At 38.2% G+C, this 117,195-nt stretch overlaps 17 protein-coding genes and 2 pseudogenes across 26 annotated transcripts; 6 read left to right on the top strand and 13 right to left on the bottom strand.

Moving 5' to 3' along the window:
* The first annotated feature begins 2,303 nt into the window (after window positions 1-2,303).
* On the top strand, window positions 2,304-8,211 carry LOC113701988 (uncharacterized). The gene is made up of 5 exons (XM_027222917.2): window positions 2,304-3,517; window positions 3,619-3,680; window positions 3,818-5,659; window positions 7,034-7,163; window positions 7,318-8,211. Exons 1-5 carry the CDS (start codon window positions 3,367-3,369, stop codon window positions 8,037-8,039), a joined length of 2,907 nt encoding a protein of 968 aa, XP_027078718.1. The 5' UTR covers window positions 2,304-3,366; the 3' UTR covers window positions 8,040-8,211.
* A 465-nt stretch (window positions 8,212-8,676) lies between these two features.
* LOC113702127 (uncharacterized) lies at window positions 8,677-9,670 on the bottom strand. Its single transcript, XM_027223133.2, has one exon. The coding sequence runs from the start codon at window positions 9,550-9,552 to the stop codon at window positions 8,866-8,868; it is 687 nt and encodes a 228-aa protein (XP_027078934.1). The 5' UTR covers window positions 9,553-9,670; the 3' UTR covers window positions 8,677-8,865.
* An 857-nt stretch (window positions 9,671-10,527) lies between these two features.
* On the bottom strand, window positions 10,528-14,510 carry LOC113700444 (chloroplastic group IIB intron splicing facilitator CRS2-B, chloroplastic). The gene is made up of 9 exons (XM_027220895.2): window positions 14,306-14,510; window positions 13,838-14,063; window positions 13,633-13,717; window positions 13,455-13,522; window positions 12,564-12,614; window positions 12,375-12,448; window positions 11,275-11,333; window positions 11,118-11,194; window positions 10,528-10,813 (listed from the first exon to the last, which is right to left on the bottom strand). Exons 2-9 carry the CDS (start codon window positions 14,042-14,044, stop codon window positions 10,697-10,699), a joined length of 738 nt encoding a protein of 245 aa, XP_027076696.1. The 5' UTR covers window positions 14,045-14,063; window positions 14,306-14,510; the 3' UTR covers window positions 10,528-10,696.
* A 1,920-nt stretch (window positions 14,511-16,430) lies between these two features.
* LOC113701492 (plastidic glucose transporter 4) lies at window positions 16,431-23,676 on the top strand. Of its 2 annotated transcripts, none has more exons than XM_027222189.2 (14): window positions 16,431-16,558; window positions 16,983-17,302; window positions 18,473-18,587; window positions 18,779-18,846; window positions 19,043-19,175; window positions 19,258-19,357; window positions 19,443-19,555; window positions 19,645-19,738; window positions 19,877-20,030; window positions 20,900-21,046; window positions 21,135-21,208; window positions 22,347-22,435; window positions 22,561-22,675; window positions 23,073-23,498. In XM_027222189.2, exons 2-14 carry the CDS (start codon window positions 17,002-17,004, stop codon window positions 23,253-23,255), a joined length of 1,686 nt encoding a protein of 561 aa, XP_027077990.1. In that variant the 5' UTR covers window positions 16,431-16,558; window positions 16,983-17,001; the 3' UTR covers window positions 23,256-23,498. The 2 variants fall into 2 exon arrangements, with proteins under 2 accessions (XP_027077990.1, XP_027077989.1); XM_027222188.2 differs by having other exon boundaries at window positions 16,432-16,751; window positions 23,073-23,676.
* Window positions 23,677-23,933: 257 nt separating this feature from the next.
* LOC113701493 (uncharacterized) lies at window positions 23,934-25,196 on the bottom strand. The gene is made up of 4 exons (XM_027222190.2): window positions 24,948-25,196; window positions 24,687-24,747; window positions 24,364-24,565; window positions 23,934-24,167 (listed from the first exon to the last, which is right to left on the bottom strand). The coding sequence occupies exons 1-4, from the start codon at window positions 25,056-25,058 to the stop codon at window positions 24,125-24,127; spliced, it is 417 nt and encodes a 138-aa protein (XP_027077991.1). The 5' UTR covers window positions 25,059-25,196; the 3' UTR covers window positions 23,934-24,124.
* A 1,605-nt stretch (window positions 25,197-26,801) lies between these two features.
* Window positions 26,802-29,456, top strand: LOC113701641 (glycosyltransferase BC10). Its single transcript, XM_027222396.2, has 2 exons — window positions 26,802-27,497; window positions 28,538-29,456. Exons 1-2 carry the CDS (start codon window positions 26,919-26,921, stop codon window positions 29,177-29,179), a joined length of 1,221 nt encoding a protein of 406 aa, XP_027078197.2. The 5' UTR covers window positions 26,802-26,918; the 3' UTR covers window positions 29,180-29,456.
* Window positions 29,457-32,668: 3,212 nt separating this feature from the next.
* On the bottom strand, window positions 32,669-32,787 carry LOC140011514 (5S ribosomal RNA; annotated as a pseudogene).
* A 1,791-nt stretch (window positions 32,788-34,578) lies between these two features.
* Window positions 34,579-38,939, top strand: LOC113702216 (delta(7)-sterol-C5(6)-desaturase). Of its 2 annotated transcripts, none has more exons than XM_027223291.2 (3): window positions 34,579-34,947; window positions 36,703-37,008; window positions 38,399-38,939. In XM_027223291.2, the coding sequence occupies exons 1-3, from the start codon at window positions 34,728-34,730 to the stop codon at window positions 38,689-38,691; spliced, it is 819 nt and encodes a 272-aa protein (XP_027079092.2). In that variant the 5' UTR covers window positions 34,579-34,727; the 3' UTR covers window positions 38,692-38,939. The 2 variants fall into 2 exon arrangements, with proteins under 2 accessions (XP_027079092.2, XP_071916381.1); XM_072060280.1 differs by lacking the exon at window positions 34,579-34,947 and adding an exon at window positions 35,476-36,271.
* Window positions 38,940-39,439: 500 nt separating this feature from the next.
* On the top strand, window positions 39,440-45,520 carry LOC113702215 (chloroplastic group IIA intron splicing facilitator CRS1, chloroplastic). 4 transcript variants are annotated; one of them, XM_072058878.1, is made up of 10 exons: window positions 39,440-40,558; window positions 41,052-41,490; window positions 42,096-42,226; window positions 42,324-42,668; window positions 42,749-42,905; window positions 43,153-43,442; window positions 43,577-43,637; window positions 43,823-44,008; window positions 44,624-44,730; window positions 44,801-45,520. In XM_072058878.1, exons 1-8 carry the CDS (start codon window positions 39,608-39,610, stop codon window positions 43,942-43,944), a joined length of 2,496 nt encoding a protein of 831 aa, XP_071914979.1. In that variant the 5' UTR covers window positions 39,440-39,607; the 3' UTR covers window positions 43,945-44,008; window positions 44,624-44,730; window positions 44,801-45,520. The 4 variants fall into 4 exon arrangements, with proteins under 4 accessions (XP_071914979.1, XP_071914982.1, XP_071914980.1 ...); XM_072058881.1 differs by having other exon boundaries at window positions 43,577-43,636; window positions 43,837-44,008; window positions 44,624-45,520; XM_072058879.1 differs by having other exon boundaries at window positions 44,633-45,520.
* Window positions 44,547-46,180, bottom strand: LOC140011031 (LEAF RUST 10 DISEASE-RESISTANCE LOCUS RECEPTOR-LIKE PROTEIN KINASE-like 2.1). The gene is made up of 2 exons (XM_072058885.1): window positions 45,980-46,180; window positions 44,547-45,883 (listed from the first exon to the last, which is right to left on the bottom strand). The coding sequence occupies exons 1-2, from the start codon at window positions 46,095-46,097 to the stop codon at window positions 44,742-44,744; spliced, it is 1,260 nt and encodes a 419-aa protein (XP_071914986.1). The 5' UTR covers window positions 46,098-46,180; the 3' UTR covers window positions 44,547-44,741.
* Window positions 46,181-46,263: 83 nt separating this feature from the next.
* LOC140011103 (LEAF RUST 10 DISEASE-RESISTANCE LOCUS RECEPTOR-LIKE PROTEIN KINASE-like 2.7) lies at window positions 46,264-47,112 on the bottom strand. Its single transcript, XM_072059295.1, has one exon. It carries the CDS (start codon window positions 47,110-47,112, stop codon window positions 46,264-46,266), a length of 849 nt encoding a protein of 282 aa, XP_071915396.1.
* Window positions 47,113-48,158: 1,046 nt separating this feature from the next.
* On the bottom strand, window positions 48,159-60,740 carry LOC113699448 (PR5-like receptor kinase). 3 transcript variants are annotated; one of them, XM_072058882.1, is made up of 3 exons: window positions 59,534-60,740; window positions 49,641-49,670; window positions 48,159-49,548 (listed from the first exon to the last, which is right to left on the bottom strand). In XM_072058882.1, exons 1-3 carry the CDS (start codon window positions 60,345-60,347, stop codon window positions 48,350-48,352), a joined length of 2,043 nt encoding a protein of 680 aa, XP_071914983.1. In that variant the 5' UTR covers window positions 60,348-60,740; the 3' UTR covers window positions 48,159-48,349. The 3 variants fall into 3 exon arrangements, with proteins under 3 accessions (XP_071914983.1, XP_071914984.1, XP_071914985.1); XM_072058883.1 differs by lacking the exon at window positions 59,534-60,740 and adding an exon at window positions 51,719-52,798; XM_072058884.1 differs by lacking the exon at window positions 59,534-60,740 and adding an exon at window positions 50,121-51,116.
* Window positions 60,741-64,868: 4,128 nt separating this feature from the next.
* On the bottom strand, window positions 64,869-71,739 carry LOC113701987 (LEAF RUST 10 DISEASE-RESISTANCE LOCUS RECEPTOR-LIKE PROTEIN KINASE-like 2.4). The gene is made up of 3 exons (XM_072060425.1): window positions 70,597-71,739; window positions 68,013-68,042; window positions 64,869-66,675 (listed from the first exon to the last, which is right to left on the bottom strand). The coding sequence occupies exons 1-3, from the start codon at window positions 71,351-71,353 to the stop codon at window positions 65,531-65,533; spliced, it is 1,932 nt and encodes a 643-aa protein (XP_071916526.1). The 5' UTR covers window positions 71,354-71,739; the 3' UTR covers window positions 64,869-65,530.
* A 2,312-nt stretch (window positions 71,740-74,051) lies between these two features.
* LOC113701868 (uncharacterized) lies at window positions 74,052-78,438 on the bottom strand. 3 transcript variants are annotated; one of them, XM_072059062.1, is made up of 6 exons: window positions 77,807-78,437; window positions 75,722-75,758; window positions 75,482-75,521; window positions 74,994-75,230; window positions 74,863-74,910; window positions 74,052-74,701 (listed from the first exon to the last, which is right to left on the bottom strand). In XM_072059062.1, exons 1-6 carry the CDS (start codon window positions 78,033-78,035, stop codon window positions 74,300-74,302), a joined length of 993 nt encoding a protein of 330 aa, XP_071915163.1. In that variant the 5' UTR covers window positions 78,036-78,437; the 3' UTR covers window positions 74,052-74,299. The 3 variants fall into 3 exon arrangements, with proteins under 3 accessions (XP_071915163.1, XP_027078540.2, XP_027078541.1); XM_027222739.2 differs by lacking the exon at window positions 75,482-75,521 and having other exon boundaries at window positions 77,731-78,431; XM_027222740.2 differs by lacking the exon at window positions 75,482-75,521 and having other exon boundaries at window positions 74,426-74,691; window positions 77,731-78,438.
* A 2,993-nt stretch (window positions 78,439-81,431) lies between these two features.
* Window positions 81,432-83,196, top strand: LOC113701338 (uncharacterized). The gene is made up of 5 exons (XM_027221938.2): window positions 81,432-81,699; window positions 81,812-81,915; window positions 81,991-82,116; window positions 82,214-82,482; window positions 82,637-83,196. The coding sequence occupies exons 1-5, from the start codon at window positions 81,582-81,584 to the stop codon at window positions 82,794-82,796; spliced, it is 777 nt and encodes a 258-aa protein (XP_027077739.2). The 5' UTR covers window positions 81,432-81,581; the 3' UTR covers window positions 82,797-83,196.
* A 2,535-nt stretch (window positions 83,197-85,731) lies between these two features.
* Window positions 85,732-86,640, bottom strand: LOC113702288 (uncharacterized). The gene has a single exon (XM_027223417.2). The coding sequence runs from the start codon at window positions 86,307-86,309 to the stop codon at window positions 85,824-85,826; it is 486 nt and encodes a 161-aa protein (XP_027079218.2). The 5' UTR covers window positions 86,310-86,640; the 3' UTR covers window positions 85,732-85,823.
* Window positions 86,641-89,178: 2,538 nt separating this feature from the next.
* LOC113701986 (uncharacterized) lies at window positions 89,179-104,986 on the bottom strand. Its single transcript, XM_072059292.1, has 10 exons — window positions 104,649-104,986; window positions 103,690-104,420; window positions 103,360-103,566; window positions 103,001-103,249; window positions 99,108-100,014; window positions 95,974-96,759; window positions 94,002-94,841; window positions 90,866-90,895; window positions 90,426-90,770; window positions 89,179-90,330 (listed from the first exon to the last, which is right to left on the bottom strand). The coding sequence occupies exons 1-10, from the start codon at window positions 104,734-104,736 to the stop codon at window positions 89,402-89,404; spliced, it is 5,112 nt and encodes a 1,703-aa protein (XP_071915393.1). The 5' UTR covers window positions 104,737-104,986; the 3' UTR covers window positions 89,179-89,401.
* LOC140011060 (LEAF RUST 10 DISEASE-RESISTANCE LOCUS RECEPTOR-LIKE PROTEIN KINASE-like 1.3) lies at window positions 91,303-92,285 on the bottom strand (annotated as a pseudogene).
* Window positions 104,987-110,829: 5,843 nt separating the features above from the next.
* On the bottom strand, window positions 110,830-111,349 carry LOC113702180 (non-specific lipid-transfer protein 2-like). Its single transcript, XM_027223236.2, has one exon. The coding sequence runs from the start codon at window positions 111,300-111,302 to the stop codon at window positions 111,015-111,017; it is 288 nt and encodes a 95-aa protein (XP_027079037.1). The 5' UTR covers window positions 111,303-111,349; the 3' UTR covers window positions 110,830-111,014.
* Between the last annotated feature and the right edge of the window lie 5,846 nt (window positions 111,350-117,195).

The following is a 117,195-nucleotide window of genomic DNA, read 5'->3' as shown; positions in this document are numbered from 1 at the left end:
CAAACAAAACAAAAACATTTCATTTTCTTATTTAAAAATTTCATCACAGAGGGCATGTTGCTGGACAAAAATAACTCCTCGTGTAAAATCTTTTCAGCATTTTATGCCCTACCAAGCAACATAGAGATATAGCCCCTCGGGTTGGCTCGGATTAGGGATGGCAACGGGGCGGGGTTAGGGGACCCCTCCCCCATCCCCCGCCCCGCTGCCTACAAACTCCCCCCGCCCCTACCCCATCCCCCGTCCCCGCCCCGCTTCCCCCGCGGGACTAATAAAAATTTGTTATATAATTTTACTATGGTTAAATTTTAGCAAATAATCAAGTACTAAAATATCAACACATCATCAAATTATTATTCATTGTAATTTTACAATTGAAATTTATAAAAACAATCAAATAAAAATTATTTGAATACAATCCAACATGATGAAATAAATATAACTAAAGTAGTCAAGTTTTCACTTTTGGCACAAATACAATCACTAATTCATTATTGTGCTTGTGCTTTTTTAAGAAAAAATGTTATTGTATTAAGTGTAATTAGGGATTTAGTATAAATGTATTAGTAAATTTAGTATAACCAATTAATAATTTGTATTAGTACACATATATAATTATTAGTATAATTAATAATATCAATTATATTATATATACTAATAGACATTATATAATACATATAACTAATAATATCATTATCATAAGTTTGTAACTAATTAAATTATATATTATATATATAATTATATACATATATATTTTATATATTTATTTTTTAAAGCGGGTGGCGGGGCGGGGGATGGGGTGGGGGTACACTCCCCCGCCCCCCGCCCCATTTCTAAGTGGGGGGAAAAAATTCCCCCCGCCCCCGCCCCTTCCCCCTCCCCATTAGCCCTCCGCGGGACGGGTGACTACCCCATTGCCATCCCTAGCTCGGATGTCATTGGAGTAGCTCCTTTGAGTCCTGAGGTTGTGTGCTCGAGTTGTCCTTCCTACCATCCTGCGTGTCCTTGGGGGCGGGGTGCATAGGCGCAAGAAGATTAGTCCACCAAAGAGTTGAGATACTTCCTGTGTCAAAAAAAAAACAACTTAGAGATATACCCTCGAAGCTAAGCTATTTGCCTAATTTCTCCCCTTCGGCTAAAATTAAATTGAGAATTAAGTAAACAGACACATAATTTATTTTGTCCTTTTCCCTTTGTAATGAACTCTAAAATGGAATTTTTTGTTAGTACTGCAATTTTTAGATAATATGTAAAATTCTAATTTGATTGTAATTTTAGTCTTTTTTTAAAACGACCATGTTACATCAAACAACATGACTATCAATTTTGAGAATTTTTTTGAAACGTAATAAAAACAAAAAAATGTTGAAAAAATGGACAATTTTTATGTAAAACTACGAGACATGTTAAATTCACACCGTACACTATAACCTATATTAATAACTTGTATCATCACAATAAGACTTCATTAATCACTCTTCTTTTAACATACACCCAATAACCTAAAAATGATCTACTAGACGTTACTACTCTTCCAAAAAGGGGAAAAAATTTACTATATGTTTAAGAAACAAAATGCACCCAAAGATAAAGCTTGTAACGAACCAAATTGAGTCAAATACTTGTTGTTCAGTTTTGCTCATATATTATACAAACGAGATTAGAGTTCGACCCAAGTATCAAACAAATTATAAGTATTGATCAATTTTAAGTCGTTTATTTATATAAATATTAAAGTTTGATTTCACTCGTTAAACAAAATGAGTCGAATTTAAGTTTGAAGATAATTTAATTATATTTTTAATAAATAATATATTATTCAGAACAAGTTTAATTACATTTCCTGGTTTTAAAAAATAAATAATACTAATTTATGTATAATTACTTTTTAAATAAAATAAAATATATATTAATAATATTAAATATATTTATATTTGTATTTATTTATTTTTATATTTATATATGTGTTTAAGAATTTTCAGAAATAAGTTTGTGTTCGATTATTATGCTTAAATTCAATTCGATTGAACATTTTTTTTTTTTGAATTCGAAGGAGCTAAAATAAGCATATTTATGTTATGAAGGGTCGCTCGATTCATTGGAAGCTCTACTCAAAGGCCAAGGCTTTCAATTTGTATAAGATGCGAGTTTACAACGAACTTTGCCTAAAGTAAGGGGATCGTTGTCCAACCAAACGAACCAGAGTGCAAGACATTTGTTAGCATTCGGTGACATCTTTCTCCATCCCCATCTCTGAAATGTAAATGTTGACAAATCCATGAGTCCGCGTGGTTGCTCTGCTTGTCCCTTTCTATTCTTATCATACGCCTACTCTCCTTCACTAACTCACTCACTCTCACTCATCCCTCCATATCCTCTCTCCCCTGTCTTCACAGTGGCACAGTCCCTATTCACAGTAAAATTTGTTCAGAGCAGCCGTTTTCACAGACGGATTTCCTTTACCTGCAACCGTCCCTGCCCCGAGTCCTTCACAGCACAGCCTTTTCTCCCTTGTTCCCTTTTGTCAGCTGCTAAAATCTCTGTAAAAACTCTTTCTTTCATTCATTTCTTTCTTGGGCCTCAAAATATACAACTCCCTGCTCCTGCTATTCTGAGTCCCCTTTGATTATCCCTTTTAATTTCAAAAAACAATCAATCATCAACATTCAACTCTATAATAGTACTTAGAGTAGTACTTGTACCAATATGTCCAACTACTACTTGTAGTACATCTTTTTGAACTACAGAAAGCTTACGTGGGGTATATATCTATAGAGAATACTAGTGCACTAATCTGAGATGGCGGGGTACGAATGGGTAATTTTTTTTTGAAGGGAAACAGCAAGCTGAGGTGAAATGTGTCTGCTTTACCTGGTCGAATTTCCGTTGTTTAGCGACTGTTTTCTTGTGAAACTTTCTTATACGTTATCTAAGGTTCACTCTCACCAGCATTGACCGGCATTCTTGTTTGTTAGTATCTTTGAGATTCGTTTATTTTGGGTATTTCTTCTAGGATCTTTTCACGCTCTTTCTGTCTTTTGGGGAAAAATGTGATCTTTGGAGGACAAAGATAGATATTGGAAGTGTAAGATATAGACAGAAGGGATTCTTTGTTTCCATTTATCTCTTTGCTTTCTACTGTTGCAAGTATTTTGTTAGGTGCATTGTTTAAAGATGAGAAGATGAGAAGTCGGGGTGTTCAGTGATAACCAGAAAAAGTTTGAATACTGGGGTGGAGGATTTTTGGGCTAACATGAGAATAAATGTGGGATGATGTAAAGCTTTTCGGTGTTTTATGAAGAGGATTTTAGATAGTGTTTAGAAAATTGGGTTCGAGAGGGGTCTAGTGTGTGAATTACTGGAGAAATGAGTGAAATTTCAGGGCAAACGACTTTAGCCATTGTGGAGAAGAGGCCTCAGAGGCCTGGTGGGTGTGCCGGCATCCTTTTTCAGGTATTTGATTGGAACAGGAAGTTTGCAAAGAAGAAGCTTTTTTCTAAGAAATTGCTTCCACCAGGTTAGCCTTTAGTCTTAACGCATTTTTGTTACCTCTTGTTTTGTTAACATGCTTGTGATATATGCGTTATAACACGAGATTCGTTGTTAAAATTGTGTTAGTTCGTCTGAGAAAGTCTTCAAAGAAGTTTGGAGTAGATGAAAAGCTGCCAAAGCTTCGTTTGGTATGCACTATATCAGTTAATTTTCAGTGCTTTGGTTTAATGATTATTTTGGAATAGTGACCACCACCTAGAATGCTTGTTTAGTTGCTTTGCTGGTTCTAATTATTCGGATACCCTTTTTTCCATGAATGACATAGATTGCTGATGAGAACAGTGGTGGATTTCCTTATATGAAGAAGAATGAGGGCTGTTGTAACGGTGACACTGCACAAAAGAATGAAATGCGAGCTCCTGGATTGGTTGCTAGACTCATGGGTTTGGAATCAATGCCTGCTGTAAAGCAGGATAAGTCAAAGAAGACTTTGTTGTCTGGGAGTGGAAGCGATAAAGAGGAATTTGTACATAGACATGGCAGGTTTGAGAGGGAGGAGTTGATTGCAGAGAAAGGAGAGACAAAACAGGAGTTCAGGCCTCAAAAGCTACAGAAGACTGGACTAAGTGAGAGAAAGCCAGTGACTAAGTTTGGATCTGAGGCATTGCAAATAAAGCATATGTTATCAAGATCGAGAAAGCATCATCAAAAACTGGTTTCTCCAGTAAAAAGTCCCCGAAATGTTTCTGGTAGGAATGCATCTCGATTTATCGGCGCTGCTACTAGAATTTTGGAACCTGGGTTGCAGAGGAGTAAGTCAAAATGTGCCCTTGCTTACTCGAATGCTATTGATCACCCTCCTACAGCAGATGCCTTCTTGGTGGAGGCAAATGATGTGGAGTCATTCCAAGATGCTAGGTGTTTTCAGACTTCTGCTAAGCCACTCAATGGGCAGTCATCATCTTGCACAAACTGCGGTCATTCGCTTGGTGGAGTGAGTACAGCAGAACAACAACCGGCTTTATCATCTGTCTCACAATTTGTGCATCCTCCTTGTCAGATGTTGGAAAGGGAGAGCGGAAGACTTGCCATATTCTGCCCTGAGCTAGAAAAGGGTAAAACTGAAGAGGGTTCCCAGTTGTATGCTGCTGCTGATATGGAAGGTAGACAGCCTTGTGCAAACTATATGCCAGAGATAAAGCTTCTCAAGAAAGCAGGTCAAAGACTGTGGCAAGCAGCTAGTCCACAAGGTAAGCTTCAGAAGGATGTATCTCCAGCTTGTTTAAGGCACAAGACGCAGGGGCAAGATCAAATGTTTCAGGTGAGGGACAGGTTACCTTCAAGATCGAAGTTAATTAGAGTGCAGAGCAACAGAGTATCAGCAGCAGCAAATGCTACAAATGAGACAACAAATTTAGTTTTACAGAAGCAAAACATTAGCAACCATTCCCATTTGAGGATGTCACCGAAACAGGATATCTATCGACTTGATACAGATCAGCGATTCAGAGACAGGGGGCATGATTCCTTATCTCCACTGCAGAAAAGAAGATCATTGAATAGTTCTAGGCAAAATGAAGGTTCTAGATTTGTCAGCTCTACTTTGGTCAAACCAACCAATATAAGATCTAGTGCAATTTCAGTGAAAGGCAGGTCTTCGACTAGTCATTCAACTATTGGACCCTGCACTAGTATTAGATTGGCACATCTGCAAGGAAGCATAAATGCTGATAGTAGCCAGAATGATAGTGATGTTATCTCCTTCACATTTAAATCCCCAATGAAGCGTAAGACAGGAATTCATGCAGATATGGAAGGAAAAAGAAATCAAAGTGGTCCAAATAGTGAAGGTACTCTAAGGAAATTATCATTGAATGAAAATGAGGGGAAAAGACACTCTCTCAAATCATTTCCTTTGAGTGGAGATAGTCTTGGCGTACTTCTAGAACAAAAGTTAAAGGAACTGACTTGTCAGGAGGAGGATTCTGCCTTTGGGGATACTGCACCTAGAAAAACCACTGCTGTGATTCTGCAGGAGTTGATATCTGCCTTAACAACAGAGAGACCGTCTCATTGGGATCAATTAGTTTATGGAGTCAATAACAGGGACAGCTATTTACGCTCTGATAATCAGCAACTTGACGATAAAACCTTTGCTGCTTTCCAGGTTTGTCATTCCTCTTGTTGGCAGATTGTAATGAAACTTACCTGCTGGATTACTCCTTCTAATTAACTCAATAATTGTACTGAGAACATGATATTTTATCTCAGATATCATTACAATATTTGCACACGTGTTTAATCATAAGATAAATAGAGGGTTTTGAAGGATGGAACTTGATTTTCTCTGTATTCGTTCTCACTTAAATAAGGAGGTAGCAATTCTCAACTTAAAACTTTTTAAGTACCTCTTTGTCGAGGAAATGTCCTGTTGCTCTTCAACTCTTGTATGGTAAACAGGACATGGGTTCACATGAATTATGGCAATAAGCAGAAAATGAGTTCATGTTGAGTGTTGAAACAAATTTAGAACAAATTCATTGACAAAAGTTCCTATTATCATCTGCGGTTTTGCTAGATAATTCCTCACTCTGATATACCGTCCATTTCTTTTATGCAATTCATTCATTGAGCTGCCAAATATAATAAACATAATTTGAGCAGCACATGATTTTGTTATGTGATTAACTAGTACTACTGTAGTACTCACTTTTAGCATGCTACATTTAGAGATGCTCCCAATCAAAATTCATGTTATATAAATTGGAAATGCTAAGAGCTGTGGTCTATGTAGAGAATGATTGAACTTAAGCCTTCCTTTCTTGCAGTGGACTTGCTCTCCATCCAAAGCAGATAAATACCGATGTATATTTGTACAGATTATTTGTTTCTTGCTTATCTCTTTTTGGACTGACAAGCATATAATACCTCTAGGGGAAGGGGGAAAAAAGTAAGAGGGATAACAGCTTCTTCATTGTTCAGCCTTGTATGCTGCATATTAAGTCAAAGTGGTATGACAAAACAAGTTCTTGATAATTTAGAAGAATTCATTGTGCTGCTTTTACAATGAGTAAAGGAAACTGTTTGAAGGTAGGTATTAGTGAGTTTGGCAGTCAATTCAACTATTAGCTTGAGTGCACATTTTTTGCAGAAGAGATTCTCGTTTCATTAAGGGTAAAACAGTTTTCATATCTGTTGCTGGTCACTTTTTCAGGCTAAGTACATTGATAACTAAATGAATTGCTTATTTTATTTGTCAGGAATGTGTTAGAATATTAAGATAGTATTTGCTACTAGTGCGATTTATTTTGATATTCTGGAAGGCAAATTAAGTGGCATGTACAATTACATGGACTTGAGTTTCTTTGTCTCTGTGAAGGAATGGTGACTTCCCTCATTAATACCAATACTAATGTATGTTCAGATGTAATAGGATTTTTTCTCTTTTAATGTGTTTTTGTTGACATGCCCTTGTTAGACGGCATGCTTGATTGGAGACGATTGTCCACCTATGATCTTTATTTTGGTTTTCTCTTCACAGGCCAAACCAAAATCAACCAAGATTTCAGTTGGATATCTACCTAATGGTGAACATCTAAGCCCTGGATCTGTTCTTGATGCCTCTTTTTCCAATGACAGCTTTGCCTCCAGTAGTCTGGATGATGGCTCAAGTAAATGGCTCTCAAACTCTTTGCTGTTGAAAAGATTTCCAGTAAATAGTCTGTTGTTTCACTTACAATAATTGTACATCTTCTAGATGTACTCAGCAAAGATCTCAAATGCTATTTCATTTCTTATTATCCAAATATTTGCTTCTAATTCCAGGGTGCAATCTGGGTATGGAATCTACGGAATACTATGAAGGACAACGTCAACTGGAGACTGATGCAGATCTTTTGGACTCTGCATGCTCATTAAGCATGGGAAAGTTCTATAGAGAGTCGGTAACCCATCTCCTCAACAACATTTCTGAAGTTTTTAGCGCTATAAACCTTGCCGATGGCCATCTGAAGGGAAGAAAGCTCACACACGCAAAGGAGGTCATTTTGAATGCTGAACTGGTGTTCGTAAACGCAGCTCTGCCTGATGCAGTTGTTAATGGAGGCTTTTCAATCAGTCATTTTGTCCTTAATGAACTGGAGCTGCTAGCGAGCGTCATGTGGACAAACTTTAGTGGCTTTGCTGCTTTTGATATTAATAAAGAAGGAAATCAACTAAAAGGTTTTGTGTTTGATTGTGTCATTGAATATTTGGAGTCGAGATTTGCCCGATATTCAAACTCCGGATTCAATGCCTGGACAAGACTTCCTCTCCGCATGAAAACTGAAATGCTGATATGTGAGATTGTTGAGGAGGTTGGAAGGTGGGCAGGATTGGCTGGCCTAATGGTTGATGAACTAATAGAACAAGAAATGAGTCACTCTTTTGGGAAATGGACTGATTTTGAGCTTGAAGCATTTGAGACAGGTACTGGAATCGATCAGCAAATACTCCAAAGCTTGATTACAGAGGTTGTAGTTGACTTTATATGCTCCAGTGCAAGCTAAGGCTGCTAAATATGGACTTGCTAATGGCCATGTACCCTCTTCTAATTGACTCCTCCTCTCTTCTTGTTCCGGTCCTAATGGCATTATTTTTGTAGAAAGTAATGGATTCAAATTGGGTACTCTTTACTACAACAGAAGCTATTGAATCTGTAAAAAGTATTGTATTGCTAAATTACCTTTCTTTTCTTTTCTTTTTTTTTTCCTTGCCCCGTTTATCCTATTTGAGAAGCTGCATGTGATGGGTAATACTTTACCTTGAACAGCTGATCCTGTACTTCTAGAAAGGAAAATCTAACAGGGAAACAAACGTGCCGTATCTAGTCCAGCCATACGAACAAAGTGGAAATTGAGGAAACAATAATCTTTCGTGGAAGCAACGTTAACTAGCAGGTCTTAATTGAGGCAGATACCTGTAAGTAAATGCTCATCAAGGATTTGGTAACAGCAGTCACTTTTTATGTAAACGAACAAAACGGCTCTTTAGCAACGGAACGAATAAATAACTATTATAAGAAAATAAAAAAAAAAGAATGTGATTATGTGAATCAATCCGTATCATCACAAATAAATCCAATATTCTATGTTACACCAAATCACTGTGCTCTGCTCCTACACAGTAGAAAATCCATCAAGAAAATTATCTTGAAAGAATCTTTCAGGTGATAAACCTTTTCAAGTCAAAGAGTCAAATCCCTCTCAAGGAGTCAAATCCACCTTCGGAAAAAATCAAAGAACAAAAAGTAAACTAATGACAGAAAAAGAAAAATCATCACATGAAGAGGGAAGAATAGAATCATGGCAAAAGCAAAAGCAGCCCACTCCAAACTCAAAACTGCCTATAGCCCAAAACAGTCTTGCCGATTCCTCTTCCAATCCTTCCTCCCCTGTTTTCTGCATTGATAGCATTTCTTGCATCAGAAGCCAACCCTCGCAAATCCTCCATACTTGCATAGCTCTTCCTAGCCATCAATCCTCCACTCCTTTTCTCCCCTGAATTCACAGACTTACTCCCTCCCAGCTTCCCCATAATCCCATCAAACCTCCCAGAGTTCCCGCTTTTCGACCGCAACGGAGGGGTCACTGACTTCTCCATTGTAGGTGGCAGAGTAGGCAACGGTGGCGGCTTCCGGTTCTCTTTCCTCAGTGCCGATGAAAAATCGGGAACAGATTGAGTCAAGACAGAGGATGTTGATGTCCCTTTTGGCCTTTTTGGTGGTGTAGCAAAAATCCCTTGAAATTTGACCTGTTTCTTTGGTGGGGTTAGAATCAATTCCTCTTCTTCAAGAATTGGCTGCTGCATACTCTTCATTCTCAGCCTTGATTCTCTGAGAGCAGCATAGTCTTTATATCTCGGCCCTCTTTCCATGAAAAAAGACTCGGTAGTAGTCAATTTCAGCATTTGAGGCTGATCAGAATTAAAGAATTGGGAGAGGATTAAGGAGTTCGGATCAAGGGCAGTGTAGAAAGAAGTGAGAGATTGGTTGTGTTGCAGAGAGGCGGAGGTCCCTGCCATTGTCGATGGTAATCTGAAGAGATTTTATTGATGGATTTTGTAGTCCAGTCCAGTTTTCGGAGTTTCTAAGAGGTTTTGAGTTCACAACGGTCTAATAAAAGGGGGGCTATTCAGAGGCCCCACGTTTTTCCCCAACGTTAATATTTAGGTAGGTCCTGTTTATGTTGGAAAAGGCAAACCAAATCACAGGAAGAGTGGACTACTTGGGATATTTTTTTTTTTTTTTTTTTTTTTTAAGGAGTGGACTACTTGGGATTTGATCGCATTCCTTTCTTTTGTACTAATCATTTCTTTGAGAGATTAGAAAGTGAGAAACAAAATCTCTTTTATGTGCCCACCAAAAAAAAAAGAAAAAAAAGGAATAAAAGAAATAGAAAGGAGTACTTTGTGATTAGTACAAAGCTAGTGAAGTTTTGTCTCCTGCGATGTGCTTTAGAAATTGTTACCACATCCAAATTTTCAGGATCCTATGCATTACTAGAAGTTAACTTCTGGGAAGCCACTACCTTTTGGGTTCATTGTTTTTGTTGGATGTCTTTCCCTGTTTGGTACCAGGACGGCTATCAGTTCACTCTACAAATGGCTGCTGCTGGATTAGATTTACTTGCGATGCTGCTGTTTCAGTGCCGAACAAAAATTGTTAACGTCAACATACCTGAACTGACGTTATATTTGCTACTAATTTATGAACTGCAAAATTGTGTAATGCTCATATTCTTGCGAAACATCTACTTCTTTTCGGTGAGAGAGTTGTTTTATCCGCTCAAGTTCTTCCCGGCTACTGCTATCTTAATAAGTAACTACAAAGGTTTTCTTGATTTGTACGTTAATGAAAGATTGCATCTCACTGTTTCGGCAAAGTGTCTTATACCTTGAAAGGGTGCCAGTTGGATGAATGTTTATGTCTTCGTTACAGACCTCAAAGGAAAATAGCGGACAAGGTTTACAAGACAAAAGTACCAGAGAGAGAGATGCTAGTAAGAAACAAAGCTATTGAAATCCATTTACTTGAGACATCAGCCTGCATGTATAAAGTTACTTTTGGAGCTGATTCCAAATAGAGTCCAGTCTCAATTGACAGCTTTTCCTACAATATATTCTGCTAGATGACATCTCTATACAAAATTTGTTGGCTTCAATTGTGTTATACTTTATGATATTTGTATTTCTGCCCAAGATTAAATCTTGTAATTCTACTGTTGAATCCTTCCTGGATCAGGGCTCTAACAGCTTCAACACCCTGTTCCAGCGCTGCGTCTATCTGCAAATTATGAAAGAAAGTCATTAGCTCCAAGCAAATGTACAGTTGATACATAGCTGCAACAACTTAAAGTTTATCTTCGTTCCGGTCCACGAATTCAGCAGCAGACGAGCAGTACTTCTATGGGGAAATCCCAGAAAGAACAGAAAGTGTATTAGCATTATAGACCTATACTTTACAGTATACCGTAAGGGGGATGGTCATATGTAACCTTTAATGAGGAATCAAGTCCATTTTAACACTATGCTCTTCGTAACAGAATAAACAACCTAATCCTTGGTATAGGGCTGACAAAATCTTTTACCTGCTCTCGCTCCACTGTACTGAACTTCTGAAGTAGAAAAGCCTTCATGTCCATGGTACCAGGTGGATTTCCAATGCCTACAAGAGAACGTGAGTTTGACCTCAAGCTTAGGACAAAAGTATGTTATTACCACAAGCATGGAATCCAAAATACTAACCAATGCAAAACCGTGGAAATTCGCGACGGCCATCCAAATGCTCCATTACGCTCTTCACCCTGTGACAGAAAAGCAAAAACTGTGGCTATCCTAATTCAGCAGTAAGAATGACAGGTAGTTAAAGTGTAATGCAGAAAGAGCAAGCATGCCACATAGTAAGACTTTCTTTTTTTCGAAAGAGCTACATATTGAGCCTTAGAACAGAATATATATGATCTTTGATAGCAGCAACATGATAAGATTCCAACATTTAGATTTGAGGGCTCAACAAGGATAATTATCGTCATATCAGAAAATGCAAATAAAAAATATTTGAGAAAATTCCTCAGTTAATTCACATAACAGTGATACAGGAACAGAGTGTCTATCTACATATTTACACATGCAATATGAACTAATCAATCAAGTATTGGGAAAGATGAAGGCAACACACCTTATTTCTGAATGATTATAAACTAAATGCAGAAAAATGCCCTACAACTTGGCTAATTACTAACACCATGTCCAAGTACACAAAGTGATTACCGACAACATTTAAGATGAACTGAAGACCGTCACATTGATGGTCAGCAACTTCTTCACCAAATTCAGGTGTTTAGTTTAAATCAAAGAACTATTTCTAGTTGCCTAAAAAAAATTTCTAATTGCCAACATGGCAAACAGGCGCACTGCTAGCAGACTCTTCAAGCTTAAGAAAGAAGCTGGTTATCGGGGTCGAAGTCCCATCAAGTAGAATGGCATTTTAGGCCGCTAAATGAGCATGTGTTACTGACCAAGCTAAATGGAAATAGTCAAAATTCTAAGATGAAATATGTGATACTTCAATTGAGACAACAATGACTTGTTAGCCTACACATAACTGGGGCATTTAGAGACTGTTAACTTTTTAGTCTTCTCTTCTATAATCTGAACTTCATTTGCTTGCAATTTACAAGCACATATATTTTACTTGAAAAAAGAAGAATTCAGTCAACCACACATGCACTCCGAGGTGTGAGGAGATTAAATAAAGTCAACTGACACAAAGTGTGACAATAACATTTTAGTTATCTGGAATTTTATTTATTTATTTTTTATAAATCATTGTCCAATAACTATACCCATTGTGATGACCATGACCTCCTTTGGGTTGAAGCCGTAAAACACCATTTGGTAAGCTCATCTCGTCATAGACCTACAAAATGATTAGATGGCTCAGAAATATTTCGTTAGAAAGGAAAAACATGCATCATCAATCTCACACCACATTAACCAGAAAATGTTAATAGCACATGGTAAAAAATGCAAACCAGTAGGATGTGGCGCAAAGGTACTCTGTAGTATGCAGCAAGTGGTCCAACCTAGTAAAAAATAGAATGAACAATGATCTAGCAATTAATTACTTGAGACGCAGGACAGCAATTAAGCAGAAAGTCAGGTTTTCTGATGCCAATCATATGAAGTGAAAGATAACAGTTCAGAACATCAAGAGTAGAATAAGAAACAGATATCTAGACAATTTTAATAAGGCTGTATTAAGTTGCCAAGCAGTCGTTGATTGCTATGAAAATCTAAAGCAGCAAAGCAAACTGCAAACAGCAAGTAAAAGGAGCAGGGTGCAATTTAGAGAAAGCAAGTCAAGCTTAGGGGTTTAAAGACAACGTCCAATCACAATAGGAAGATGTTAATTTGCACAAATGGATAGGGAGAAAAACTTGATGAGGAACGAAATATTACTGCATAAAAGATATGCTGACCATTGATATCTTCAACGTTTATGCAGCTGCTAATTTATTGACAGTGCAAAGCAAGATCTAAATCTATGGTCACATGTGTCCAACATTTTCTCACATAGAAATATTAACCTTAAAAATTCGAGTGATTGTTTGAGTGCTACAACAAAGGGTCAAACTGGTTTCGGGGTTTGTTGCAGAAATATATTATAAGATATTTCTTTAACTGAGAAGAACAATGTTGTTTGAGTTTATCCTTGTGTTGCAATGGTTAGCCACTCTCAAAAGTTTGCAGCTAATAAATTATGCTGGTGTTCAATCATATTGGGTTTTCAAAATCAAATACAACAAGAATAATAGTAAAAGTAGAAATTCATACATAATTGTTGTCCAAAGAACCAAGTACCAATACATTGGACAATTTAGAATACATATACTCCTATTAAAAACAAATGTCGAAGAACATACTGATTCACCACTATAGTTCATGTACGCCTGAGGTTTGGCCAGCAAGACCGGAACTTCTCCAATAGAACCTGCATAGATTAAGCCAAAAAGGTTTGAGCAGCCATATAAACTGCCCTACGAGTATAGAATGAAGCTAATTCAGACAATTTGCCGAGTATGTAGTGAGCAACATAAGCACCTATTCCCACCAATGCCTTTGACTGTATAGTGTTCATCACAATGCCTTCTGCTTGGGATATGCAATCTATCATTTCAAACCCAACCTAATACAAACAAAACAGATTACATATGCTCAAAATGGTATTTAGCACTTGAACAAATAATGCACGAAATTATCAGGAATGCACAACAACCACCCAAAAAAGAAATGAACTTGTTTATACATTGTGGCGTGTCCCGTGATATTTATTTCCGGGGTTTCCCAATCCAACAATAAGCCATGGGGTATACTCCACTTTAACCCCATTGGATTCTGGCAATGAAGCCGAAACACGAAGCCTTGTTGGAGCTAAATGCCGCAGATGAAAGCAGGGTCTTCTTGGATAAGATATATTAGTACAAGTTTTGGGCGCAGATATAGCGTGCAACATTGACCTTCACAACAGAAATCTGTGAAACCAAAACAGTTAGTTTGTAAAAATCCAACCATTAAACCACAGAATCCAACCAGACCAAACTTACTAAGTAGAAATTCATTCGATACAGAAAATGGGCTTGCATTAGAATAGCAAATACAAAAGAAAAACAGAGGATACAAAAAGGTACCACTGCAAATTTAAGCAATAACCAATTGCAGTGACAATCAGCAGTTAGCAAACAGCAATGCCCAAAAATTTAAGGGATAAACTGACCTAAAAATCCAGAAACTTATGATAATTGAGAAGTGTTAGGGAATCAGTTGGAGATGTAAAGTTTCAGCCCGCCACTGATTTCTTCCTCAAACCAGGGGCTGGAAGCCTGGAACAACTGATTTTTCATTCTTCTGCTGTTATCTATTTGCACTCGTAGCAGTGTAGAATATATGTTTTCGTTTTCCTTTTCCCTGATATTTTTGTTCCCGTAAAATGTAGTCCAACCACATGTTTTATAAGCAGTTTGTAGGTGATGTCATTCCATCAGTGACCAATAGGTCCTAAGTTCGAGTCTTTGCTTTGCTGGATTCCTTCGTGCACATATCGTGCTTGGGCCGGACTGGGGCGCTTGGCCGGGCCGCAGGGGATTAGTCAGACCCCGTAAAGATTAAACCGAACACATTTATCAGTAGTAATGATTTTTTTTAAAGTAGCAAAAAAAAAAACCTTTACATTTGTTGCTAGCACACACATATATATATATATATGTGATAGTAGAAAATTATCTTCAATGTAGGATCACTGTGGTAAATCTCAAACAAGCAGTTGCACTACCCTTTTCCCAAATCATGCTGCATATCATATCGTTATTTTATGGGTCAAAATTTGCAATCCATTTAGTTTCTTACAATACAATCACAAAAGTTAAGACCGCACAACAAATGCAAGACACCCATTTCTCCTTCTTATGTTTATATTTATATCATAAATTTCAATTGTTTTTTGCAAATGAACTCTTACTTTTTATAGGAGAGGAAAATAGGTTTTCTATTTTTTTTTTCATATTGTCCCAGACTAGTTGTTTTGCTGCAACGTTTCAACTTTACCAGAAAAAAATGCTTCAAAAAAAAAACTTTACCAAAAAAAAAAAGCTTTACTAACACGCAATAACGTATCAAAACTTTCCCGATAGACAAATTGTATAAATTTTGTAAATCAAGTATGAGCTAAAGAGGATTACTAAATATTAGATCATCTTGATTAAATTAACTTCCAATTAGTTAAAGCGACCAAAATTATCTTGAGTAGGTAATTTAGTAGGTAACTTGAGAATGGCTTGAAGTAAACTGCCCCATTAAATGCAAATAGGATAGTAGAATGTGGGCGCAGTTGAATTTACTGCCCTGGAGGTTGGAACACGTACGACCGAGAGGACCCAACAGCACATCGGAAGGGTCACGTGCGCTCGCCTGCTGTCAGCGACATCTCCAACGCAACCCAAATCTAATCCGAAATCCAACCCAAAATCCACCTCCAGTCACCCGGGCCCCCAAGCAGCAATTTGCAAATTTATCTCAAATTAATATTTTGTTTACATCATAAACATATTTTTAATTCATTTTTTATATTTTCAACCACTTTTTATCTCACATATATCAAATCACAAAAAATATTACAATAATTATTCTAAATAATATTTCAGATAATATTCTATCCAAACACACTGTATTAGCAGTAATTATTTGATTTTATGTGTAAATAAATTTAGATCAATCTTTTATATACTGTCAGTATATATATTATTATCATAAAATATATAATACATATGTAAAATTTAAATTCAAAATTCAAAATTTGCTCATTTATCATTAATCTAATTGTGATAGTGTATATATATTGACAGTAAATTTTTACTTGTTACTAGTAATACTTTAGTACTTATATTTATTATATTATTGTCTTACATTTATTTTTTATTTTTATTTTTTTTTTGTCAATTGTCAACCCTACTCCTACTCCTACTCTATCTACGGGGAGGCTCAACTGAGCCTATGGGGACCGATGGGGACAGAACCACCACCGGACCAAACGGGTGCACGACGCACCCGTCTGGATTTGAAGCAAGCCACAAGAATGGCATATTGGTGGGAGGCAAGGTTTGAACCCTTGCCTCCCACCCGTATGATTTTGATTTCAAGGGCTTGGTGGTTTATTGTCTTACATTTATTTACTGTGCTAATTTGTTGTACACTCTAATGTGAGATTGAATGAAAGTAGTAACAAATTGCACCACGTCAAATACGACAATAATCAATGAAAATCACCAAGAAAGAAAGAAATGGAATCGAACAATTAATGTGAAAATAAAAGTACCCATAAGGAGAAAAGAAGGGAAGAAAAGAAGGGAAGAAAAATAGCAGCGGAAATGTAACGAGGAAAATAGTACAGTACTAGTTGAATCCTCCCCCAACATCATCGTTAGTAACTAAAAAAAAAAAGCAACCACCATTAGCAGCAGTGGTAAACACTACGGTAATCTCCAATTGAATACTCCAAAAAATTCTCCAAATTCAATCTCCTCATAATTTTCCGGATTCCACAAAGCCTCTTCCCCTCTGAAACTACACCCTATAATCCCTGTTGCATCACTTGTACCAACTGCCAAACACGATCCATTTCTATTCTTGATCCCACATTTTCTCATCGCACCATAAACCTCTGCTCGGTACAATTCACTTTTTGATTTTCTAGAAGCATATTTATGTATCATATCATACACAAATACTCCTACTTTTTTTTTTGTTGTTGCTGTTTTTGGCAAGTTGTTTGAAATTCACGTTTCTTGTAATGGGCGCATATTAATTAGTATTATGTTACCTGTAAATAATTCGGCTGAGTTTGTTTCCGTTTTCTATTTAATAACGGTTGACTTTTGTGGCTTCGGATGGATATATAGGTAGGTACGGCTGTGGAAAATGCAAGCTTCAATATACGCAGCTGCGGCAGGAGTAGGGGCGAAGGGGAGTGTAGGCTGCGTTGGCGTTCCCCGGCGTGGACGTAGTAGTAGGAGTAGTAGGGCGTTAGCAGCTGGTTTTGGAGAGTTGAGGAGTAGGAGGACTACTGATTCTAGAAATCTAAGTCTCTGCATGTCGGCTGAAAGGAGCAGCCGCAGCTGCTTCGGTTTACGATTGGACTCGGTTTCTATGGGAATCGAGCTCGGCCGCGTCGGACCGTCGTCGGTCAAGTCCAGATCAGTCTATGCCCAGGCTTCTACTGGTTAGTTGACTAGTCTGATACTGGTTAGTTGACCAGTCTGATTGCTTTCGTTTTCTCCTTCTGTTTGTTTTAAAATTGCATTATTCTTAATTTCCAATTTATTCTGCTCCCAGAATTGGTGCTAGTTTTGGAATTGAGTGCACAAATCAGAATTAGTTAAGAGGTACCAACTACCGATTAAACTTGCTATTTGTGCACTAATTAAACTTGCTAGGGGCGAATTAGAAGTTTCCGTATTTGAGTGAGGAGTAATATTGTATTAAATTTCAGTAAGGACGATAGAAGTCTTTAATATATATGTGTGTGTGTATATATATATATATATTTTGGATACTCCCTACATACTTTTAATTACTTTCAGTATTTTAATTTAGTGGTATGAGATGCAGTCGGTTCCACGCTTCCGCTCTCACTTCTTTTCTGAGTAACTTCTCCTGATCGACCAAATGACAAGCGTATCTCCGTGTGACAAGTTTTCTACATTTCTGGTTCATTTCTATTTCTTTGAATGTGGAATGCGGATGTATGCTACAATTCTTTATCTGCTTGTTTCTTGACTTTCTAGTATTACGTCACCAACCAGAAGCAGATTAGAGCTTCGAGTGAGGTAGATGGTGATCTGTCATTTGGTGCATTGATGAAACGAGTTAGTGGTAATGTAACTCTAACGATCCAAAACTGGTCCCATAATCCTCACTATTGCTGTTAACAGATAGCGGGAGTTCTTAGGAAATTCCCTGATAATGGGATTGTCTACCTTAAGTAAATTTGAGTTCACTTTTGAAGTTGTACTTCACACTGTAGACTGCGTTAACTGACTCTAATTTGAGTTCACATTTGAAGTCGTGATTCACACTATATGGAGCTTTAAATAGAAATGAGATAGCTTCAGTAATCACGAGTACAAGGTTAATAACTTTCTCGTTAATGACTCACAATCTGACTTTTTTTTTGTTACTTTCTTACTAGTTTCCTTGAGTTTCTTTAAATATCTATAAATGCATCTCATAGAGCAGTATGTGCAAACCACCACCACCACCAACCCCCCCCCCCCCCCCCCCCCAAAACAACAACAAAAAAAACCGATACCAAAAAAAAATCAAATCACATGTATTCTTATATTAGGAAATTTGTTTGCTTAGGCAGTAATGTACTTCTTTGGAACCACAGGAGGAGATATTGAGGATATTGAGCCTGCCAAAATCCAGAAGAGATCGTCTGGTTCAGTCTTGCCATATGTGGGGGTTGCTTGTTTGGGAGCCATTCTGTTTGGATATCATCTAGGGTATGACCAAGCCTCAATAACTGGATCTGCTTGCACTGTCTGAAATTTTGAGCTTGACTTGTACAGATGCCATGGCAGTTCAATTAGAGTTTACTTTTTTGTGCAATCATCTATTTATTTATTTTTTGCTTCTATTTTATCTAACATTCAGCTGTAAAACGAGGCTTAGTCATCCATCTTGCTTGATTTAGGGTGGTTAATGGTGCCCTGGAGTACCTTGCAAAGGATCTTGGGATTTCTGAGAACACTGTGTTGCAAGGCAAGTCTCATTTGTACCTTTTTTTTTGTGCATCTAGCTTATTCTGCTTTTCTATATTCATCTTATTTCCAACATATTCTTGTAAGATAATCAATCATTAAGCACTTGTTTATTGGAATGCGATCATATAGGTCTTCTCTTCCCGTTTATTGTGTGAAATGAGATCTCATTCTGTTCCTTTTTTTGTTTGGGATAGGATGGGTGGTTAGCACTCTACTTGCTGGTGCAACTGTTGGTTCATTTACTGGGGGTGCTTTGGCTGATAAATTTGGTCGAACCAAAACATTTGTCTTGGATGCCATTCCACTTGCTGTTGGAGCATTTCTTTGGTTTGTTCTTTAATTTTGATGATGAGGTTGTTTTGTTTAGTGTTGTTAATTGGATAAAGCTTAAAATTTTCATGATGTTCAGTACAACAGCCCAGAATGTGCAGACAATGATAGTTGGGCGGTTGCTGGCTGGCATTGGTATTGGCATCTCATCTGCTATTGTGCCACTTTACATATCTGAGGTCATGTTCATCTGATATATAAGTTTGTTCTTGGTTTTCTTCCTTACTGTTCATCTGACATGCTGTTGTTTTTTTTTTTTCAAAGATTTCACCAACTGAAATTCGTGGGACGCTTGGATCTGTTAACCAGCTATTTATTTGTATCGGGATTCTAGCAGCACTGGTAGCTGGGTTGCCCTTGGCAGGAAATCCTTTATGGTATATCTTTGTTACATTTTAAGTTTTTATGATAATTAAAAAAACTTTTTACTGATTTAAAATTCTCCATTCTTATGCTTCTTTCTAAGGTGGCGAACAATGTTTGGCATTGCTTTTATTCCATCCATTCTGTTGGCACTGGGAATGGTTTTTTCTCCTGAGAGCCCTAGGTGGCTTTTCCAGGTTCTGTTATAAGCTTGTATCTTTTCACCATTTCTTAAATCCATCTTTTCATTTTATATGTGAATGATTGAGTAACATGTTGTTCTCCAATTAATGGTCATGAATAACTATTCTTAAGTCGGAATATTCTTATTGCAGCAAGGGAAAATAGCTGAGGCTGAAATGTCAATAAAGAGGCTATTTGGAAAGGAAAGAGTTGTTGAAGTCATGGATGACTTGAAAGCAGCTGCTCGAGGTTCTTCAGAACCCGAAGCTGGTTGGTTTGATCTTTTTAGTAGCCGGTACTGGAAAGGTATACCTTTATTTACGATGCAATTTTATCAGAAATTTACGTACAATGATTTAGTTAAGGTTGTGTCATTGAACACATATTTAGAGTTGACATTCATAATTGTACACATCCCGACTTAATAGGTAAAATTACAATTGTTATGGACTGACGTGCTATACTGTTTGTAAGTAATCAAGCTGCTGTTTAACATACAATTATTTGCTTCCTTCTTTCCATTTGCATGTGAAGCAAAAATCTTGGAATTTCATAGACTTCTTCTTGAATGATTTGTCTGTCTTGACTCAGTTTTGACGTTGATTTTATCTTTAAGGTTAGTATCAGTATATTTAAGTGCTTGTTGTATGACCAGGCTTATTCCTAAAGGTACAGATTTTAAACAGCTGCAAGTTGATTGTGTTAGTTTGTTGTGTTTTGCTAATTTGGTGCATCATCCATTTGATCATCTGTAAATACATAGTACTATTGTCAATAGGAGTTGCCTAAATTGATATCCCATGTCCTAGAGAGGGGCAATGAAAATTGTTCAGATGAATGTTGTTATGCCTTCTGTTCATGTTGTGTTTATGGTTTATCTCAAGTTCTGCTCATACCTTCTAAGGTCTTAGGTCTACATGTGTCAAGACACACAGTGCACCCTAGTACTTCCGAGAATAATCTTTTTTTTTGGTTTATGTGCATATGCTTTCACCTTTTTGGTGATGGCAATTGGGATTCAGCAAGCTTGACTATGCATATCGGCAGTGGACTGGCTTTGAGCCTTGTTTTTATTTTGGTGTTGTGAGTAAAAATTGAGAAATTAAGGGTCTGTGTCTGTCTATTAAACACCTTCACTGATGTGCTCAAGCAATTCTGTGTTGATTTTTGTACAGTTGTCAGTGTTGGGGCTGCTCTCTTTTTGTTCCAGCAGTTGGCTGGTATAAATGCTGTTGTTTATTATTCAACTTCGGTTTTTCGGAGTGCTGGAATTCAATCTGATGTTGCGGCCAGCGCTCTTGTTGGAGCTTCAAATGTCCTTGGTTAGCTGCCTGATTAGCATTTTCAGAATATATATCTTTCCTAGTTGAGGATCATTTTCATCTGACTGGATGCATTTTATTCTCCTAGGTACAACTGTTGCATCATCATTGATGGACAAACAAGGAAGGAAAAGTCTTTTGCTTTTAAGCTTTGCTGGAATGGTATGTGCTGCAAAGCTATGTCTTTGGAGATTTTACATCTAATTTTGCACTTAAAATCAAATAAAAATTATATCTACAAGAATAAACTCATTATTCTGTTAATGAGCTTGACTAACAGGTAAATATGTGTGTCTATTCTAGCACGGTACCAAGTGATCTATAGTAGCCCACCAATATATTTTTACTGGGTGCTGAAAAAATTAATGGTGGCTCTGAGGAGTTGGATTTAAGTGATCTACTTGTAAGTTGTATGAGGTGGTTAAAATACAATGGAACAATGGCATTCTATGGTGTTCTGTTGCCTCTGTGCTGATGCTCTTAACCTAAATGATTTTAGATGCTCTTAACCCAAAATTATTGCTATAGAATATGAAAAACTAGGATGGTGAAAGCCCGGTGCATAGGCTGCTATCACTGTAGGACTGGCAAATGTTCCTGCGTCAATATTAAAGAGCATGCATAAGAACAGGACCATCTTTTCTGGCAAGTATTTTTGCCAGAATGGCCTTATTTTAGTTCCCGAGCTTGCACCTTATCAATTGCTGTCATGGACGTCTGATGGTGATGCAGCGAATAATCCAATTCTAGTTGTCCATCTGCTTGTTATCTAGTTCCTGCTTAGAGACCTAAATTTCCTAAGCAATATTTGGTGTCCTTTTGGCCTGCATTAGGTTAACCTTGATAGTGCCTCATAAATATGGAGGGATTTTAATAACTTGGATGGGACAACTTCTTATGAACAGCTATGATGATTTTGATTTCAGAGTGCAGTAAGTCTACTTTAGCATTGGCTCTGGAGAGTTTTGTTGCTATATCAAACGTCAAACATTGCTAAGAAAAGGATATGATGATTTACCACTGTAGACCAATACTTAAGTACGACTGTAACTGATTGTTGCATTAATGTGGTGAATAGCTGAAACCTTTAACTTGGGTGGGCCTGGACTTTGAACACCTATTGCAGACCTGGGCGCATAGCATTTAATAATTTATTTGTCCACTGCTCTATGGTGTTTGGATGTCGGCTTTTCCCAGCTTCAGCTGGCTGTAGATTTTGAGTTGTTATTTTCTCCTCTCTCTCCTTTTTAGGCTGCTGTAGATTTGAGTTGTTATTTTCTCTTCTCTCTCTTCTTTTTAGGCTACTTCCATGGTGCTACTGTCGCTGTCCTTTACGTGGAGTGTTCTGGCTCCATATTCAGGCACTCTTGCTGTAATTGGTACAGTTCTGTAAGTATAATATTAACTGCTTGGTTTCAAAATTTAAAGTTTCATTTGAAGGGATTGAGTATTTGCATCTAGAATTTTACATACAATCAGTGAAATGCAAACTCATGTTTCTCAAAAAAATACAGTTATGTGTTGTCCTTTTCACTTGGTGCTGGTCCTGTTCCTGCGCTTCTACTACCTGAAATATTTGCCTCTCGAATTAGAGCAAAAGCAGTTGCATTGTCGTTGGGCATGCATTGGGTGAGTCATTACTTCAAATGGTGTGATCTTACTTCTACGGTTGTTTTTCTCTTACCTGCTTTCTTTCTTTCTGCAGTCTAGTGTTTTTATTTAATGATACAGTTCACCTGCTTGAGGCGGACTTTTATGCAGTCTTAATTTGATAGCATTCTCGAATTTTTTAGCCCTTTTAGTAGGATCAGATAATTCCTAGGCAATTTGGATGAGTACAATTTTGCTATGCATTTGTGAATAGCCCTCAAAATTTATGGAGATCTTCATTCGTCTGTTCTTTTTGTGCAATACGTTTATTTTGATTACTTACTTTCCTTCGCCATTCTTGCTGTGCCAATGCAATATGATCTCTATGTTAATCTCTTGTCAGCATCGCTAATTTGCTTTTTACATATTTATACAGATCTCGAACTTTGTCATAGGCCTCTACTTCTTGAGCTTTGTCAACAAGTACGGGATCAGTAAAGTCTACCTGGGATTTGCATCTATATGTCTTCTAGCAGTTTTGTACATAGCTGGTAATGTTGTCGAGACAAAAGGGCGGTCGCTCGAGGAGATAGAGCGTGCACTTAACCCTGCAGTTTGAGACCTGTGATGGATAAACTTCTCTAGCCTCTTCAACCTTGCGGGCTTGATCAGAATATTTTCTCCACACAGTTTTTGCTGAGTGGACGTTGTACTGCCTACAATCTAGCTTGTCGTTTGGTTTCTGTAATTAGTGCGGGGTACTGACTTAACAGTCATGTGTGATTTGCGTTTGCAACAACATCGGGATTGATGTGAAGAGCACCGGTGACTTTGCCACTGGGCTCTAAAATCATTTTTTCGAGTCTCGTGTCAATGTGGGGAGAGCATGGTTCTGTTGTAGGGTGATTTGCAAATAAAAAGTTGTAAATAGGGGTGCAGGCTTTGAACGTCTCTGATGCAAATGATGTACACCGTACTTTTCGTCCATATTCTCTTTGGAGCCTGGAACTTACATGATAGCAAACTATTTCACGGGTGTATTCGCATATGCAGATTAGGTGCGATTATCAGTTATCTTCATTGATGAAATTTCTGAGAGAATTCTGCATTAATACCACCAGAAATGCCTCGTTAGCAGGAAGTTGTTCCAGCCTTCCAGGACGCGCACTGTAACACTGACACATTTTGAAATTCGTATGTCACAGAAAGAAGCATCCCATTAACTACTCATTATTGGCTGAGCGTAATGCTATAAGAAGGTAAAGACAGGTGGATCGTCTGAGGTACAAAAACTTCCTGCGGGTCCACAAAAATGTAATGCAACATCCTATATATGATCATCCAATTATTCAGCATGACATACGAGCGAAGCAATCTGGGGGAAAGAGAAATAGGGCAGACATTCTACAGGGGACCTTTCGACAACAATCAGTGTCGGGTTAATTCACGACATAAATCTCTCATTACACTCGTAATAAGGAATTCTCTCTACATGTTGGCTTTCATCTCCCATCTTTCTTTTGTATCAAGCCTGCAAAAGCAAGAAAATGAAATGAAGAGAGTGAGCAAAGAATAAAATATGAACAGAAAGAGGAAAAGAATGGTAGAATTAGAACTGGCAAAAGGATTATGGCTTCTAGAGCCTCATCGTCCCATTAAATCACGCAGGTAAACCATGATCTTATCTCTATTTGAATGGAAGATCAACAAAGAGCAGCAGATAGTACCCCCAATGTAATTTCTTCTGGCGCTTCGTCGTTGACACAGGATGGGCTGCTACACTTTCCTGCACGCTGGAATTTTCCTCGGCACTGCCGTTTGAGAATGGAACACTAGATCCCTCAACCGTTGTTGTTGCACCTGACGCTTTACCAACACGTTCCTTACCATTGCTTCCATTCTCATGGGATTTCCCATTCCCCTCAGGTCCTAAAAAAAGGTTGCAACAATAGCACCAAATCGCTCAAGTTATAAATAATTTTTTTTTTTTTTTTTTAAAAAGGGAGAAAAACAACATTCATGATTCATGTCATATCACTGTGCAGCCTACCCTTGATTTTCGTTTTAGTTTTCGATTTTGCCTTTATTTTTAAACGCCTCTTGTGCAATTCCTGACATTAAAGAAAGAAGACGACAATTTCAGCAGCTGATATCAAGAGCCCATGTAGCTATAGAGCAAATATCATCGACCTGACAGGGTATAATAATCATAATATGTTTCCAGTACAATTCGGGAAAATTTAAGTCATTAACTACGGAAACATCGAAAGAAAATATAGGGCAGATGAGAGGGGTACGATGCGGTGCTCACATGGAATTTGGAGAGCTGGGATGGGGTGATGTTGCTTTTCTTGGGCGTGAAATTGGGCTGCAGAGAAGCTGCGGAAGCTATGGCTGCTTCTCTTCTTTCGCCTTCTTCCATGGCTCCTGTGCTTCTGCTCTATACAATTCTTCTAATGAGAGTTATCTGTTTGCGGATTTCCGGCGCTGGAAGTTTAAATCCGACCCGGATCGTCTTTTCTTGCTCTTGGCAGAAGAAGATGTTGGCCTGGCCCCCATACTTACGACAGCGTTTGAGTGCTCGCAATGACTCGACTCAGTTAAACATTAGAGGGCGTGAATCACTCACTACTACGCCTTCAGGTGGCACTAGTTTTAGCGGATTTTGAAAGCTACAGCACGCTTTCGGCACTTTCAAAGCCCGACAATAGTGTGGTGATTAATGACTTCGATCGAAATCTACATTTATTTGAACTTTAAGAAAATTGAAAAATTCTTGAGTTGGCCACTAAGAGAGTTTTAAAAATTCTTTGCCTGCATTCTACAAATTCAGGTTTTCTTGGAGATTTTCTCAATGGATGCGTCAGCATCCGTTTGGATCGGTAGTGGTTCAGTTCCCTTTGAATTTTTCCTGAACTTCTTCAGACCCTCTCCTCCTATGATAGAGTAGGAGTAGATTTAAAACAGATTCTATTGTATTCGGACAAAAAGAAAAAAAAAAAAAGGGACATTGGTGGCACACAAACATGCCTCAATTCGAATTTTATTTTAAGTGCTGTGCCAAAAGGGAAGAAAATTAAATTAAGGTCACATTGCAGGGTCTACCAAGAAAACCTGCTAAACGGATGCAAAGTGCAAGAAATGCTACGATGTAACAAAAATCTTGCCGCGTAGCGAGACTGCGGGACTTTCTAGTAGTGGAATATTCTCCCCTCTTGACAAATCCTTACCGCATTCACAAATTAAGGCGCATCCTATCATACCGTTAAAGAGTATTAGGTTTAAATCACTTTCACGCTCTAACTTTTATTTTTTGACCAAGCTCTGGGAATTCAGTGCTGATCTGATCTGCGGCCCTTTCGCCTTTTCTTTCTTTTAATGGGCACCTGCATGAACCATTATACACAGCATTTTCAACTCCAGTTGTTATACACAGCACAATATGCAGTAAGCACATTGGTCATTGTCATTTGATCTTGACTACACAACAGTGACTGAAGTTACGAGCAAGTAAAAACAGTTGTGGCCTTGGTTCTTTCAACGTACTAGTTGCTAAAATCCTGGTCTGAGTCGTCTGACACCTTCCAGGAGGAGTTCTGTATAAAATCATTAAGACTTGACGACTTCAACTTCTGAAACTTCAAAATTATTAACACTTGGCGACTTCACCTGTTCTTTTTTTTGCATTTATAAGTTTCTGTACTGCAGTCTGCATTATTAATTGAATGATCCTAAGAAAGCCCTTCTTATTTTGGTACCAGCTACGTTACGTAGGTGTGGAGAGGTGGATATCCTTATTCCTTACCGAGGGAGAAAAAAGAAAAAAAGAAAAAGAAACCAAAGCAAAAAAAAAATTTTTTTTGAAGAAAAAAAAAAGAAATAAAGGAGAACAGTTCTCAAATTTCTCCAATGCTTTCACTTTCTTAAGACAAGTGGTTCACACCTTAGGACGACTTGCCAGGAGTTCATAGGTTAGAAAGGAGTTAGTTAAATAATCCCAATGAAAACGAACCATCCTAGGAAGTACGCTTACGGCCGGTATACGACCTCCTAGCTCTCAGTCTCAGCTATGCTACGTCAGGTCAGGCCCCAATTCGATGATGTTTTGCAATAATTTAAGGGGCGCGATCGAATGCATAACTTACGTTGCAAGTCCACTCTTTTGGCATTTAGCAAACGCTAGTATTTTACAAGAACTCGTCCAAATTCCACATTTACATCCATCATCCATCCCTCCTCATATTCTCTATTCTCCAATCCAATGCCTCTATGACCCAGAAAAATGGGCAAACAACGCTTTAATTCTCAAACAAGTTGCTATGTCTTCAATTCCCTACTCTTTCTTATTGGTTTATCGGTCGGCCTAGTTTTCACCTTGTGTCTCAAAAGCTTCTCCTTCACCTTCCCTGCCGCTTTTCTGCTATCTTCCCGGCTCACAACAGTTCAAACATCATCGTTAGCATCACAACCTCCTCAATATTCCCCTCCACAGCCACCTCCACCTCCACAGCCAAAGTCAGTAGCGGTGCTTTCTACCGATCATACTTCAAATGGTGCCTCTAATTCTGCCACAATAGTAGTATCTTTGAGAGAGCAGGCATCTTTGATGCATAACATGACTGATGAAGAGTTGTTTTGGAGAGCTTCGATGGTTCCGCAAATCAAAGAATTTCCTCACAAGTTTTTGCCTAAGGTGGCATTTATGTTCTTGACACCAGGCCCTCTGCCTCTTGCTCCTCTGTGGGAGAAGTTCTTCAAGGGTTATCAAGGGCTTTACTCCATTTACCTGCATCCTCATCCTTCCTGCAATGACTCATGGCCTCAAGGTTCTGTTTTCTACGGGAGAAGAATTCCTAGCAAGGTTTGTTTTCTCATATATCTTGTTTGGATCACCATTTTTGTGAAAATTTTCTTTTAGTACTACTGGTCATGAAAAAATATTTTTTCACGCATTTTCAATCACTTTTTTTCTTAATCTCACATATGCTATATTCATCCTAAAAAAAAACACACTAGACTTCTACATAAATTCCTAGAAGCTCCCAAGAAAAAAAAAAAAAGCAATCCAAATGGTACAAATCCACCAATCAACATTTTCTCGTGGTAGACTAAGAAGAATAAAATTAGAAAAAAAAAAAAACGTTGGTTGACTTGACTGCAAAATTCTTTTGCATAATTGACACGGCAAATAAAAGCGGAATGCTTTCAATACTTGCGTGCTCTCGGTTGGCAAGTAACTGCCACTAATTGTTGACATCTGTAATTATCGTTTCTAGGAGAAGCACTCTCACACCAAATTGTAGCACTGCCCGCAATGCAATGCACTTAAATAAGCTGAAAATGGCAAATAGCTATTTTATATTTGCTATTGGCCATGTTAGGATGGTCCGTCATTGCTTCAATTGCTATTTGCACTTGTATAAGCTGAAAATTAAATAGCACTTCATTGCCTCAATTTCTCCTTTTATATTTTCTAGTATTTGTCGTATTTAACCAGTTACCACAGCCGTGGGCTCAAATTAGGCAAATCATTTTGTCTAATGTTATTTTCGTTTTTGTTCGCTTGATTTATTTGTGACAAATTATTTTGTAACGATTCGATATATGTAAGATAAAAGGGTGATTGAGAAATGTATTCACGAAAAACGTAAAAAAAATTTCTGCGAACAACCAGAATCCAAACAAACCAGCCTCTTTATTTTTACTAATATAATTGCCGAAATCTAAAGGTACCTGATTTATGGTCTAATTATGTAGCAGATCTTATTTTTATTCGCTGGCATGAGCAGTATGTGACCAGCTATTAAACAAACAAAAAAAAAAGTGTGCATTTTAATAGTACTTATTTAACTTGCCATGCAATATTTGCTCACCTTCAAATCTTCTTGATTCTTGATGCAGCCAGTATCATGGGGAAGAATAAACATGATTGATGCTGAACGAAGACTTTTAGCAAATGCTCTCCTTGACTTTTCCAACCAAAGATTCGTATTACTCTCGGATTCATGCATTCCATTATTCAACTTCACTACCGTTTACGACTATCTCATGAGCTCCAACCAAAGTTTCCTGGGCTCATTCGACGACCCAAGGAAACCAGGCCGCGGCCGCTACAACCGCCAGATGTTTCCCACGATTACCATCGAGCAATGGCGAAAAGGGTCTCAATGGTTCGAAGTCGATCGCGATCTCGCCGTTGGAATTGTCTCCGACACCAAATACTACCGTGTTTTCCACCAGTATTGCCTGGCACCATGTTACAACGATGAACATTATTTGCCCACGTTGGTCAACATTCTTTACCCAGAAATGAGTTCCAATAGGAGCATTACATGGGTTGACTGGTCCAAGGGTGGTCCGCATCCCAGGAAATACGGAAGGGCAGACGTGACGGACGAGCTTTTGAATGGAATTCGACGTAGGACATGCAAATATAATGGAGAGACGACTAAAAATTGTTTCCTCTTTGCTAGGAAATTTCTGCCAAATACTGTAGAGCCATTGTTACGGGTTGCTCCATCGGTGGTAGGTTTCGATCCTTAGCTCGTTTGTCATATTACACTGCGATTAATTAACATCATACTCATTACTTACTCATAGATTCAGTTAGTTATTCCCTGTTCCTTTTTCTTTACTGTATTGGTTTATAACTGACTATATATATGTAGGAACTATCATTTTTATTTTATTTTTTTTCATCCCGTTGTACCTGTTCTTTAGTTACTCTTTTATTCGTTAGCCCTCACTAGAATAGGCCCGGAATAAACTTCTCGTTCTTTTGTGTTTCACATAATAGAATTTCTTATATTTATTGGCGTTATTATTGTATTTTTTTTTGAAATTGTTTGCAATAATTATTGTAGCATTTTTGTGGTGTGATTGATATATGTGAAAGTAGAAAATATAAAAAGATGAGTTCAAAAATGTGTTTAAAATATAAATAAAATAGCATGCAAAACGAAAAAAAAGAAAAAAATAGAATGCATTAGAACAACAGATGTGTATATACTAACTATTGCTCTTACAATAGAAATTAAAATATTTTGAAACGGTCAATAAAAATTGATTCAATTGATAATAATGGACCATTTTATTATAAAAGATCTCTCGCGCGTTGCTGATTTGAGAACTGTGTTGATTAACAATATGTAAGAAACGCTTTAAGTGAACTATGGTCTCAAACAACGTTTGCTAGTCCTCCCTGAACAATGGTAGCAGCGATTAATGTTGAGGGCCTAAAACAAAAGTGTTTAGTTCAAATCTTGTAACTGTGCGTTTGTTGCAGTGTGTGGCTTTTTTTATAAGATCCATATTTCTGAATTAGATGTTTCACTATAGATAACATCATTGCGTGATTATTGCTGTAGAACCCCCCCCCAAAAAAAACTCTCCCTCCCGCGGGCGCCCGGGGGCCGGTATTGATTCAAAACTGCTTGAAGCACCTAGTTATGTCGCCAGCAGTAAATTGTCTCCGCCAACAGTATTCTGATAAAATCTTTCAATTCACCAACCAACATAGGCTGTAAATGGGAATCACAATCAACCCAAACAATAAATAAACAAACCAAAAGAAAGGCGAATTAGTGATTAATTCTGGGTAATGTTATTTGCACTCCCCTTATATTATTTGTACTTCTACTACCTCATTTTCATCTTGATGGAATCATATTACCTTTGCCCTAATTTCTTTTCCTACCCTATCTTGTGTTCACATGTAAGGAAGTTGGGCACATACATGTCCAAAAGGTAAAAAAATTTAACTTTTGCTTCTCTTTTTCTAAATCTACATAACTGTTTTTTAATTTATTTGTCATTTTCTTATTTCAATTTCAATTTCAATTTTGCAGATTTTTTATGAATACAATTAAGGTTCCATTGCATCATAAGATTTTGTTGAAATATACTAGAAAGTTTCAGTCCATCTATGGTGGCTATATGAGCTATTCTTAGTAGATTTTTTAAAGTATTAGTATCCTATTTATAAGACATTATAGTTATACTCAATTTTTTGTCATCTTTGAACCTTGGGATTTTTTATTTATTTATTTTTTTGGACTTGGAGTTTGGAATTTGTTCATATTACATTGCTAAATTGATCTTTGGCATCATATAATTTTATGAAGTTTTGTAGAAAAATACATAATACATATTAGTGACAATTTTAAATTAACTATTTTAATGTGTAATGGAATAATTAATTGGTTTTAGAATATAAGAGAAAATCTAGTAAAATTAACATATAGACAAAGAGATGAAATTATAAATGGGATAATATGGTCTCATCAAAATAAAAATAGGATAGTGAGAGTGCAAATAACATATAGTGAATACAATTAACATTATTATTAAGAGGATTCGGATTATATTAAGGTTATTACCTAAGATTGTTTTTAGTATGTACCCATCAGGTATTCATTATCAAATCTAAACTAGAATTTTGCCCGTACCTTAACACGGTCTCTTTTCTTATTTATTGTGAATTAATGCAAATATAAATAATTTAAATATGAAAATTAACAACAATCCTACATGTTCATTTATATTAATTTTAAAAAATTAATGTATTCTAAATATTTAATTATTTACTAATTTTTAAAATTTTATTTACATACTTTCACTATAATATGATAGTATATATCAAATAATATATCCTATACAAAAAACTAGGTAGATATTTTTTTTAGATAATTTAAATTTTTATAATGACCATAAATTTAGAACTATATATTCATATTTAATTAAGTAGAAAAGACCCAGCAATTCAGTTTTTTAATCAATAAATATTTAGTTTCCAACCATATTGGTAAATCAATCGATATAACAATTAATTCTCTTTTTGTATTAAATTAATTCAAAATTAAGGGAAGAGATGATGAACAATTTGAATACTAATCAATGACATGGTGGTGAAAGGAAGTAATTTATGGAATATGTAAGATTTTAATAATTGTGATTTGAAAAAATTTTACTATAGTTTCATGTAATAATTTCATAGAAAGCATTTAGATAAGTTTAGTTATTTTTTAAAGTTATTTTAGATATCATTAATATAAGATTAGTTATTTTTTAAAGTTATTTTAAAATTAGAAATAATTTTTAAACATATAATATAATATTCAATATGGGTAAAACCCAAATAACCCACAATCCATTAATTTTTTTTCAATTAGGCATGCTATACAGGAGTGAAAAATAACTCTAATTAAAATATTTACTTTCATATATATGAACATATATACATTACACCTAATTTATCATATGATTGTATATAAGTACTGGTCACTGTAGTTAGATTTTTATTCCAGATTAGTTCTATTTTAAAATAAAAATTAATTATAAAGTGTTTTTTGGACACCCATTTAGCCAAACATTTGGTGCTTTAAACATTTGGGGGACCTGTCAAAGTCGAGTCCTCTGTCAACCCTAATCTATCATATTATTTTCATTCTTCATAATTTATGTGGAAATCTCATATTTGTGTGATTCACTTCGCACATTATCCTCTTCCGATGAGAGAAAAGTAAGAAAAAAAATCTTGATCTGGGGCAATTGTATTCTCGTATTTGTCTTGTTGCTAGGCTTCCCCAGTCCTTGCCTCCACTAAGAACATATTTCAACACTTCTGCTTTTAGCAGCATTGTTTGGGTAATTTTCAGTTTTATGTATCTTTTTTTTTATACAAATGAGAGGCAACTGCCTCTTAACACGATACTAAGCATGGGGCTGTGACCTCAATTACATCAGCTCTTAATAACTCCTCGAGTCCGGTCGGTGGTTCTTCTATCGGTCTATTTGGTAGCTGTAGTTAGATTGCTTCCTTTGCTAGCCAGTCTGCACATCTATTCCCTTCCTTCCAGATATGTTATAGTTTGCATGACCATTCTCTGTTCTTCATGGTTCTTATCTACTTAACCAAATAATGGTAAGACGATGTGGCCGCTGCTTCTACCATCAACTCCAATTCCACCTTCGAATCCGATTCTATGATTATATCCCTATTTCTTTTTCCCTATGCTAGTTGCATAAAAGGGAGGGGTACAACACTAGGATTTTTCAGGGGATCACTCGTCCTAGTACTATTCTCATTCAAGCACACTTAATTTCGTAGTTTTGATGAGATCCGGTGCATTAGTGCTGGTATGATCGCACCCTTATGTGCCTTCTTAGAACTGTAAAATGTATCATATGGCTATTAAAGGGGTAAACGTATATGTGCCATCAGAAGTTGATTCATGTCAGTGAGGAATGCCGCCACTATGGACTGAGGGAAGTGCAATTATGGATAGGTGAAAGGTGTAGTTGTGTTTGATTGCTAAAACCTTTTATACAACATTTGGTGCAAGTTAGATAAACTATTCGTTTGTTTACAACATTTTGCTAATACAAAAAATTCTTCCTTTCCACAAACAAAAAAAAAAAAAAAAACCGAATTATGACTATGCTTGTATATATGTAACAAAAGCAACATCTATTTCTTACCATAAAAAAAAAACACAACAACCCCACACAATCACATTTATTTCTAAAATAGATGGATAACATAAGATTAGAAGTTGAGTGTGTTTAAGAAAAGATAATTTTAAAAATTTAAAATAATTATTATAGCACTTTTAGTTCAGAAAAGTATGCTAATAATGAAATTTAAAAAAGATTTAATCACATATTGAAACAATGTACGTCAAGAGAAGGGGCAGAAATTCCAGAGCATGATACGCATGAAAGATAACAAAATAACACAAAAAAAACGACTAAAAGAGAAGTAGACTTCACTTAATATGGTAGTGCCAACCTAAATTAGTTTGGATGGTAAGGACAGAGCATTTCTTCACATAGGGTTTATGTATTTGAATTTTGTTACTAATGTAAGATTTATGATTTCGAGACATGCTCAAACCCATGATAGTTATTAAAACTGATTGCCCCCACGTGAATGGGCTGGTGGTTGGCGCCTCTTCCTTGGGTTCTCATGTCCCGGGATCGAATCTCCGCAGCAACATCGGTTTCTCCGTGCATCTAACGTGCTAGGTCTGGTTGGGGCGCTGGGCCGGGCCGAAGTGGGATTAGTCGGGCCGCCTTTAAGGACTTGACCCGGACACCCACTCCGTCAGCAAAAAAAAAAAAAAAAAAAACTGATTGTGCTCAAACTTTTACTTACCATAAAAACATATACGGGTGGTCATTCAATGTTGCCCCATCAACTCAATTGCTAACTAATTTGTCATAGGTAAGTTGACCACCAGAAGAGGTTAAAAATTCGTTTGAATGGTAGACCGACGTTCAAACCTGATTTTTGCAGCGAATATGCAGCATGTGTGCCAAAGTATTCATTTGGTAGATGTTGCCGATTGGGACTTGGGATGGGAGAAAAAAGGAAAAATGACTCGATTGCCTCCCATCTGAACCGTCCTAACTCTTAAAAAAAAAGAGAGAAATATCACACGCTAGCACCTGTTCGGGCCGGGTTGGGGCGCCGGACCCAAACCGCAGGAGATTAGTCGGGCTCCGTAAGGATTGACCCGGATATTCCTGTGTTGATAAAAATAAAAAATAAAAAAAAATCACACGCTAGCACCCTGAACTTTATTATTTATACCTATTTCTATTTTAATTTATTTTGAGGGAGTGATTCAACGGGATATAGAGTGATTTAACAGAGTCATGAAAAATTGACGGGGATTGAATCACTGTCAGACTGAAAAAGTAATCCAATAGGATTACGGGAATCAACGAGAATTAAACCATTATAAAATCATATGAGTGTATTAGACACCCATACGAATATAAGAGAAAGCATATTAGGTAACAATTTTGACGAGAAACAAGATTTGAACCTGACCCTTCGCTCCACAAGTTATGTATTGGACATGCCAGCACCCTGAACTCGCCACGGACTTTTAGATATTTACTGCCCAACCTAGTTGTACTGTACTGCACTGTCCCATTGTTATTAGTTATTACTCCGCTGCATATTAAGTGTACCTTACTACTCTCATCTGTCTGCGTCTAAATCTCCGCTACCCCATCCTCCTCCTCGCGGCGACGGTCGCGGCGTGACTATTGCTGTGTCAGAAGATAGACTAGATATATAGAGATGGATGAGGAATATTTGAAGCTGTTTGTGCAGGAGACGTCCTTCTACAACGACATTGTTCTGGCCTCTCTCTTGCCGGAGAGATGGTGGGCTCCTCTCCCACACTTCTTCCGGGGATGGCTCCGCAACTACATTGGCGGCACCTTACTTTACTTCATCTCCGGCTTCCTCTGGTGTTTGTATATCTACCATCTCAGGCGAAATGTCTACGTTCCTAAAGGTTCTTGCATCCCAACTTATTTTTTCAAAATGTTCTTGAATCCATTTTCCAATTAAGAACATCTTGTCGTTGTTGGTTCTTTCTTTTCCAGTATCAATTTTATTGTTCGTTTACTTATTTTTCTTCAAACGCAATCAAATATTTCTCTTGCAAAATGGTACTACTGTTGATTTCCGATCTAGTATTTATTTGGTCAAAGATGCATATTTTCTGTTTCATAATTTTTGGACTAACAGATGTCACTCAATCGCGTGGACATTGTTGTTATGCTTTAAAAAGAATTTATTTCTAATCAGTTTCTCACTGATTGTATTGCCGCCAATGCTTGTCTGCATCAGTGGGTGACCATTCCACATTCATATAACAGTGGGTATTTAAAATTTTTTTTTATAGCTTGTTCAGCTGATCCCCCCACCCCCCCTCCCTTTCTTTGCAGTTAATTGACTGATTGTCCTTCCCTGTTTGCTAAAATAACTAACTTTTTGGCAAAATCTGATGTGATTCATGTAAAAGATTGTTAATTTGTTACATGTATTTAACACTCAAGTTATCTGCTTAGTTGTCCTTCTCAATCATCTAGTCCTCCGCCTTTCCTTCACATTTGGCTAATAGTAACAATTGTTGAAGAATAGAATCAAAATTGACTTCATCGATTCATTGATATACCGATTTGAACCTCTGATATGATTTGTACTTGGAAAGTTAGTGGAAGAGGATTGATAAAAGGTAATAGTCTGGCAGATGACATGGCCCTAAATAGATTTTACAGGAGAATAGGGATTTACTTAGCCCTGTAGGATGAAGATCTCATCTCAGTTGTTAGGTAAAATTCAAGCGGTTAGTTACAGTGGTAAGGGTATAAGACAGGCTATGTAACATGAGATGGAACTTGTATTTCATATCGATTGTGTTTGGATTGTAAATTATTACACTTTATTTACACATTATTTACACACACTGACTTGCTTGGCATCAACACATTTTCCAATCACTTTTTTATCTCACATACATCATATCAAAAAAATGCTACAATACTTTTTTCACAAAATTATCTCAAATAATTTACAATCCAAACACACTTGTTTTCTTGAAGAAGTTACTTGCTTTAGGGCTTAATATCTTGTTTGTCTTGTCTTTCACTTTCTAATGTGTGGTTATTAATGTAAAGAATTTAATCATAAATCTTCACTTTTTGCGCAAGATAATTTCCCCAAGGGAAGTGCTGGCAGGACATCCTTTCAGAGTGTGAGTACATGACAGATCAAAAGCCGTACCAAAAAGCTAAAAGGCCTATGTTATAAAGCCACATTGTGAACTTGTGACTGTATGTACAGGGGCTTTTATAATTCCTTTCAAAATTTTGAAGTGCATAAAAAAGACCACTAGGCTATATGTTTTTGTGCAAGAAAAGAAATAGTCTTCATTATGTAGGCTATGCAAACAGCATATGATTTTTCTCATCTTGGTTAGGTTCTGTTGGACATTAAATACATCTTTCATAACATGGAAACCAATTAGTTCTGAATCAAGGTTATGTGTAGTTACGAGCTCATAAGGCGTTCTGCAATATTTTGTCAGCATCATTTGCTGGATAAGTAAAAACGTCATTTATGATTTTATACTTTAAAACAAAGGCAACTTTAATGTGCAATATGTGCTATAATTTAATCTGCCATGCTTTAGCTTTCAGTTTTGCTATATTAGAAGCATTAAGGACATTTCTACTTCTAGTCCTGATGAAAGCTTCGGTTGCAGATGCTATCCCTTCAAATAAAGCCATGCTCTTGCAAATATATGTGGCGATGAAAGCAATGCCTTGGTATACTCTTCTTCCCACACTCTCTGAGCACATGATTGAAAATGGACGAACAAAGTGCTTTTCGAGAATAAGCGATGTTGGTTGGCTTCCCTACCTATTATATCTCAGTGCTTATCTTGTATTTGTGGAGTTTGGAATTTACTGGATGCATAGAGAGTTGCATGACATAAAGCCTCTTTACAAGTATCTTCATGCCACTCATCACATCTACAACAAGCAGAATACGCTATCTCCTTTTGCTGGTATGTATTAGCATCTGTGAATCTTGTATTGACAGAAGCAGCGTTGTAGCTTTTAGTGAATGAATGTAACTGTCAGAAATACTAGCTTCTGCTTTGCTCTGTTTGGTATTTTTATGACACCAACAAAATGCTGTTTGTCTGATTTATTGATGCAGAGTTGTACTCATATTTTATGCCAGCTACTTATGTTCCCTTTGGGCATCTGTTTCTGGTGAACTTCAATTACCAGTTCCATGTTTCGAATAAAAAACTTGTGGCAAAGCTGGTTTTCCGAAAATGAAACACATTCTACCATATGGTTCATTGCCAGTTGCCTAGTCCCAAGTCCTTATGCAGTTACTTGTATTTGCGTTCTTTGAATTGAAGTTAAAATGCTTTTATGATGACAAACAATGACAACATTTTCTGCTTAAATTATAAATTTCTATGGAATTTCATAAACTTGTGGGCTTAAAAAGTTGCATAAATCTCAGACTTGTTGACATAGATTTAAACAAAAGATTCCACGAGGGCATATTGTTGGTCACTTTGTCCCATGTGCCAATTTTATGTGATCTCGGATATCCCCATGTGTTGTCAATGATTACTGTAGATACATGGTAAGCTGCACAAGTAAACTGGTCGTGATAGTCAAGCGGGCTATTCGTGAACTCTGGTCAAGGATATTTGAGTTTTATTTGAAAAACTCGAATATGTCGATACGTATTATTCAATTTTCTAGGTTCTTTGCATCAAAATCATTTCAACTTTGTATTTGACGGAATCAGGTTAAGATGAAACTGACAAAGGCCATGGAACACTGAGAATGCTACTCTGTTGATACATCCTTGTGCTATACTCCTATATTTTACACATGCACTTGCACTTAGCCCTAAGTCCTTGTGAACTTTTTGAAGCCAATGAAAAAGATATCTTCAGCAAGTGCCACAAACAGATTCTGCTGTGGCTTGCACAAGGGTTCCACGTCTTAGGACTGATATCTTGGCTTTCTTTGAAACTCATAATGTAATTGCACAGAAAGAACGGTGCTTTTTTTTTTTTTAACTGTTTTGTCCCCTTTTAGGCATGGTAAAATTCTGTTCTACTGTAAAATTGGTATTTTGTGTTTATGTATGACTTGCTAATTCCTCTCTTTGGTCTTCTAAATGTTCCTAAAACTAACAACTTTCTTGTTTATATTTTTCTATTTCCGTATCTATTATTTGTTTGTGGGAGAAAAAGCCTTACGGATGTCTCTTTATTTATCTTCTGTTGAGTGACTTTCAGTTTGGCAGTATCGGAGATCAATGCACAGTAATGTAGGACATGATGATATGCTATTTTGTTTGTTATATTCATGGTTGCTTTTCTACGAGATCAAACACTAACGAGCTGTAACTTTTCTGGTCAGGTTTGGCATTCCACCCACTGGACGGCATACTGCAGGCAGTACCACATGTGGTAGCTCTCGTCCTGCTGCCCATGCATTTTACTACACACATAGCCCTCTTATTCATGGAGGCTGTATGGACTGCAAACATCCATGACTGCATACATGGTAAAATATGGCCTGTAATGGGTGCTGGTTACCATACAATTCACCACACCACATATCGCCATAATTACGGCCACTACACAATATGGATGGACTGGATGTTTAACACGCTTCGCGACCCTGAGGAGGATGAGGCCAAGAAGCCGTAATGTGTAATTTGATTTTTTTTTTCACCTTTTGTTTTTGCCTGAGGGAGGTGGGGGAAGGGGGGTCGGTTGTCCTACAAAGTTAATAGAATTCTGGTACTTAGCCTGGTTGTTTAGTTGGATTTCTGCACTTAAAGTGAAGGATGATATGGGAAGACCTCATTCTTGTGTTAGTGTTTCTATATGCGAGGTAGATAATATAAATTGTGCTGGTTTACGACATGATTATGTAGAAGTTTCATTTAGTTGTCTTCCCTTGGTTGTGATGATTTTCCTTGCTGCGGTAATTGCTGTAACTTGAAATGGGGAGATGGCCAAAATTCATTGCGGTAATTGCTGTAACTTGAAATGGGGAGATGGCCAAAATTCATTACGGTTAGAAGGGCTACTGAAGGGAACTGAATGACTAGCTAGCTTCAGATCCAGGGGCAACTGGCAAGGCAAACTATGTTCCTTTGGTAAAACGTTAAATAACTTACAGAACATGATATCAACCGTAGAAGTATAAAATCAGCCAGTACATTTCTTTAGGCATGCAGTATAAAATCAACGAGTTGTTTTGGATGAATTTTTAAAACGAAGCATAGAATTACATCACCAGCTTGATCGGTTTTGTACAATCGGATGGTCAAATTTCGGAAAAGAGTCACTAGTGTATTCTCAAAACAATAAAAAAAAAATCCTTGAAATAATAGTAGAATAGGGATTAAAAATAACCCAATAAACAAAACAAAAACAAATACTAAGAGAAAAACGGCTCAAGCATGATATATTACCATTGTCTCTGCTGCTGCACTGGAAAAGAGAAGCCCTCGAGGCTACTCAGCTGCAGAGCTCTCTGCCTCTCTTCAAAGTAAAGTTGATCAAATATCGCGACGGCAGACTACTATATCATCATCCTTCCAACTAGAAATCTGTCATGTCTCACACATTGTTTTTCCCTCGATTATCAAATACCTTCCATTTTTCTTGTAATTCCGGCCAGATTGGTAAACCAATATTATCTTCTCATCCACCAACAGCTAATTTAACTCCCCCTTCCACACAATTCTCCACCATCAATGACGAAAACAACATCAGGAGCAGCAGTGGCATTGAACCCAAAAATGAGGAATTATCCTTATCATCATCAAAGCCTTCTACTTCAAAACCATGTTCAGTTATCAAAGCCCCAACTGCTCCATGGATGCAGGGTCCTCTTCTTGTTGAACCCAATCAATTCTTAAACCTCTCTGATAGACCAAGAAGCAAAAAAGGCTCAAACTTTGGCAGAATTGAAGACCACCACCCTGATCAGGCTCTGACTGGTAAAATGGGTGCTGGGAGAGGCAAGAAAGAAATGAAGAAGATTTTTAAAGGCATTAAGAAACTTCAAGACAGCAAAAGTTTAGAAAAAACCCACAAAAAACCAGAAATGGTAAAGTTCATATTCTCACCTGGAGAGCTCTCGAGAGGTGGGGACTCTGCATCTGTTGAGGGATTTATATCCGAGAGGGAAGATGAAAAGATGCACGCTCAGAAGATTGTGGAAGAATCTGAGGTTGGTTTTCAACTGGGAAAGGTTGAAGGTGAAGGGAAGGCAAAATTTGGCGGCAAAATGCCATGGGATAGGGGTGAGAAGTTGGTGACTTGGAAGGTGAAGAAGGAGAAGGTAGTGACTGCTGCTGAGTTGAGCCTTGATGAGGAATTGCTCGATAGGTTGAGGGATGAGGCTTCAAGGATGAGGAAATGGGTGAAGGTTATGAAAGCTGGAGTGACTCAAGAGGTTGTTCATCGAGTTCATGCTATTTGGAAGAACAATGAACTTGCAATGCTCAAGTTTGATCTTCCCTTGTGTCGAAACATGGACCGAGCACAAGAAATTCTTGAGGTTTAGTTTAATTCTCGTGCTTCTGTTATTTTATCATGAACAAGTTCATTTGTTGTTTGTTCATCTTTTGACTTGGCATTCAACTTCTATCATCTGCATTCTGCTCTTAATCTAGAAATGTGCTTATAAATTATTTTAACAAGGTTAGCTTAACTTCCACTGCCTGTTGTTCCTTGGTGAGATTATTGGAATTGAGATTTTTCCTTTGACTTCATTTCTCATGAAAAAAAAGTTCTAAATCCTACTAAAGAAATGTAAATTTAGGATTTACGCCAAAGGTTTAAGGTGTAGCCTCGTTAGTCATTATGGATGAAACAGTTGGAATCCATAGGAAATCAATTCAGTTCTGGTGAGCATTGGCTTCTACATTCTTTTGACTGGCGAAAAAGCTATACCATCAGTCAACATGATTGAATCTGTTGTTATCATCTGCCTAGCTATCTATGGTTATGCCCTTTTAAATATCATTCTGCTTTGTTTAATTGGTACGCAGATGAAAACTGGAGGAGTTGTAGTGTGGAGAAAGCAACATGCTCTTGTCATTTACAGAGGGGGCAATTATTTGTCAGCTTTGAAAACCTCCTTTGATAACTGTTGTCGAGACACGATTATTGCCTCTGAAGTTAACTCTAGTGAACATGGTCTGGTTGGAATGATGAGCGAAATGGATAAGAAAGAGGAGAATGTACTGATGAATGGGTCACTTTATGAGAAGGAAGCTGATAGATTGTTGGATGGCTTAGGACCTCGCTTTCTTGACTGGTGGTGGAGAAAGCCTTTGCCAGTAGATGGTGATTTACTTCCTGAAGTGGTACCTGGATTTATGCCTCCATTTAGGCTCTGCCCTCCCCATGCTAGATCACAGCTGACAGATGATGAACTTACGTACTTAAGGAAGCTTGCTCGGCCATTGCCAACTCATTTTGTACTGGGTAATTTCTTGCCTCTATTGATCAACACCAGACAAATTTTATTCATGCTTTTTCCTGTTTATGCTTTCTGATCACTGCTTCATTCTTGTTAAATTACTTACCCTGGATATCTGGTTATACTTGAAGGTGTTTGTTGTTATACTCATAGGACAGGCAGTTATGCTTTCATGCATGTACGTGGCAACCTATGAACATGACTTGCCTCTATTTGTGTTGAGGTATTTTTGAACTGAGATAGAAAACAAAATGCAGTCATTTAGGTACACAGTGGTAAACGTTTATATGTGCATTTGGCATGGTAGTATGGTAGACAATATCTTATGCATCTCATTTCCTTTCAAGGCCTGAGTTACATTGCTACTGCCCGTGTCTTTAAATCATGGAAGAAAATCTCAGTGAACTTTAGTTTCTTTCTTCTACGATGATTCTACCAAAATGGTGAGATTGTAATAATTAATTTATCACAAATAAAGCATATGAAATGTTTTGTGGGGAATGTCCTTAATGCCATTGGTATTTTGTTAGAAATAATGTTTTATTTGTTTACTGCACTATTTGGCAGTGTTCAATTGGGCTTGAACTAATTTTTCTTCATGTGCCTGAAGGAAGGAATAGAAAACTTCAAGGCTTGGCTGCAGCAATTTTGAAACTTTGGGAGAAATGTCATATTGCAAAAATTGCTATCAAGTGGGGAGTTCCAAACACAGACAATAAGCAAATGGCCTATGAGCTTAAGGTAAGCTACAGTTAAAAAGGTCATGCTGTTTGGAATTTGTCTGACTATTCAGATTCTCTGGATAAGCATCTTATGAGATCCTTAATCTGTCATGCAGTGTCTCACTGGAGGAATTCTGTTATTACGCAATAAGTTTCTTATAATCCTTTATAGAGGGAAGGACTTTCTTCCTTCTCGAGTTGCAGAACTAGTAACAATAAGGGAAATGGAGCTCACAGAATGTCAACTTATGGAAGAAAGTGCACGGCTAAGAGCAAGTGAAACTGTTACTCAGATACCATCAAGCAAGTCTGCTAATAGTGGAACTTTATCAGAATTCCTCAGAATTCAATCAAAACATTTGGGCCTTGGACATGGAAACGGCAAGGCGGAAGTTGAACTGGAAGCTGAGAAGGAGCAACTAGAAAGGGAACTGAGAGATCAGCAGCGCAAGCTTTTTCTTGTGGGATATTACCTATTGGTTTCTTCATATTGCATTCTGATGCTTATGTCTTAAATTTGCAATATTGCTGTATTTTGCAGCTCAATAAGAAGATAGAGAAATCAGCCAAAAGATTAGCAGATCTAAATTCCTTGTGGAGACCTGCAGAACGAGATACAGATCAGGAAATGCTGACACAAGAGGAGAGAGAGTGTCTCCGAAAAATGGGGTTAAAAATGGTCAGCAGCTTAGTTCTTGGTAAGCAAGAGCTTGTATCATACTTACTGCTCCCTTGCATCTTCTCCTGCTTGATCCTAACTAATCTATTGCTCTTTAGTTAATTGGGTGTCATTCTTTTTCTTTTTCATTTCCTGGGCTATTTGGTCTAAATAGTTAACTGGCATTCGCTGCAAGCTACATCATAGCCTTGTTTCTCTTACACTTTTTGTGCTTGCCTCTAATTAGGTACTAAAACGTATTCTGCTTCATTTTGTCTGTACTTCAGGAAGGCGTGGGGTTTTCAATGGTGTAATAGAGAGCCTGCATCAGTACTGGAAGCACAGAGAAATAGTGAAGGTGATTACAATGCAGAAAATGCTCTCCCAAGTGGTTTATACTGCCAAATTTCTTGAGGCTGAAAGTGGAGGGATACTGGTCTCTATTGACAAGCTTAAAGAAGGACATTCCATCATTCTGTATCGTGGAAAAAATTACAGACGCCCAAAGTTGGCACCTTTAAATCTTCCAAGTAGGAGAGAAGCATTGTCCAGGTCCCTTGAGATGCAGAGAATTGGTGTAAGTAATCTCTTTATCTTTGTACAGGTTTTCAATTCTGTGAAATATTTTTGCACCCTACCTGTGCCTTAATACAAGAGCTGGAACTCATCATTTTCATTTTGTGGCTCTTCTTTGTCTGCTGCTTTTTCTAGTCTCTGAAGTTCTTTGCACATCAAAGAGAGCAGACGGTATCTGATTTGCAATTCAAGCTGGTAAGCCTCTTAAATCAACTCTCACCATTAACCAAACAATAAATAAATATACCTATACCTGGGAGAAGTCCTCCACCAATGATTTGTTATTTACTACCTCTATTTGCAACTGTCTAAATGTTTTTGTGCTAAGAGATTTACTTCAAAGTATACTGTCTGTCGACTTCTATTCTTGTGCTAAATTGGCAAAGTTAATGCAGAGGAAAATTGATTTGATGGGAATATCTGAAACTGGAAAGGATGAGACTGCAGCGCCACAAGAAAATATATCAGTTTTACCTTCTCTGCTAAGATCTCATGTTTTATGAGGTTTGGTTTCTGGAAATATTGGATTGCTGCTTCTTTGAGTCGAAGCTGTCAGAATAAGTACAGGTGAAACTTGACAATACCTAGGCTTGCATCATTCATTGAAGATATTTAATGCCTCATCTTGCATTCTATACCTTAGTATTTTTGGTACAGTATTATGATGATTAGGATTTAGAACTCTAACATCAAGTGACATTTGTGCTGGTCTCTGGGACAGCTGGTTTTCAATTTTTCTTCCAGCAAGGGCTCTCAATGCTGAGTCAAATTATGAGGATTTTTTGGTGACTTGCTGTATGTTGAGACTAAAATCTTATCGTGTCCAAAATATTCATGTAGCTCTTCCGGTTCTGTGCATTTACAAAGTACAAGAATTGCATACGCTAAAAGCTCAAAATGTTAAACTAATGGAAGGACCACAAAGAAAAGGTGACGTATTTATTAGTTGCAGCCAAGATTTGTTAGGGTTTTGTAGGATTCATTGATTGTTAATAGTAGTTCATTTGCTTCAGATGCTGGAAAAATTCTTTACATTTTTAGTTTTTAATTATTAATTTGACAGCTTATTAACTTCCATATACTCAATTACTGCGCTAAAGAAGCATAAGAGGGTACTTTAGATTACATTTGCATTGCCAGCAATACCTCTTTAAAACTAAAACCTGTTTCACTTATAATTAGAGTATACAGCCCGAGGGAACTCCGTCTTCAGAAGAGTCCAGCAGCTCAGATCCCTTGTTGCATTCAAACCTCGAACAATTGGGCAACCATCACTGGAAAGACAAATGGTTAATCTCAACTAGTCACCTTCTGTTTCCTCAAAAGATTGTGAAGATGATGCCAAAGATTCTTTTGCAGACTCCTTAGCTGGAGGAGAATACAGAACAGGCTTGGGGGGAATTTGCAGCGATTGTAGGCCACCCTCCAGCATTTCAACCACCTTGCTCATTCGTGGACGGTCTGTTGGATTTGTCTGGATGCACCACAATCCGACTAAAATCATCTTCCTTGCTATCTCTTCGTCCTCTGCACTCATGACACCTTGAAGTTTCAGGTCCTTTCCAAGCTCCAGATTATCATAGATGTAATATGGAAAATACTTATCGCTTGTCTGCTCTGAGTCAGCTTCATTAGCCTTCTTTCTTAAGCCAGCCATTTCAAGGACCAGCATTCCATAACTATAAACATCGGATTTATGAGAAACTCCACCGAAGCTTCGACAAAATACTTCAGGAGCAATGTATCCGGGTGTCCCTCTAGCATCCAACATGGATATAATGCTCTGAGTCCTCTCACCTAATTTAGCCAGGCCAAAATCAGAGATTTTGGGACAGAAATCTTTGCTCAAAAGGATGTTATGAGGTTTTATATCAAAGTGAACAATTCTTGTATTGCATCCTCGGTGTAGATATTCCAATCCTCGGGCAATGCCTACCGCAATTTTGTATGAGGTGGTCCAATCCAAGAGGAGACTTGGATTGGATGATCCCTTCTCATATATGTACTTGTCTAAAGATCCATTTGGCATGAATTCATATATCAGAGCCTTCTTGTCATCCTTGTAACAGAATCCCAAAAGAGTAACAATGTTGACATGCGAAGTTCTGCTAATGCTGGCAACTTCGTTGATGAATTCCTCTCCATTGCCTTTGGTATCACTCAAAACCTTTACTGCTACCAATGGGCCATCAGGTAGCTTACCTTTGTACACACTACCACATCCTCCTTGTCCGAGTTTATCAATGAAGGAGTTGGTTATTTTTTTAATCTCTGAATAACTATATAGCTTTGGAGCTAGAGATCCATAGTTCTTGAAGGATGCTTCAACCTTTTGGTTCTTTCCCTTGTCTTGCTTTCTATAGGTTTTTAGCTTGGTGTAGCCGTAGATTGTAGCAGCTGACAAAGTAACAATCCCAGCCAAGCCAAGTGAGACTGAAAGGCCTGCATTAAGCTTAAATGATCAAAACAGATCCACTAAGGTGAAAATATGAAAAATTCCCATATCTCCTTTGACATTAGTTTTAAATGTTACTTTACCAATTGCAAGCTTGATCCGACCCCGATGCCCTGTTCCAACAAAAACAAAGACGAAATCTTTCAGCAAGAAAGTCCCAGAACCCACCAAAAAGAAAAGAAAGAGGAGAATAATAAGCATCTAAAAGCCATGAAAATACTCTATGCTTAGTAGAAAATAGTGTATGCTTAGTCAAATGATCTACAATATCAGCCAATTGTAGCTACAAGCAAAATAATGCTCCAAAGAATTCGCAGCCAAAAAGGAGTAATTGTACCAGAAATGCTTTAATTGCCAGTTACCGTAGTTATGCAATAGAAAGATAAAGATCAAGAAACGTACCACTGCCAGTTTGATCGTCGTTGCAAGAAAATGCATAAGATCTATCCGGACAATAGCAAGCGAAGGTGTTCGAATTAGGAATGGACCCGCAACGGCCCCCTGATGCAATGCAGAAATCACAGCTTGTATTATTGGCCATCCATCTCAACGGGAAACCACCGGAAAGAGCTTCATTTAGATCATTTCCGGTAGCTCTGGTAGTGTTCCCTATGACCTGAGCTATTCCCCGATCAACCGGAACAGTTATCATAGACTTGCAGTCTGGCCTGGGAGCAAGTTTCGTGTTTGTGGTGAAAAAATTTGTGGTGTTCTTTGTTCCTGCCTCGCATTCAAAAGAATTAGGAAGTGGGCGGCTGAATTTCGAACTGCAGTCGTAATAGACATATAATAAAGTTGTCTCATCAGAAGTGATATAACTGAAAAGGTTCGGATCAATGGTTGTGTTGAGGAATTCTGTTGTACAAAAAGAAAAGGCGTCCAGCAAGTCTTCCCTGGCAACGATCATAGTCTGTGCAGTAGTGTCGATTCTGCGTACTGCATATGTCAATGAGGTTATATTGATCAGTGCATAATTACCGTCTAAGCAATCTATTTCAAAACTTGGATGCCCGCAGAATTGAGGCCGGTCCCCTCCCCAGAAGGGGTAACCAAGGTTTCCCAGGTTGCCACAGTCGAAAGATTGACTGCAAGTTTCGTACCGGTGATCGTATGCATGCATGGATACAGGACTATGGAATAATGCTACGAGGAAGATTATGCCTACATGAGAAAGACCGGAGCAGAGGGTCAGGAGGAGCTGCTGATACGGTTGCATTTTCAGATGGTGCAGTACTGCCTGGTGCCAAAGCCAGGCCTAGCTAGGAGACCTAGTCAGCTTTCGGCCAAACTACTTTCTAAATCTTGGGAATTTTAGAAATCACAGAAGTAGGTTATACGGTGCTTTTTTTTTCTTTCTGACATTTTCTTACAGAAGTAGGTTATACGGTGCTTGCTAATTCCTTTTGGTCCACGACAGTAACAAATACTGAAAATAAAGGATGGGATTGATGAGGAGACTTGTTAAGCATACGGGATATTGAAGTCTTTGTCGATGTCATTTTTGTGCTTCAATCCACCAGCAAATCAATGGACTCGTCATGAGGGCAGATTAATTAAATCAGTCTACACGTAAAAAGTCATGCAGGCAGAAGAAAGGATATGGCTTGGCAGACTTATGCTCCAGAATGGACGAATCCGGTGCAGTCTCCATATTACCACCAAGGCATGCTTTGCTAATATTTGTATCCCAAGTAATCCATAATTCTATTAGTAAGTTTTGGTTAAATGGACTCATCATATTCTCTGCGACTTCTCCCATGGGATTGCAACAGGTGAATATCTATCTGGTGAATGGCCATCGCGTATAAACCAAACCCCACCAGGTTCTCTCTTCTCAACTTGCTCTTCTTTTGCCACCTTAGCTGCTTTAGCTTCATTTATTGCTTCATAGAATATGGCTGGAACTCTTTCAAAATTTGGTTGCAAGTCTCCCTTTCAAAATTATTGTCGAAGAAAAAAGACGCGCAAATTTTAAGACGGGAGGACACCGGGGTATAGGAATTGTGGGGTTACAAGAAGCAACCGTCATTGCAAGGTCCGCGTCGCTGAATCTTCCACAAAAGAAGTTCAGCCTATGTAAGTGCATATTATCTTTTGGATCTGGATTGTAATTAATTAGTAGTTTTGAACAAGTCAGGAATCTAAAGCCAGAAAGCTTATAATAGTAGCACGTAATTACCAGGGCATATCCGATTTGACTGCGAGTAGCAATCAAAATTATGTGGTGATTAGTAGAGCAGGCAACTCATTGACTTTCCAGTATAGACATGTAAAGCAGCTACAAGTGAAACTGCAGTTGAAAATTGGCTCAAGCAAAATGGCAACTTTTAGTCCCAAGGCTAATAAGCATGTACAAAAATATTACTACTACTTATGAGGAGAACTTGTTCCTGCCTCAATTTTGCTCACTGTTAACGAGGAACTTGCAATCTGGCCCAATTTCATCATGAAATTTAAATTGATGATGTCCAAGATTCTTGGGTGGACTCCCTGGCCATAGGAGGAGACTCTGGAAACGGCTTAGGTGGGATTTTCAAATGCTCAAGGCTACCCTCCAGCATTTCAACTACCTTACCCATTGATGGACGATCTGTTGGATTCGTTTGGATGCACCACAGTCCTACTAAAATCATCTTTCTTGAAGTAACTTCCTCCTCTTCGTTCATGACACCTTGAATCTCCAGGTCCTTCCCAAGTTCTAGATGTTCATATATCCAATTTGGAAAGTATCTCTCACTTGTTTGTTCTGAATCAGTTCCAATTTTCCTTCTCAAGCCAACAATTTCAAGAAGCATCATCCCATAACTGTAGACGTCGGATTTGTGAGAAATGCCACCAAAGCTTCGACAAAATACTTCTGGAGCAATGTATCCGGCTGTTCCTCTGGCGCCAATCGTTGATAATATACTCTGTTTCTGTTTACATAATCTAGCCAGACCAAAATCAGATATCTTGGGACAGAAGTCTTTGTCCAAGAGAATATTATGAGGCTTTATGTCCAAGTGAACAATTCTTGTGTTGCAACCTTTGTGTAGATACTCCAAACCTCGTGCAGTCCCAACTGCAATTTCGTATAACGTTTTCCACTCCAACTGACAATCTTTAGTCATATCCCCGGATGATGATCGCTTCTGATATATGAATTTATCCAAGGATCCATTAGGCATGAACTCATAGATTAGTGCCCTCTTCGTCCTGTCGTAGCAGAAACCTAAGAGATTGACCACATTAACATGGGAAGTTCTGCTGATACTCGCAACCTCATTGATGAATTCTTCTCCATTTCCATTGTTATCATTTAAGACTTTTACTGCCACCAGGCGGCCATCAGATAGCTTACCTCTGTACACGCTACCATATCCTCCAAGTCCTAATTTTTTAGCAAATGAATTGGTCATCTTCTTGATTTCTGAATATTTGTACAGCTTCGGAGCAACTGATCCATAATTCCTCATGAAAGCTTCGACTTGTTGGTTATTCCCTTCGTCCGACTTCCAGTAGATCACTGCTTCCCACGATGAGCACCTTTTGAGAAAGCAGCACAATATTCCTACACCAGCAGCAGCAGCAAGCCGTCTCCTCCGTTGCCTACACCAGAAAATCAACCAACCAAGACCCAAACCAGCAAGGACTGCACCTACCATAGCAAGAACTGAGAACACAACAAGAATGCTAAGATTTTGCTCTGAGACAATAACCACAGATACATAACTTGAGTTTGTTATAGTTAGAATGAGGCAGTACCTACGGGAGTGCCGGGACCACTTTTACTGCCTACAAGAATCAAAACACCAAGAAACATTAGCACTGAGACATATGATAGACAAAACCACATAATGATGATGGGTGCTAAGTGATAAACCAGTCTTATAGGGGACATATGAACAAAAGAAAGTTCAGGCACAGTAGCAGAGCACTGATATGTGCAGATGCTATAAAATGGATAACCACATGATAAACCTAAATGGGATGATCATAAAACCATCAACAATCAGGGATTGATTAGTGAAGCCATCGGCATAATTTTCTCATGACACGTACGAACTAATGCAAGCGCTTTCAAGCATCATAAATCATTCAAGATCAACAATAAACAAATCAAAATAATAACATCCAAAATTCAAGTGTCAGCTAACGCCAATAAGCTTACCGTTTCTAAATTTCTACACATTCAAAAACCGAGTCTTGGAACCAGGCAGTCAAATAATTTACCAAAACTACTACCTTGTAATGCTGCAGAAGCATATTGACTACCTTCCGAAAGAGGTGGAGGTGCCAATGCACAGAACCTATCCCCCACAAACGCAGACGGGCTGACCCAAATCCGAATCAAACCCGCATTGCCCACCGACCCGGGTACACTCGGAGCAATTATTCTCATACGGGTCGCTATAATTTACGCTAAAACCCTGCATTACAGCCTCAGAAAGACTTATCTCATTACTCACGAGCCTCGCCCCAGCACTCCTCAGTATTGGCACCGTAACACTGACGCTGCAATTAATGAATCTCAAAATGGGGTCACTGGGAATCGGCCCGACTATGTAATAAGCATCCGTAAAGTTCACTCAGGGAATACTACAACTGAATAAATTCTGGGGCTTAATAGACATAGCCGAGGAATTGCACCGGTAGATTATACTCAAAGCATCGTCGTCCAGGTCGCCGAAGGAGAAGAAGGTCGAATTGAGGGTGGAATTGGTGAAATGGGATAGGCAGGTGTTGTTGTAGAGGTCCGAGCGGGAAAGGATCAATCTTTTGAGGGTCTGATCGAGTTGGAGGACTCGGTAGCTGACGGAGTTGTGAGTCAACTCGGCGACGTTGTTGGGCTGCTGGCAGGTGAGTCTGAACTCGGGGAGTCCACAGCGGTGGGGGCGGTCTCCCCCGGTGAAGGGGAAGGTGACGTTGGTGATGGAGCCGCAGTTGAAGGTTTTTTATCGCAGTTAATGAAAGTGGTGGCAGTGGGGGCGACGCCATCGCAAAACGACAACGTAAAGAAGGCGGGAAGACGATAAAATGTTCTGTGGGGAAGAGAAAAGGACAACTTTCTCTCTATTTCTTAATGCAAATCATGGATGAGAATGGTCTTGTCGGGTCAAAAAATTGTTTATTGGAGGAGGGAAGACGACGAAGAAAATTCTACTACTACGAATGATAGCTAACTGATATCGTTTTGATTTTTTTGTCGAAAAAAAGAGTCAGCTGTAGTCCAATGATTGTTTTCAAAGATTAATCGCCCACACAGTTTGACATTCCTTTTACTATATTTTATCAAAGGTTGCACTCCTCTTTTATTAGAAAAATCAGATCAAACGCAGCAAACTACCAAGAACTATTTTTTTTTGGTTTTTTCTGCTAAAAACCAAGATCGGACCATTTCGTTTACGACGACTAACCATTATTATTCCAAGAACCAGAAACAACCAAAAAAAGAATGCATAGCATAGAAATCCTACAACAAATGGTCATCTGCATAAAACTTCATATTTCTCGATTTATGTCAAAATAATGGAAAAGTATCTGCAAATGTGATGGATGAGTACGCCATGTAACAAGTTAAAAATAAAGGAGATCAGGAGAAAGAAAGCGAAGCCAAGAAGATACCACAAACTAACTAACAAGTCTAGAATACCTAACCAAGCTCTCAGGAAATGAGAACAACCCCTGATGCCATATAAAAGGACAGATCTATAACTAACAGCCTAGTCTGATGCCTAGCAAAATGAAGAGAAAGACCGATCAATTGGCCATGAGATTAAAAGAACAAACAGGACCACTACACAAGCTGATTGACACTAAAGATTTGGATGACGAGGGCGTACCATTTCTACTTTTGGGATAGCAGGCAAATGAGTTCGAACGAGTGTTATATCCGCAATGGCCACCCGTGTTAGAGCAATTATTGCAGGCTGTATTATTTGCTTCATATCGCAAAGGAAAGCCGGTGGTAAGTGCGGTTCGAAGATCCGTAGTATTGAATATGGCCGTATTACTGAAGAGACTCGGAAATGCGGCGCGATTAATGGGAACCCTGATGTTATCAGTACAAGAAGTCCAAAAGGCTGCACTACTTGTCTGGAAAAAATTGGCAGTTGGTGTGGTACCATTGACGGTGCAATTAAACTGATATTGCAGTTGAAGGAGGTTGGTAGGAAGCTGGGTGCAATTATAGAACAGAGTGATGTTATCGACCTGGCTGGGGTAACTGAAGATGTTGAAATTCAAGGTGGTGTTATGGAGATACTGAGGACAATTATCAGCCCACAGATCGTCTCTGGCAACGGTAAGAGTTTGAGATGAGGTATCTACAGAGGAGAGGATCCGGTATGCAACGGGGCCAACTGTAAACCGAGGGACGTTCCCTTGGCAGCTTAGATTGAAACCTGGATAGCCACAACTTTGCGGGCGATCCCCACCCCAGAATGGATAAGAAAATTCAATATTTCCACACCGAAACGGCTCACTGCAGGTTTCAAATTGTTGTTGATTCTGGCTGAAAGATTTCGGGATGTGAAGTAAAGTGAAGCTTGTGATCATCAGAAAGAACGAAAGGGTTGGAAGGCGATCCTCGGAATGCATCGTTGGACAGAGAGAAAAGAAGGGTAGGAACTAGGAAGAGTTTGCAAGTTGGAAATGTTGCTCCCAGTTCATTTGGTGGGAATAGATCACGAGAGATATTTCAGTGAAGCCGTTTTTGCTTGAAGAACTTGACCTTTGGGGCTTTTGACTAAGATGATGAGCCTGTCTTTGTTTGGTTAAGTATTCATATCCAAAGACAGAGGCAGAGTATGGTAGCTTACGCTAATGAAAGTGAAGCAACCGAACTTGAAACAACGGAAAGTGAAGGACCCAATATACATGGAAACAAGTTCATATATGCATGGAAACATGTAAAAAGAGAAACTAAAATGCTTTCAAAACTAAATGACACGGTTCAGTTTACACAGCACAAATTCTTATATTCTCTAAGCTGCCTCACTTAAGTGCATCCCACTAGATCCAAATGATGCTATTTGACTACAGAACCAAGTGAATAAGTTAACCAACACGATGGTCCTCATGCAAAATCAGCGGACTTAACCCTGTTTTTCTCCTAAGCCTATCAACACGTTTTTCTCCTAAGACTACTTAGTCATGTTTGGCTCCTCAGACTTTTCAAGTCGACTATCTAAACTGCTTTTGGAACGTCAGGTCTCGCTGTTCCCCAAACCATGAATACAGTTTAATAATAGCTGAAATGCACTTCCAAAACGCTAAGGAATGCTCGATTGTTGACTAGTAAAAATTCACCCAAAGAATTAGCCCCACTACACTAATTTCGTTTCTAACTGGTGTAGAAGTCTGTGTACGGCATATATCAAAGCCGTAATATATAGCCCTTGGGTCATGATGATGATAATAAGGCTTGTTCTATTACGGGCATGCAATAGAAGTAAGGTCCCCAATGTTTTGCATGTATATGTTTGGGCTCTAATTGCACATAATGAGAAGAGCCTAACGCTAATAGCATGATCGATTAGAAAATTATCATGGCATGTCGGTTTGACTAGAATAGTATCCGGTGATTAATTGAGCAGGCGGTGAGATTAAGGATGATTCACTGACACATTAGTGTTTCTGCTATCGATGAAACAGATGTGCAAAGCAAAGCATATGTTGAACGACTCAATTGAATGCACGTTAATAAGTAGTAAATTTTTTGTCAACAATGTAGCACTTTATAGGTGAATTTTTTCTAAATATAATTATTTATTCCTAGAAATTTTATGCATGTTTAATTATTATTTTTTTTACTATACATATGTTACAGCTTAAGAAAATATTAGAGTTTTATATTATTGCTGTACAAAAACCCAAAAAATGGAATTAAAACAGGAAACATCTGGTGTGCTTGGTCCAGACCTTATCAAAGGCTATTAGGCTAAGCAAGTAAAGAAATTATTTGTAATTTATGGTGCCTCATCTTAGGATTCAAGGATTTGCTGAATTTTAACAAAGCATTATTAGGGAAACAAGTCTGGAGGCTGTTAACAAGGCCCAACTCCCTAGCAAGCAAAGTTTTAAAACAAAGAACTTCCCAAAAGAGACAATCTTCAACTGCAAGGTGCACCACCAAAATGCATCATGGATATGACAAAGCATAACAGCAGTAAGGGAGGATGTTAAAAGAGGACTAAAAAGGAAAATAGGAAATGGAAGAAGTACAAGAATTTGGGATGACGACTGGATACCAGAGATCCCACAAGGAAAGCCTGTATCAACTAGGCCTCAAAACTGTCAATCTCAAAACGTGGCAAACCTGATCCAAAACTACAGATGGAAGAGGGCCTTGGTTTTCAAACTATTCAAGGAAGAGGAGGCCGAAAAGATAATGAGGATACCAATTAGCTTGGCTAATAGAGAGAATGGTCACTTCTGGTTACATAGTGGAAATGGCTAGTACACAGTGGCCTCAGCATACAAGAAATTCAACGAGAAGGGAGACAACCAGAAGCAGAAAGGACAGATCAGAGGAGAAACCAGCCTAGAGAAGCAACACCTATGGAAATACTTGGGGAAGCTTAAAGTGAAACACAAGCTGAAGATTTTCATCTGGAAGTGCCTGAATAAGGCATTACTTGTTAACGAAGTGGTTTTTAGCAGAACCAAGAAAGGATCACCAATATGCGAGAACTGTGGTGAAGAGGTGGAAACTGTGGAACACCTACTCTTTTATTGCAGGAATACAGAAGAAGCATGGTATATAACTCCATTGAAATGGGATGGAATTGAGAACCAAAGAGGAAACTTTAAAAGATGGTAGTATGCTTTAACAAAGGCCAGGAAAAGACCTGAAGGACTTGAACACATTGCACTCACTGTAAATATTTTGTGGCAGATTTTGAAGGCTAGGAACGAGAGTGTGTTTCAGAAAAGCCGAAGATAAGCAATTAAGATCATACACAAAGCTCAAGAAGAGTGGTTGGAAATTCAGAGAATCAATGACAGAAAGGACAAGATGAGCATCCCAGAAACAACAGAAGCTGTAGTGGAGCAGGCAGAAAGCAGAAATAGAGAAATTCCTATAACCATCTGCCTAGCTATTGAAAATCAAGGAAAAGATAGACAGATGGGAATAAGCTTCGTTGCAATGAAGGAAAATGATCAACTACTAGAAAAGTGGGCAGTAAAGAAATATAGCACAGGGAACAATCTAATGGATAATGCAGCTGCCATCAAACTAGCAATGATAAAGGCAAGGGAACAACAATGGAAGAGAATTCAAGTAGCAATCACACAACGACAGCTTTTGAAGCTGATAGAAGCCAAAAAGGCTACTGATATTCGACTTTATTCTCATCTAGAGGACATTCAAGATCTAAACTCAATGTTTGTAGAATGCTCATTTGTATTGGCTAGGGAGGAAATTAGGAATAGTATAAGTAATCTTAGTCTTTATGCGCTAAGTATATTTTTTGATGAGGAATGGCTAAATCTTCAGTGTCGCAGTCACTTGTATAGCTCAACTTGAGCCTTTGCTCATTAAGTGTATAGTTCTTACAGAAGCTAATATAATCAATTATTATTTCCGGGAAAAAATAAAAAATGGTGCCTCATGCTGCAGACTGTTAACCAGGAACGCTTCTAAGTTCCGTCTCGCCAATTCATCCTGAAACTGATGACGTACAGGATTCTTGGGTGGACTCACTAGCGGTGGGAGGAGAATCTAGAAACGATCGAGGAGGGATTTTCAAATGCTCAACCCTACCCTCCAGCATTTCTACTACCTTGCTCATTGATGGTCGATCTGCTGGATGCACCACAGACCTATCAAAATCAGTTTCCTTGATATTGAGTCTTGTAACATTACTGCTCTGATCGCAACTTAGCTCTAGCCCGGGATAGCCACATTATGCGGGATCTTCGTATCCCCGGAAAGGATATCCTATTCCGGTGATGCTGCCGCAGCTGAATTCATTCCCACAGGTCTCATAAAATTCCGCCGGATTACTTGAAACAGGATGAAGTTGAAGAAGTACACAGGCGAGAAAACAGAGAACAGTGGGGAACGACTGTAAAGGGCTATGGGATTTCATTTATTTTGGAGGAGAAGATATCATGAAGAGAACAAATTTATTTTGCAAAGGAAATCGTTAGCCACTGATGGAGTTGTTGGGAGGGGAGGCAATTTAAGAGAAGATGATGGAGTTCTTTGGGGGTGATCAAGTAATGCCATTATTAGTTGACAGAACAGTGTAGCTATTGAAGAAAATGAGTGCAAAGAAAGAAATTGATGTTGAACATTTTGACATTTTGGTAATGCGTCACAACCATCTGAATTCAACCCTGTAGCGGACGGGAGAACAAGGTGATATAGCTCTAAATAAGAAATTATATAGAAAAGATTTCTGATTATATCAGTGACCTCTCTCCGAGTTTACGGGAATGCTTATCGTTCTTAAACTATTGTTACTATTGGTTAGCGAGTGTGAGGAGAAAAAAACGTTTTGGTGCGTGAGATGATAAGAGTAATAGATTGATTTTTTGCGAGAAAAAAAGTTTACAAGAGGAGGCAGAGTGCAATTCTATCGGTTTTTCATTTCATTTTTTTTAATATTAAAAATAGCTGCTTTTCATTCCTTCAAACATGTTGTGTCATGCAGGGACAACAGAAGGGAAAAATTAAATTCAAGCTCCCTTTCAAATACTTCTTTTTGCATAAACCCATATTCATCTGCTCTGTTTGGATTGTAAATTATTTGAGATATTTTTACTATAGCATTTTTTGTGATGTGATGTATGTGAGATAAAAAAGGTAATTGAAAAGATAAAAAGGCGTGTTAAAAATTGTAATGATGATGTAAGCAAATAAATTTTTGCAAATAAACATCTATCCAAACAAACCTGATCATTATTAGCCTCTCTTCTAGTCCATTGCAGCTGAATTTTCAAATGTTATATCCTAAAAAGTTTCTAAAGTTAATAATTGGATTAAATAAATATATATGAGGTAGCTTCCCCAATCTAGTCGAGATGAATAAGACTCCCCTAGATTTTTCCGAGCATTCAATTGAGAAAGAGGTCCCAGCTTCCAAACTTGGTGAGTTTGCTATGACGCGTGTATCCCCAACTCCAGCAAATGCACGTATGGCGTCTTTCCGAATGCCACACACCCCAACTTATTCATGAGATGCAAAATTTTCAACCTTTCAGGTTATATTGGGCCAAGGCCCAATGGTCAGTTGTCGAAGATTTATACAGAGTGTGTATTTGTGCGGTTTTGGATTTTTTTTTTTAACACATTCTCCATAGTAATTGTTATTGGGCTTCAATTTATGGCTCTTCTTCTTCTTCTTCTTCTTTTTTTAATTTAAAGATATTTTGAAAATGGACGTGTGCCATCCAATAGTTTTAATTATACTTGACAATTGGGCGGGTTGGGCGGGTTAATATTGAGTTTTTATTTAAGTGGGTTACACCCAACCCGCCTAACTTTAGATTGGGTTAATTTTGGGTTGGGTCATATTGGGTCATCTCAAACCCATGACCCAAATATGACCCAATATATTAATTAATAGATTTTGATACATAACCTCTCTCAAATATATTTTCATATACAAAAAAAAAATTGTTCACACACAAACGCATTTTCACATAGATAGACATATTTTCACACACTAAAACACTCACAGATACAAACGCACACTCACTTTTTAAGCTCTTTTGAAATACTTTATTTTTACGCATGCAAACACACTAAAATACACATGTATGCTGTGGGAGGAGATGGGAGATTTTGGCGTGGGTTAGTGGTGTCAGAAATGGATTTAGCGTAGTGTGTATTTTGCAGTAAAATGAAGAAGGAATCGTGTTATGAATGCAAGGGTAGTTGTCTTGATCAATTAAGATCTCTTTAATATCCAACTCTGTGCTGGTCTACCAGAACTGAGAATGGAAATGTCGTACTAGTACAACAAGAAGTGGGAAAGACACACATATGATAAGGTGCCTGCAAACTTTCTCGGATTGTTATTTTTTCTCAATTTTTTTTATATTTTATTGAATGCATTTTTTAATTATTCTGTTATTATATATATTAAATTGTTACAGTATATTTTTTTTATAAAATTTTCAAAAAAATAACAATCCAAATGGACTTATATTTGATTGCATGACAAAAGAAGAAGTGGTGAAAAATATTATGGAAGTAAAAGGAGTGGAATGCTCCGAATATAGGAAAATAATAAAACGTCGACGCATGCAAGTAAGTATTATAGTTAAGTAGCTCATATAATTTTGTTAAGTATCCATACATGGAGGTCCTGCTTTGGCACATGTCTCATGTTGTTTCATGAACAATGAAATGTTTCTGTATCCCATATCCCATCCCTTGTAATTTATTTATTTATTTTTTTAATTTAAGTTGGGTAATAGGTGCCCAACACAAATACCCAAACCGTCCAAAATATATATAGGTTTTTATTACCCAACCCAAAATTGACCAAACACCCAACTTACCCAACCCAACCTCTCAAATTAGTGGGTGGGTTGGGTGGGTTGTTGGGTTTTAGGCATAATTGCCAAGTCTAGTTTTAATGCATTCATTTAGCATCCAACGCACGTTAGACCTGTTTTCGGTTGATTATTTTAACTAATTATGGATTCTAATTTTGAATAACCAGTTTTGATAATAATATTTTCAGTTACTTTTATATTTTGATTATAAATTTTTTTAATGACAAAAAAATTAAAATTTATAATGATCCAGAGAGTAACATTTGCTAATTCTGATCATAATAAGTTTTTATAACCGGATTTTGTAAAATCCAGAGCAACTAAAGCAAGACCATTAGCTACTTGAATACTTTTTTTTTTATTTTTATAATCATAAGCCAAAAGGGCAACAAATAGTTCGGTTGAATATAGAGTTCCATTTTGATTCATAAATTTACACTAAAAAAAAAAACCATTTTGGCTAAAAGTTGAACTTTTAAAAATACTAAGGCTCGAGATGGTTTCAGCGCAACCTAGCAACTTATGGCATTCCATTCCTGTGAAGTGTCATCAACCATTTCTTGGTGTCCTGTCGGGAGCTACTCATAGGAAGGCAAAGCTAGTTTTTGGTTATGAATGGACTGCTCGTACGCCATGAAAGCGATGACCTTAAAACTCGAATTTATTTCGCCACGGCTAAAGCAGCCCAAACTCCTACCTACCAACTAAACCCCAACTCTTCAGAAAAAGAAAAAGAAAAAAGAAATACCATCGTCTATTTTAGTACACAAACAGACAAATCAAAACACAAACAGACAAATCAAAACACATACTACTGTCAACTTTTCAAAATCTAGTGACATGTATAGGGAACCAACACGAAGCATCAATAGACGGGGAGAGATACGATAGAATTAAATTCAGCAATGATTCTGGTTCCTCTGTAGAAATATGATCAACATCAGATTAAGACTAAAAGAAACCTAGAAAAACAGAACCGACGTCCTTGCGCATACGAGTCCAGTTTAGACTTTCTTTGTTTGATAACTGTAACCTTTTAAATCCGAAACTGTTAAAACTATCTTCTAGTTAAGATGACTGATCATGGCATTTAATTTACTTTTTGATTCGTAGTCATAATTAACATCTAAACCAATGCGTACCTGAAACAACCATGGACTCGTGCGGGCTACTTATTTCATCAGTTGAGGTACTTGTGCATCCATAGTGACCAGAGGCCTGATTTCCGGGACATAGGCAAGTAAATTGATTGGATTTGAGGTCATAGCCGCAGCTGCCATTCGAATTCCTGCACTCATTGCATTGCATACTATCCACTTTCCATCGCACTTCAAATCCGCTAGCCATTACTTGCCCCAGAATTGACAACTCTACAGTAATTCCTCCAAAAGCTGTGCTATGAATTGGAAAAAATATGCTCGCCCGACAAGTTCCAGGCCCTTGAGCCCCCGGAACGACATAAACGTTCTGGTAAGTGATTCCGTTGATATTACAGGCTATTTGAGCCGGGACAGGAATATTCAGAGAGGGGCAGCCGTATTGGATAGTAAGATTGACGTATCCCGAAGCATACTCGAAAAGATTGGCATCGAGGGTGGTGTTCACCAATTTCTCTGGACAGATATCCTTGATTGCAAATTCATTTCTGGTGATTCTGAGGATTTGAGAACTGGGATTGACTTGAAGAACCCGATATTTCACGTTCATAATCTCGATGGTTGGAGTGCTATCCTCACACATGAGCTCTAGTCCAGGATGGCCGCATTCTTGAGGCCTGTTGCCACCCCAGAAAGGGTAATCAACGCCGCTGATTCCCCCGCAACTGAACAAATTGGTGCAGCTGGTGTACCATGCGGTGTTGTTTCCTAAAATGGAAGGGAATTGAATGAAGAGAGTCAGTAGTAAGATGTTGTACACAGATGGAAAGGGTGTCTCCGGGAGGAACTGGCTCTTCATAGTAGAGCAAGAGTAGAGCGTAAGAGTGAGGAAGGGAATGTAAAGAGGAGCTGATAATTGGACAATAAATATCGAACGAACTTTGGCGGCCAAAATTTAAGAATTACCCCACTGAACAGGAATTAGACTAGGACAAGTTGTTGACTTGTTATTTGTGAGGCCTCCTTCCACCATTAATATAGACTTAAAAGAGTTCTGGATGGATTCAGGCATCAAGCGGCAGAGTCCAATTATTAAGGGGAAGAAAATTTTCAAGCATGTGTTTTACAACCTTTGGACTGTCAGCAAATTGAAGGAGTAGGAAAATGATCTTGTTCCGGTTATTATTCTCGCATAGCAGTCTGAATATCGTTGGACATGGGGAAAGTAAAAGTATCACTACCCGGTTTATGACAAAAGAATACCTTTGGATAATCAACAGAGTGTGTGTTCGTCTCCTTTATATTCCTCAAAAGCTTAGGAAATTTTCCAACAGGCTAGAATTTCTTGTACAATCTGACGTGAATAATTTCCATGCCTCATCGAAATTGCTGAGATTAGATTCAAAGGCAGTTTAGCGCCAGTCAAAGGAGTTTCATGTTATGGTTCGATAAAACCATGTGTTATTGCTTTGTGACTGTATCACTAGCGAGTAAGGTACAGTTATGATTGGAGAAAGGGATTATAGGTAGCGAATCTTGAATTAAAAACCTCATATATATTTTTTTAAAGTACCATAAGGATGTGATAATTGTAAAATAAATATATGGTCTAAAATGTATCCTAAAAATATTCTAAAAAACTTTCAACAAAAACTCTAAAGTGCGAATGGCCTCTAAGCTTTCTTATCACAAAAATTAAAGGTTATTAAAGGTTTACAATTAGGAGTTTAAACGAGCCGAAGCGAGTCGAGATTTGGACTAATTCAACCGAATCTCGACATAATTTTATGATGTTCAAACTTGATCTCGAATTTGGCGAACTCAAAATGTCAAGCTTGACCTCGAGTTCGACTCAAATTCAGGTCGAGTTCGAACTTAAAAAAGTAATTATTTTATTTTTAAAAAATAAATAAAATAATAATTTTTCTTAATAAATAATAAAATATTAGGAATATGTATGTAAGTTTACTATTAAAATAAAAAAAATATATATATATATAATCGCGTTCGAACAGGTTTGGAATTTAACGAGTTTAATATTTTTGAATTAGAGTTCGAACTCGAGTTCGATTTAGTCAATACAAACTCGACTCAAGTTTGATGTTGACCAAACTCAAGTCGAGCTTGAACTAGAACTGCTCACGATTGTAATTACAAACATTCTCGATAGTAATTGTTATTGGGTTTCAATTTGTGGCTCTTTTTCTACTTCTTTTTTTTTTATTTAAAGATATTTTGGACATGGACGTGTGCCATCCAATAGTTTTAATTATACCTGACAATTGGGCGGGTTAATATTGGATTTTCATTTAAATGGGTTATATACAACCCGTCCAACTTTAGATTGGATTAATTTTGGGTTGGGTCATATTGGGTCATCTTAAATCCATGACCCAAATATGATCCAAGACCCAAATATGATCCAATATATTAATTAATAGATTTTGATAGATAAACTCTCTCAAATATATTTTCACATACCAAAAAAAAATTTCACACACATAAACGCATTTTCACATAGATAGACATATTTTCACACACTAAAACACTTACAGATACAAACACACGTTCACTTTTTAAGCTCTTTTGAAATACTTTATTTTTACACATACAAACACACTAAAATACATATGTATGATATGAGGGGAGATGGGGGGTTTTGGCGTGGGTTAGTGGTGTCAGAAATGGATTTAGCGTGGTGTGTATTTTGTAGTAAAATGAAGAAGGAATCGTGCCATAGTCGAAAGATTGACTGCAAGTTTCGTACCGGTGATCGTATGCATGCATGGATACAGGACTATGAAATAATGCTACGAGGAAGATTATGCCTACATGAGAAAGACCGGAGCAGAGGGTCAGGAGGAGCTGCTGATACGGTTGCATTTTCAGATGGTGCAGTACTGCCTGGTGCCAAAGCCAGGCCTAGCTAGGAGACCTACTCAGCTTTCGGCCAAACTACTTTCTAAATCTTGGGAATTTTAGAAATCACAGAAGTAGGTTATGCGGTGCTTGCTAATTCCTTTTGGTCCACGACATTAACAAATACTGAAAATAAAGGATGGGATTGATGAGGAGACTTGTCAAGCATACGGGATATTGAAGTCTTTGTCGATGTCATTTTTGTGCTTCAATCCACCAGCAAATCAATGGACTCGTCATGAGGGCAGATTAATTAAATCAGTCTACACGTAAAAAGTCATGCAGGCAGAAGAAAGGATATGGCTTGGCAGACTTATGCTCTAGAATGGACGAATCCGGTGCAGTCTCCATATTACCACCAAGGCATGCTTTGCTAATATTTGTATCCCAAGTAATCCATAATTCTATTAGTAAGTTTTGGTTAAATGGACTCATCATATTCTCTGCGACTTCTCCCATGGGATTGCAACAAGTGAATATCTATCTGGTGAATGGCCATCGCGTATAAACCAAACCCCACCAGGTTCACTCTTCTCAACTTGCTCTGTTGCCACCTTAGCTGCTTTAGCTTTATTTATTGCTTCATAGAGTATGGCCGGAGCTCTTCCAAAATTTGGTTGCAAGCAGTGACGGAGTCAGGATTTTTTTTTTGGGGCATGTAATATAAATATAACTATTTTCAATTGAAAAAAGATAAAAGTTATGTTAACATACTTTGAAATTTCAACATCTTTTCTTTGAAGTAAATTGAGCTCTACGCTCTTTCATATAACTAAATTCATCTATGATTGAATCACTACTAAAATTTTCAGCAACTTCCTTTTCTATATATACAGTTAGACAAATCATTCAAGAAATTATCTTCCATCTTGTTTTGGAGCTTTGTCTTAATTATTTTCATAATTGAAAATACCCGCTCTGTAGTTGCAGTTGATACACGAAGAGTAAGAACAAGTCTAATCAATCTATCAATAAGAAGATATATCACTGATTTTCTTGTCTTCACCAAGTCTTGACATAGCTCATTAATACCAGATAATTCTTGCAATTCATGATGATTTGGAATGTCGAGCTCAAAATGTTGAAGTTTTATTCTTAGAAGTACTAGTTCTTGCTCCATAAAATCATTCGGATAGAACTTCTCTGCATACAAATATCATCAATCTTGAACAGCATAAATCCATTTCTAGGATCTAAAGTAGTGCTCAAAACAAGCAATTCCACGTTATGATCATTAAACCTGCTATGTAACTCTTGCAATTGATAATCAATTGTTGCAAGAAATATATCTACTCGATAATAATGCTCCACACTAATCTCATCATGATGATTTCGAGATCTACCACGTCTTGCAATATATTGAGCATTCATACATGGGATATCAATTGGATGTTGCTCACAAAATAATTTAACTTTCACCAAGAAATCATCCCATCCCGAATCTCGAAAATTCTTCAGTAGCTTTGTTGTGCTTGAGACAAGATGCATTGCATTCAAAATATCTTGAGATTTACGTTGTAATGCTATACAAAGAAGATGAGTAATTTCCATAATGTCTTTCATAAGATGCAAAGTGAAAACAAACTTAAAGGATAACAACTTATTCAAAGCAAAATTTGCATCTCCACATTGAGAGTATGAACCTCCATCTACTGCTGTTACTTAAAATCACACAAGTAGCATTGAACATTTTTAGTAAACTAGAAATAGAATCCAAATGAGAACCCCAACGAGTATCTCCAGCTCGTTTTAAAGTGCCAATTTGATTAAGCCCCCTTTCAGTTTCAAGTTCACCATTAGCAATCTTAGTAGCAACTTCAATTGCTTGAACCTCCTTTAATTCATCATTACGTTTGCTAGATGCAGTAACAATGTTGATAATGAAAACTAAATTGGAGAAGAATTGGTGAACAGAAGCCACTTCTCTAAAAGCTGCAACATTAGCAAGTTGAAACCTATGAGCCAAACAATGAATGTAATAGGCATATGGACATTCATGGCAAATTAAAGCTTGCAAGCCGTTCCATTCAAAGATGACTAATTCATATATATATATATATATATATATATATATATATATATATATATATATATATATCAACTCTCATAATATAAACTAAAATTATAAAAATTTAGGGAGGGCCAATTTTATTTTACACACATATTTACATATTATGAATTAAAATTTTCAAAACTTAGGGGGGCCATGGCCCCTCTCTGCCCCCCTTGGCTCCATCATTGGTTGCAAGTCTCCCTTTCAAAACTATTGTTGAAGAAAAAAGACGCGCAAATTTTAAGACAGGAGGACACCGGGGTATAGGAATTGTGGGGTTACAAGAAGCAATCGTCAGTGCAAGGTCCGCGTCGCTGAATCTTCCACAGAAGAAGTTCAGTCTATGTAAGTGCATATTATCTTTTGGATCTGGATTGTAATTAATTAGTAGTAGTTTTGAACAAGTCAGGAATCTAAAGCCAGAAAGCTTATAATAGTAGCACGTAATTACCAGGGCATATCCGATTTGACTGCAAGAGTAGCAATCAAAATTATGTGGTGATTAGTAGAGCAGGCAACTCATTGACTTTCCAGTATAGACATGAAAAGCAGCTACAAGTGAAACTGCAGTTGAAAATTGGCTCAAGCAAAATGGCAACTTTTAGTCCTAAGGCTAATCTTTTTAACACAGGGTTAAGGAAGTTATCTAAGGGAGACCCACTAAAGTCCAAACTCCAGGCAATTGCTGGAAGGGATCTCAATAGATCTTAAACACTCACACTAGACTCTATACTAGACCGATGTGGGAGAAAAGGGGAAGAGAAACACTCGACTTAAGCCAGCTATTAACCCTCGCCCTGCCTCTTGCTTCTTTCTAGCATAGGATTAAGGAAGTTATCTAAGAGGGACCCACTAAAGTCCAACTTCCAGACAATTGCTGACTGGAAGGGACCTCAATAGACCTTAAACACTCACACTCGACTCTATACTAGACCGATGTGGGAGAAAGGGGGGAGGGAAATAGTCCTAAGGCTAATCAGCATGTACAAAATTGTACATTATAGTTCCCGCCTCAATTTTGCTCACTGTTAACGAGGAACTTGCTATCTGGCCCAATTTCATCATGAAATTTAAATTGATGATGTCCAAGATTCTTGGGTGGACTCCCTGGCCACAGGAGGAGACTCTGGAAACGGCTTAGGGGGGATTTTCAAATGCTCAAGGCTACCCTCCAGCATTTCAACTACCTTGCCCATTGATGGACGATCTGTTGGATTCGTCTGGATGCACCACAGTCCTACTAAAATCATCTTTCTTGAAGTATCTTCCTCCTCTTCATTCACGACACCTTGAATCTCCAGGTCCTTCCCAAGTTCTAGATGTTCATATATCCAATCTGGAAAGTATCTCTCACTTGTTTGTTCTGAATCAGTTCCAATTTTCCTTCTCAAGCCGACAATTTCAAGAAGCATCATCCCATAACTGTAGACGTCCGATTTGTGAGAAATGCCACCAAAATTTCGACAAAATACTTCTGGAGCAATGTATCCGGCTGTTCCTCTGGCGCCAATCGTTGATAATATACTCTGTTTCTGTTTACATAATCTAGCCAGACCAAAATCAGAGATCTTGGGACAGAAGTCTTTGTCCAACAGAATGTTCTGAGGCTTTATGTCAAAGTGAACAATTCTTGTGTTGCAACCTTTGTGTAGATACTCCAAACCTCGGGCAGTGCCAACCGCAATTTCGTATAACGTTTTCCACTCCAACTGACAATCTTTAGTCATATCCCCGGATGATCGCTTCTGATATATGAATTTATCCAAGGATCCATTAGGCATGAACTCATAGATTAGTGCCCTCTTAGTCCTGTCGTAGCAGAAACCTAAGAGATTGACCACATTAACATGGGAAGTTCTGCTGATACTCGCGACCTCATTGATGAATTCTTCTCCATTTCCAGTGGTATCATTTAAGACTTTTACTGCCACCAGACGGCCATCAGATAGCTTACCTCTGTACACGCTACCATATCCTCCGTGTCCTAATTTTTTAGAAAATGAATTGGTCATCTTCTTGATTTCTGAATATTTGTACAGCTTCGGAGCAACTGATCCATAATTCCTCATGAATGCTTCGACTTGTTGGTTATTCCCTTCGTCCGACTTCCAGTAGATCACTGCTTCCCACGATGAGCACCTTTTGAGAAAGCAGTACAATATGCCCCCAAGTAATATGATCCCAGCAACACATACAGCAACGACAGTCAAGAGGCCTGCAAATGAAGTTTGGATGAGGGATTTCTAATTCATTTCATATTACTCGATGACTGGAGTACAGGATTTACACTCAGTCACACAGCATTGCCCCTCTGAAAATACAATTTCTGACTTATTCTTATCCAAATCCTTGATTCTTTCAGGTCCTTGGTATCAAACAAGATTGACTTGTATTTTTACCTGGCACCCAGATTTGGCAACCTTCCGGGCTGCGAGTTTAAAAATCTTAATTTAGTAGAAGTTATTGGTTGGACTAAAGTAACTTACCCTAGTAAGGGATCATGTCCAACTGAGCCTTAAATAATGGGAGTGGAAGGAGAGAGAGGGGGGGGGGGGGGGGTTGGGGAACTGCTCCCAACAACCCTCAACTTCTTGAAGATACCCTTTTAGTTATAGAAAATTTCATTAAGTTTTAGTTATTGCAAAATTAAGGGGACAAAAAAAAGGAACGTCTTCGAATCTTTTAAGTTATTGAGTGTGGACAAAGGTTACAATAATTGAAAAAACAAAAAAAGAATAATAACAAGTCATAAAGGATAGTAAAACAACTCATTGTATCTTTATATATTAATTTAATTTTTGAGACATTACTATTAATATTATTCTTATTTTGATTGTATTTTTAAAATTTTATTCATGTGCATTTAATTTTATTTAGTAATCTTTTTTATCTATACCAAATAAGTTATTATTTTTAATGTATTAATGTCAAAGAAGTTTTATTACTTATTGTTTAGTATCATACTAATATTGCACATAGTGTTGACATTTCTTTTTGGTGCATAATATTTACTTGTGATCTAAACTGTACTGCTCATTTGTCATTTAATTTAATTATCAATATATTTCAAAAAAATTATAGTGCTCAAAAACCAACTAAGGTTTAGCTAAGTTGGCTATCGGGGAGGGACTCTTGAGCGTAGGTTGGGGGATTTTAAACCCCATAACTTGCATTTCAAAGACATAACAGATCATATGGAAGATCAGAACATTAGCAAGAAAATGAGTTCGCATGTATGCTATACGCACATCGGCCACCTGGCCGAGCATAATTCAATGCCGACAAAGAACGGGAAAGGTTCTAGTACTGGCATCATGTGATTATGAGTTCAAGAAAAGTTCGGCCATTAGGTGGACTCTATACTTCCAAGGAAGTGGGGTGGATTTTGCTGCTTTATCATTTGGAAAGTCAGGACTGCTGCCGGACAATGAGGGCATTTCAGGAAACGATCACGAGAACAACCCTTAGTACCATAATAGACCAAATTTTGCTCTGAGACAATAACCACAGATGCATAAGTTTGAGTTTGTCATAGTTAGAATGAGGCAGTACCTCCTGGAGTGCCGAGACCACTTTTACCGCCTACAGGAATCAAAACACCAAGAAGCATTAGCACTGAGACATATGATAGACAAAAACCACATAATGATGTAAGGCGGATGCGAAGTGATAAACCAGTCTTATATGAACAAAAGAAAGTTCAGGCAGAGTAGCAGAGCACACTAATATGTGCAGATGCTATAAAATGGATAACCACATTGATAAACCTAAATGGGATGATCATAAAACCATCAACAATCAGGGATTGATTAGTGAAGCCATCGGCATAATTTTCTCATGACACGTACGAACTAATGCAAGCGCTTTCAAGCATCATAAATCATTCAGGATCAACAATAAACAAATCAAAATAATGACATCCAAAATTCAAGTGTCAGCTAACGCCAATAAGCTTACCGTTTCTAAATTTCTACACATTCAAAAACCGAGTCTTGGAACCAGGCAGTCAAATAATTTACCAAAACTACTACCTTGTAATGCTGCAGAAGCATTTTGACTACCTTCCGAAAGAGGTGGAGGTGCCAATGCACAGAACCTATCCCCCACAAACGCAGACGGGCTGACCCAAATCCGAATCAAACCCGCATTGCCCACCGACCCGGGTACACTCGGAACAATTATTCTTACACAGGTCGCTATAATTTACGCTAAAACCTGCATTACAGCCTCAGAAAGACTTATCTCATTACTCACGAGCCTCGCCCCAGCACTCCTCAGTATTGGCACCGTAACACTGACGCTGCAATTAATGAATCTCAAAATGGGGTCACTGGGAATCGGCCCGACTATGTAATAAGCATCCGTAAAGTTCACTCCGGGAATACTACAACTGAATAAATTCTGGGGCTTAATAGACATAGCCGAGGAATTGCACCGGTAGATTATACTCAAAGCATCGTCGTCCAGGTCGCCGATGGAGAAGAAGGTCGAATTGAGGGTGGAATTGGTGAAATGGGATAGGCAGGTGTTGTTGTAGAGGTCCGAGCGGGAAAGGGTCAATCTTTTGAGGGTCTGATCGAGTTGGAGGACTCGGTAAGTGACGGAGTTGTGAGTCAACTCGGCGACGTTGTTGGGCTGCTGGCAGGTGAGTCTAAACTCGGGAAGTCCACAGTGGTCGGGGCGGTCTCCCCCGGTGAAGGGGAAGGTGACGTTGGTGATGGAGCCGCAGTTGAAGGTTTTATCGCAGTTAATGAAAGTGGTGGCAGTAGGGGCGACGCCATCGCAAAACGACAACGCAAAGAAGGCGAAGCAGATAACTGGTGTGACGAGGAGAGATTGAATGAGAGTGAGAGTGAAAGGCATTTGGGAACTGGAGAGCGGGAATGCAAGTGAGAGAGGAGGGAGGAGATGGCATTTTGGTAAAAGGGTGGCGCTGTCATTGGTTGACCGACGTGGTGCATGAGAAGTGCAATGAATGTTTTGTGGGGACAACTTTCTCTCTATTTCTTAATGCAAATCATGGATGAGGATGGTCTCGTGTTGGGGGGGGTGGGGGGGATTTCAAAAAATTGTTTATTGGAGGAGGGAAGACGACGAAGAAAATTCTATTACTACTACGAATGATGGCTAACTGATATCTGGTTTGTTTGGATAGAGATTTATTAGCCAAAATTTATTTGCTTACATCATCATTACAATTTCCAACGCACCTTTTTATCTTCTCAATTACCTTTTTATCTCACAGACATCACATCACAAAAAGTGTTACAGTAAAAATATTTCAAATAATTTACAATCCAAACAGAGCTATCGTTTTGATTTATGGAAAAAAAGAGTCAGCTGTAGTCCAATGATTTTTTTTCAAAGATTAATCGCCCACACATTTTGACATTCCTTTTATCTGTACTTTATCAAAATTGCACTTTTTATTAGAAAAAATCAGATCAAACGCAGCAAACTACCAAGAATTATTTTTTTCTTTTCTTTTTTTTTTTTTGGCTGGAAGCCTGGAATTATGATGATGTAAAGAATGCACGAGATTGAGGAATAACACCAGAGCTTTTCTCCTGATGAAATCTGAATATAGGAAAATATTCAGATCAAACGCAGAAGAAAGGCTATAACGCCTATCTGAGAGCAAATTATCTTTTGAACTTCATCCACCCAACATCCGCTAAAAACCAAGAGATCGGACCATTTGGTTTACGAGGACTAACCATTTTCATTCAAAGAACCAGAAACAACCAAAAAAGAATGCATAGTATAGAAATCCTACAACAAATGGTCATATGCATAAAACTTCATATTTCTCGATTTATGTCATAATAATGGAAAAGTATCTGCAAATGTGATGGATGAGCACGCCATGTAACAAGTTAAAAATAAAGGAGATCAGGAGAAAGAAAGCGAAGCCAAGAAGATACCACAAACTAACAAACAAGTCTAGAATACCTAACCAGGCTTTCAGGAAAAATAATGAGAACAACCCCTGATGCCATATAGAAGGAGAGATCTATAACTAACAGCCTAGCAAAATGAAGAGAAAGACCGATCAATTGGCCATGAGATTAAAAGAACAAACAGGACCCACTACACAAGCTAATTGACACTGAAGATTTGGATGACGAGGGCGTACCATTTCTATTGGGATGGCAGGCAAATGAGTTGGAACGAGTGTCATACCCGCACCGGCCACCTGTGTTAGAGCAATTATTGCAGGCTGTATTATTTGCTTCATATCGCAAAGGAAAGCCGGTGGTAAGTGCGGCTCGAAGATCCGTAGTATTGAATATGGCCGTATTACTGAAGAGACTCGGAAATGCGGCGCGATTAATGGGAACCCTGATGTTATCAGTACAAGCACTACGTGTGTTGCTGTTGGCTGCACTACTTGTCTGGAAAAAATTGGCAGTTGGTGTGGTGCTATTGACAGTGCAATTAAACTGATTTGGCTGTTGAAGGATGTTGGCAGTAGTGCAATTATAGAACAGAATGATGTTATCGACGGTGTTGGGGTAACTGAAGATGTTGAAATTCAAGGTGGTGTTAAGGAAATACTGAGGACAATTATTATCCCACAGATCGTCTCTGGCAACAGTAAGAGTTTGAGATGAGGTATCTACAGAGGAGAGAATCCGGTATGCAAGGGGGCCAACCGTAAACCGAGGGACGTTCCCTTGGCAGCTTAGATTCAAACCTGGATAGCCACAACTTTCCGGGCGATCCCCACCCCAGAATGGATAAGTAAAGTCAATATTTCCACACCGAAACGGCTCACTGCAGGTTTCAAATTGTTGTTGATCCTGGCTGAAAGATTTCGGGATGTGAAGTAAAGTGAAGCTGGTGATCATCAGAAAGAACGAAAGGGTTGGAAGGCGATCCTCGGAATGCATCGTTGGACAGAGAGAAAGAAGGGTAGGAACTAGGAAGAGTTTGCAAGTTGGAAATGTTGCTCCCAGTTCATTTGGTGGGAATAGATCACGAGAGATATTTCAGTGAAGCCGTTTTAGCTTGAAGAACTTGACCTTTGGGGCTTTTGACTAAGATGATGAGCCTGTCTTTGTTTGGTTAAGTATTCATATCCAAAGACAGAGGCAGAGTATGGTAGCTTACGCTAATGAAAGTGAAGCAACCGAACTTGAAACAACGGAAAGTGAAGAACCCAATATACATGGAAACAAGTTCATATATGCATGGAAACATGTAAAAAGAGAAACTAAAATGCTTTCAAAACTAAATGACACGGTTGAGTTTACACAGCACAAATCCTTATTTTCTCTCAGCTGCCTCACTTAAGTGCATCCCACTAGATCCAAATGATGCTATTTGACTACAGCCAAAGTCACAGAACCAAGTGAATAAATTAACCAACACGATGGTCCTCACGGAAAATCAGCGGACTTAACCCTGTTTTTCTCCTAAGCCTCTATCAACACGTTTTGCTCCTAAGCCTCTATCAACACGTTTTTCTCCCAAGACTCCTCAGTCATGTTTGGCTTCTTAGACTTTTCAAGTCGACTATCTAAACAGCTTCTGGAACGTCAGGTCTCGCTGTTCCCCAAACCATGAATATAGTTTAATAATAGCTGAAATGCACTTCCAAAACGCTAAGGAATGCTCGATTGTTGACTAGTAAAAATTCACCCAAAGAATTAGCCCCACTACACTAATTTCGTTTCTGACTGGTGTAGAAATCTGTGTACGGCATATATCAATGCTGTAATATTGATGCAGGACTGTGGAATGATGAATGCTAGGAGGAGCTGCTGATATGCATGCATTTTCAGAGGGTGCATTACTAAGTACTAACTACTCCGTGCCAAAGCCAAGCCTAGGAGCACCAGTTACTTTGTTGGTTGGCGAGCTGCTTTAATTCTTGATGGATTTCGAAAATCCAATGAATTCTTGCTTAACATATTCCTTTTTTTTGTCAAGACCACTAATAACTGCAGTAGATAAAGGGTGAGATTGATGACGAGACTTATTGTTAGACTTCATTCTTCTTTGAACTTCAAATTTTGGGGCACAGCAAATTAGTCGATTTTGAAATGATATGCTATGAACTCTCATTATTGTTATGCTACCAAATAGCATTATTGTTATGCTATGAACTCTCATTTAGTCCACACGCGAAAAGTCATGAATGTAGGAAGGATGCCGTGTGGGTACACCTTTGTATAGAGAAGACCAAGTCCCTTTTCTCCATAGCTTGCTCAAATGAGGAAAATTTCTCACCATAATAGATGAAGGCCGCCCCAATAAGACCACCGCAAACATCTGTAGGCGGGAAGACCGTCTCGGTAAAACCGAGCCGGGATGACCATCCTCACCAAGCAAGCAAACTGATTTGGTGGCTGCTCTGCTAGGTTCGGAGGAGTGGTGCAATTTTAGGACAGAGTTAAGTTATAGACGTTCTTAGGATAATTGAAGAAGTTGGAATTGAAGGTGGTGTTATGGAGAAATTGAGGACAGTTATCACTCCAAAGATCATCTCTGGCAACAATGAGAGTGCTCGTGGTGGTATCCACAGGGAAGAGGATACGGTGCGAAACAGGTGGAACCGTGAGCCTAGGAATGTTAGCTTGGCAACTTACCTGGAAGCCCACAAGAATTTGGGCGATTCTCACCCCAGAAAGGACAAGTGAAGGTAATATTTCCACACTGATAGGGCACCCCACAGGTTACACAGTGCTGATTCTGGCAGAAAGATCTTGGGATGTGAATTAAAGTGAAGATTGTGAGTATAAACGAGTGAAAGGGTTGGAAGGAAACCTTTCAGATGCATCATTTACACGGAGGAAAAAAAGCCAGGAAAAAAGCGAAGTGGATCCCGGAATTACATTCACAAAAATTATCTTGACAAGAAGGACATATTATTGTTACTGGTTTCTCACAAGGAAAATGAAGCCATCCCTGAACTTTGGATGCATTGCTCAAGTGGGGTGAATGGCTTGGACATTGACAAAGTCTGATGGTAAAACAGTCTAATGCATTTAATCAAATATTCTCCCGTGAATGTCAATAAATGTCAATAATTGGTCAGTGGACTACTACATTCGCTAATCTCATTTCTTTTTTTTTTTTTTAATTTTTTCTACTAAATATAAGTTGAATTTGATCCATCTCCCAGCTTCGTGTAGTGACTTGCCATGTTGTTGTATTCTTGAGAAAGGTCAAGATGGGCTGTACGAAATATCTTGGCCGCTGTTGATTCCCTGTTCTCTTTTTCCAATTCGTTGGCTTTGTTATTCCATCATCCTGGTCAACCGGCCTAAACATAAATATTGAAGAAATGAAGAAAGTATAACAGAGTCATCCAGTCGAACGGTCTTTGCCATCATTTTCAGGTCTGACTACGCACTCCTCTTCTTTGTAACCCTATGTTTTTTTTTTTTGGGGGGGGGGGGGGGGGGGGGGTTCTATAACTGCTTAAAACAATAAATCCACTCGATCGTTTTAGTCACAAGGCAAGAGGATTAGGGATTGGTAGCCAAAGCGTATAGATTTGTAACTGAAGCAACTGAACTTAAAATAACAGAACGCCAAAAGTAAAGAGACAGAATGATGTACAAAAACATGTTAACTCGTACATGGAAATGGAAACGGAAACTATATTGCTCTCAAATCAAAATCACAGTTGAATGTACAAAGCAGAAAAGGAGGTAAAAGAAGACAGAAATTCTTATTTCTTCTCTGCCTCACCTAAGAGCATCCCCCGTAGATGCAAATGATGCTATTTGACACTAGAATACAGCCAAGGATACAGAACCAAGATATGATGATTCCTTGCAAATGTTATTAGCCAATAAGTTAACCAACATCACGGTCCTCGTGCCAAATCACCAGACTAAACCCTTCTTCCTCCTAAACCTATCAACACGATCTGTGCTCATGCGGGACTTCTCAGTCTTGTTTGGCTTCTTGGATTTTTCAAGTCGACTGTCTAAACTGTTTCTAGAAATCTCTGGAACGTCAGCCCGCAGTTCAAATGTGTCCTTGGTAGTGCTTTCAGTTGCTTTGTTCTGATTGTTGCTGTCAACTGATACTTTTTCAGTACCATTTGTCACAGGCTTTGATTTACCAAGTGCCAATACAAATTTTTTCAAGTGTTTTATGTACTCGGGGTAAAGTTCAAGATTGCAATGGCCACCACCATTTATCCATACGGGTTCATACTTTTGCTTGCAATGCTCCCAAAGCTGCTTTCCATGAGAACAATCAACAACTTCATCTGCTGTTCCCTAAACCATGGAAACAAGATTCATATCTGAAATGTGCTTCCGAAACACTGCTGATTAATGACAAGTGTTTGACTATAGGCAGAGGGGTGTTCAGTAAAGAAAGGGCGAGTACCAGAAAGAGGATTGAAGATCCCAAGTAGGGAAGGAAAAGGAGAACTTACATGAATCACCAGGACGGGACAATTTATCATACCAATCTTGTCAATATTCTGAAACAAGCAAGGTTAGTGAATAAGCAGTCCTGAATCAACTGTAAGTCACTTTACGGATGCTTAACTCAGGATCATGTTACCTTGTATATGTCAAACCAGTATGTCCGTTTGACAGGGTACAAAACTCTTATCCCTGACATAATTGGACTATGTAAGACGACACCTCTCAAGTTTGGTATGCGAGATGCAAGGTCAACAGTTGGCCCGCTGCCAACAGATTGACCATACAGTATCAACTGTTCATCTTTCACTCCATATTGCTCCTTCAGGCATTTATATATTGCATCAATATCCGCATATGTATTATACTCAGAGGGCTGTTTCAGGAGAGGAAAAAGGAAGACTGTGTTACTTTCTGAGCCAAAATTAAAAAAAGAGTATTCTAGGGCCACAGGATGCACTGGGTTTAGTGAAGTCATTGTACAACAAATGCAAGATTTTACAAAGTGAAGTACTAAAATGCTTCTTTACTAGGCAAGTCTACATGGTCTCTCTCTCTCTCTCTCTCTCTCTCTCTCTCTCTCTGTGGATGGAGTGAAGCTTGATCTCCAGAGAAAAATTATGACACCTTGAAGAATGGGAGCTTCAGATTGAATAAGCCCTCCACTCTGAAATATAGAACACTTGAAACTTTTAGTCAAACCTCAACAGAAGGAATTTCCGTATGAATCATCAAAGGGCTAGAAAATGTGAGTTCAGAATCAATTAATCTTCCAGATGGGGACAGGGAGTGCACAACTACGCCATCAAGTGATTAAGGAGCAAAAGAATAACCCATCACATTGGAAGAAGCGTGGGTATATCTAACCTTTCCAGTGGATTGTCCATAGCCAGAGTAATCATATCTGCATGGGAGTAATGTGACTATTAAGCTCACCAAATGATTGACATGACATGAAGCACAAGAACAAAAGCGAAACAATTAATCCAAGTAAATAATTTACCAAGTCATACACATATGAAAGAGCATATCACCGACAAAGAAGAAAACAAAAGGGAAAAGGAAAAAAAAAGTACACTCAGTAATTCTTCCATAAAAAAATTCACATCCCAAAGTGGGTGATGATGAGCTACTACCATCAGGAAGCACTCAAATAGGTGGTGCAATATTGAGTAAACAGCAAATGCATGTTTGACATGACTAATTTGAATTTCCTAAAGAGGGAAAAATGGTAGCTCATCACAGCAAAACCTTAGCCCATCAGACAATATCAAAATTAATATGAAAGATCAAATTAACCTGGCCTTCTGCAAAGCGAAAAATGAAGATTTTGTGAACAATAAAAGCCTGAGAGTGAAAAGTTAGTTCTACATTTTCAAGTCACTCTATGTTAATCAAGAGAAACACTTGCTTTTTGTATACTATTCAGTTCGAAACCACACAATATACTCAGTTTGGACTTGTGTACAGGTCAACTGCTTGAGCTTTAGAACTGTTGATGGTTGGACTCGTGAGTTACAATAGCAGATAATAGAGTGTGCTAAAAGTGATTTTGTTTGCTGTGTGGAGTGTGTTGCTTTTGCTGCAACAGTATACTCAGTTTAGAGATGCAGAAACTAGAGGCTGTTCAAGAATGTTCTTCCTTCCCCTTTTGCCATTCATGTTCATATCATCAGAGATTAGAAGCATTGTCTTGGGTTGGAGACCAATTGCTAGATTGAGACAGAACCTAGAGATTTGTTTACCATTAGGCGTTCCCTTGTTGTTCTTAACGTGCTGTAATTATTAGCAAGTGATAGCTGCTGTATGCGTAGTTACTTTTATTAGAAGAGTACATCTGATGTATTTGTCTCGGGGAATCTCCTGCTTGTGTATGCGTCAATGATCAATCAATAGAGGCACATAGCTTACAAAAACCCAAAAAAATAAATAAATAAATAAAACCAACACAAACAATTTTCCAAGATGGCACTTTTCCCAGATGACTAATTTTTACCAGGACTTGGGCCAAATGTACATTAGGAAAGAAATTTTGAAGCTCATCAGGCATCAATATAGAAAAAATCATTGATACATAACAATCTTTTTTGTTTTTAATCATTAGGGCCTAATTAAGTGGTTTACCAAAATGAATCAACTATTATCTTGGCTGATTCAAAAAGTGCTCTCTCATTGTTCAAATATAACTTCGTCACTTGAAGATTTCATAAACATCTAGTTCTATGAATGCAACATCAACTTGCTTCTTACTAACCATTACATCGCTCAGCTAGCAGGCAGTTTCTTCAGACGCGGTTACCTACTTATTCTATTCTTCCAAACTCCAGAGTTTGTAGTGTCTTTGCATAACACTTAAACAATGCTGTTGTCCGAAAATCTACAGTAGACGAAAGAAGTTTGGACATAACTGTTCTCCATAGGAAGCTTCCCAGCCTGAAGTGGCACTATTGGCTTTTAAGACAAATAGTTAGACAACTTCAACCAATGACCACATCATCTGTTCTTTCAGAGATTTAATTTCCCCTTAGAAAGACTATCTTCTTGCCTAAAAGCAGAAATCTTCCCCTCCCCACCCCCCAAAAAAAAAAAACATTTTTACCTAACCGAAGGTTTAATATGAAAAATTTGAGCACTCGTACTTTTAGCATCCCAGCTCACAGAATACCAATAAAAACCATAGAAACTGCACAAGATTAACTTATTTATTGGGAAACCAGAACACCCTTTATATATATATTTTTTCACAAATCACCTAAATTAGGACAAAATACTGTATTTGCAATCAAATCAAAACAGAAAAAATAAAGAATAAGCTAAAGGCTGCGACTTGAGCTACCAGTAAACAAATAATAAAAAAAAAAAAAACAAAGCTTTACCCCATTAAATTAACCCGAAGACGAAGACTTAATTCGACGAAGAGCTCAAACATCTGCCCTAAATCCGCAGCATTACCATGAGAGTACAGCATAGTAGCCGATGCCTTTGGATGCTTCACATGGACGGCCACTATATCATTTCCACGTCGAGTCCTAAGCTTCAGTACGTCGACGTCGTCTCTCCTCGGGACCTCAGGTATGCACAATTTTCCGCCGCAAGAGTTGTCCGCCACCACCGTGTACGACGGAGGACTAGGTGGGAAAAAAGCAAACTTAGCCGCGATTGATGACGTCACCCCACCCATTATTTCTCAACCTCGGCAAAAGTATTATATCTTCTGAATTCATAAAGAAAGCCACTTTTTCGGCTTCTTTCCAACGTTTTGTGGGCTCAATCTATCTTCTTCTTCGATCTCCTTCTCGGGTTTTCTAATTTAAGGAAGCGTGTCTACAGCGCTGGAGAGAAGAGAGGGGCTGCTGGTGGTGGCGGCGCGTGATTATGGAATAGGAGGTGCGTGTAAAGGGAAAACTGGGGAAAAATGTGTGTGGAGGAGGAGATTTCGAAGATGCGTTTTTTGGAATTTTAACGTTGGAGGCTTTCAAGTTTTTGCAAAAAGGGGCTGAGTTTGGATGATATTATCGCCTGACGGCGGGCCGTGGACGGAAACATACGAATGAAAATGGGATCTGACAAATTGGTTAGCAGAGGCTATAAATGGAAATTTATTTCTGTTTTCTTTTGGGATTTTATTAAAGTATTTATTACAGTATTGTAAAGTTAACTCGGACCCCATTAGTACAGTATTAATTTTACGGCTACTAATATGAACATTTTCTAGAATCTTTTCAAGTGTGGTTGGCCCAATGGAAATGGAATTAAGCTAAACTTCAAACAGTAGTATACAATATGAGCAGATTGTAAAGTTGTTGCATTAGTGTATATCACATCCTACCATGTTATTATGTCTGTTTCTTGTTGTTTTTGTTGGGATAACAACACATGTTTGGTTTGATAGAATATTATTTGAAATAATTATTGTAACATTTTTTGTGATGTGATGTGAGATAAAAAGGTGATTGAAAATATAAAAAAATGGATTGAAAAATATGTTTATGATGCAAGTGAAATATTATTTAAAATAATTCAGCAATCCAAACACACTCGACAAATTTGGGAATTTGGCAAATATAATGGGTTTTTGCATGATACTCTATTACGAATAGGTAATCTAGTTGTATTTCTGCCTATATCGATACAGGAGAAAACTGTAACTCCAAAAATGTAATCTTCTAGAAGAATTTTTTGCTCAACTATGTAAGATTGAGATTGCAATTAATGGATAGCAATGAAAAAAGAATAAGGCAAGTGGTTATTGTTTGTGCATTTGTTGTTATAGTTTCGAGCAATTAACTTTCGATACAACAATATAAGTACAACATGTAGATGTGCATTTTACAGAGAAGTGCATTAACGTTACTTCGGACAAAATACATTACCCAAAAACTCAAAAACATTTCTTAGAGAAGCAATGACCATTTTGTGTCGCCCATACCATACGTAGGTTCAACTCTTTAAAATAAATTTTTGGCTAAAATATATTTTTAATCAAGGTAATTTAATGAATGCCATATACTTCCCAGCCAACAAAATCGCTTTTGATTAGCTTCACAATACGAAGAGTTTTTTTTTTTTTTTTTTAAGAATTTCTCGTTAAAGATGTTGGATTTTGGTGCTATTTTGTTTGCTTGATAGTACTACATTAACTCCTAAGAAATCAATGCGCTTCCAACAGTCCACCTTGTCCTGTCACAAGTGTCGTGACGCACCAAAGGAGAGCTGACCGCTTATATGAATGCAAACTCATTGACGCCTAAGAATTTCTTGACGTTTCCCATCTTCCTTAACAATAAATTATCTCTCATTTTTCTCTCCTCTCCGAATCCCTTGTCATCACTCTATCACACATCAAAATTGGAACATTACTTGAATTTGTGAATTTTAACAATCCCACTCTCATTAAGACCATGCATGTCATTCAATGTTTTTGTAATGTATGGTTAATGTAGTATCTTTTTTCTGAAACTTTTATAGAAAAATATATTATAACAATCTGATGTATATGAGATAAAAAATTGATTGAAAAATAATGTGTACACAAAAAATATAAAAAAATTTTAAGAAAATATGGTAATCCAAATAAGGCGAATTAGCCCCCGGGTGTAGAGCGGCTAGCCGAGGGATGTCCTCTTTAGGGCCTTTGGTCGCGTGGTCGACTCTCACCTTGTTAACAAACTCTGGTTCCTTGATGGGGCGGGGGCAAGGGCCCAGTGGAGGACTAGTCGATTGCCAATGCAGTCGGATACTCCACTGAAGGAAAAAAAAAAGGCGAATTATATTGAGAGTTATACATGAATACAATAAAAAATGGGATTGGTGGAGTAATCACATATAGTTAGTCAGGTTATGAGTTGAGTGGAAGAAACACAGCCAGCCAAAACCCAAAGGAAGAAGGGGTGACAATAATAATAGAATGGGGAAGGCAATTGGAGAGAAATGGACCACCATACCATACAATTACGTTACATGCATTATTAAGGGCTTATGGGGGTGTGGGGTGGAGGATGCTGCACAAGGAAGACCAGTCACTTTTGATGTTTCAATGACCTAACTTCATCAGCCACGACAAGTGAAGATGAAAGAATACTTGGAGCAAAATTTCCATTTACTTTGGTGTTCTTTCTAGTTTATAAAGTTTTTCTTTGGCCCCCACTTTCAACAACAAAACCTTTGCCCTGCTATTGCTGATGCTGGCTAGCCCAGTGCCAAGATAGGTGCTCTCCTTTGCATTTTTCTTTGTCCTAATCTTTCTTTTCTTTTCTTTTTTTATCGATACGATAGGCCTATAATTATTCTATGCTACAAGGTGGGGAGTACCTGAAAAGATCGAGAAAAAATCGAAGAAAACTGAATCACCTACCAGCGTAGACAAGTGCACTACCCCACCAACATTGGTGGTGGCCACTGAGCTAAGAGCTGAGTGCCTAATCTTTCTTTTCTTGCTTTTATACTTTTCATTATCAGACTTTGGAAATGGTAGTTGACGTGGAAAGTGTACTGCATTGAAATGAAACAGTTAGTGTATTAGTACTGGTTATCTCATCTGGGAAAGAAGTTGTTGCGTAGCGGTTAATTTGCATTTTTCTCGACCCATAAATTCCATTCAGCAACACCTCCTGCCTCCTTCCAAAAGGCGCTCAAAATAAAAATTAAAAGATTTCGATTGATCTATTTTACTGGACCGTAATTGAATTCGAACCCCTGATGAGGTTTCTTTTGATGTGTATCTAATGATAAAAAATAACTGAATCAAATCCCTAAAGAGTTTAGTATATAAGGTTTAGGTTTCGTTTCAAAATAATAATTGTTACGAAGAAGAAGTGTAAAAGTTATTTACATGGGCGGAGTAGAATGGTGAACCAAGTCCGCACAATGTTTCTTACGGATCGCCTGAAGAATTGAAAGAAACAAATGAGAGAGAAGCGAAGCGACGAGGAGGATAACGCATATCTCTTGCGAGTTGATTATAGTTGACCTCCAACAGTAAAACCGCCTGCCTTTCTCCATATATTTCCACACGGCTCGTGAGAAAGGTCCAAGTGCATTCACACGGCCTCTTCTTATTAGTAATGTGGATGTTTGAACTTGAACTATAAATCCCACATAAGCATGAACCATCAATTTCATCTGCATCATGATTCGTCCAATCTGGCATGGGATCTAGCCAGTTTGTGCAACCAAATTAAGATTGGCGATTGAGGCCAGCATTTCGTCGTTGTTAATTGGGCAAAGCATGTATAAGCTGCTCGCACAAACAAATTCTAAAGCAGAAATTCCTGATTATCTTTTTGAGAGCCGTTCAGCAGCTTCTTGCCCCTCAGAGTTTCTTTCTGATGCAGTGTTTGCAGGAGGTTCGTTTCACCTCCCTTTTTATGTGTATTTTACTGTGACAAGTGAACCAGCGAAGAGATCATTCTTCTTGATTATTGTGGAAACGGTAATTTGGCATTTTATTATATGCAGATAAATTCTGGGATCTTGAAGCTGCATATGGTCGAGTTGATGGAGTTGTCAAAACTGCTGCAGGATTTTGTGGTGGAAGGATCCGTAAACCTTCATACAGAGAGGTAAGCACAGATATACACTTACCCATAAAAAAAAAAATAGAGATTCACCTTTCGAAGTATGTTTTCCGTTTTCAGGTTTGTGAAGGAAAAAGTGGCCACACTGAAGCCGTGAAAGTAACGTATGACAAGAGGAAAATCGCGTATGGATTTCTCTGTGACATGTTCTGGGAAACTCATGATCCAACCAATAAGGACTTTTTAGTGCGTGAAATTTCTGTTCTTGGCTCTTTTCATCTTTAATGGTCTGTGGACTACATTTTTTTTTGCATGTTCAGCTGACAATTTTATGCGCCTGCAGAATTTTGGTTTAGGTACGCATTATAGGTCAGCTATATTTCACGCAACAGATCAAGAGAGGAAAGAAGCACAACAGTCAAAGATCAGAAGGCAGATGAAGCTTAACAGACGGATTGTAACAAAGATCATTCCATACTCGGGTGAATTCTATCTGGCTGAGAATCATCATCAGAAGTACTATCTGCAGAAGCATTGCTGGCTTTGCGAAAGCTTGAGCCTTCGAAGCACTTGCAACTTTGTAGAGTCCCAGATTGCTTGCAAACTAAACGGGTAATCGAGTTCGCTTCTCTCTTGATTTAGGCTAATATTACACATTCACCTCACTTTCAAATCTCAATTCAATTTTGGCAATGAACTGCATTTGAGAGTTTGAAGTTCATATGAGAAAACGGAGATGTTTATGAGCATGACAACCTTCATGTAGAGTCTTGGCGATGGAAGGGACATTCATCATTGATGAATTGGGAAGAGTTGCAGAAACCTGTCAGCTGCCAAAGCAGAGCATTTCAGCATGTGAAGAGATCATAGGGAGCATAAAAAGAAACCTCGACGGAAATATTCACAAATCAACCATTGTTTCTTAGAGGGAAAAGATTTGTGCGCTCCCAGTTATACAAAATTCAGGCATCGATACAAGAACAGATATATCTGTGAAGAAATATCTGCACCCTCCTTGCAATTGTTGATTCTTTGCCTCTTAATCATGAAATCCATTGCTCCCGTATTGTCCATCTTTCTCTTGTTTGGTGAACACCCTTCTTTTCTCACTGGGAATTGATTAGCATGGTAGAATATTAATCTGCTTTAGGCAAATGTAGCGAAGCGTCGCAGATTATCCATTATTATCCTGTCTGTCTTTGTTGATACGTTATCCATTCCCAGGTGACAGAAAAATGAGCAACCAAAAGTAAGAGAAAGATATGCATTGGATATTACATATTAAATGATGATTCTCATAATGTACCTTGTTCAATTCACTCTCAATTATTGGAGCACAAACTCCAATTATACTTTCCTTCTTCCATGCATACACTGCCTTGTCCTCTGCGCCAAAGGAGGGAATAAGAATGACTGATTCTACTTCCACACTTTTAAAGTTAGTCATGAATTTCCCCAGGCTCAACAATATTCCTGGTCCAGGCTCCACATTACCTGCTGTTGTTCTGCTTTCCAAACCAAAAAAAAAGAAAAAGAAAGAAAAGCAGAGGTCCCATGAAAATTCTCCTTTTGCATGACTAAACGGTGGGTGAGGTTGTGATCTAGCCAGAATACCAATCACGCCTGATGCTTCAATGAAAAATCTCATAGACCATCGTGGAAGTTACTGTGGGCCAATCCAGCTAATTTTCCTGCCTATGAATTACAGTGCCACGATGATCGAGGTCTTCTCCAGGCCCCAAAGTTTTTGTTTTTGTCTCAAGAAACTACACAACCGGTCGATCTCGATACCCGTTAGGCTGGAAGGTCCGCTATAAAATAAATCTGATCTCGTGTTCTATAAAGGGACCATCTAGGCGACAATCCCAGTCAGTCAATCTTCACACATCTGTTCATTAATCTCAAGATTGAATGCACAGAACCCAACTGATAGGATTTTCTCCATTGAAAATTCACAAGGTCGCTGATTGACTTTATAAGTTCTAAATCCAGCAATTGAATTGGACCCACAAAATTTAGAAACCAGGAGGACCACGAGCAAAAGTATGGCTAAGAACCCCACTTTACCTTCGTCAAAAGTGCATAATGGTTATGGAGTTATTGTCAAAGATGAAATAAAGAGGGGCAGAAATGAGACAGATCTTGAAATTAAATTATTAATCACCATTCTAGTAGCTTTTCCATTTGGCCTGTCGTCCTGATCTGTGACACTCTTTATAAAAGATTCTACCCCACCTTCAAAAACAGACGCAATTTTATTTGGAGTAAATAAAAAAAAAAAAATGCAACTCTTGCCTTCAAGGTCAATGTATGACTCATCGTTTGTTGGTTTAGTTTGCAAAATGACGTAGCATAAATATGTGCTAAAGCTCAGTCGTGTGAGAGTCGATTTGAGACAATTGGCCGGTTGAGTTTTGGGACAGTGCCCGTGGAATCATGCGACTCTTCTACATAGTACATAGCCATGTCCCCATGTGCAGCGGTTTACCAATTACTTACCAAAGGATGACGCTCGCTATAAGTTCTAGTAAATTTTTCTAAGATGCTGAAACAAAATCTTTTTCGTTATTTTCTTGTGTTTCAGTACCAACTACCAACTCTTGATTTCTTGTGTTACGGTACCGAGATTGCCGTCAAAGTATCTTAATCAACAACTTTGAAGATAACTATTGTCTTCTCTTCTCTTTTTTTTTAATTTTTTAATACCCTCCCCACGGCATTCGTCTTACTTTCAAGTGTCAGGCACAGAAAAGATTTTAACAGCTCTCTTTCCTCGCCATTGAGCCAATCAATCTCAGTGGTTCCTTGAAGATAACTGTCAAATACAGAATTCGAAAGTCATAGGAGACATGAGTTAAAGTTGAAAATCCTAGAATTTTATATATTTCCCTAGGTAAATTTAGGATAGATTAATGTTCAGATGATAAGCAAACTAATGGCAAAAATTTTCGAGCTTTGCCCTTCCTGAGTTGCCTTAACCTCGGTGAGATAACGCAATTCAATTCCACTTTCTAGTCTAATGGCACATTTTCTTCCACTTGCTGACATTTCCAATGGCCCCTTTCCCTTTTCTTGACATTTCTTTTTCAATGTTGTTCTTTTGAGTAACTATCAATACACAAATTCATGTCCGTATATGCTCATCATTTAACCAAATAATGATGACACAAATATACCAGCAATTGACGCTCAGCTTGCTGTTAAAACCTCTCCTATATATCTCCTTTTTCGTATTTAGTTTCAACATACATTAACCCCCCAAAAAAAAAATCAACTCTAATGTTCCCAATTATTATTATTTTTTTTCATAAAAGCTCATTGGGTACAAAATTCAGGCACGTGTAAATGGAATAACATGCAGCAATGTGGATATTGTCCTTTTTGTCCCCTGTTCTCTTCATTTCTACTTTTTTTTTTTTTTTTCAAAATTAACCTTCTCTTCATTCAATTTGGTGGAAGAAAAATGAAAATTGCTTTTTTTTCCCCCTTAAAAATAACTCATCCATGGCCGAGACGGTGCTCCTGCCAACTCTCTCTCTAACTATTGCTGTCATTTGACAATGGAATACAAGAGGTCCAACAAACCAGTCAATTCATGCCTCAGAACGGACAATAATTTGACTTGGCAGAATCAAAGTAGCAAACAGATTGCTAAACTCATTCTGACTCCCAACTCCCACATACCTATCCAAAAGCCCAAAAAGAAAACAAAAAAATTAAAAGCAATTTTGAAGTTATTAATTTAGATTAATATCTGATGGAGATGAACCTAAAGGCCGCCCTATTCCTAAACGTCAGTTGGCAAATAAAATATCATCTGAAAAATAGAAACTAAATTAGAAACAAATAATGGAATAAAGGTGAAGCTAAAACTTTTAAATCAAATTTAAATAAGAGGTAGTATAATATATAGTTTAATTTTTCTCAGATTTTTGGGTACAATTTTTATAAAATTACTCGGGTATGGTAACCAGCACAGGTCTCCATGCCCTCCTAAGCAACCGTTGCCGAAACGTCGCTGATAACGGTCTAAGCTGTCGGCCCCCGCCACCTCTCCTCAATCCAAACCCGCCACTCGCACCACCGACGCCGCCGCCGACGCCGCTACTAACCCCACCGGACAACAACCCTTCTCTAACATTCTCCGACACCCTCTCGTCAAACGTCGGCGGCGACGAAACGAACAAGTCCCTCAGCTTATGACTCACCATCAACTCCTTCCCTTTCTCCGGCGAGTTCCTCTCGCACCCCCTCCGATCCGGAGAACCCTCTTCCCGGCGCGGAATCCTCCTGCTACCACTTCCCCCGCGGCTGAGCAACATCCTCAGCGTCTTCCTCCGGCGGAGGTGTATAACTGGGCTCGCTGATGGGCTTCTCGTCGGACTCCCGGCGACCGCACACTGCGTGGCTAATAGCTTAAATTTCTGCAACGTCGCCATAATAAACAATTGATGGGCGTAAAATTCTAAATTGTCAAGAAATGAAAATGGTTTGAGGAATAAATTGTAGTTTTAAGAGTAAATTAAGCGGGAGATTAGGGAGAAGAAGTGAGATCTGGACTTGTTTTTGGTGAAAGAATAAAGGGTGGCCATGGAAATTTGGAACGTAGAGAGGATGCTGCCTTTTTCAAAACTTGTCAAAGTGAAATTGAGTGAGTGAACAGAAATATATACAAAGTAGCAGTACGATTTTAGTAGTAGAAATAACGAACAGAGAAGGGGATTGAAAAATTGGGGTATACGGACGGCTCTAAGACGGTATATAATATAATAAGGATCGGACTCGTTTGTTTGGTTCTGTATCGGCACTTTCCCCATTCCCATCGATACCAAGGCATTATTTGTTACACGTGGCAATCAGCGGTGCTTCTAACTGGTCCTTCTGTGGGTCCCACACTGTATGTATTTTTATTTTATTCTTTTTCATTTTAGGATTTTTTATTCCTTTTAGCAGGTCGAGTTGATAAAATGCTATTGGGGTTTTGAGTTTTAAAATGTGCATAATTGCATGTCTAGATTTCGTGGTCATACGAGACATTATTAGAAATGAAGCACTCTCAAGGTATTTCATGAGTTTAATGATGCATACCTTACCCAATCTGTCAGTGGATATTGGATCTTTAATTATGAGATTGTCGTTTTCAAATAATAATTAATACTTTTAGGTGCTTGTAGAATTAATTGAAAAATATTAGCCGTATGTTGTGTGTTTGACGTGCACCTCTGGATCATATATCAGGGGATCATATGATTTAGTACTACAATTTTGATTGACCGCACATAATAATGTGAAAATTCAATTCTTTGGACATGTTTTTAAAACTCGTATTGACTGTAATAAGATCAAGGGTTTTAAAAATGTAACAGGTGTTCATTGGACATTCGTTAACGCTTTTATAATTCACATAACTTATTATTATATACACATGTTAATAATTATTCTCATTCCTTACATTTATATATTTTTCTTGTTTAATCTTACATACTTTCACTTACATTTATTTACTTTCTCTAATTAATCTTAAATTTTAAAAATATGACATCTGAAATATATTTTAACGAGTAGGCACCCGTTAGACAGATCTTAAGATCAAACATATATATAAACGGAAATCCTTACACACATACAAGAGTTGAGGAGGTTGTGAGATCTCCTTTATAAGTTTGGTTATGGAATATACTTATGTCCATTTGATATATTATAACCGATCTCAGTTAAATATTTGCCTTGTTTGGATTGCGATTTTTCGTCGAAAAATTACGTCGTTTTCCGTGATCACATTTCCCTATTACCTTTTTTCCTCACATACATCAAATCGCTACAGTAATTTTTTCATGAAAAATCATGAAAAATGCAATGCAAACACAACCTTAGTTTATTTATTCTTTGGTCACCTTTTCCTGACCCTTAATTTTGGAGTTTTATGGACATAATCACTTGGTGGCCTGGCAAATCTTGCTGGATAAAGTAATCCTCTACTTGCAACTTCAGTAAAGCATTCCCGCAAAGGCTGTACGGTCGTACACCGCCAACTTTGACGCCTGTCAAAACTACTGCTGTTCCAACACCATGGTACATACTTTACGTAATACCTTGGTATTTGAATATTCACCATTTTGCAATTTGTAGTAAAATTTTGTCCAATACTTTTATTTCCATTTAACTTTACCTGCTGATTTCACTGGCGAAGAAGTTGAATAAAATTTTGATCACTTCGTGATTGCTCATAAAAACACCACAATTCCGAGCACGACAGTACAGTATAGTAGCAAAACCTTTAGCTTCTTACGCTTTTGTGACCTTTTGCAATAGAAAAGGACAGTGGAGGGAAACCAAATGGCCTGTCATTAATCACTAGCTTTAATTCAGTGGCTACCAGAAAGTGATTAAATCCCTCTGTGGAGGATAGGTTGGATATTCGCACAATACTTACAGTGAAAAGAAAATTAAAAATAATGCTAAAGTATCTTTTATTTTAATCGACTCTATATACTTGTTAGTCTTTTATATATGCTCTTCTGTTTAACGTAGCATAAGTTATAGGATTGTTATCATAGAAAAAAAAAAAAAGAAGGTGTTATTAGTACAAAGAAAGCCCCAGAAAACGACCTGTTATTAGGACAGAGAGAGCCCCGTTGGATCCCAAAAGCATATATTCAATTTTCCCTGTCAACCCACTACGAAATTGTTCAACTATGATTTTTTTTTTTTTTTGGCAATAAAAAGTAAGTGTACCCAAATAGAAATGCTACCTACTTGCAACCCACCATGTCCAGTTGTCCGCCAGTCACCTCCAATTTTTCAGTATTAAACCCTTCATTCTCAGTTCCTTGTGGAGCATCCACTACTTGAATTTGATTGTGGCTTAAGCCCTTAAGGTCAAGTTGCGTGGTGATCAGAGGATAATTTTCACCAAATAAGCAAAAAATAGCCCCAGAGGTTGCACATCATGGGTACCTATTCTTTAAAAAAAAAAAATAACAGTCAGAGAACATCATTTTGTTATGTGCATTCTTGCTTAGTAATCCCAATTGCATTAAATTAAATGGAGGACCATCAATGCTAATTGTTTGGACCATCAATGCCAATTGTTTGGACCATCAATGCCAATTGTTTGGACCATCAATGCTGCACAGACTACTCAAAACAAAACTTTTACACGTTAAGAATTCTTGACTCGAATTTCTGTGTAAACATGGCATTTTCCTTGTTACGTTTTCTGGGAGACATATTGGTATATTCTACCCAGAGATTTGCCTTGTACTCAAATTTGGTTGCAAGTATTGGAAGCTCCATTCAATATGTACATTCCCTCTAACTCTGCAATAATTGATATAATCACTTGCTTATGTTTTCTATTACAGAATAAGTAGATACATTTCCTGTGTAGTGCTACGAGGAAACAGCAAAAGCCAATAAATTTTCAAAAATGAAATGCCAAGATCTCTAAAGGTCACCGATTGAGAAACAAAGAACTTTGTTCTAGTACAATCTTTTTTTACAAGAGAAGAAGTATAGCCAGACAGAAACGTCACCCGCTTGAATTTGGTGTCGAGCTGCTAAGCCACTTATCAGGAACAACTGAATCAGGCGATGTAGGGACAACATTATCCTTGAGCGGCGCGACGTCATCAACCAGGATATGCACCACCTCCACCTTTGCAGTACTCAACCCTTCATTCTGAATTCCTCGAAGAGCATCCACTACTTCTTGCATTGAAGGCCTCATATCTCTCTCCTGCTGCAGACACCGAAAAGCTAGCTCAGCCACTAATGTTGTCATCCTCCTCATAGGGCTATTTGTCCCAAACTCCAGACTTGAATCTACCAATTCATGTAATGTATGGTTTTGGATTTTGTTGACGGCCATATTTGCCAAATTTATATCATGACGGTGCCTGTTAGTATCAACAGCTTGCAGCGATGAAATTAGTTCAATCAATACCACCCCAAAGCTGTAAACATCACTCTTTTCAGTGAGCTGGTAGCATTGATAATACTCAGGATCAACGTATCCGGGTGTCCCCTGGGGAGCTGTAGATACATGCGTAACATCGTTGGGAAACAACCTTGATAACCCAAAATCGGCGACTTTTACATGGAAGTCATTGTCTAGAAGGATGTTGTTGGTTTTGACATCACGATGTATGATATCTGATTTATGAAGATAAGCCAATGCATCAGCTGTCTCAATGGCTATGTTCAGTCGGACAGGCCAAGATAGCAAACCAGAACTGGCACGTTTCCCATGTAGATGATCAGCCACAGTTCCATTTGGTATATATTCATACACGAGCAACAGCTCACGGCTTCTTTTGGATGTGCATCCAAATAGTGTCACAAGGTTTGGATGCCGTAAACGGGTCAAGATCTCAACTTCATTGATAAACTGCTCAACACGCTTAAAATTATTTTCATATAACCGCTTGACTGCAACAACGCGGCCATCAGTAAGAACACCTAATTCAAGTTCAAAAAACAAATTCCCTGGAGTCAATGCTTTGGTTGTTGCTACTAGCTCATTAAAAATGAAGGATGAGGTTTTGCGTTCATACCATAATATACAGCGCCAAAGCCACCATCTCCAAGTTCTCTAGATTGAGAAAAACCATCTGTGGCTTCCTCAAGTTCGCCGTAGCTAAAGACCTGGACACCAAAATAGGAGCTTTCTTTTCCAAATTCAGTTTTTGAGGAAGGATAAGAAGGGATGCTTTTGGTGAAAACAGTTGAAGGCACAGAAGTAGGGGCTTTGCTAGCAGGAGTAGTTGAATTATCCTTGCTCTGAGTTTGGTAACTCTCTGCAGCTTTAGCAGCAGCAAGCCGTCTCCTCCGTTGCCTACACCAGAAAATCAACCAACCAAGACCCACACCAGCAAGGACTGCACCTACTATAGCAAGAACTGAGAACACAACAAGAATGTTAAGATTTTGCTCTGAGACAATAACCACAGATGCATAAGTTGAGTTTGTTATTATAGTTAGAATGAGGCAGTACCTACGGGAGTGCCGGGACCACTTTTACTGCCTACAAGAATCAAAACACCAAGAATCATTAGCACTGAGACATATGATAGACAAAACCACATAATGATGATGGATGCCAAGTGATAAACCAGTCTTATAGGGGACATATGAACAAAAGAAAGTTCAGGCACAGTAGCAGAGCACTAATATGTGCAGATGCTATAAAATGGATAACCACATTGATAAACCTAAGAGGGGTGGTTGTAGCGGATGATCATAAAACCATCAACAATCAGGGATTAGTGAAACCATCAGCATAATTTTCTCATGACACGTAAGAACTAATGCAAGCGCTTTCAAGCATCATAAATCATTCAAGATCAGCATAAACAAATCAAAATAATGACATCCAAAATTCAAGTGTCAGCCAACGCTAATAAGCTTTACCATTTCTAAATTTCTACACATTCAAAAACCGAGTCTTGGAACCAGGCAGTCAAATAATTTACCAAAACTACAACCTTGTAATGCTGCAGAAGCATTTTTACTATCTTCAGAAAGAGGGGAGGTGCCAATGCACAGAACCTATCCCCACAAACGCAGACGGGCTGACCCAAATCCGAATCAAACCCGCATTGCCCACCGACCCGGGTACACTCGGAGCAATTATTCTCAGACGGGTCGCTATAATTTACGCTAAAACCCTGCGTTAAAGCCTCAGAAAGACTTATCTCACTACTCGTGAGCCTCGCCCCAGCACTCCTCAGTATTGGCACCGTAACACTGACGCTGCAATTAATGAATCTCAAAATGGGGTCACTGGGAATCGGCCCGACTATGTAATAAGCATCCGTAAAGTTCACTCCGGGAATACTACAACTGAATAAATTCTGGGGCTTAATAGACATAGCCGAGGAATTGCATCCGTAGATTATACTCAAAGCATCGTCGTCCTGGTCGCCGAAGGAGAAGAAGGTCGAATTGAGGGTGGCATTGGTGAAATGGGATGGGCAGGTGTTGTTGTAGAGGTCCGAGCGGGAAAGGGTCAATCATTTGAGGGTCTGATCGAGTTGGAGGACTCGCTAAGTGACGGAGTTGTGAATCAACTCGGCGACATTGTTGGGCTGCTGGCAGGAGAGTCTGAACTCGGGGAGTCCACAGTGGTCGGGACGGTCTCCCCCGGTGAAGGGGAAGGTGACGTTGCTGATGGAGCCGCAGTTGAAGGTTTTATCGCAGTTAATGAAAGTGGGGGCAGTGGGGGAGAAGCCATCGCAAAACGACAACGTAAAGAAGCGAAGCAGATAATTGGTGTGACGTGGAGAGATTGAATGAGAGTGAGAGTGAAAGGCATTTGGGAACAGGAGAGCGGGACTGCAAGTGAGAGAGGAGGGAGGAGATGGCATTTTGGTAAAAGGGTGCAGGGATCCCCGGGGTGTTGGTGTGTGTGTGTGTGGTTGGGGGCCCGCGGGGGGGGGGGGGTGGGGGAGGGGAGACTGCTTTTGTTTTACCCAAGAGTTGTTTTGGAGTGGTTGATTGAAGGGTTCAAGAAGGCGGAAGGCGGCAGGTGGAAGGCGGGGAGGAGCTGTCTTTGGTTGACCGACGCGGTGCATGAGCAGTGCAATGAATGTTTTGTGGGGAAGAGAAAAGGACAACTTTCTCTCTATTTCTTAATGCAAATCATGGATGAGAATGGTCTTGTCGGGTCAAAAAATTGTTTATTGGAGGAGGGAAGACGACGAAGAAAATTCTACTACTACTAGGCCTGTCAACGGGCCGGTCCGGGTCGAAATTCATTATTCCAGATCGGACCCGGTACACTATATCGGATCCGGATCCGACGGGTCCGGGATCTAGATCCGGGTCTACTCGAAAAAAAACTAACAAAATTTATAATTCCTAACAAAAATGAGAAAAAAAACATATATTTATAAACTAATTTCTAACTAATACAAAAAAAATCAAATAAGAAAAGAAATCAAATTAACCTTACTCAAATACATCACCCTAATCAAATTATATTGATTAGGATCCGGGTCCAATTATATTGATTACTCAAATACATCATTCTAATCAAATTATATTAATAAATATATATATTTTAAATTATTAATCCATTTATATCCAGATCCGAGTCCAATACGGGTCGAAATACTATATTCCGTATCCGATCCATTTTTTGTTTGACAAAACGGATCCGGATCCGGGTCCGGATAACAGAATTAAATCCCTACCCATACCCGGATAAATTTGACGGATCCGGTCCGGGTACGGTCTAGACCCGGACCGTTGACAGCCCTAACCACTACGAATGATAGCTAACTGATATCCGTTTTGATTTATGGAAAAAAAAAGAGTCAGCAGTAGTCCAATGATTTTTTTAAAAGATTAATCGCCCACACATTTTGACATTCCTTTTATCTGTACTACTAATATATTTTATCAAAAGTTGCACTCTTTTTATTAGAAAAAATCAGATCAAACGCAGCAAACTACCAAGAACTATTTTTTTCTTTTCTTTTCTTTTTTTTTTGGCTGGAATTTTGATGATGTAAAGAATGCACGAGATTGAAGGATAGCACCAAAGCTTTTCTCCTGATGAAATCTGAATATAGGAAAATATTCAGATCAAACGCAGAAGAAAGGCTATAACGCCTATCTAAGAGCAAATTATCTTTTGAACTTCATCCACCCAACATCTGCTAAAACCCAAGATCGGACCATTTGGTTTACGAGGACTAACCATTTTCATTCAAAGAACCAGAAACAACCAAAAAAAGAATGCATAGCATTGAAATCCTACAACAAATGGTCATCTGCATAAAACTTCATATTTCTCGATTTATGTCATAATAATGGAAAAGTATCTGCAAATGTGATGGATGAGCACGCCATGTAACAAGTTAAAAATAAAGGAGATCAGGAGAAAGAAAGCGAAGCCAAGAAGATACCACAAACTAACTAACAAGTCTAGAATACCTAACCTAACCAAGCTTTCAGGAAATAATATAATGAGAACAACCCCTGATGCCATATAGAAGGAGAGATCTATAACTAACAGCCTAGCAAAATGAAGAGAAAGACCGATCAATTGGCCATGAGATTAAAAGAACAAACAGGACCACTACACAAGCTGATTGACACTAAAGATTTGGATGACGAGGGCGTACCATTTCTATTGGGATAGCAGGCAAATGAGTTGGAACGAGTGTCATACCCGCACCGGCCACCTGTGTTAGAGCAATTATTGCAGGCTGTATTATTTGCTTCATATCGCAAAGGAAAGCCGGTGGTAAGTGCGGTTCGAAGATCCGTAGTATTGAATATGGCCGTATTACTGAAGAGACTCGGAAATGCGGCGCGATTAATGGGAACCCTGATGTTATCAGTACAAGAAGTCCAAAAGGCTGCACTACTTGTCTGGAAAAAATTGGTAGTTGGTGCGGTACCATTGACGGTGCAAGGAAACTGATTTAGCTGTTGAAGGATGTTGGTAGGAAGCTGGGTGCAATTATAGAACAGAGTGATGTTATCGACCTGGCTGGGGTAACTGAAGATGTTGAAATTCAAGGTGGTGTTATGGAGATACTGAGGACAATTATTATCCCACAGATCGTCTCTGGCAACGGTAAGAGTTTGAGATGAGGTATCTACAGAGGAGAGGATCCGGTATGCAACGGGGCCAACCGTAAACCGAGGGACGTTCCCTTGGCAGCTTAGATTGAAACCTGGATAGCCACAACTCTCCGGGCGATCCCCACCCCAGAATGGATAAGTAAAGTCAATATTTCCACACCGAAACGGCTCGCTGCAGGTTTCAAATTGTTGTTGATCCTGGCTGAAAGATTTCGGGATGTGAAGTAAAGTGAAGCTGGTGATCGTCAGAAAGAACGAAAGGGTTCGAAGGCGATCCTCGGAATGCATCGTTGGACAGAGAGAAGAGAAGGGTAGGGAACTAGGAAGAGTTTGCAGGTTGGAAATGTTCCTCCCAGTTCGTTTGGTGGGAATAGATCACGAGAGATATTTCATAGAAGTCGTTTTAGCTTGAAGAACTTGACCTTTGGGGCTTTTGGCTAAGATGAGCCTGTCTTTTTTTGGTTAAGTTTTTGAAATGAATGGAAGCTTCCGTTGGAATGAAAAAGTGGCTGACTCGGTCTAAACTAATCCGAGAACCTGTAGTTACAAAAGGGTTACGCGGAATATTAATTGATAGCCTAAACAACTGGACAAAAGATGTGGCATCTTTGAAGAAACATACAAATGTGGAATTTTTGCACTTGGGTTACGGTCAACAAGTTTTGGTAAGTCAAGACTTTTACCGGTCCTTGGACGATATCAATGAGAACAGCAGCTTCAGCAATTAGAATAGTGATAGCTGCAACAGACGCGCAGAAACCGTGTCCTTTTTTCTTTCTTTTTTTGGTTTTTTTCTTGGAAGATCAAAGTCAATGGGAAATATGAAATCCCAGAAAAGGGGCCTTAGGAGTGACGCAGGAGTTCCACGACGTTATTTTCCTAACTTTAGTCTATTAAAGAATAGACAATTGTCGAGACATTGCAAATCCAGGAAGGATTGGAGAAAAATAAAACTCCTTTCCTTCGGAAAAAGTTGAATCGTAGAAGGAAACAAGGTGGGAATGGAAGATGTTTTCTGAGGAATTGGGAGTCGAAACGGCTGGGAGGGGTAAACCTGTTAAGATTGCTCATTATTTGAAAAAAGACAACAAAAATGTTGCCTACTAGAAGAAGCTTTTTTGTGTCTATTGCTCTATAGTTCTATTTTGCTGCATTATTAGTCAATAACGTGGCCCAGTCTTCGCTTCCTATTAGGTCAAATAAAGCTAATAAGCAAATGGTCACCGCGCAAGCCAGACACTAACCATCTGAAAAAATGCCTAACGTTATTTGGTAAAACTCAAAAGGGCAAAGTATCGGCAAGCCTAACAATATTGGTAAACCATGACAAGAGCGCAGACGAGACGATCACCTAAAAAAAGAACCTATTCCACTAGAAAACTCATCCATGCAAATTAGGAGAAGATGGGTTTTCTCTCGTGATCACGGCAAATCAAGATATGATCAGGACTAAACAGTTAAAAAGCAAATACCACTACTTCTATTACTACTTGCTTGCTTGCGTACCTCTAGAAGGTGAAGGTGGTGGTGATGAATTTGATGAGCAAGCAACAGATTGGACATAGGGCGGATTTGGGCAGAAACAAGTAGTTTGATTTTGATTTTGATTTGTGCCACCACCGTACCCACACCTTCCACCGGACCTGGTGCACTCATTGCATATACCAGTATTCACTATCCATCTGATGTCGAACCCTTGCCGGAGGACTTGATCCAAGCCCGTAAAATTAAAGGATCCTCTATCACCCGTTTGAAGTGCCGGATATACCACACTGGCCTTACACAGTCCAGCACCAAGGTCTCCAGGCAATACAGACAGACTATTGTTCCCACATGAGAAAAGAACATTGGGTACATTGACTAGGCAGCCATAGAGAAACGTGACGTTTATATAACTCGCGGAGTAATCAAACAGGGTGTAATCCAAAGTCATGTTTACTAAATCAGTAGGACAGTTGTTCTCCATCACGTCTTCTCTAGCAACCCTCAAAATCTGGCTGGTTGGATGGATATCCAAGACCCAAAATGTCATGTTCTTGATATCGAGTCTTGTAACATTACTGCTGTGATCGCATCTTAGCTCTAGCCCGGGATAGCCACAGTATGCGGGATCTTCGTATCCCCGGAAAGGATATCCTATTCCGGTGATGTTGCCGCAGCTGAATTCATTCCCACAGGTCTCATAAAATTCCGCCGGATTACTTGAAAGGGGATGAAGTTGAAGAAGTATACTAGAGGCGAGAAAACAGAGAACAGTGGGGAACGACTGTAAAGGGCTGTGGGATTTCATTTATTTTGGAGGAGAAGATATCATGAAGAGAACAAATTTATTTTGCAAAGGAAATCGCTAGCCACTGATGTAGTTGTTGGGAGGGGAGGCAAATTTAAGAGAAGATGATGGAATTCTTTGGGGGTGATCAAGTAATGCCATTATTAGTCGATAGAACAGTGTAGCTAATTTTCAATATTGAAGAAATGAGTGCAAAGAAAGAAAGTGATGTTGAACATTTTGACATTTTGGTAGTGCGTCACAACCATCTGAATTCAACCCTGTAGTGGACGGGAGAATAAGGTGCTATAGCTCTAAATAAAAAATTAAGTATACAGAAACCTCTCTGAGACTTTTGATAGTTCATTATAAACCTCCCTCCAAGTTTACAGAAAAGCTTATTGGTAATCATCATTTTTAAACTATTGTTATTATTGGTTAGTGAGTGTGAGGAGAAAAAACTTTTGGGTACGTGAGATTACTAATGGATTGATTTTTTGCGAGAAAAAAAAAAAGTTAATAAGAGGAGGCAGAGTGGTAGTAGTTTCATTGATTATTGATTTACGCTACTCTTATCAGATCCCAGAACTGCTTCTTTCACTTGTTACTACAATGCAATTCTGGAATCTATATGAGGTAGTTTCCCCAAGCTAGTCGATATGAAAATGACTCCCTTAGTTTTTTGCCAGCATTTAATCGAGAAAGGGGTCCCAGCTTCCAACCTTGGTGAGTTTTTTTCTGACATTTTCTTACGAAAGCAAGAAATTTGTAAGACAAACCTAAGCTCCGAGAATACCTTCAAAAGCCGGCAACTTTTGAAGGCTCTCAGGAGACTTATCTACCCAAACCCCAACCCCCAGTACCGATGTGGGATAGAAACCCCGACAAGGGCCAAGCCCCGTGGGCAGCCGCTACTAAACCCTAAAGAGGGCCCACCAACCCAACCCAGACAACCCCAGCAAAGTTTCTTTCTGACATTTTCTTACGAAAGCAAGAAATTTGTTAGGCAAACCTAAACCCCTAGAATACCTTAAAAGCCGACAACTTTTAAAGGCTCTCAGGACTATGACACGTGTATCCCCAACTCCAGCAAATGCACATGTGACATATGGCGTCTTCCCAAATGCCACACGCCCCAACTTATTTATGAGATGCATAATTTTCTAGAGTACTTTTTAGGTTATATTGGGCCAAGGCCCAATCAGTTGTTGAAGTTTTATACAGAGTGCATATTTGTGCGGTATTAGTGTTTTGGACATTTTTTTTTTACACACACATTTTCGATAGTGTTTGTTATTGGGCTTCTACTTATGGTTCTTCTTTTTTTTTTTTTTTAATTTATTTTGGACGTGTGCCATCCAATAGTTTTAATGCATTCATTTAGCATCCAAAGCACGTTAGGCCTATTTTCGGTTGATTATTTTAACTAATTATGGATTTTGATTTTTGAATAATTAGTTTTGATGATAATATTTTTAGTTATTTTTATATTTTCATAATAAATTTTTTTAATGACAAAAAAAGTTAAAATTTATAATTACCTAGGGAGTAACATTAAGTTTTTGTAACCGGATTTTATAAAATCCAGACCAACTAAAAGCAAGACCATTAGCTACTTGAATACCTTTTTTTTTATATATATAATCATAAGCCAAGGGGGAAAAAAATAGTTCTGTTGAATATAGAGTTCCATTTTGATTCATAAATTTACACTTAAAAAAAAATCCATTTTGGCTAAAAGTTGAACTTTTAAAAATACTAAGTCAGGATCGAGATGGTTTCAGCCCAACCTAGCAACTTGTCCTGTGAGTGTCATCAACCATTTCTTGGGGTCCTATCGGGAACCACTCGTAGCATAGGAAGGCAATGCTAGTTTTTTGGTTATGAATGGACTGCTCCTCTTACGCCATGAAAGCGATGACCTTAAAACTCGAATTTATTTCGCCACGGCTCAAACAGCCCTTCTCCTACCTACCAACTAAACCCCAACTCTTCAGAAAAAGAAAAAGAAATACCATCGTCTGTTTTAGTACACAAACAGACAAATCAAAACACATACTACTGTATAAATTTTTCAAAATCTAGTGACATGTATAGGGAACCAACACGAAGCATCAAGAAACGGGGAGAGATACGATAGAATTAAATTCAGCAATGATTCTGGTTCCTCTGTAGAAATATGATCAAAATCTAGAAAAACAGAACCCGACGTCCTTGCGCATATGAGTCCAGTTGAGACTTTCTTTGTTTGGCAACCGTACCCTTTTAAATCCGAAACTTTTAAAACTATCATCTAGTAAAATGGACTGATCATGGCATTTAATTTACTTGTTGATTCATAGTCATAATTAACATGTAAACCAATGCGTACCTGAAACAACCATGGACTCGTGCGGGCTACCATTTTCATCACTTGATGTGCTTGTGCATCCATAGTGACCAGAGGCTTGATTTCCGGGACATAGGCAAGTAAATTGATTGGATTTGAGGTCATAGCCGCACCTGCCATTCGAATTCCTGCACTCATTGCATTGCATACTATCCACTTTCCATCGCACTTCAAATCCGCTGACCATTACTTGCCCCAGAATTGACAACTCTTCAGTAATTCCTCCAAAAGCTGTGCTATGAATTGGAAAAAATATGCTCGCCCGACAAGTTCCAGGCCCTTGTGCCCCCGGAACGACGTAAACGTTCCGGTAAGTGATTCCGTTGATATTACAGGCTATTGGAGCCGGGACGGGAATATTCAGAGAGGGGCAGCCGTATTGGATCGTAAGATTGACGTATCCCGAAGCATACTCGAAAAGATTGGCATCGAGGGTGGTGTTCACCAATTTCTCTGGACAGATATCCTTGATTGCAAATTCATTTCTGGTGATTCTGAGGATTTGAGAACTGGGATTGACTTGAAGAACCCGATATTTCACGTTCATAATCTCCATGGTTGGAGTGCTATCCTCGCACATGAGCTCTAGTCCAGGATGACCGCATTCTTGAGGCCTGTTGCCACCCCAGAAAGGGTAATCAACGCCGCTGATTCCCCCGCAACTGAACAAATTGGTGCAGCTGGTGTACCATTCGGTGTTGTTGCCTAAAATGGAAGGGAATTGAATGAAGAGAATCAGTAGTAAGATGTTGTACACAGATGGAAAGGGTGTCTCCGGGAGGAACTGGCTCTTCATAGTAGAGCAAGAGTAGAGCGCAAGAGTGAGGAAGGGAATGTAAAGAGGAGTTAATAATTGGACAATAAATATCGAACGAACTTTGGCGGCCAAAATTTAAGAATTACCCCACTGAACAGGAATCAGACCAGGACAAGTTGTTGACTTGCGATTTGTGAGGCCTCCTTCCACCATTAATATAGACTAAAGAGTTCTGGATGGATTTAGGTATCAAGCGGCAGAGTCCAAGAATTAATAAGGGGAAAAAAAATTTCTAGCATGTGTTTTACAACCTTTGGACCGTCAGCAAATTGAAGGAGTAGGAAAATGATCTTGTTCCGGTTATTATTCTCGCATACCAGTCTGAATATCGTTGGACATGGGGAAAGTAAAAGTATTACTACCCGGTTTATGACAAAAGAATACCTTTGGCTAATCAGCAGAGTGTATGTTCGTCTCCTGTATACACCTCAAAAGCTTAGGAAATTTTCCTACAGGCTAGAATTTCTTGTACAATCTGAGGTGAATAATTTCCATGCCTCATCGAAATTGCTGAGATTAGATTCAAAGGTAGTTTAGCGCCAGTCAAAGGAGTTTCATGCAGTGGCGGAGCCAGAAAAAATTCTCAGTGGGGCAAAAGCAACACTAAAATTTTTTACCTATTATTTTTCTAGTTTTTTAAGTAAAAAAATATTCACCGATAAGTTGAAATGAAAAGTTTATTTTAATTTACTTCAAATGGAACTTTGTAACTTGCATACCTTTTTAGAATATTAGTTCATAAACGAATTTAAAAGATCACATAATTCTTTCGCTTCCATCCTAAGAAAACTCCGGGAGCGTATTTAAAATTATATCAAAATTCTGTGGATACTATAGGAATTTAAGGGGGGCAGTGACCTTAAATCCGTCACTGTTATGAACTAACTTAAAGAATCACGTAATTCTTTTACATCATTTCTAAGAAAACTCCGGGAATACACTTAAAATTATATCAAAATTGTATAGATATTATAGAAATTTTTTGGGGGCCCCCAGTGCCCCATCTTAAATCCGCCACTGGTTTTCATGTTATGGTTCAATAAAACCATGTGTTATTGCTATGTGACTGTATCACTAGTGAGGTACAATTATGACCGGAGAAAGGGATTATAAGCAGTGAATCTTAAATTAAAAACCTCCTTTAAAAAAAAAAAAAAGTATTATAAGGATGTGATGATTGTATAATAAATATACAGTCTAAAAATGTATCATAAAAATATTCTAAAAAACTTTCAACAAAAACTCTAAAATGCGAACGGCCTCTAAGCTTTCTTATCACAAGAATTGAAAGTTATTAAAGGTTTACAATGAGGGGTCTAAATGAGCCGAACCAAGTCGAGATTCGAACTAATTCAATCGAGTCTCGACATAATTTTATGATGTTCGAACTCGACAAACTCAAAATGTCAAACTCGAGCTAGAGTTCGACTCAAATTCTAGTCAAGCTCGAGCTTAAAAAAATAATTATTTTATTTTTAAAAAATAAATAAAATAATTATTTTTTTAATAAATAATAAAATATTAGAAATATATATGCAAATTTACTATTAAAATAAATAAATAAATATATATATAATCGAGTTCTTAGTATTTTTGAATTGGAGTTCGAACTCGAGTTCGATTTAATCAACATCGAACTCGAGTTGAGTTCGATGTTGACCGAGCTCGAGTGGCCCTCGTATCGGAGCCGCTCGCGATCAATTAGTTTTCAGCCCTATTTACAATAACCAAAGTTAAGGGCAATTTGATATCTGCGTTTGGTCTGTTCCCACCTATGAGTAGCCGTACTCTGATGTTTCCTTTTTAAGGGGTGACAAACGACGGATACTTCTAACGCCCAACTACAAGCTGTATTCATCAAAATTTAAGAGATGCTCAAAGAAAACCCTCCCGACCTACCTGCGGCCTCACTTACGATGACGTTGGATTTAATTTAACAGGTAGAAGCTGCCCAACCGTAAAAGGTGACACACTAGTCAAACGGTAACAGATCACAATCTCGACGAAGTCCCGGGTGATGATCTTCTTAATTGCAGGACGAACAAATTAAACGGTGGGAGGGCCAGATTAGTATCTCAGACTCCCGAGGGTTAGATTTCACCGGAGACTTTGAGGTTACTACTGATATTTTGAATTTTTTAACAGGTGCTCTGTGAATACTCATTAACACACTTATATTTTACTTAATTTACCATGAATATATATACATTAATAATTATTACTCTATCTTATATTTATATACTTTTTCTGATTAATTATCTTGAATTTATATGCTTTTCGTAATTCATTTTATGTTTCGAAAAATCTAAAATACTTTTTAACGAATGCCTTATATAAGGTGTCTGTCAGACAGACACTTTGAATAATTCTGGTCAATAAAAGTTTTGGGGGAAGAGGATTTAAGGTCTTGTAAACAATTTGGGCCAAAACCTGCTGGACTCCTAAATTGGAATCAGGGGGGTGGATCCATGAGAATTGATATGATTTCCATGCCTATGTGGTAAGCAATCTACAAGTAGAGTCGAAGACAAGATCGTGCATCCAAATTGGGCCACTTCAGACTGCAGATCCATCCCGTTACTAATTGTACTAAATTGCCGGAGACTAATTGGGCTGCATTTTCAGCTCTGATAACAAGATCCAGCACGATTACTGCATCTTCTTTAAAATATTATTTGGATTACAGAGTTTTGATTACCGGATTCAGCCTAGTTACTGAATGTATACTTTTATCATACTACTATTGTTTAGATTACGGAGCAGTCGCTGTGATTCACAAAAATATCTTTAGAAACCTCAAACTATAGAGCTTGGAAGTTGGAACCAGGAAGGATCATCCTTTTCTCGGTGGAAGAAGAAAAAGGTCAAGCAAGAAAGTGAAGGGCAAAAAAGATGGCTAACAAAAAGCATAGGCACAAACCTGCAAATCTTAATTACACAGCATTAATGCTCACTGAGCAAATTTCTCGTGATTCTTTAACAGAGACAGGTACATGAAAAGGTTGACAATGGAGCAAATTATCACCCAACCAAATGAAAAGGCGTGCAGATAAGTTTAAGAGGCAAGATCATTGACCATGCCATGAAGTTTTTTCTCCAAGACTTCTGAACATATCTGCCCCATCATGTGGTAGAAGGACATTAGATCAGATAACTGTTCTACCGACATGTTTCCCATCACTTTCCTTGCTAATGCCTCTCTTTCTTCGTTTAACCTTAATCTAGCTAAGAAGGAAGATGAGTTCCTCACGGTTGCCCCCATTTGTTTCAATCTACTCTCCTGCTCCAAAGTCAAAGCTGTGTTCGACTGTAAGCGAACAAAACATAGCAGGACAAAAGAGTACAGTAAGTTTCAAACAATAGAGGCACAGAGCTTAGCCATTTAATACTAAACTTAAAAGAGATTAGAAACCACACCTCAAGGAATTCTGCTCCGACTTCAAGTTCAGATTCTTTTGATAGATGCATATCACGTCCCCCTTTATATATTATTCTTGCAATTGAGAAGCTTCTAACGATGGATTTTCTTTTCTTCTCCATTTCTTGATCAAGCTTTACAGGTCTCGGTACATTTGTTGCACTATTGAGCTTCTTCTGATAAGCAACAACTGCCTTCACAAACTCCTATGCAGTTCCAGCAAAAAAGAACAAAACTTTAGCATGAAGTACATAGGCGGAAAAAAGCAGTACAGCGCTGGACTTGTACAATTTGCACATGTAAATACAGAGAGTTCCCAAACATCTCACCTGATAAGCAAAAGGGCATCCAGGATAATTGAATTCATCCGAATCAGGTTGCCTCATTCTCTCGGGATGAAATTGGAGCCCCATTATGAATTTACCCTCCTCAGGATTATAAGCATCAGGATCATAAAACCCTTCAATCAAACCATCAGGAGCAAATGCCATTGGAACAAAACGCTCAGCTAACCTCTTAACTCCCTGGTGATGATAACTATTCACCCAGAGCTCCATTTTCCCTTCCTCCAAAGAGTCCTTAAACCAACGACTCAAAGGAGTATTCTCCACAACCTTCACAGCATGTCTGTGCCCATCATAATTATCATAATCCATGTGCATTACCCTCAGATCTTCAGGAACCTTATTAGTTAATTCTTTCCCCACATCTAAATAAAGGGTACCCCCACATGCAACATTCAGGACTTGTGAACCCCTGCATATTCCCAAGTAAGGAATGTTCCTCTCCAGGCAAAGTTTGGCTAGCCTCATTTCTATGTTGTCTTTTTCTTTGTCTACGGAAGTATCGCTGGCGTGCACCCTCCGGATTTCGTCCAATTCTTCTGGCGTTAAACCTGATGCTTCTTCTTCATACAGTGATGGATCAATATCTTCCCCCTCACAGAGAAGAACTCCATGAATCGGCTCAAAACTCTCTAACAGCATGTGCACCCCCGTCACCCGGGGTAAAATCACCGGTACAGCCCCATAGCTTACTATAAGATCGAGATGGTACTCTCCTGAAATTGATCAGATGCAAATACATACAAATTAGTACCTGAAGATATTTCTCACCCAAATTAGCACTGAATGTAAAGAATCTATAGATGCATAAATGAAGACATAGTCCAGTTTTCCCTGCTGTTGGATCGGATTGAAATTAAGTTCGGCGAAAGGGCCCTAATCCAATGAGATGCATGCATGTTATGTGAGGGATCAAAAACATAAACATACGATTAATATCGTACCTACGAAGTCGACGAACTTGTTCTTGCGAACCGTACGCCTGGATACGATGAGGACACGAGGCAGAATGTTTGAGAGCTCGGTGGCCATCGCAGAATTATCAGTAGACGATTAGAAGATTGAAGAAGATTTCAGGACTGGATGGAAAAGGCGAGCAACTTTTGTTCACTATTTATAGAAGGATTCTAGTGCTAGACTATGCCGGATTAATAATCCACACAGTAGTATTTACGCTAATAGTAATACTACTGTGATCAGGAAATCAAGAAAACGGTGGTGGGGTGGAGGCGTCTAGGCGCTGCATACAACTGCTAAATCTAAATATAAAAATAGGACCCCCGAAAAAAAAGCCACTAAACGTGCAAGTATTACTGTATTAGGAAAATGTGTGTTTAATGCACGTCGCTGAGATTAACACGTGGCTCGAGTCGTACTTATCTAATGGAGTCAAAGCTGAGGAGGAGCTCATGTGGCAAAATGACCAGGACCAATCTTGTTCTAGGACTAACGTTAATGTAGCCAATCTTATTTTGTTTCTTTATTTTCATTTTTTGACAAAAAGATTTTTTTTTAAACACATGATAAAAACAAAACATGCAAATGCAAAATACTAGTAACTAATCACCCAGAAAGCCAAAAAAAAACGAAAATTTACAAACAATCCTGTGCTTTGTGATCATGGGTTTTATTGTAATGAAGGCTTATCCAGTGGCGGTTCTTCTATCAGGTACAACTGGATGGATGCATGCATGCATGTTATTGGACACATAAAAGTGTGCTTGCTTGGTGGCTCTTTTGAAGCATGAAGAGACAATTTGGTAGGTCGGGGGAATGATGATTGTATCTGTATACGCAATGGCGACTAAGCACAAAGAATCCATTAATCACATCTGGTTCAGTTTCATCTGACTAATTAATGCTTTTGGTCTGTTTTATTGATAGCCAGGTGGTGCACCCTTTTTTTTTTTTTTTGGTTCACTGAATTTGCTTCTCCTTGGTTGTTGGATTGGATCAGGGCTTAATTTACTTCGTCATATGGGAGGAACGTTGCAAAGCGACCTGAGGTTTCCAAGATGATGCAATTGTTCTAGTTCTTGGCCATTCTTTTGAGGATCAATCTTTTTCCAGTTGTTAGTAATTAGTTTAAAACGTTGAATGCTTACTAAATGGGGTTAGAGCACGTTTCTGTTCTAATTCAAAACATTATTATATGTGGATCGCATTGCAGTTAACAGTTTCTTCTAACTTTCCCAGTAGGAGAAAGTAATTTAAGGCTTTCCAAGAGTTTTTGAAGTATTCTCAATAAGGAGTTGTGATGGAATAGAAGAAAAGACATAAAAAGTAAACAAAGTTGTAGCATTCACTTCCACTTCTAAGTTCTAATCTTTGCCAAAATAGGAATGGTTTTAATACCAATAGCGTCCAGGTTTTAAAAACACAGTAACACTAATAGTTGTAGTAATACCAATAGTTGTACTGGGTTTGTTTGGATAGAATATTATTTGAAATATTATTTAAAATAATTATTGTAACATTTTTTGTGATCTGATGTATGTAAAACAAAAATGTAATTAAAAATATATATATGTAAGTTAAGAAATATATTTATCATGCAAGCGAAATATTAGATAAAAAAATTTGATATCCAAACATAGCCAGTCTGGCTTTTGTCTCTGCTCTCCCCAACTAGCAATGAGAAGGGCATCCTAGCAACCGATTGGCTGGGGCTGACCTCCCCTCGTAGCTAAAGTCAAAATTGATCTCTTCCTTTATTTCTTTTTTAATATTCTGATTTTGTTCAGATCAATATTGGCAACTCATTTATGCTTGCGACTACTTGGCGTGCATTGATCTAAATTGGGCGGTAGCCATAGACATCCCAATTATGCATGTTATCATGTTGAACAAGTGTTTGGAGCAATCAATTTTCTATTTAAAAAAAATGATGGTTTAATGTAAGTCGATGTCTGTCGGCTATTTCCTTCAAGACTGATCAGAAGTAGCTGATTATGACGAGTGCCATGAGGTCACTGCCAATGCAAAAAACTATTTAGTCATACCAAAAATAAAATAAACTAGGTACAAAAGCTATGCACTAAAGCAATAAACTACCCACAAAATGCTGAAATGCCGTGCATAATTTCTCTAGATTTAATGTTTACAAGAACTATATACATTACAATTAGTAGTAAAGAAGCCAATGTGGGATATTGGCAATGTTTTAAAACCCGGACCATCAATTGAACCGGTGAGGTGAAAGGGTCGAGGTTCAACATCGGTTCAATGAATTTTTTTAAAAATAATTTATATAAATATATATATGCACAAAATAAGACATGCAATGGACTAATTTAAAACTTTATATGATGAAAAGTTCACTATTTTTGAATAATTTGGATTTTCAAAAATAAATTATTTAAATTATAAGTTAAAACAAATAAATTTCATCTCAATTTCAATTATATCTACCAAAAAAATCTTAAATACAACCCAAAAATATCACAATATTTTGAAATTATACAAATTCACGTCTATGAGAATTTGATATTGTGAACTTAAATTTTAATTTACGTCTTTGAGATTTAAAGATTGTAATTTAAAAAAGAAAGTTTGGAGTTCGAAAGAAGTTAAGAGAATTGAAAATAGAAATGCAAACTTGATAAGAAACAAAAAATGAGATAAAAGTGAGTGGTTGTGGCATTAAATAATTTGGGTTAAAGAAAAATAATTCTTTTTTAACTTTTTCCAATTTAATGGGCAAAAACAAAATTAAAAGATAGAAGAAAACATCAATAAATTAAAACTAATGAGGTTTGATTAAAAATGGAGTGACAAAAGAAAAGATGAGGGAGAAAAGAAAGAGTTGAAGATTAAAAAGAAAGAGTCATGAGAGGATGAGATTTTGTAAGAAAAATGAAAAAATGAAATATAGATGTTTGTTTTATATAAATAAGTTATCAAAAAAAGCAAATAAGATGTGATAGTGCAATGGTTACTACATTGGTCTTCTATTACAAAGGTTTTGAGTTCGAATCTTGATAGAAGCATTTTGCAAAAAGTAAAAAAAAAAAAAAAAAAAAAAAAAAAAAACTCAAAAACCGGTTCAACACGGTTCACCGGTTTTCCCGGTTTTTACCGGGTTTGACCGGTTCTCTGGCAAAGTCAACTAGAGCATAGAATCGGACCGGTGCCATGCCCGGTTCGCGGTTCAACCGGTCGAACCGGCCGGTCCGGTCCGGTTTTCAAAACATTGGATATTGGTGAGAATTTTTAAATTTATTTTGGCTTGTTTGTAATCAATTGAGATCCTCAGCGCCATTGTCTCAGTGGCAATTCAGTACCACTCTTAAACGTGATATTTAATTTTAATTAAAATTAATTGAACACTTAGCATCGAATGAAAGAGTGATACCAAATTGTCACTGGTTAAATGACACTGAGAATCTGATTTGTGTTTGTAATACCATTCCTTACAAATTCTTTTGCCTTCCTGCTGATTTTTCTATTCTTCTTTCTCAATTCGACTTGGATTCATCAAGGATAGAAGCTCAAATTCGCGACGACGGTTGGCTCTTATGTTAGTGGAGTTTCATTCTTCTCTTTGCATTTTTTGGTAAGAATGCCGTCAGAGAGAGAAACTTAGTAGCTTGTGGCTACACTCTAAGCTCACCAGCTGATGCAAAATGCAAATTCTCACCTGATCGACCCCCCATAATCATATTAGTTATCACACTTATGTGGATTATCTGGTTCCATCAGAAGACAATTGTGTAGTGTAATAATAGAATTAAATAAAGGGAAAGGAGAGATGCCGAAGCAGAAACGTGTGCTTACTTAATCCCCGCATTATAAGAACCATAACAAGTCTAATCATGGTTCGAAGTCTCGGCCGAGACCGAGACGACTCGGCCGAGTCGTCACCGTCTCGGCCCTTACCGATACGATACCGTAACGAAATAATACCGAAATATTTAACTCGCCGAAAAATCGGCCGAGACTTCGAACCACTAGGGGGGATGGCACACCACAGGAGCTTGCCTCCCTGCGACCACTAGGGGAGTTGACATATTGCCGGAGGTAGGGATCTCTGAGATAACCACAGAAGCAGGGCCTCTGCTCCCTCAGCTTACTGCAGCAAGCCCCCGACGGTGGCTGCTGCGATATGAATGCCGCAACGCAAGGACTCAGCTCCGTTGGACTACATATTATTGCCCTGCTCACTTGCACTTCACCAACAATCATCACTACCAACAGTAACACACTACACAGACCCATATGAGAAAACTTCGTTTTTTTAATTCTTTTTCTTGGTGGGTTATATGAGTATTCCAGAAGGGATATAGTTATCGAAGGAATGAAGGGTTATGGGGATTTGAGGAAGAGACGCAATCCTGCTAAGCTATTTATAGGATTATAAATATTTTGCAGTGAAGACGTGATTGAGGGAGTAGGTAAAATGTTAGTATCCCTAGCTAGCTAGTCGTGGCTGATCTATGAATCGCAGACAATGTCAAATAGGGGTTTTGAAAGGGATTAGCACGTTAGCCAGGAATAAATTAGTTCCAACTTGTGCCAGGAATTGGCTAATTGCAAGAGAAGAGAGGCATGACTGACGGATTAGTCATTGGAGACTCACGATTCATTCCAAGTCTTCGCCGGTGTCCTTACCTGTCAAACGCCAAGTCGTCCTCGTTGTCCATTTCCGTTTCTTCTTCAGAAAATGACGCGACTGCTCCGTCAGATGTCCATTTTTCTAATACCGGCCTGGCCCGGGAACAAAAAGCTTCCCCTTCGATTCAGCCGTTTCATCCATTGGTTCGAACTGAGACGCAAAAATGGCTAATGCTTTTGGCAGAGGAACTAGAAAGATTGCTAAAGTGGTGGTCGGAAGGTAATTAATGTGTTTAAAACGGATAAACATGATGCAAATCATTATGATCGGTCACGCCCCAAACTGAGAATACTATTTTTGCATTTTTTGGGTAATGCGTATATCTGGTACTGTGATGCCCCCAGATGTATTTCCAGTTCTCCAGGGAAATCGGAGGATTTCAATTTTATCTTTAAATTCTAACTCGAGATACTCCAAGGAAATGACAAATTCTCCAGGAAGTTATTAATTATGGAAGGAAAAAGTGAGAATGAACTGCATCCAAGAATTTTTTTACTCCTTTTTTTTTTTTTAGTTTGTCTGTTTTGATCGTTGTTTAATCCAGAATAAAGTCAACATCTATAATATATAAAGGGAGAACTAGAAGGTTTGGGATAAATATTTGCTGTCACTTTGAACTTTGCTTATGTGAAATTATTACTTCACTATTTCAACATGAATTGTTAAGATAACTAGCTGTAAATATTTTTTCCCCCATAACTATTTTAACGCATCTTGATAAAATAACTGCCTCTAAACAATTACTTGTAAAAATTACTTGTAAAGTAATCATCATTTGATAGGGAAAGAAGTTTTAAATAAAATTACTTGTAAAAAAGTATTTCTAAAATGCACACATATTGTGTGCGCAAGCCTTTAGAACTAATTTATACTATATATAAAGAAAGAACCATGAATTTGGTATAAACATTTCTCGTCACTTTTTATAGTATCAACATTATCCATATAAATATTTAATTTTACTTTTTACTGTCTAATCACATATTGCTCATTTTGTCAACCAATATAACAACAACTACCTTTGACCCTAACTATTCAAACTATAACCATCCATGGAGTGTTTGTAATCACCGCGAATTACTTAAAATCCTATTCAAAAAATCTATTGAATAATTGTTTCCAAATTGCACATACAGTATAATAGGTGTGCCCTTAGCACTGATAATAATAGAGAAAAAGAAGTGGTCAGTTGCACGAGAGAATGCAAAAAAAAAAAAAAAAAAAAAAAAAAATCAAATTCACAACTACGGCAGTTGGCTCTTATGTTCTTAGTGTTTCATTCTTCTCTTCGCTTTTTTTTTTTTTTTTTGGGGCTAAAAATGCAATCAGAGAGGGCAGTTTGTTGCTTGTGGCTATGCTATGAGTTTACCATTTACCAACGGGGGCAAAACGCAAATTCTAACCTGATCGATCGACCGAATTGGTTATCTTACTTTTATATTAAGGATCTGATTCCATCGGAAGACAATTGTGCAGTGTAATAATAGAATTAAATAAATGGAGAGCAGAGATACCGAAGCAGTAACATATGGTACTTAAGTTAATCCCGGCATTACATACAAGCCTAATAGGCAAGATGTGATATAGGTAAAACATTTATTTATTGCTCTTTCATTCGTATTATCCAAAGTAGGAGTAGAAATATTTAAGTACTACTACTATTAATGATCCAGAATTGTTGCAACGGAGGAGGAGTTTAGCATCTTGGGGTGGGCACACCACAGGAGCTAGCAACCCTGCGAGCATTAGGGGAGTTGACATACTGCCGGAGGTTGGGATCTCTGAGATAACCACAGAGGCAGGGCCTCTGCTCCCTCAGCTTACTGCAGCAAGCCGCCGACGGTGGCTGCTGCCCTATGATTGCCGCAACGCAAGGACTCAGCTCCGTGGGAGTACATGTCACTGCCCTGCTCACTTCCACTTCACCAACAATCACCACTACTAACAGTAACACGCTACACAGACGCATCTGCGAAAGCTTCATTTTTTTTTTTTTTTGGAATGAATGAAGGGTTATGAGAATTTGAGGAAGAGGTGCAATCCTGCTAAGCTATTTATAGGAGGATTACAAATTCTTTGTAGTGAAGACGGAGTTGGTAAAATGTTGCTAGTCATGGCTGATTCATTATTAGTCGCAGACAATAATGTCAAATAGAGGTGTGAAAGGGATTAGCCAGGAATAAATATAGTAATAGGTCCCATTTACTATAGTCCATAAGACGAGAGGTTTCGTGCCAAATTTCACTAGGAAATTGACATTGGCCTAATTGCTTGTAATGAATGAAGTGGAAAATCTTTTAAAAATCTTGGTGGCTTTTCCAATATTTTCCACCTTCAAGTTTCAACATTTGGCCAAAAGTTTCAACGTCAACCACTAATTTCTCCCGCGTGAATTGCAAGAGAAGACTGAAGAGAGGGCATGACTGATTAGTCTCCTGACTCATTCAAGTCTTCGTCGTCGTCCTTACGTGTCAAACGCCTCGCGGCCCATTTCCGTTATTTCTGCACGCGCATTTCAGAAAATCACAAGAATAACTCCGGCAGAAGTCCATTTTTCTAGCATCGGCCTGACCCGGGAAATGAAATTGATCCTGTTCTTTTATCTATTGGTTCAAAGCACAGAAGCAATAATGGCAACAAAGAAAATAGGGAAGGACTATCTAAACACACCTTGACAAAATAACTACCTCTAATCATTGTAACTACTACTAAAATAATCATCATTTTATAGGGAAGGAAAAAAGGGTTCAAGCAAACCACAATTTGCTGTAGTAACGAAAATTTTAAGTAAAATTAATTTGTCGAAAAAAGTATTTTTAGAATGCACACACACGCATCATCACGGGTGGCTTTAACACTAATCATGATAATAATTTCTGTCGCGAACCTCATCGTCCCCGTCTTGTCTGGATTTGGATGGGAGCGAAGAATCATTTGTATAGCCAGCTGGAAGAAGTCAAGTTTTCATACTACGTTTCACTTGCCCACCTCTCTCTGTCATCCGCCTAACCAGCCGCTCTTTTTGTCCGGAAAGGAAGACTTCCCTCTCGTGAGTCTTGACGACCCCAAGCTCAGTAAAAAGTTATAGAAAGAGTAGTGTATAAGTTTCTGTTTTGTAGTTTTCTTCCAATGAAAACAGACGGACATGTTTTTATTTCAATCGAATACTAAAATTTTTCGTACGAGGCTTGAATTACTCTCTCTTATTATATCCTAATAGGCTAATACATTTTAATAAGGAGAACAATATAATAATATCTAGCATTATTATTATCCTCTTATTAAGGTTCGTCATCTCATAAGAGTGCGCTTCCAAGGAAAAAAAAAAAACGTAGACGGGGGCACGTAATGTGCTGAAAAAAGGTCCAAAGAGAGAAGAAGGTTGATGCAGTTTGTGATGACTTGAATGAATTTTCGGTTGTCGTTGTTTATTGGAAGAAAAAGAGTTGCGAAAGTGAAGTTTCTTAGACCCACAATCATCTCAACTAGTAATTATATGGACATCAGCTTCATTTGTACGTTTAATTTTGAAACTTCTTTGTAGCGGCCCTCCCTTGCCTATCATTGCCTATCTGATATGATAATTCGACATTGGTATTCAATTGTCGGTGGTTAATGCATATTAACTTATAGAAGGCTCCGCTTCTATGATTCTGCTCTGCTGAGTTTTTCCCACAAAAAAAAACTATTATGATACTGAGGGAAGACTCCTATGAGAGATTCTGAGGATTGTTATTGAGAAACCAGCTATCGATCTGGTTTCCCTTCGTCTGACCTTTTCTATTATGTTTAAGCATTGCAAGATGCTGCTGGGGTTCTTCAATCCAAAAAAAAAAAAAAAAAACTTGTGTTTCAAATACTCTGTTTTTATGCTCCCATTTCATTAATTTGTCGTATCGCCAAAAAAAAAAAAAGGTTAAAGCGTGAGTGACGGATGGTATGGCTGTACACAGAAATGAAAGTTAAAGCGATCGATTGCAAAACTATATATGCAAATTATCTTCTAGAATAATTAATTGGAATGCATATGAAACCATTCAAGAAATAGAGTGTGCATGGCGCTTCGAGGACGAGATGATGGAGGAGCAAAGCAGTTTAGTACATACATATATAATCATATATGCCTCCGTTCCCTTTCAGTAGTTTCAGGTAAAGACCACTTTTATTGAGGCGAGAATACATAGTAGTAGTAGTATATATCATGACCAGCCTCCATGAGGCGAGAACTTGCCTTTCCCATTAACTCAGCAGTTGGGAATCGAGACTTGACAGGCTTTAGCAATGCCTTTGGCTTTAGGGGAATTGACGTACTGAGCATAGGTGGGATTTTGGATGTACCCACAAAAGCAAGGCCTCTGTTCCTTCAGCTTGGCGCAACAAGCCGCAGACGGTGGGTTGGGCCCATTGATGGCGGAAAGGCACGGACTCAGCTCTGTTATGCTGCAGGTAACTGCCCTGCTCACTTGGACCTCACCGACGGCCACCACCAGCATCACCAACCAGGCTGCAACCGCATGACGAAACTTCATCTTCATTGCTACTTTGCTGCTCCTACTTGAGAAGTTTTCTTTCTTTTTTCTCCTCTTCTTCTGGGGAAGCAATGCTAGTGCAGAATTGGGGAGAGGAGACGAGAAATATTTGATGTAGATTAGATGGGGCAAGTGTGAATGTGTGCAAGAAGGCCTCAGTTGCTGGGCAATTTATAGAGGGGAAATAGAAATACTGACTAGGTTTGGGGCAGTGGACATCCCACTGACTGCCCATGTGTGCCTGCCAAGTGCCAAACTTGCACTGTTTGTCGCGAGGATGGGTTGGTTGGTAGGCTAAGGTCATGTCAAAACCTACTCGTAGCATTTTGATAATGGAGTGTATTTTACAGGAAGCCTTTTCTTTTTACAGTCTTGAGTGCCCTCCTCATTATCATTTTACTCATTTTAACTGATTTTAATATCGGAGTGCACTCAACAAATTATCATTTTACGCATTTACCTCCCGCAATGCCCTCCACCTCACAGACATGTGTCGCTAATTTCGAAGCTATTTCTTGGACGAAAGAGATTTTGACTAAGGGAGAAACTTGAAACCTTTTCCTTTCCTGTTCTTTTTATTCGTCTCCTCTTGTTCAACTTTCTTTCTTTCTAGCCATCGCCATTTTTTTTTTCAAAGTAACACTTTCCAGCCCGATCTCATTATTCATTTTGTTTCCAAATTCCAATCCCTCCAAAAGGAGGACGCAACCAATGGTGATTTTGTCAATTAAGGGTCATTAATTTCCTACTCAAATTCTTTTCACAGCCATATAAAGTGCCTCTTCTGCTTTAAATTTTTGGAATTTAAGATGTGCTAAGAACATCAATGGTCCAAGGCAATGTACCATAACATTATGCAGCACTAGCAACAAAAACGACAATCTTGATGTTTTTGCGCCGGGACTTGCAGTCTTTGGGACCATGGTATCATTATTAGAAAAAACAACGAAACATTTTTTGTTATCATTATTTTTTCCTGAGATGATTCCTTTGGGAAGAAAGCAATCAGTTATTTGATCGATGTTGATTGGATTAAGAAGCCCAGATAATTTAATACTAGTATTTTTTATTTTCAGTTGCAGCATTGGCAGAGATGCCAACTTCAGCTGCAACTGCAGAAAGTGTGAGAAAGAGGAGAAGCTCCATTCCTCCATTGGATTTGGAGGGGCTAAATCCCCGTTCCAAGTTGTCCCTGACATCTGTTACTGACTCGCATATCATTAACATCGACATCTTTACGATGCATGAAATATCTGTTGATTTTGAAGCTTTTCGGTCTCCTTTACTTCAGAAATACACAATTCATCCCATTGTAGTTTATGCGTATGTAATATTCCCACGTATATGCTTCTTATATTCTTCTTCGACGAGTAATTAATTGTTTACTTTCTTATACAGTTCTTGATTTCGTATTACTTGCCTGCTCATATTTTAATGTAGTGATAGAATTTGCCCGCACGTTTCTATGTTCTCTTTGAGCTTAGTATATATGACATTGAATTTGCACTAAAAGAGCAAAATATTTCTGTGTCCGCAATTGGAATGTGTCAATTTGACTGGTAGCGATGCAAGTAATGGAATTTTCATGTTTTTGCCGTTAAGTAGGGGTTATTATTTTTCTTGTTCTCATTCACGGAGGAAGCAAAGTGCCATTACTATTTTACTCGTGTAATTCTCCACAATGAAAAACGAATTGGGCACAAAATTACAAAACAAAATTGAATTGAGATTTGATTCAAGAAAAACGAAAGCATTTACTTCTTGAAATCATTAGCTAAGCTTGGGGGGCGCTTGCATGAAGGTAACATTATGAAACAAAGAAAGAATTGTACTCTTACTACTTTTGGAAATAAAAAGAAGTGGTAACTCACAAAATTAATAAAACTTGAAAAATGCACATGACGTAGGATTGCAACTATTACCCAAGAAACCAGAGATCGTGGATGAAGATTTTTCCCCTTGAGAAGTAAAAAACTCCAAATCTTCTTTTGTCAATGGTGACAGCGTAAATATCTCATCTCTTCGATACTTTCTATCCTCAATTTCGGTGAGACAGATGTTGTCAAACACAACTACGTTATCAGTGAGGCTGGGATCCAAATTTCCGTAAAAGAACTCGTCGTCATCTAGATCTGAATAACCCCTCTTGCCATAATCATCACCAAAGTCGAAAACAATGTATTCTCTAATCTTTCGATCACGCTCAACCTCATCGGTAGCCTTACTACATTCAAGAACCCTTTCTGACTTTGTACCAGAGGTCACTATTCTTGTTGCACCTCTGTTGCTCTTCAAGGCAGTGTTGAATCTACGTAGTCGATCAATTATATAGGAAGAGTCTACAAGGTTAGAAGACTCATGAGCCAAAACAAACTCATGTGAGGCTTTTTTGCATCTCTCTTGCGTCAACGTCATGTTGGCACGAAGAATACGAGCACACAGCGGAAGCAATTTTAGCACATATAAAAATATGTGGAGAAAGAAGAAGAACAAATACTTAACAAATTCTCAATAATTTTATTTAATTCAAACTCAACAATAACAATGAGATTTTCTCCCAAGTCTATTTTTCAAGACTCAACTTAACTCTTTAATTCAACTCTTCTATAACTCGACTCGACTCTTCAACTCTACTTTTCAAATAATAATCTACTAGACCGGTAGTATTTATAGACTACAAAGTTTCCTAAAACAAATACAATTGTAAACCAAAGTTTATTTGGAAACTAACTTGAGATTTTCTAATTTAATATGGAAACTAGACAAATAAGACACCAAAAAGAATTATAAAACTAATACCAAAATAGTTTGGCTTAATTTCCTTCATTACTTCCCTTAAATCAAACTCTTAATATTGTCATCTCCAATACTATCACGAAATTGAATTTTCATGAACAATTCAATCGTTGTATAAACACATAAAACACCAATTTGCAGTGAATTTTTAATTTTATCTTCACGCGCGATAGTGGACGAAACTTGTAGTTCTCAAACAATTTCTTGGTTTGATCACTCTTGTCAAAATATTCAAATATATCCACCAATTTTCATTAAATAATCCACAATTCAATTCATTCATATCATTAATAAAATTTCCAAAAATCATAATTTTACCAACGAAATTTTCAATATCACCATGTTTTTTCTTTAATTTTTCAACACTAACAGCTGCATCAACTTTAGCAGTACTGCAACCTTCAATTAATTTGTCCACCTTATAATTGATTTCAACCAAATCCATCACGTGATTTTTCTCTTCAAAAAATTCACCAATCTTGACAAAATTAAGGCCTTGCTTGGATTGCTGTTTTCCGTAGAAAAATTTCGTCATTTTCCGTGAACACATTT

Source organism: Coffea arabica, chromosome 7e (genome assembly GCF_036785885.1).
Source record: "Coffea arabica cultivar ET-39 chromosome 7e, Coffea Arabica ET-39 HiFi, whole genome shotgun sequence".
NCBI classification, from domain to species: domain Eukaryota; kingdom Viridiplantae; phylum Streptophyta; class Magnoliopsida; order Gentianales; family Rubiaceae; genus Coffea; species Coffea arabica.
This window is presented reverse-complemented; position numbering and strand designations above follow the sequence as displayed.

Excerpts from the sequence above, each read along its gene's own strand:
- LOC113701988 (XM_027222917.2), top strand. The coding sequence starts at position 3,367 with ATGAGTGAAATTTCAGGGCAAACGACTTTAGCCATTGTGGAGAAGAGG. Across the intron at positions 3,681-3,817 it reads AGCTGCCAAAGCTTCGTTTG|ATTGCTGATGAGAACAGTGG; the intron begins GTATGCACTATA and ends TGAATGACATAG. Across the intron at positions 5,660-7,033 it reads AAACCTTTGCTGCTTTCCAG|GCCAAACCAAAATCAACCAA; the intron begins GTTTGTCATTCC and ends TTCTCTTCACAG.
- LOC113702127 (XM_027223133.2), bottom strand. The coding sequence starts at position 9,552 with ATGGCAGGGACCTCCGCCTCTCTGCAACACAACCAATCTCTCACTTCT.
- LOC113700444 (XM_027220895.2), bottom strand. The coding sequence starts at position 14,044 with ATGTTGCACGCTATATCTGCGCCCAAAACTTGTACTAATATATCTTAT. Across the intron at positions 11,195-11,274 it reads ATTTCCACGGTTTTGCATTG|GCATTGGAAATCCACCTGGT; the intron begins GTTAGTATTTTG and ends GTTCTCTTGTAG. Across the intron at positions 10,814-11,117 it reads GTACAGTGGAGCGAGAGCAG|ATAGACGCAGCGCTGGAACA; the intron begins GTAAAAGATTTT and ends CATAATTTGCAG.
- LOC113701492 (XM_027222188.2), top strand. The coding sequence starts at position 17,002 with ATGCAAGCTTCAATATACGCAGCTGCGGCAGGAGTAGGGGCGAAGGGG. Across the intron at positions 18,588-18,778 it reads CTGTTTGGATATCATCTAGG|GGTGGTTAATGGTGCCCTGG; the intron begins GTATGACCAAGC and ends TGCTTGATTTAG. Across the intron at positions 22,436-22,560 it reads GCTGTAATTGGTACAGTTCT|TTATGTGTTGTCCTTTTCAC; the intron begins GTAAGTATAATA and ends AAAAAAATACAG.
- LOC113701493 (XM_027222190.2), bottom strand. The coding sequence starts at position 25,058 with ATGGAAGAAGGCGAAAGAAGAGAAGCAGCCATAGCTTCCGCAGCTTCT. Across the intron at positions 24,566-24,686 it reads AACTAAAACGAAAATCAAGG|GACCTGAGGGGAATGGGAAA; the intron begins GTAGGCTGCACA and ends ACCTTTTTTTAG. Across the intron at positions 24,168-24,363 it reads CAGAAGAAATTACATTGGGG|GCTTGATACAAAAGAAAGAT; the intron begins GTACTATCTGCT and ends TTGCTTTTGCAG.
- LOC113701641 (XM_027222396.2), top strand. The coding sequence starts at position 26,919 with ATGGGCAAACAACGCTTTAATTCTCAAACAAGTTGCTATGTCTTCAAT. Across the intron at positions 27,498-28,537 it reads GGAGAAGAATTCCTAGCAAG|CCAGTATCATGGGGAAGAAT; the intron begins GTTTGTTTTCTC and ends TTCTTGATGCAG.
- LOC113702216 (XM_027223291.2), top strand. The coding sequence starts at position 34,728 with ATGGATGAGGAATATTTGAAGCTGTTTGTGCAGGAGACGTCCTTCTAC. Across the intron at positions 34,948-36,702 it reads AAATGTCTACGTTCCTAAAG|ATGCTATCCCTTCAAATAAA; the intron begins GTTCTTGCATCC and ends CTTCGGTTGCAG. Across the intron at positions 37,009-38,398 it reads TACGCTATCTCCTTTTGCTG|GTTTGGCATTCCACCCACTG; the intron begins GTATGTATTAGC and ends TTTTCTGGTCAG.
- LOC113702215 (XM_072058879.1), top strand. The coding sequence starts at position 39,608 with ATGTCTCACACATTGTTTTTCCCTCGATTATCAAATACCTTCCATTTT. Across the intron at positions 42,227-42,323 it reads AAATGGCCTATGAGCTTAAG|TGTCTCACTGGAGGAATTCT; the intron begins GTAAGCTACAGT and ends TCTGTCATGCAG. Across the intron at positions 43,638-43,822 it reads TGATTTGCAATTCAAGCTGG|CAAAGTTAATGCAGAGGAAA; the intron begins TAAGCCTCTTAA and ends GTGCTAAATTGG.
- LOC140011031 (XM_072058885.1), bottom strand. The coding sequence starts at position 46,097 with ATGCTTATTATTCTCCTCTTTCTTTTCTTTTTGGTGGGTTCTGGGACT. Across the intron at positions 45,884-45,979 it reads TCGGATCAAGCTTGCAATTG|GCCTTTCAGTCTCACTTGGC; the intron begins GTAAAGTAACAT and ends AGCTTAATGCAG.
- LOC140011103 (XM_072059295.1), bottom strand. The coding sequence starts at position 47,112 with ATGCAACCGTATCAGCAGCTCCTCCTGACCCTCTGCTCCGGTCTTTCT.
- LOC113699448 (XM_072058882.1), bottom strand. The coding sequence starts at position 60,347 with ATGAAGAGCCAGTTCCTCCCGGAGACACCCTTTCCATCTGTGTACAAC. Across the intron at positions 49,671-59,533 it reads CGAGTCCATGGTTGTTTCAG|GCAGTAAAAGTGGTCCCGGC; the intron begins GTACGCATTGGT and ends TGATTCTTGTAG. Across the intron at positions 49,549-49,640 it reads TGGTCCCGGCACTCCCGTAG|TTCTTGCTATGGTAGGTGCA; the intron begins GTACTGCCTCAT and ends TTGTGTTCTCAG.
- LOC113701987 (XM_072060425.1), bottom strand. The coding sequence starts at position 71,353 with ATGCATTCCGAGGATCGCCTTCCAACCCTTTCGTTCTTTCTGATGATC. Across the intron at positions 68,043-70,596 it reads CTGCCATCCCAATAGAAATG|GCGGTAAAAGTGGTCTCGGC; the intron begins GTACGCCCTCGT and ends TGATTCCTGTAG. Across the intron at positions 66,676-68,012 it reads TGGTCTCGGCACTCCAGGAG|GCCTCTTGACTGTCGTTGCT; the intron begins GTACTGCCTCAT and ends CTTCATTTGCAG.
- LOC113701868 (XM_027222739.2), bottom strand. The coding sequence starts at position 78,035 with ATGGGTGGGGTGACGTCATCAATCGCGGCTAAGTTTGCTTTTTTCCCA. Across the intron at positions 74,911-74,993 it reads ACTGGTTTGACATATACAAG|AATATTGACAAGATTGGTAT; the intron begins GTAACATGATCC and ends TGCTTGTTTCAG. Across the intron at positions 74,702-74,862 it reads GTCCCGTCCTGGTGATTCAT|GGAACAGCAGATGAAGTTGT; the intron begins GTAAGTTCTCCT and ends TCCATGGTTTAG.
- LOC113701338 (XM_027221938.2), top strand. The coding sequence starts at position 81,582 with ATGTATAAGCTGCTCGCACAAACAAATTCTAAAGCAGAAATTCCTGAT. Across the intron at positions 81,916-81,990 it reads GTAAACCTTCATACAGAGAG|GTTTGTGAAGGAAAAAGTGG; the intron begins GTAAGCACAGAT and ends TTCCGTTTTCAG. Across the intron at positions 82,117-82,213 it reads CAACCAATAAGGACTTTTTA|AATTTTGGTTTAGGTACGCA; the intron begins GTGCGTGAAATT and ends ATGCGCCTGCAG.
- LOC113702288 (XM_027223417.2), bottom strand. The coding sequence starts at position 86,309 with ATGGCGACGTTGCAGAAATTTAAGCTATTAGCCACGCAGTGTGCGGTC.
- LOC113701986 (XM_072059292.1), bottom strand. The coding sequence starts at position 104,736 with ATGGCCACCGAGCTCTCAAACATTCTGCCTCGTGTCCTCATCGTATCC. Across the intron at positions 96,760-99,107 it reads CGAGTCCATGGTTGTTTCAG|AAATGAAATCCCACAGCCCT; the intron begins GTACGCATTGGT and ends CTCCTCCAAAAT. Across the intron at positions 90,896-94,001 it reads CTGCTATCCCAATAGAAATG|GCAGTAAAAGTGGTCCCGGC; the intron begins GTACGCCCTCGT and ends TGATTCTTGTAG.
- LOC113702180 (XM_027223236.2), bottom strand. The coding sequence starts at position 111,302 with ATGAAGCTTTCGCAGATGCGTCTGTGTAGCGTGTTACTGTTAGTAGTG.